Source organism: Bubalus bubalis, chromosome 21 (assembly GCF_019923935.1).
Source record: "Bubalus bubalis isolate 160015118507 breed Murrah chromosome 21, NDDB_SH_1, whole genome shotgun sequence".
Taxonomy (NCBI): domain Eukaryota; kingdom Metazoa; phylum Chordata; class Mammalia; order Artiodactyla; family Bovidae; genus Bubalus; species Bubalus bubalis.
The window spans coordinates 57,656,468-57,796,035 of record NC_059177.1 but is presented as its reverse complement, the minus strand read 5'-3'; the positions used below and the strand labels follow the sequence as shown (position 1 = coordinate 57,796,035).

The following is a 139,568-nucleotide window of genomic DNA, read 5'->3' as shown; positions in this document are numbered from 1 at the left end:
TGGCCAGGGCCACTCAGCCAGCGAGCTGAGGCGCCGAGGTTCATACCATGTCGGCTTCGCTGAACCCCACAGCATTAGCCACCAAAGTGGAGGCTGGAGCTTTGGTGGAGGGTCAGGATTAATGAATCAGGCCTTGAGTTAGATGGGGGTTAGGCTTCTGGTGAGGGCCTCCCACGGGCCTCAGTTTCCTCCTCTGCAGACGGAAGCAGGAACTTTGACACTGGGTAGTGGCCCAAGGCAGACGGGGAAGTGCCAAGCGCCCCCCAAGTGACCAGGACGGACACCTTCTGCTTACGGGACCTCGGGCAAAGCTCCTACTGTCTAAGGCTCAGATCGCTGATGGGGAAAAGTGATCTCTAAAGTCACTCTCATCTGGAACTTTTCCTGACAGTTGCTTGCCTGGGCTTGTACTGGGGGAGCTGATAAGAATGATTTCAGGGTTACTGACAGCAGGCAAAGCATGCAGGCTGAGTGGGCGAACGGTTTCCAGATTTAGGAAGTAAAAGTAAAAGATACTCACCCAAGCGGGAATTTCAGATAAACAAATACTTTCTTAGTTTAAGTACGTCCCATGAAATATTTGGGACACACTAATACTAAAAACATGTGCTTGTTTATCCGAAATTCCTCTGTAAGTGGGCATCCCATGTTTGACCTGCAGCCTTACTAGGAGTAAGGTTGGCTGTTGGCTGGCGAGACAGTCTTGACCTCTCCCGCCAGAGAGGCACGGCCCCAGGACGCCAGAGCGGTTGGAAGGTCAGAGAGCAGACAGGCCCCTCCCACCCCTCCCAGAGTCCTCCCCGCTCTGTTCTTGTTCTGAAACTCACCCCTGCCGTTGGCTGAGCCCTGGCTCAGCACGTCACCTAGAGAGACGGACGTGCTGTAAGACAAGCCTTCACCTAATGGGCAGGCTCGCGATGGCTGTTCGGGGTTCAGGACGGGTTCTTGACCCCAAAATACCTGTGTCACACCCCACCCCGCTTGCTACTCCTCCACTATGACAGGCACCCCAAAAGCACTGGGTTTGAGGCCAGCCTGCCTCCTCCCAGGAAACGCCGCTTGTGCCCCGAGGTCTGGTCTACAGCTCAGCGGGACTCCCAGACCTCTTCATGGGGAAGAAGCCCTTCTCTCCCCCGGCCCCGCTCTCCCCACCTCTGTGAGATAGGATTGACTCCCTCTGACCACTCCTGCCTGGGGAGAGGATTTCTAAGCCCCCCGGCCCAGGCCTGGCGCGCAGCGGCCTGCCCCCTGGCCATCTCCTGTCCAGCCACGGCTCCCACCCCGATCTCCTCCATGTTTTTCTGTCCCAGGGCTGGCTGCTTGATCTGGGTGGGTCTCATTCAAAGGCTGGAATAAGCTATAGCTAAAGGGACTGGGATATAAACTTTTCCATTCTTTCGCAGTCTCTGTCTCTGTCTTTATTTTCTTCACCCATCTCCCTCTCAACCCGACATGGTAATTTTTATTTGCTACTCAATGGTGCTCTCTTGGGAACAGGGAGACTGATGGGGGAACCACGCCCTTCCCTGGGGCCTCGCCCACAACTCAGCCCCCATGTGCCCACCAAGTCCCAGGTTCCCCCACCTGCAGGGTGCCTGCCCAGCATGCCAGGCCCCGGACGAGGCTGACCGGGTATCTCACCTTCCCGGGCTCCCCCACCGACCGCTGGGCCCTGAACACTCCCTGCTGGGCAGTGTCCTCCCCGTGGGGTACCTGGCCCCCTGTGGAGTAGGCCCAGGTGACTTCTGGGGCTGCCAGCTTGGGGCAAGAACACCTCTGCTCTGCCCTTCTCTGAGACACTTGCAGGCTTGTGACCCTGAGCCTCTCTGCCTGGGCCTGGCCCTGGGGAAAAGGCACCCGCGGTCACTGCACAGGGCCCAGGACGCAGGGGGGTAGGTCATGGGCGGGAACTTGGATGTCCCGGGAGGTGGCAGGAGGCTGCAAGTCTCAGTGCAGGCTCCACATCGGACTTCAGCAGCACAAGTGCGGATACAACCGCCGGGAATTTCAAGTCAGCACCTGGGAGCTTTCAACCCCAAGCACGGAGCTCTTCTGAGCGACTGCCCTGCTCACACAGTCATCAGAGCAGCCTGGATCTGCTCCCTCCTGCTTCACAGCATTTGCAAAGGTTGTTCCCTTGGTCTGCAGTGCTGTGCCCGCCCCTCCTTTCCCAGTGAAACTCACCCACACCTCACTTCCCGGGAGGCCAGCGTCAGCCCCCCCCTGGGCTGGAGGATCGTGAGAGCAGGAACCAGGGGTCTGCTCTTCAGCCCCAGGGTCCCCGGGGCCTGTCCACAGAAGTGCTGGCTCGGTCTGGGGGGCTGAGCTACTGACCCAGCGAGGGGCCCAGGGGACTGGGAGGAGGGTGTGGCCCAGGCAGTGGAGACAGCCAGGCAAGTGGAAGGCGATGAGCCTGCATGTCTGATGAAACGATGCACCGGGGCTACTGGGCACGTGGAGGGCTGGTGGGTGAAGAGCTGCCTGCGATGTCCAGCTGAGCACGAATGCTGGGCTGTCCTGGAGAGAGTTGCTCCCCAGGGGCACCCTAGCCGTGGCGTCTTGTGGTGGAGCTGTGCTGAGGGCAGACTGGAGGCGGGGGGGCCCTGGGGGACTAGAACAGTCGTCCAGACCGGGGCAGTGTTGGGGGGGTGGGATGGGGGGCGGGGGGCAGAGCCAGTGAGCAGCCACCCTGGTGCTGGGCCCACGCGGCCTAATCCCTCCCCCTGGCATGGGGTTAGATGAGGTTCTTAAGAGTCACGTGGCAGCCCAGCCTGTGCTCTGGGATTACCGTGGCTCGGGTGCTTCCCAGGACCCTGAGGTGGACGGGCACGCACACGCAGGACCACAGCCACGTCTGAATCCCTCACTGAACCAGGGCCCGGGGTCAGCTCTGAGTTTGAAAGAGGCCCTCTCTGTGAGGTAGGGGGCATAGGAGACCTCAAGGCCCCAGACCAGGGAGGCTGGGCAGAGGATGGCGGGTGTCCACCCCGGACAGCAGGCGTCGGTTTCCGGGGTTTCAAGGTTCAGGAGTCCTGTCAGGGGTGGAGGGACACCCTCGGAACCTAGGGACATCCTCAACAGGCAGATGCGCTGAGCGAGGAGGGGCTGCAGGGTGGGTGTGACTCTCATGGGAGGGCAGGGCTGATGGGTCAGAGAGCTCCTCGGCTACTCCAGGAGACCCTGACGCAGGCAGAGGCACCGGGCAGGACCCCACACCGTGGGCTGGACCGTCCTGGCATCCCTCACAGGGTACCGCTGGCCGCCTGTCCTCCCCATCCACTGGCGTGCCCAGCAGTACCTGGGGGCACTTTGCCAGACGTTGGGGAGGACCGAAGGGGTAAGAACGGCAAGTGAGGAGAAGAGCTCATTTAGTAAGAGTTAGTTTAGTAACCACATGCCTGAGATGGGAGAGAGACCCCCAGGTATGGCTTCTGCCCTTGAGGGGCTTCTGCTCTTAAAGTCACTGGGTTCCTTTTCAGGCCAAAGAGCTCACTGTCTCAAGAGAGAAGTCCAGCCATGGAGAGTCAGAGGAGGGAGGGCTGGAGCTCGGTACTCCCGCAGCCCACCCTGGGCTCTGTGTGAGCCAGGGGGAGGCTCCAGGCGCATGTCCCCTGCATCCCTGGAGCAGCAGGTGGGCCCGGAGGGAGCATGGAGGCTCCGGGGGCTTGTTCACACCCCGGCTGCGACCCCACCCCTGGAGCACCGACTACGAGGGACAGGTGGACTCAGGAAGGAGGGTTTCCATCAAGGTCTGGCTGCTGCAGGGGGTGGTCCCAGAAATGCCCCTTGAGAGTGATGGACCGGCGTGTCTTCAAGCCCCATAACCTGTCTTCCTGTGCCGAGAGCAGCACCCCTTCGCTGCCGTGCTAACTGCCCATCTGTCCTTCCTCCTCCCTCGCACAGATGCGGGCTGAAGCAGCCCCAGGTCAGGCACCCCACGGGGTGGGGACAAACAGGGGGCCCTCTCTGGGCACCCCGCTTCTGGTGCTCGGAGCCAGGGATCCAGCCAGACCTAGCTCTCAACGCCCCAAGCCACAGGCGTCTGCTGCCCTCAGTGGGGAGGAGCAGGCCAGGGTTAATGTGGCCCCGGGCATCCCTGGCCTCTGGCTTCAGGACAGGCCAGCCCCAGGGCCTCCCAGAGCAGCAGCTGCCTGGGGTCCACCTCTGTCTGCCCACCGCTTACAAAGCCCTATGGCCTGGGGCTGCATGGAGTGGTGATGGGCGTTTTGTTACCTGAATTCTTCCAGAATAAAGAACCCCTGAGTTGGCCATGCCTGGAGGCTGCCAGGGCAGGAGGCTCAGCGCCCACCTTCCTCCTGCCACCCAGTTCCTGAGAGAAGAGAGCTCTGGGGGCTTGGTTTTCTTCTCCAAGGTCACCTTCCTCCAGGGAGCAGCTACCAAGAAGTTGCAGTCATTCCCGCTGCCACATCCTGGGCTTGGCATTTGAGGCCCCGGGCAGCCCATTCCTCTTCCCTCTTTCTCCTCCCCGCTCCCCCAGCTTGGCAGGGCGTCCACCACTGAGGACCTCATTCCCACCTCTTGCCTTTGCTGGGGCTGTCGGTGCCCGGGCTAGGGCAAACAGGGCAAGTGGGTCCTTCTGCTGCCCCACCCCTGTCCACACCCTATCCAGGCCCCGCACCCCCAGAGGGAGGGGGACACACACATGGGATGGAATAGAAATTCAGAGTCCAGCCAGTCTAAGGGGACCTTAGATTCCAGCCCTTGATTCATGGTCAGATGACCTCCTCTGGGCACAGGCTCGGTCCTCTGCTGCCTGTTGCCTCACCTTGTGGGGCCTATTTTATGGAAAGCACAAGTCTTTGGGAAGCCAGAGGGACAGAGACTTGGCGAGGAGCGCGGGCGGCTGCGACTGGCACACTAGAGCGTGGCCGAGAGGAGCTACCCACGTCCGAGGTCAGGGGCGGCAGCCGAGAGTGCCAGGCTGCGACGGCACAGGAACGGCCGAGAGGAGCTACCCAAGTCCGAGGTCAGGGGCGACGGCCGGGAGGAGCTACCCAAGTCCGAGGTCAGGGGCGGCGGCCGGGAGGAGCTACCCAAGTCCGAGGTCAGGGGCGACGGCCGGGAGGAGCTACCCAAGTCCGAGGTCAGGGGCGGCGGCCGGGAGGAGCTACCCAAGTCCGAGGTCAGGGGCGACGGCCGGGAGGAGCTACCCAAGTCCGAGGTCAGGGGCGATGGCCGGGAGGAGCTACCCAAGTCCGAGGTCAGGGGCGGTGGCCGGGAGGACCAACCCCAAGCCATGGCTGCGCGGGCACAGGAGGGCCTAGAGGAGCTATCCCACGGTGAAGGTCAGGAAGGGCAGCAGTAAGGAGATACCCCTCATCCAAGGTAAGGAGCAACAGCTGTGCTTTGCTGGAGCAGCCGTGAAGAGATACCCCACGCCCAAGGTAAGAGAAACCCAAGTAAGACGGTAGGTGTTGCAAGAGGGCATCAAAGGGCAGACACGCTGAAACCATACTCACAGAAAACTAGTTAATCTAATCACACTAGGACCACAGCCTTGTCTAACTCAATGAAACTAAGCCATGCCCGTGGGGCAACCCAAGACGGGCGGGTCATGGTGGAGAGATCTGACAGAATGTGGTCCACTGGAAAAGGGAATGGCAAACCACTTCAGTATTCTTGCCTTGAGAACCCCATGAACAGTATGAAAAGGCAAAATGATAGGATACTGAAAGAGAAACTCCCCAGGTCAGTAGGTGCCCAATATGCTACTGGAGATCAGTGGAGAAATAACTCCAGAAAGAATGAAGGCATGGAGCCAAAGCAAAAAGAATACCCAGCTGTGGATGTGACTGGTGATAGAAGCAAGGTCCGATGCTGTGAAGAGCAATATTGCATAGGAACCTGGAATGTCAGGTCCATGAATCAAGGCAAATTGGAAGTGGTCAAACAAGAGATGGCAAGAGTGAACGTCGACATTCTAGAAATCAACAAACTAAAATGGACTGGAATGGGTGAATTTAACTCAGATGACCATTATATCTACTACTGCGGGCAGGAATCCCTCAGAAGAAATGGAGTAGCCATCATGGTCAACAAAAGAGTCCGAAATGCAGTACTTGGATGCAATCTCAAAAACGACAGAATGATCTCTGTTCATTTCCAAGGCAAACCATTCAATATCACAGTAATCCAAGTCTATGCCCCAACCAGTAATGCTGAAGAAGCTGAAGTTGAACGGTTCTATGAAGACCTACAAGACCTTTTAGAACTAACACCCAAAAAAGATGTCCTTTTCATTATAGGGGACTGGAATGCAAAAGTAGGAAGTCAAGAAACACCTGGAGTAGCAGGCAAATTTGGCCTTGGAATACGGAATGAAGCAGGGCAAAGGCTAATAGAGTTTTGCCAAGAAACACCCTCTTCCAACAACACAAGAGAAGACTCTATACATGGACATCACCAGATGGTCAACACCGAAATCAGATTGATTATATTCTTTGCAGCCAAAGATGGAGAAGCTCTATATAGTCAACAAAAACAAGACCGGGAGTTGACTGTGGCTCAGATCATGAACTCCTTATTGCCGAATTCAGACTTAAATTGAAGAAAGTAGGGAAAACCACTAGACCATTCAGGTATGACCTAAATCAAATCCCTTATGATTATACAGTGGAAGTGAGAAATAGATTTAAGGGCCTAGAGCTGATAGACAGAGTGCCTGATGAACTATGGAATGAGGTTCATGACATTGTACAGGAGACAGGGATCAAGACCATCCCCATGGAAAAGAAATGCAAAAAAGCAAAATGGCTGTCTGAGGAGGCCTTACAAATAGCTGTGAAAAGAAGACAAGCGAAAAGCAAAGGAGAAAAGGAAAGATATAAGCATCTGAATGCAGAGTTCCCAAGAATAGCAAGAAGAGATAAGAAAGTCTTCCTCAGTGATCAATGCAAAGAAATAGAGGAAAACAACAGAATGGGAAAGACTAGAGATCTCTTCAAGAAAATTAGAGATACCAAGGGAACATTTCATGCAAAGATGGGCTCGATAAAGGACAGAAATGGTATGGACCTAACAGAAGCAGAAGATATCAAGAAAAGGTGGCAAGAATACACAGAAGAACTGTACAAAAAAGATCTTCACGACCCAGATAATCATGATGGTGTGATCACTGACCTAGAGCCAGACATCCTGGAATGTGAGGTCAAGTGGGCCTTAGAAAGCATCACTACGAACAAAGCTAGTGGAGGTGATGGAATTCCAGTTGAGCTCTTTCAAATCCTGAAAGATGATGCTGTGAAAGTGCTGCACTCACTATGCCAGCAAATTTGGAAAACTCAGCAGTGGCCACAGGACTGGAAAAGGTCAGTTTGCATTCCAATCCCCAAGAAAGGCAATGCCAAAGAATGCTCAAACTACTGCACAATTGCACTCATCTCACATGCTAGTAAAGTAATGCTCAAAATTCTCCAAGCCAGGCTTTAGCAATATGTGAACTGTGAGCTTCCTGATGTTCAAGCTGGTTTTAGAAAAGGCAGAGGAACCAGAGATCAAATTGCCAACATCCTCTGGATCATGGAAAAAGCAAGAGAGTTCCACAAAAACATCTATTTCTGCTTTATTGACTATGCCAAAGCCTTTGACTGTGTGGATCACAATAAACTGTGGAAAATTCTGAAAGAGATGGGAATCCCAGACCACCTGACCTGCCTCTTGAGAAATCTGTATGCAGGTCAGGAAACAACAGTTAGAACTGGACATGGAACAACAGACTGGTTCCAGATAGGAAAAGGAGTATGTCAAGGCTGTATATTGTCACCCTGCTTATTTAACTTATATGCAGAGTACATCATGAGAAACGCTGGACTGGAAGAAGCACAAGCTAGAATCAAGATTGCCGGGAGAAATATCAATAACCTCAGATATGCAGATGACACCACCCTTATGGCAGAAAGTGAAGAGGAACTCAAAAGCCTCTTGATGAAAGTGAAAGTGGAGAGTGAAAAAGTTGGCTTAAAGCTCAACATTCAGAAAATGAAGATCATGGCATCTGGTCCCACCACTTCATGGGAAATAGATGGGGAAACAGTGGAAACAGTGTCAGACTTTATTTTCTTGGGCTCCAAAATCACTGCAGATGGTGACTTCAGCCATGAAATTAAAAGACGCTTACTCCTTGGAAGGAAAGTTATGTCCAACCTAGATAGCATATTGAAAAGCAGAGACATTACTTTGTCAACAAAGGTCCGTCTAGTCAAGGTTATGGTTTTTCCTGTGGTCATGTATGGATGTGAGAGTTGGACGGTGAAGAAGGCTGAGCACCGAAGAATTGATGCTTTTGAACTGTGGTGTTGGAGAAGACTCTTGAGAGTCCCTTGGACCGCAAGGAGATCCAACCAGTCCATTCTGAAGGAGATCAGCCCTGGGATTTCTTTGGAAGGAATGATGCTAAAGCTGAAACTCCAGTACTTTGGCCACCTCATGCGAAGAGTTGACTCATTGGAAAAGACTCTGATGCTGGGAGGGATTGGGGGCAGGAGGAGAAGGGGACGACAGAGGATGAGATGGCTGGATGGCATCACCGACTCGATGGATGTGAGTTTGAGTGAACTCCGGGAGTTGGTGATGGACAGGGAGGCCTGGCGTGCTGCGATTCATGGGGTTGCAAAGAGTCGGACACGACTGAGCGACTGAACTGAACTGAACTGACCTGAGTGGCAGGGGTGCAGAAGGAGCGTGGGTGTGCCTTCCTCTGCCCCCGCCGCGGGTGGCCTCAGACAGGCCACACCCCTCCCTGAGTCCAGTGTCCTGTGACATCAGGCTTATGATACTGTTCTTTTAGGGGCTTCAGTGAACAGCAGATTGTTTTATTACGAGGTTCAGCCGGCAGCCTACGGCACACAGAGGGGCCAGAGTTCTGCAGCCCAGTGCCCTGTGCTCCCCAGGATGTGAGACGCGGGGCCCACCACCCAGGAGAGGTCTCCACCCAGGGCCCAAGACCACCCGGCAGGAGGAGCAGCAGGGCTGGGCTGACCCCTCACCTTCCGAAGCGGCCAGGGAGGCTGAGGAGGCGACCTTTGGACTGAGACACAAAGATGGGGAGGGACCAAGATCTGGGAGGAGCATTCCAAGCCCCAGTGTGGGAACAAGCGGGATGCGTCCCAGGCCAACGGGGTGGCGGTAGGAGACAAGGTCAGGGAGCCCCGTGCAGATGTGTGAGTGACGCAGATGTGGGTCACGCGAGGTCGGGTGAGCCACCCAGGGCCACACAGCAAATTCAGGAATGCAAGGCTGCAGCGGGAGCCACGCAAGTCTGGGCCGGGCCCTCAAAGCTGCCTGTGGGGCCCTGCAGCCTGGGCCCAGTGGAGGAGGCTGGTACCTGTGGCCAGGGGATGTCAGGGCCCAAGGCCTGACCACCCGTTGCCCTGCTCAGCTGGGGCAGGGCGCCTGGATCGCCTGGATCTGACCCAGGAAGGTGCAGCATGGGGACGGGGGCCGAGCAAAGAGGAGCAGAGCCTGGACCCCAGGACAGGCAGGGCAGACGCCTCAGAAGGGCCGGCTGCACCGTAGGACCTGGGCACCGGGTTCCATGTGTTTCTGAGTAACATGTGGCTTGTCAGCCAGGTGTGCCTCTGAGACTGAGGTCTGCTCTGCCTGGGAGAAGGCACGGGGCCCTGTACCCACCACCCACTCACTCGCTCACTCCTTCATTCACTCATTCATGGGCTTATTAATTCATTCATTCACTCATTCATTCAGTCACTCATTCATTCATTTAAAAAGTTTCATGGAGAGCCAGGTCCTGAGTCAGGAACCAGAGCCTATTTGTAGCCACAGAGCCTCAGATCCCATCAAGGCCCTTAAAAAAATTTCCCAAGAGAGACTTGGCCCCAGGAAGGGGTCCCCTGAAGTGGTGATGGCATTTGAACTAAGTCTGCAGAAGGTCTCTTGGAGAAGAGGGAAAAGCATTCCAGGTATCGGATGCAGACCACAAAGGCACAGAGCTGTGCGCTAGAGTGGCTTTCAGGGTGGGACTCAGGGCGTGACACCATTACAGGGTGCAGGGGTGCGGAGTAGAGGGATGGGGAGACAGGGGCGTGACAGGGCAGCTTCATCTCCTGGGCCTGGGGAGCCGCTGAGTGTTATGGCTCCCTGACTGATGTCTGAGCTAGCCGGAGCCCCTGGGATCTCACCCTCTTCTGCAGCTCCGCCACTTCTGTCTTCCCCTCCCACCCTCCCGTGAGCTCCAAAGCTGGGCTCACAGCGTCCCCACACCCCCTGCCCCACACCCACACTCACCCTGAGTTAGGGTTTTTCCAGGCCTGAGCCCGCCCATTTGCTGGAAGGAGACATCGAGGCCCAAAGCTCAGAGCTCTCCTATCAGACCTGCCCCAGCAGAGCTGTGGATGGCCCTATGGTTCGGTCATTAAATATGTACCGAATAGGGGCTGGGCCCCTTGTGGGGCTCAGAGCCCGTGGACAGCATCTAGAGGAAGAGAGAGGGCTCACCCTGTCCCCGGTTTATGGTTCACGCGAGCGAAGCACGCGCCGAGGGCCTCCCTCATGTATTCAGGGGTTTGCCCTTAACATTCTCATGCTTCCATATGACCCCCTCACGCTCCCCTCCCAGTTCAGCTGGGTCTCAGCCTGGTGTGAGCCTACCTGTAAGATCTTGGCTGAAAGTTAGGATTGGCCAATAACCAAATATTAGCTGACCACTACGGTGTTGGCTGAAACACTGCTCAGTTAATAGATAACTAAGGTGATAGTTGATAAGTTCGTTGTCTCTCCACTGTGCATGCGCGCTCAGTCATGTCTGACTCTTTGCGACCCTGTGGGCTGTAGCCCACCAGGCTCCTCCATCCATGGCATTTCCCAGGCAGGAATACTGGAGTGAGTTGTCGTTTCCTCCTCCAAGGGATCTTTCTGACCCCGCGATCGAACCCGAGTCTCTTGAGCCTCCTGCATTGGCAGGCAGATTCTTTACCACTAGCACCGCCTGGGAAGCCTGTCTCTCAACTATAGTTGGTAATTAACTCTTAATTCAAAAATAGGATTTTTATAACTCAATAATGAAATGGCTAACCAACTAGCATAAATTCAGAGATATTTATATATTCATGTACTTCACAGCATTATTCATTATTATAGGTGAACATGTCCATGGACAGGTGGCTGGATAAACAAAATGTGGTCATATGTCCAGTGTAATATTCAGTTCAGTTCAGTCGCTCAGTCGTGTCCGACTCTTTGTGACCCCATGAACCGCAGCACGCCAGGCCTCCCTGTCCATCACCAACTCCCGGAGTTCACCCAAACTCATGCCCATCGAGTTGGTGATGCCATCCAGCCATCTCATCCTCTGTTGTCCCCTTTTCCTCCTGCCCCCAATCCCTCCCAGCATCAGGATCTTTTCCAATGAGTCAACTCTTCGCATGAGGTGGCCAAAATATTGGAGTTTCAGCTTTAGCATCACTCCTTCCAAAGAAATCCCAGGGCTGATCTCCAGAAGCAAGTTTTGACACCAGGTTAGATTGACATGGAGGATATCGTGCTAAATGAAATAAGCCAGTTTTTTTTTTAAAAGACAGATACTGTAGGAATCCACCTAGTTGAGGTCCCTAGAGGAGTCAAATTCACAGAGACAGAAAGCAGAATGAATAAAATTGTAAGCTTTATGTTATATATCTCTTACCACAATTTTAAAAAGTCAACACAGTTTAAAAATGGGCAAAACAAAAGATATATGATGGCCAATAAACACATGGATGCTTTTGAACTGTGGTGTTGGAGAAGACTCGTGAGAGTCCCTTGGACAGCAAGGAAATCCAACCAGTCCATCCTAAAGAAAATCAGTCCTGAATATTCACTGGACGAGCTGATGCTGAAGCTGCAGCTCCAATCCTTTGGCCATTTGATGTGAAGAACTGATTCATTTGAAAACTCCCTGATGCTGGGAAAGATTGAAGGCAGGAGGAGAAGGGGACGACAGAGGATGAGATGGTTGGATGGCATCACCGACTCAATGGACATGAGTTTGAACAAACTCTGGGAGATGGTGATGGACAGGGAGGCTTGGCATGCTGCAGTCCATGGAGTCGCAAGGTCAGACACGACTGAGCGACTGAACTGAACTGGAACACATGGAAAGATGTTCAACATCACTTGTCACAAATGCAAACTAAGCCCCAAGGAGGTACCAGTACTTTTGGAACTGAAGTGAGAAGACTAACCATGCCAAGCGCTGGCAAGGAGGCGAGCGACTGGAATTCCCAAACAAGCTGGTGAGAGCGTGACCCGGCCAGTCACCCTGAGACCAGGGCTCCGTTCATGACTGAGTCGAGGGGTAGGTCTACGAGCCGAACCAGGGCTTCGTCTGGGAACAAGTCTAGGCCTTAGACTGTGACGAGGCTCAGGGCTCAGTCTGGAACCAGAACCAGAGCTCCATCTGGGAGTGGCTTCAAGGCCCAGGTCAGGAGCAGCGTCACAGCTCGGCTTCTGCTGAGACGGTGCTGTGACCAGGCTGTGTCTGGGACCAGGAATCCTGCGAGAGTTGGAGCAGGACTCAGCCTGCATCTATGCTCAGAAGCTCCCCCATGGGTGCCTGGTGAGGCGGAAGCCTGAACGTGGCTTCCAGAACCGTTGAGCTCCCTCCCTCCCTGCAACCAACTGAAGCTGCCTCTACGCCTTCCATACCTAGCTTCTGTCTCTGGGCACTGTCCTGAAAACTGCCCGCGTGGCCAGAGGACCTGCCTCTGTGTCTGCTCCCAGACCTCAGCCTCCCGCCTCCCTGCCAGGGAGCCTCCTGGCTCCAGGGCTATTAAAGGAGGGATCTGTGGGAAGCCCCAGGTAAACAAAGTCCAAGCTGAGGGGCTGGGGCCGGCACTTGTCCCTCCCCCGGCTCGGTGGGCTGGCTCCGAGAGAAGCCCGGAGTGCGGAGCGGGTGAGGTTGACAAGAGACTTAATGAAATCCAGAGGGAGGCGCCCTGGCAGGGCCCACCTGGATGGAAGCCCGGGACGGTAATTAAATTAATTCTGGGGTTTGTTCCAACAAGTGCAGAAGCGAGAACTGAGGCCAGGGCCCACTCGCTCGGGGCTCCAGAAGTTTGTCATAATTACAGGGAAAAAACAAGTTTCAGAATTTACGTAACCACAACGCTTCAGGCCCTGAAGGTTGGGCCCAAATTGCTTTCTTTTTCCAGGAAATGCACAATTGCACGGCTGCACCTGCAGCCCAGGGTCACCGCTGCAGCTCCCAGCACGTGCCAGAGCACAGGGCAAGAGCTTGGTTCTTGTCCCCATTTCTCAGAAGAGGCCAAATGAGGCTCAGGGGCAGAAGGGTCTCGCGCAGGGTCATATGATCTGAAAAGAGGACAGTCTTCCGGCCCCAGATCCCAGTTATCCTGCCACAAACCTCTCCGGTGGGGAGACTGTGGCTCTGGAAGCGGTGCCCTACCTGAAGGATGAATGGGGTGGGCAACCAAGAAGGCGGAGGAGTGGATATACCAGGCGGAGGAAACAGGTTGGGGGCTGGAAAGAGCAGAGCGCAAAGAGAAGAAGGGGTGGACCCTTCGGGCTGGGGAGGGGGTTGAGGCAGGCTGAGCCCCAGAGCGGGGTAGGGGGCAGGTGCAGAAAGGTCCGCCCAGCTTATCTTATTCAGCCCTGTGAGGGAGGCGCCTCATTGTTCCCATTTGACAAATGAGTAAGTGGAGGCTCAGGGAATTTAGGACACACAGCCAGGAAGTGGTCCTGCTGGGGTTAGACCCCATGGCTGTAGGGCTCAAGACTGCCCCCTTAACTCTCCTGGCTTCCTGGTTCAGCTCAGTCCAGGTGTCGAGGCATGAAGGTGCTCCAGGCTGGGGTGGAAGAGGGGAAAGGGAGAGAACTGTTTGCCAGGGAAGGGGCAGCGGCAGGGAGCTGACTGCTGACCCCAAGCCTCTGCAGGGTCCTCCCCAGGGCGAGGAAGCCCAAGACCCTTCATGGCAAGGGAGGGTGAAGTTGGTTCCAGCTGAACTGTGTGTGGGCTTCCTGGCCAGGAAGTGAGCCTCCCGTCCCGGGAGGTATGTAGGCAGACGATGGACAAAGAGGCACGAGGAGGCGGTCTTGGATTGGGTCGTGCCCATCGGAACTCTCGGGAGCCCCCACTGTCCTGGAAAAAACCCTTCCTGGCCACTGGCCGTTGAGGGATGCATCAGAGGAAGCTCTAGAAAGAGGCAAGGCCCCCTGCCCCCCTGCCCCCACCCCGAGGGATCTGTCTGCTTCCAGAGAGTTTCCCTCTCCTCAGATGTCTCCAGCACCTCGAAACACAGCCCCTGAACAGCATCTGGAGGAAAACGTCTGTCTAGTGTGCGGAGACCTCTCTGTGGGGGCCTGTTTCCCTTGAGCAGCCCAGGCGGGCCTCCAGGACAAGGGATGTGGCCAGGCTCAGCCCTCCAGGCAAGGCCTCTCTTGGTTAGAGGGCTTGAGGGTCCTCGCCGTCGGCCTTAATCAGGGACGAGAGTGTTTGTTTTCCGGTGAACATTTCCTGACCGCGGACAAGACCAGACAGAACTGTATGCCCCAGATTTCTGGCAGCCTGAGACCCTGCACTGCGTGCCTTGCCCGCTCACCTCACCTCTTCCCGGTGGCCTAGTGCTCACCCCTGAAGCCTGAGGTCTGGCCGCCAGCTTCTAGGAGAACCCTGCTTGTGGCATAAAGTGTTGGCAAAACTCCATGCCTCTCCTTTTCCCGTCCTTCCAGTCTCCCTGGTCCCTCCCCTCAGATCTCATCTCCACAGCCCTTAACCTGGGTGGTTGGCATCTCGTTAGACCCAGCAAGGACAAGCATCTCAGGCAGGGGAACCGCATGTGTGGTAGCCCAGAGGCATGACCACAGTGAGGGCTCCTCAGAACAGAACACGTGTGCTCTGTGGCTGAAGCCCAAGCTAGGACTTCATGCCTCCTGACTGCTGAATACTTGATCATGTGTCCCCTAAGAGCAAGGACCTTGCTCAACATAAGTACGTCACCACTATTACGAGAGAAAATTAAAATCCAGACTCAAGTTGCCCGGGTATTCCATGTGGCTGGGTCTTCCGTCCTTCCTCTTTTCTTTCCCAGAACCAGGATCCTCTTATTGATTTTATTTTATTTGGGCTGCACTGTGCAGCCTGTGGGATCTGTTTCCCGACGAGGGATTGAACCCGTGCCCCCTGCATTGGAAGCACAGAGGCTCAACCACTGGGCCGCCGGGGAAGTTCCTGGAACCCAGGTCTAGAGAAGGGGTATATGTCACACGTGACGACCAGGTCAATCTCTTTAAGTTAGAACAGTCTCCCAACTGTTTTCCCCAACACATGACTTTGTGAAAAGCTTATTTATCAGATTCCCTTATGAGACTGAGGTCTATTGCACGTTACTGCTGCTGTTCAAGTCAAGTGGACCTTAGGAAGCATCACTATGAACAAAGCTAATGGAGGTGATGGAATTCCAGTTGAGCTATTTCAAATCCTAAAGGATGATGCTGTTAAAGTGCTGCACTCAATATGCCTGCAAATATGGAAAACTCAGCAGTGGCCATAGGACTAGAAAAGGTCAGTTTTCATTCTAATCCCAAAGAAGGGCAATGCCAAAGAATGTTCAAACTACCTCACAATTGCAGTCATCTCACACGCTAGCAAAGTAACACTCAAAATTCTCCACGTGAGGCTTCAACAGTATGTGAACTGTGAACTTCCAGAGGTTCGAGCTGGATTTAGAAAAGGCAGAGGAACCAGAGATCAAATTACCAACATCCGCTGGTGGGGAGGAGACAGAAGGGCAGGGGTGACCAGCTCCCCAAGGCCCAGAGCACAATGACCTGGGTTTCATCCTGGAGCAATGGGGAGCCCCAGAATTTGAGCAGGGGACACGCCATGTCAGAAATGTGTCCCAGAAAGCTCCTGACGGATTGGACAGGTGAAACCATGGAAGCTGGGAGACTGGGGTGGTGGTGGTGGGGGACTGGACTGAGAACCCAGCACAAGCTAGGTCCAGAGAAAGGGGCCAGACAAGCACTCCCAAACAAGGAAGGGAGGGCCAGGTGATGAACTGGTGGTGAGCCTGACACGTGGACAGTAGGGCCCCGATTTTACAGAAAGGGAAACTGAGGCTTAGAAGGAAGTGACTCGGCCACAATCACTTGTCTAGGGAGTGATGGAGCCAGACCGTGGACCCAGGTTCAGCAGCGTCTCTCTCCCCTGCACCCTCCTTCGCCAAGGTCACCAGCTCGGTCTTGTGACTTGTGAGATGATTCACTCGCCCTAGCCAGGCCCCAGTGACCTCGGTGGCCTCAGCCCGCAGCGACTTGAAGCAGGGTTTCAGTTCCCGGCCAGAGACTGAGGCCGGGCAGTGGCAGGGAGCACGTCGAATCCTGGCCACCAGACCCCAGGGACCAGTGGCCAGTGATGAGGCCCTAGCTTGTCGCCTGTGTGGAAGTGAGTTTCCACACAGAGACGGACAGCGGTGAAGCAAGCCCAGTGTTTGTTAGGAAGTAAAAGTGTACGTGTGGATAATCGCATGGGCAGGCTCAGAGAGAGAGAGTCACGCCCTCGTGGTGGCTTGGCTCACCTTTCTGGGGCATTTCTTCCGGGTTCCCTGTGGGCAGTCCCCTTACTTCACCTGGTTCTGAGTCCGTGTTTGGCCGTCTCGGCGTCTTCCCGTGTGCTTCTCTCTGAGCCAAGATGGATTCTAGCGAGAAGGCGGGTGGGTACGTTGGCATCACTTACTGTGAGGCAATACCCCCGCTCTTTTGACCTCCAAGGAGCCTTTCTGTGCATGCGTAGTTAGGAGGATGTCCTTGACCTTGGGAATGAGGAATATGTGGTATTTTCTCTCTCATCTGGGCAGGGCTCAGCTCCTTTCTCGCTCCTGCTAGTTTGGCTGCCCAGCCTGGGACCCATCTATCTTCTGCCTCACGAGTGAACTCCTGTTCATCCCTTGATGCCCAGCTGAAAGCTGGGTGATGCCTTTCAGTCTCCTCCTCCTCAGGGAGGCCCTCTCAGTCTCTGTTTTCTCCAAATTCCAGGGAGATGGCTTGTTAGTCTGCCCCACTGCCTGGGACGGCCTTGGGGGCAGAGGGCCTGTCTCATCTCTGTCTCCCCGGCACCCAGGCCAAGGCCAGGTATACAGTAGATGCTCTATAAGTGTTGATGAGACAGAGAGAGAGAGAATGAATAAATGATAAGTGAATGAAAGGATGAAGGAAGTTCTTGTTTTATTTTTTATTGCAGTATAGTGGCTTCACAGGGTTGCGTTAATCTCTGCTGTACAGCAGAGTGATACATAGACTCTTTTTTTAAATTTTTTCCCATATAGGTCATTACAGAATAATGAGAAGAGTTCCTTATGCTGTTTGGTAGATCTTTATGTAGAATCTAAAAATATGGTACAAATGAACTTATTTACAAAATAGAAATGGAGTTACAAGTATCGAAAGCAAACATGATTGCTGGGGGGAAAAGCGAGGGGCTGGGGGGCAAGGGATAAATGGGAGACTGGGACTGATATAGACACAATGCTGCATGTGAAATAGATAGCTAATCAAAGCCAGGCTTTGGCGTCAGACAGGCCCGGTCCAGGGTCTGGCTGGCCTGTCCCCTGGGGCTGCAAAGCCCCAGAGCTCGGCCTCCTCCTCTGTGGCGCCACCTCTGTGCTCAGCCACCCTGATGGTGGACGGCTCAAGGAGCTCTCCGTGCTTCACGGAGCCGGCCGGCCTGGATTCAGCCCTTGCCTCTGCCACTTACCGTGCGTTGGTTTGCACGAGGTGCTTGCTTGACTGCTCCGTGCCTCGGTTTTCCCATCTGCAAAATGGAGCCTAAGGATGCTCACCTCATAAGGTTGTTTGGAGGGGCAAATGAGGCAAGGCATGTAAGGTGTTCACAACAGAATGTGGCGAGCGGAGAGCGCCAGACACGGCTTGTTTCGTCAAGGCACCGGTGACGCCCCAAGGCACGTGGTGTGTGCATCACCCTGGCCAGGGCGGGGGCTGCTCTCCCAGCCCCTTCCTCCATCCTGCGGCCCAGGAGGGTGCTGCAGGGACCCGGCAGGGCAGAGGGGGCTCTGACAAGCTGTCAAAGCCACAGCCCTGCTCTGAGGAAACATCCCTGGGTCCAACACGGCAGGACCCGCTGATTCCAGACAGAAAGCCCATGTAGCCCTCGAATTCACCGCCCACATCAGCGACACTGGCCTTCGCTTCCGAATCCTCGAGGAGGAAGGCATCAAGCATGTCTGGCTGTGACGGGACTTCAGTGTAACAGTTCCAGCCCCCGAGCTCGGTTCCAGAAGTCCCTTTTTGACGTGCTCCTTTGAAATCCCGAGTCAGAGTGTCCCCTTCCACTCAGCGAGGTCGATGTTGCTGTGAGCAGGATGAATTTAGGTGCCTTTTTTTTTTCTTTTGAGCTCTAAGTTCCAAGCTATGGACCCAAATCATATGCTTTAATCCCTTCAGGCCCATGACAAGAGTGTCCCTCCCAATAGAAGGAGGAGACAAGGCTCAGAGAGGTTGCCAAACGTGCCCAGGGTCACCCAGCACACAAGCAGAGTCTGGAGTTGAGCCCGCACATGTGTGATCCCAAAGGCAATGCTCTTCACGGCTGTTCTCAGCGCCGGCCACGTGTCGGGATCAAATGAGGAACTTTGATGGTGCTGGCTCTGGCTTGTGGCCTGGGTGTCAGTTGTTGCTGTTGGGTTTTCTGGTTTTTTGTTGGCTGTGCAGGGTCTTGGTGGTAACACGCGGGATCCTCAGTCTTAGTGCTGCATGTGGGGTCTAGTTCTCTGAGCAGGGGTGGAACCCGGGTACCTCTGCCTTGGGAACACGGAGTCTTAGCCACCGGGCCGGCAGGGATGTCCCCGGGCGTTAGTTTTTATAAGGCTCCCCGGTAGATCAGCCAGGCAGCCAGGTTGGCAGGACAGATCTGGAGGATGGACACATGTGCCCAGGAGAGACAGAGCCTATGAGACGGTAACCCGTAGCCCCTGAAGCCCCCCAGGGACAGGGTCATTGTTCAAGCCCAGACCCCAGGCTGAGGACTTCCAGAAAGCTGCACCTCCATCCGGAGGCAGCACAGAGGCAGCAAGGGCTGGGGCAGAGCCTCTTCCAGGAGCCGCTCCTGGGCTGGAGGCCTGGCCACGACCCCCAGACCTGGCTTGGGCCCCTCGCCCCGTCATAGCTCAGCACAGGCCTGACTCTCCGACCTTTTATTCCTGTGTGAGCAGTGGGAGGATTTCTTCAGACAAAATCTGGGGAATTTGGCTTGAGTGGACTTTGACTCAGCCCATTCCTTCTGACATTCCAATGAGATGTCTCTGACCCCGCAGCCTCCCGCCCAAAGCTCCTCAGAAATCCGCAAATGCCGGACCTGGTGGCTCATCCCCAAGGCGGGCGGATTCCACAGCCTCCAGGAAGGCGCCGATGTCCAGTCCTGCTTCTGCGGTTTCCCAACTGAGAGGCCTTGGGATGGTGGCTTACCTTACCTGAGAGTCTCAGTTTCCTCATCTGTAAAATGGGCATCTACCTCATATTCGTAGAAGATTACAAGAGAGGATGCCACACTCTTCGCCAGTGTCTGGCGTGCAGGAGGCCCTTGGTAAGGACCGTTGTTGTTCTTGTCAGCTTGATGGTGGTAGGGGAGCCTGGGCCACAGGCCCCTGGGATTCACACCCCACTTGGCCTGCCACTCTGACCCCGTCATGGCCCTGCTGCCAGAGACTGACCCCAGGCGGCCGTCCTATAGGTCAGAGGCTGTCCCCTTCCCCCCAGCCGTCACACCAGCTGCAGTAATACAGCGAGCCTGGCCGAGAGACCCACTGGTACCACCCCCCACAAAGCTCTCCCTCCATCCCCACTGCCACCCTAGTCCAGGCCCCCAGCAGGCCTCACTCCTCCCACCCGCCTACAGGCGCAGCCCCCGAGTGCACTGCCCACCCAGCTGATGTCGCAAAGCACCGCCATCATCTGTTACGCTTCTCCCCAGCTGCCCAGGCCCTCCCGCTCAGCCAGCCTCCAGCGTCCTCTTGGGCCTGGCCACAGGCGCTCCATCCCCTCCGGCCTCTGCGGCATGCCCCGCCCCCCACCCTGCACCTCTTGGCACTGCCCAGGTGCGCCAAGCTCTCTCCTGCCTCTGAGCCTCTGCACATGCTGCTCCCCTTGTCTGCTGGATACGCTTTCCCCATCCTGCCTGCTGGTCAACTCCAGGTCATGCTTCGGCTCAACTGGCAGAGCCTTTGAGCTTCCCCACGTGGGTCTCCACAGATTACCTGGGCTTCCTGACAGCTCTGTGGCTGGGTTCCAAGAGCAAGTGTCCCAGAAGAACCACGGGGGTGGTGCCTTGCTGCTATGACCTGCCCTGGAAGCTGCTCAGCATTGTTCTATCTTTGCCACAGACTCAAGGGAAGAGAACACGGGGACTTTACCCCTCAAAGAGAGGAGTGTCAGGGTGATGTCATACGACGAGCCCGTGCAAGGGAAGGTGTTGTAGCTATTCTTGGAAAAACCAAGGGCAAAAAGAGGGCAAAGGAAAGTGACCGAGGTCAGTGGCTAACTGGGGCCACCCGTGTGGGGTCAGGAGTCCATGACCTCACTGACTTACAGCTGGTACTTCAGTAGGCAGTGCGGCTCTGACTCGGTCAGGAAAGCTTAGCGGTATGAGTCTGGTCAGCAAAGCACCTAAGGAGCCGGGGGAAGCTTTCTGTCCGTACTGGAGATATCCCCAGTTCAAAGCTGTGGGTATTAGTGACCTCGAAAATCTCCCTGCAGGGCTGGAACAGGAGGAGGGGCCACAAGTGATTTCAAGAGGCTTGGGCAGGGAAGAGGGGGTAATGGTCCCAGTACTCCTGGCCCACTGGGGATCACGCCCTCTGAGGGTCGTCAGGAGAAAAGGCTCCACCTGGTACCCAAGGCCTGGAGTGTTGTGGCGGGGACGTCTCATGGGTCCTGCCATGCACACCCTCCTTGCAGAGGCAACAGAAGGAAATTGCGGGGCGGGTCGGAGGGTGCTGGCGTGAGCAAAGCCAACGTCAGATTTCCTCTTTTTCTTCACCCTGGGTTCTTGTTCCTCTTTCCTTTTGCCAGTTGGGCCAGGATAAATCAGGTGTCCAGAACGTGAGGACTCTCAGGCCCCACGGTGTGGCCGCTGTTCCGGCCGTCGCAGCCGTTGTTCCGTCACCCTTGAGCCGCGGCGTGTGGGTCTCCGGGCCTCCAGCGCTGACACGTGCTGCGTCTTGGCGGCCGTTGCAGGCGAAGACTTGTGACCCGGAGCGCAGACAGAAGTGCTTCGTGAAGACAGTCTGACGGGCTGGAAGGTTAGCCCTGCTGCCTGACAGTAACAGAGCTCCATCCCGAGAGGAGAGCAAGCGTGTGCAAACCTTTCACTGAGCATTTACTGAGCACCTCCTGTGCACCAGGGCCCAGGAAGCACTGTGGACACTCTGATGCTCGGGACATATGTGGGCCCTACCCTTGACGGCGCACTATCTGGACTGTTCCAGAAACAGCAGGTGAGGTCTAAGCAGAGGAAGATGAAGGAGAACTGGCCAGACGGGAGGGGGGAAGTGTTGCTTTTCTGACGGAGGTAACAGTGTACGGAGGGCTCAGGGGCCAGAGAGAGAAGAGACTTCAGGAGTATAGAGTCTGAGCACAGAGGGGAGGCTGGAGGGGGGTAGATAGTAAGCTATTGTTCAGTCACTCAGTCGTGTCCGACTCTCTGCGACCCCACGGACTGCAGCATGCCAGGCCTCCCTGTCCATCACCAACTCCTGGAGCTTGCTCAGACTCGTGTCCACTGAGCTGCTGCTGCCCTCCGACCATCTCATCTTCTGTCGCGCCCTTCTCCTCCCGCCTTCAATCTTTCCCAGCATCAGGGTCTTTTCCAATGAGTTGGCTCTTTGCATGAAATGGACAAAGTATTGGGGCTTCTTCAGCTTCAGCATCAGTCCTTCCAGTGAATATTCAGGACTGATTTCCTCTAGGATTGACTGGTTGGATCTCCTTGCAGTCCAAGGGATTCTTAAGAGTCTTCTCCAGCACCATAGTTCAAAACCTACCAGCCATGATTCCCACTCTTCAAGACTGAATCCTGAATGAGGTTGGAAAGCCGTCTAGGTTCACCCAGGGCTGGAAGCCACTATGTGGGGCGTCCACCACATGCCTGGTGCTAGCTAGTTGCTTTTATCTTTATTTATTATAATTTTAAAATTAATCATGTAATTAAGTTCCACCTTTCTTGAGATCTAATTGATGTACGCTGGCTGTTTTTCAAACTCTCTGATTTCAGAATTCCCATTTCATAGATGAGGAAACTGAGGCTCTGAGAGGCACAGAGACCAGCCCAGAATCTCCCAGTTAGGAAGCTGAGCCCCAGGTTCAAACACAGCTGTCACTTATTCTATTACCACCACGCCCCCAGCCCCCCGACCTGACACCCCCTCCCCACCCTGAGCAGGACTCACCCACCACACCTGGGCCTCCTGGCCATGCCAGGCTCTACATTCCAGCAGGCTGGTGGAGACAGGTGTGGGCAGAGCACGCCTGCAGGCCTAGAGCCCTGCCTGCCAGCCCCCAGGCCCTCACTGGGCAGGGAGCGTGGAGGGGTGCCTGTGAGGACCTTGAGAGCCAGGCGCGGGCTGGGGGCCGGCCCCCACCCTGCCAAGACGGCGTTGTCAGTCTCTGCTCTCCTCTGACGCACCTACAAGGTCAGGGCCAAGACTTATTAAGGAAAAGGTAGGGCTGCGGACGGCGGACACGGCGCGGTCAGTGCCTGGAGGTGATGCCAGTCTCCGGGAAGGGGGCTGGCTGCCACCAGCTGAGCACCGTCTCCTCCGACGGGGACTCTTCCACGCGATTAGCGTTAGGGTGTGTCTGTCTGTCCTGGTGTACTGTCGCCTGGGAGGACAGAGAGACTCGATTCCACGGGGGCGGGGCTGCAGAGCTGGACATCCTGGGCTTGGCCACTAACCTTTGCAGGGCCTGGAGGCAGTGACTTTACCTCTCCGGGCCTCTTTCCAGGGAAAGAGGGAGGAGAATAGCGTTCGGCTCCTAAAGCTTGTGAGTATGCTGGGGAGCACTACACGAGAAGCGTCCATCCCCGCAGGTGCCCAGGACGGTGAGGCGTTACTGCTAGAGGTACTGTTGAAGGTGAAAGCGTTAGGCAATCATCAGGTCCGACTCTTTGCGACCCCATGGACTGCAGCCCATGCTGCAGAGGACAGGCTCCTCTGTCCACAGAATTCTCCAGGCAAGAACACTGGAGTGGGTTGCCGTGCCCTCCTCCAGGGGATCTTCCCGACCCAGGGTTTGAACCCGCGTCTCCTGCGTTTCAGGCAGATTCTTTACCATCTGAACCACCAGGAAGCCCAGCAGTGGTATTAGTACTTCGTCATCGTCGTCATCATTCAGCCCTGAGTCTTCAGGATCCACGCGGACCTGAGCAGGCGCCCTGTGATTCTGCGCAGGGTCACAGTGACAGCCAACGTCCTTGAGGGGAATGGGAGGCTGGGGCCTGAAGGGCTGAGGGAGCCGGCTGTGAGCCCGCGTCGGTCCCCACCTTGCTCTGTGATCCTGGCAAGGCCAGCGCCCTCTCTGGACCTCCGTCTGCCCCTTGTTCACAGGCAGACGTGCACAAAGGCCCTCCCAGCTCTGCGGCTCTGTGACCAGACTTGTTAAGGGCACCTGCTGTGGGCCCAGCCCAAGGCCAGGTGCTTGGTGAGGATTTGATATCAGAAGTGGAAGGGGCTTGGGACCCCTGGGCCTCCCAGTCCTTTGGAGGGGTGCCTGTTATCTGAGAAGGAGGGATTGGGTCTTGCTGGTTATTTGGTTCCCCCGTGTACACCCTTCCACCCCCAGCAGCCTGAGGTCCATGCTCTTTCCCTGCTCTGCAAAGCTCCAGCCTTTTGGGACCAAGCCAGCCCTTTCTCTTCCTTTCACGCTCAGGTCAGCGCCACCTCCTCCAGGAAGTCTTCCTTGATTCAGGACTGAGTTAGTTGCCTTCCTGGGCCACGCTCCGGGCCTCCTCTCATAAGATGACAGCCCACCCCGACTGGGCAACCTAACCAACGAGCAACCAACTTGTTGGCAAGTAACCAACACCCTTGAGCCTCCGTTTGGTCAACTGTTACGTGGGGACGTTCAGTGCCATCTCAAAGATGAAAACAACCATGGACGCAGAACCAAGCAGGCCCTCGCAGAGGCTCTCAGTGCGCGAGAGCCCTTCGCTTCGCTGATCTACAACCTTCCGTCCTTCCGACCTCGCTGAGGCCCGGCGCAGGGCGGGGCGTCCTGGACGCCTTTGCACTGGCTGTCCTGTCCTTCCAGCAAACTGAAAGCAGGTCTCTGCTCGGAGCTCTGCCAGGTGACAGAGCCTAGCGGAAATCATCAGCGCAAAACTGTATTCTGTCTTGATTGCATCCGTGTTTCTGGTACCTTCTGTTCATAGCAGCCGTTTCGCAGATGTGAAGCGGCTTTTCGTTTCTAAATACGCTGACCTCGGCTACAGTGTCCGGCAGTAGAGGATTTGAGCTCAGGAGCCCTGGGCCCTCGGTCCCGGTTCAGATCCCATCTCTGCCCCTCCGTTGCCCTGCCTTCAGGAGCCCCGTCTGCCTGGGGGCTGTTATGAAGGTTGATGTGTGTGCAGTGCCCGGAGCCCGGCCCAGGGCGCGTTCAGGGTTACCCCTTGCTGTGGAGACGGTTTAAAAAGGGACTTGACGCAGAGCGTGCTTGGGGCTTGGCCTGGCGGCTGCAACCCTCACACCCAGCCTGCCTCCCTCCGCGGGGCTGCTGCCGCCTGCCAGCCTCCCTAGCGAGCCCCCGGCTGCATGGAGTTTAATCTCCCGGCCGGTAAACACGCGACCACGTTTCCCAGGCTTTGTCCTGTTACTTCCAGCCGTTCTCAGGCCCTGCGCACTCCTCCCACCCTGAGTCCCAAGCCCCCCCGGTTCCCTCTGTCCCTCACCCACGCCTCAGTTTCCTCATCTGCGGGGGGCGCGGGCAAGAGACCAGCTGTCACCCCAAAAATGGGCCTCACTCTGTGCTGGGCGATGGCGCAAACCCTTGATGGCAGGCCCCCAGAAGACGCCGCTGAGCCCCGCACCCTCCTCTACTCACTCCCCATCTCCCCACCTGGGACCCTCCCCCAGAACCCCCTCCCACTCTCTGCTGTCCCTGCACGCCCCGGGTCTGACATCCCACACTGTGGAATCCGGGGATTCACCCGCCATGTGGCGGGTGGACTGGGGCCAGGAAGACTGGCAGAGGCAGGCCAGACTGGGGGTTAGTCACTCACACGCCTCCGCCTGCCTCGGTTTCTGCATCTGTAAAATGGGAACAGTAGCGCTCGCCCCCTCTTGCCGCTGTCCTCGTGGGGCCTGGCGCCCCCTCGCGCTCCCGAGGCTGTGTTACTGGCATCGCCATCAGTGAGAGATGGGAGGTGGCCCTGCCTTCTGCAGGTGCTTTCTGGCACCGTGTTGGCTCTTGGCAGGGATGGAAACCCACTGCCTCTGTCGTGCCCGCACGCAGCTACTTGGGCAGGGCGACGGGGTACCTCTCGTGTCTTGTCACCCCTCTCCACCAAGGCCAGAGTGCGGGAGCATGGCTTCCAGCCCCACCTCTGAGCGTCTCCTCACCGCCCCTGCCCCGTGCCCGGTGCCCTGGCCTGTGGCTCCCCCCAGACCTGCTCCAGCTGGGGCTCCAGCACATTAGGGACTGTAGACAATTTACCCAAGTTCTCAGCACTGCCCAGCCTGGTGTGCACCCTGTCTCCATCACCCACGTGCTGCCCAGCCTTGGCCAAGCTGCCCATCTTCTCATAGCCTCGGGCTCTCCCCGCCCGGAAAAACGGGGTCATGCTGGAGATCAAGGAAGCATGATTTACGGAGTGATCCCCAGGCACCCAGCTAGCATTTTGCCCGCATGATCTTGTTTTCCCTTCCTGACGGCGCCTTGACGTGGGCAACGCCTAGTGTTCATGGGCGATGGCGTTGCCAAGCACTGTTCCCAGCGCGTGAATCCATTTAATCCTCAGGACAATGCCGTGTGCGAGGGCCTGGCATCATCCCGGTCACGCATCAGGGGACTGAGGCAGGGCAGCGGACTGACAGATCTGGGCGGGTGGGCTCCAGAGCGCACGCCCTGGGCCCACGTGGGTGACATGACCTCTCAGGAGACCCACAGAGGGGGAGTGACTTGTCCACACAGCTGGGGTGCAGCAGAATGGAGCTCAGGGTTGGGACAGTCCAAACCCTACACCCATGAAGTTGGGCACCTGGCTGAGCCTCTGCAGAGGGATTGACTGGGGGTCCCACTGACTGAGGGGAGGTCACTCCCCAGGAATCCACAGGCTCCTCGTAAGGGCCCCCAGCCTTCCTGCTTGGGGTGGAAGTGAGCTGTGAGCAAAAGCGACCCCCCTTCCCACTGGGGAGCTCCTTAACCATAGAGACTTGGGTTCATTCATCCATCCGCTTACCTACCAGCTCATCCTTCCACCCATCCACACACACACCCCGTCCACCCCTCCACGCATCTGTCCATCACCCACCCATCCACTTATCCACCCGTCCACGCATCCATCCATCACCCATACACACACCTATCCATCTATTGCCCATCACCCACCCTTCCTTCCACCTGTCCACCTGTCCACACACCTAAGCTCCCATCTGCCACCCCTTGCCCACACTTCCTTCCATCTCTCCACCCATTCATACGTCCATCCACCTACTCATCACTCCACCTCTGTGCATCTACCCACCCATCCTTCCACCTGTTTCTCCACTCTCCCTGCCTTCTTTCCTGCTTTCCTCCCATGGCGCATTCATCTATTCATCTTTCCAGCCAGCCAGTGTCTCGTCTGTGCGAGACCCTGTGCTGGGCAGTGCTGAGAACTTGGGTAAATTGTCTACAGTCCCTAATGTGCAGAACTTACTCCCTAGGAAGGGAGTTTGACTTACAATTCAGTGGAACATGGTGTGACAAATGCCATAACTGAGGTAGCATGAAGGGCCATGATAGACCAGGAAAGCAGAGGACTCTGCTTAGGGGTCAGGGAAGACTTGCTGGAAGACGTGTCCTTTGAAGGATATTTGTATGAGTCAGGGCTCTCCAGAGGAACAGAATCAGTAGAAAGCAGGTATAGAGAGAAAGATTTATTTTAAGACATTGGCTCATGTGAGTATGGAAGCTGGCGAGCTCTCAACCTACAATGTGGGCCAGCGGGCTGGAGTCCCAGGAAGAGCTAGCGTTACCGTTCAAGTGAGGAAACCATCCACTGGAGAATTCCCGCCTGCTCAGCAGAGGTCAGTCTCTTTGTTCTCGTCCGGTCTGCAACTGATTGGATGAGGCCCACCCACATAATGGAGGGCAATCTGCTTTACTCAAGGTCTGTTGATTTAAATGTGAATCTCATCCAGAAACATCTAGAATAACAGTTGACCATATACTTGGGTACCGTGGCCCAGCCAAACTGACATAAAGTGAACCATCGCAGTACTTGACATGCAAAGGCACTGGGGTTTGAAGCACTCTAGGCAGGGAAAACGATTCTTCCGTTGGCCCAGAGGTGGGCTGTGGCTTTGGGACAGCGGGTTCCTCTCAGGGTAGAGAATGTGGGCAACGAGACCAGCGAGTAGGTGGTCCCATCCTGACACCTAGGAGGGGGCAGTGGCTGAGTTCTGAAGCTGGAAAAGATTGAGGGCAGGAAGAGAAGGGGGCGACCAAAGGTGAGATAGTTCAACAGCATCACCGACTCAATGGACACGAATCTGAGCAAACTCCAGGAGCTGGTGAAGGACAGGGAAGCCTGGCAGGCTGCAGTCCTTGGGGTTGCAGAGCTGGACACGACTGAGTGCCTGAACAACAACAAGAGGAAGATCTGGGGGATATAAGGTTGCTCAGATATAGGGGATATAGGGCAGGTTGCCCTGCCCCTCCATTCCCCTCCCCAACCCCATGCCCTGCCAGGCCCAAGCCAGATGTGGTGGGCAGGACAGAGGGCCTGGCAGGCCGGGCTGCTCAGCGACCACTTCCAGCTGCTCCGGCTTGGGGACCCTGTGCCTGCTGTCGGTGAGAGGCAGCCCTGGCCGGGCTCCCCTGTGCCCACCTCGCTCTGATTGCTCTCTCACCCCCACCTCCACGCCTCAACCTGTGGGCCTCCTCTGCTCTCTCTGCCTCCATGCCTGGCTGTGTCTGCCTCTCCTTCTCTCCTTGTCCCCATCCCTGAGATAAGCGGGGCAGACATCAGTGGCTCTCTGCCTCCCAGACATCCAAGCATCCCCGGGACAGAAACTAGCCAGCCAGAAGCATCTCAGAGACCACCTTGTCCAACAACCGGGACGACTGAGGCCTCTGAGTCCTGCCCAGGGTCGCTCACCAGTCTCGAGGGGGTAGGGAATGCCTCCCCAACCTCCACTAACCCCCTTCCCTCCAGCTCCCGCAGCAGCTAAACCTAGAAATGGCAGTTAAATCCCAGGCATGCAGGAGGGGCTGGTTGCCAAGGGCCAAGGACTCTGCTAAGGTGAAAACTGGGCTCCTTGCAAGTCTTAGAGCAAGAGAACCACAGGCAACCCGGGAGAGGCGGTTGGGGCGCTGCAGCCTGTGGGCCTCTGTCTCTCGGCCTTTGTGACCCTGATCACCCTTGGAGGCCAGGGCTGGGGCCTCGCTGGGACATCGCGACCCAGCCCCTCTCTGACCTGCACCCTCAGAGGCTCCCCCACGCCCTGCACTTCTCTCTGCCTTGGACCCCCAGTCTGCGGTCCAGGACATGAAGCTCTAGCTGAGTGGCCCTGGGCGAGGCAGGCCCCCTCTTTGTAAGGATGGAGCCAAACCCCATCCTGGGCAAGACTCTGGGGACCACCAGGTGCCACGTTCCTGCCTTAGTCTCCGTGTGCCTCACTTTTCCTCATCTGTAAAATGGGGAGACTGGCACGTGCTTCCTGCTTTCCTAGAGCGGCCGTGAAATCGAGTGAGTCATGGTAGGAGTACCTCGAACAGAGATGCTGAGCGCAGGGGCCATGGCTCTGCTGCTGCTGTATTCCTACTCCTTCCCAGCCCCGGTAGGGCGAGACACTGAAGACGCGGATCCCACGTGTGTCCGCTCTGGAGAAAGGTCTGCTGCTCTGATCGCACTGCCTGGGCAGGAGGCCTCCCCAGAGGGCAGGAGGCCTGGACGCTCGGCTCAGCTGTGGCTCGCTCCATGCCTCAGCTTCCCCCATCCGGGTCAGGATTGCACCCCAAAGCTTCTTCCAGCTCTGACATGATTCATATCTGGGAGATTTGGGCAGGAGTCTCAGCCCACCTATTAAACGCACATTGTTGGCCCCAAGAATGGCAGCAGCAAGATCAGACCCAGGCTGTGTGACCCGATCATCTCAGAGGTGGCAGGGGGGGTGGGCCTTGAATCGCCTCTCAATGGGTCATTCTGAAGGCACTGGGGACCTGGGGGGCAGAAGAAGACGGAGGCTTAAATAGATGAACCAACAGGATCGGGGTGGAGGGACCTTGGCACTTGGTGACGCTCCAGATGAAGTTTCCCGCCGGGCCTGCTGCGTGCGGAGCCCCGAGCCGCCTCTGAGGGTGCCCTGAATTGGCTCCTGGGCCCAGGTTTGTGTCTGTGTCCAGCCAGTGCCTCCTGCCTGAGTGACGACGTGAGGGTGGGCAGGCTCCCCTGGCAGAGGCTGCTGCTGGCAGGATGCTGAGGGCTGAGGGTCTGTCGTGGGCGGGTGGGTGGAGGGCCGTGGAAACTCCGAGAAACCGCTGCCTGCCCCTGGGCTTTGGAGGGCAGAGGCAGAAGGGGAGGGGTTTCTCTGCCCTCAGCCTTGGGGCAACGTGCCTGAGCATCTGGGGCCTGAGCTCACTGACCGCTGATGGTGTCCACGGCCGCATCCCAGGGCCCGCCCAGTGTGGGGACTGTGCCAGCGGCCAGCAGCCCTGGGCACCAGCGTGCTCACTGAGGCCTGGGCAGGGCCGTGCCCTCTGCCCAGATCGGGGCGGGGAGAGGTGGTCCGCCTTCCTGTGGGCACGCAAGGGTCAGGGGAGGAAACACGTGCAGAGACAGCGGGGCGGCCCAGCGTGGCAGCGCCGGCATGCGCCGTCTGTGATGGAAGCCCTGCCTGCCACGCCCTCTGCCCCCGTTCTCATCACCGCTGGGCCCTCACGGCTCCACCGAGCCTCTGGCCCAGAGCAGGGGCCCCGCGCATGTTTGTGGAACGAATGAATGATGAACCAATTAATCAGTCTGGGCAAAACCGGAATAGAAGCACCTCAAGATCCTTCAAGATCAGACGCTCTGAATAAGGCTCAGGCCTCCCTCTGAGCACATATCACGATGTCTGCGCAATCTCAGTGGAGATGGGTTCTGGGATGTTGGACTTGTGCTCTGAACCTGCAAGTCTTAGTCGCTCAGTCGTGTCCGACTCTTTGCAGCCCCACGGGCTGTAGCCCCCCAGACTCCTCTGTCCATGGAATTTTCCAGGTAAAAATACTGGAGTGGGTAGCTGTTTCCTTCTCCAGGGGATCTTCCCAACCCAGGGATCGAACCTGGATCTCCTGCATTGCAGGCAGATTCTTTACTGTCTGAACCACCAGGGAGCAGGTACCATGATTATCCCCAAATTACAGGCGAGAAAACCAAGGCTTCAGGTGGAGTCTGCCTCAGGGCTGGCTTCTTCGGCAATGTGGGCAGGAAGGGTCTTATGCAGCCAAGCGGCGCCCCTGACTTGTGTGACTTGTGTGTTGTGGCCCTGGGCTCCACCTGGGGTGGAGAGGGTCCCATCAATGGGGTTGGGGCTGGGGTGGTTCCCGACTCTCTCGCCACTGTCCCAGTGGGCGTCACATCAAGGTTCCCTCTTGGCCACCTCCTGAGGGCTGAGATTGCCCCAGGGCTTAGCCCGGCTGTGTGGTCTCTTCTTCTGCTCAGGGAATTTTATGTAAAGGAATTTGTTGAGCCCCATCATTTGGGACTCAGCAGGGGAGTTTCTGCCTCTTAGAAACGGACTAATGCCAGACAAACCTCTTAATCTCACTGAGCCTGCTTTCTCACCTGTGACATGAGAACCAAAAATCACATCTGTCTGAAGCAGTGGGAGTGAAACAGGAACAGCTGTTTGAGTAAGAGCCTTTCCGTGGAGTACTATACAGCAGTGAAGAAGGGCTGTCCTAAAGGTAAGGGCAGCAACTCGCTGAACCTCAGACACACACTGCGGAGGGAGAAGAGGCAAGCTCCAGAAGACAGAGCCCCTGAGGTCCTCTTTATATAAAAACAGAAGACACGAGCGACCTTTGGTGTGACACAGACGTAAGTATTAACAGGAAAAGAGTAACAATACATTTGAACAAGAAACACCCAGTTCAAGACCCAGTTACCTCTGTGAAGACCGAGAGGTGCCCAGAGGTGTGTGTTCAGCTTGTCTAGGGTGCCCGGATGTCTCCACGTCCGTTGTCCCGCCTGGGCCTTGTGCAGGCGAGTGACTCAGGAGGATGGGACCAGCGTGGTGGCCAAGGAGAGGGATAGCAGGGTGCTTCACTGCTGGATTTTGGCAGGCGTTGCTTCGTGGTCGCCTGAGCCTCAGGGCGCCTCTGGTCTGTGAAATGGGGACAGCCCCGCACGGAGGGTGGCGCGGACTCGGTGCAGTCATGCCCCTAAGACCCTCGGGACATTGCCTGCCTCGCCCAGGTGCCTGTTCAGCCCCAACGGCCTTGACCACTGCTTTCTCTGCAAGTAGGGGGCGCAGAAGAGGGGAAAGCCTGTACAAAGTTGTGGGACTCAGGGCTCTGAAGCGGGGGTGGCCCCCAGGACCCCCCAGGAGCCCAGAGTCTCCGCGGCACTCCCCGTGGAAGGAGGTCAGGCCTGGGGACATTTTGCTTCACTTCAATCCGCAAAAATCCCTTCCCATGTGAGTAACGGGCCCCCGCTAATCGGTCATAAGGTTGACTGTGAGCACGGAGGCTGAGCCACACGACTCCACGCCACCCTCCTCCCACGGTGTGAAGCCCTGGGCGTGGTGGGGGGTCTCCTGTCTGGTGGAGGACATGCAGACCGGCATACCCCAGAGAGCCAGGCCACGGGCGCTGGGCCAGCACCTGCCTGGCCCCGGGCACCCACTTTCAAGTCTTGGGAGTAAGCCTGGTTCCCTGACCTTAGCCAGTCCTTCCAGCCCTGAGCCTCAGTTTCCTCATCTGTCAAATGGGGATATGGTTGTGTGCCCACGGCCATCAGATGATGGGTGGATATGGCTTGGCCAGAACCGAGCGACTTTACTGACCATTAGTAACGATCTCAAGGGCATCTCCAGGCCCTGTCCCTGACTCAGGACCATACTGTGAAGCACCAGGAGGTCCGTTTTGTCCACAGCTGGATCCCAGTGGCCAGCTCAGGCCGTGGTGCAGAGCGCAGCATGTGAACCATTGTGCTGGGGGCTGGGTGTCTCTGGGGGTGTGGATCTGAGCCCCACCCCTGCCCCGGCCCCTGTGTGACACTATCTCCCACCTGCCCAGTTCTCCTGGATGTCAAAGCCAGCTCGCAAATGCCACCTCCCCCTGGGGCCCTCCCTGATTGCTGGGCCGGGAGCTTGCTCTCTCCTAGATCCTGCTGCCCTTCGTCCCAGGGCTCCAGGCACGTTGGCCATGTACGTGAGGCCCTTGCCAAGGAGGCTCTGTGTAGGGTTGGTAGGTCATTCATCCTGCGTGGCTCATAGGGCTTGCCCACCTAACGGACACTCTGAATGGATGGAGGTCTTTCTCTGCCCACCTCGTCCCTGCACGCCCAGGCCTAGCAGAGGGCCTGGCACGCACGGGTGTGACTGGACGGTGGACGTCTAGTCAGAGATTCTGCCCCGTTCACGGCAATCGATCATGCATGTGCCTCCCTGGCGGGTCCCACGTTCTCCCCTCCTGACGGGAGCCCCTCCCACCACACAGGACTGTGTAACCATGCAGCATATTGCAGAAATGCGGTGCGAGACTTCCGAGCTTGAGTCATCGTGGCTTCTCCGGGGCCACTTCCTCCAGGGTCTGCGGCCTGTGCAGAGGACCCAAGTCCTCCCGCCAGCGGCCAACTCCCCCAGCTAGCCCTGTGAGTCGGCCGCCAGGAGAGCAGAGCCTCCAGCCCCCGTCAAGCCTCCTGGTGACAGTGAGCTCATGAGTGACAGCCCCCAAGGCCACCAGAAGCACGCGGCCAAGCCACTCCCGAATTCCTGGCTCACAGAAAACACGAGCTGTGACCTGTATTTGTTGATGACGGGGGTAATGTGTAACAGTGATGGGTAACTAACCCAGGCAACCTCGGGCCAGAAGGATTCAGGAAGGACCCGCCCACAGGTCACGCAGGGGCCTGACCCTCACCCCCTGGGCCCCAGGCCAGGGAGGGGGCTGTGGTGTGAGCCTAGGGAGGGGGAAGAACTGTCCGTCTCAGGCCCCAGCTGGGAACTTTCCATCCCCAGGAGGCAGATCTGACCCTTGTCAACGTGGTTTGTCCCTCTGGGGCGATGTGAGTGGAGCTCCCCGAAAGCAGGGAGGCCTCTCTGGTGATTCCTGGTGTCTGCAGGGAGGGATGGGAGTATTAATAGTCAGAACCGCTGGAAGGCCTTGCAGGGTAACCAGTTCAGACTCTTGTTCTGTTTTTTTTTTTTTTTTCTTGTTTGTTCTTTTATTTTGCAGCATCAAACCCCACAAGTCACTGTTGCCCCCAATTCAGGCACACCCAGGTATTACTGGGACATCCTCTCTGCCAGGCCCCAGGCTGGGCACTGGGAGCTGGGCACGCAGAAATATGTGAGCCACAGCCCCTGCCCTCCAGGAGCTCAGCCCAGACTGGCCCATGTGGGAGGCGGGGCTGCCGGCACCCACAGGCCCTCCACTCCCACCCTGCAGCGCTGCTCAGCGCTGGACTGGCGCCGTAGCCCCCTCATCGGCCTCCCGATCCATCCTTGCCCCCTACAGCCTCTTCTCCCAATAGAGCTCAGAGCTGTCCTTACAAATGGCGGATCAGACCAAGTGACTCTCCTGCTCAAAACGCTCCACTGACCCTGGTCGGAAACTTGCCTTAGCAGTGGGAGGTCCCTGGGCCACTGCCCGACCACCTGAGATCACATACGGGGCACCGCCTGCCCTCCAGGGATTCTGGGTGCGACGTGATGCCAGGGGCAGCTGCGAAGCCCTGGCTCGGGGGGTGCTCAGCGTCTCGGCCACATGAGATCAGGACACATTAGCGGACACCGTGAGGAGCCCAGCTCCACTGCTGCCCTGTACCCCTTACCCAGGGTCATCAGACACACCCCAAAGGCCCCCAGGGGGACAACGGGAAAGTGTGTTCTGCCCGGGGCTGAGGCCCCAGCCACACGGTACCTCCTGCAGGTGCCAGGCTGAGCAGAAGCAGGCCTGCCTGGGAACCACGTGGTCTGGCCCCAGCTCCAGGGAGCTCCGGGACCCCCAAACCGCGTGGTTAGGGATGGACCCATGGCCTCCTCGGGTGTCATGGGATCGCTTGAAAAGCGGGGGGAGCCTTCTGGGAGGGTGGTAATGTTCTCCCTCTAGATGCGAACACAGCCCCCACGCCTCATCCTGGAGATTTGTTTAAGAAGTGTGAGACAATGAACTTGGGCAAATTCCGGGACTTGGTGGTGGACAGGGAGGCCTGGCGTGCTGCAGTCCATAGGGTCTCAAAGAGTCGGATACGACTGAGCAACTGAACAACAACGATAAGTTCATTCAGTCGCTCGGTTGTGTCTGACTCTGTGAACCCACGCATTGCAGCACGCCGGGCCTCCCTGTCCATTACCAACTCCTGGAGTTTACTCAAACTCATGTCCATCAAGTCAGTGATGCCATCCATCTCATCCTCTGTCATCCCCTTCTCCTCCTGCCTTCAATCTTTCCCAGCATCAGGGTCTTTTCCAAAGAGTCAGTTCTTTGCATCTGGCCAAAGTATTGGAGTTTCAGCTTCAACATCAGTCCTTCCAAAGAATGCCCAGGGCTGATCTCCTTTAGGATGGACTGATTGGATCTCCTTGCAGTCCAAGGGACTCTCAAGAGTCTTCTCCAACACCACAGTTCAAACGCATCAATTCTTCGGCACTCAGCTTTCTTTATAGTCCAACTCTCACATCCATACATGGCTACTGGAAAAACCATAGCTTTGACTAGATAAACTTTTGTTGGCAAAGTCATGTCTCTACTTTTGAATATGCTGTCTAGGTTGGTCATAACTTTTCTTCCAAGGAGCAAATGTCTTTTAATTTCATGGCTGCAGTCACCATCTGCAGTGATTTTGTAGCCCAAGAAGATAAAGTCTGTCACTGTTTCCATTGTTTCCCCATCTATTTGCCATGAAGTGATGGGACCGGAAGCCATGATCTCGGATTTTTGAATGTTGAGTTTTAAGCCAGCTTTTTCACTCTCCTCTTTCACTTTCAAGAGACTCCTCAGTTCCTCTTCACTTTCTGCCATAAGGTTGGTGTCATCTGCGTGTCTGAGATTTTTGATATTTCTCTCAGCAATCTTGATTCCAGCTTGTGCTTCATGCAGCCTGACATTTTTGCATGATGTACTCTGCATATAAGTTAAATAAGCAGGGTGACAATATACAGCCTTGACGTACTCCTTTCCCAATTTGGAACCAGTCTGTTGTTCCATGTCCGGTTCTAACTGTTGCTTCTTGACCTGGATACAGATTTCTCAGGAAGCAGGTCAGGTGGTCTGGTATTCCCATTTCTTGAAAAGTTTTCCACAGTTTGTTGTGATCTACACAGTCAAAGGATTTGGTGTAGTCAATAAAGCAGAAGTATATGTTTTTCTGGAATTCTCTTGCCTTTTCTATGATCCAGTGGTTGTCAGCAATTTGATCTCTGGTTCCTCTGCCTTTTCTAAATCCAGCTTGAACATCTGGAAGTTCTCAGTTCATGTACTGTTGAAGCCTGTCCTGGAGAATGTTGAGCATTTACTTTGCTAGCATGTGAAGTGAAGTCGCTCAGTCGTGTCCGACTCTTTGCGACCCCATGGTCTGTAGCCTATCAGCTTCCTCTGTCCATGGGATTTTCCAGGCAAGAATACTGGAGTGGGTTGCCATTGCCTTCTCCAGGGATCTTCCCCACCCAGGGATCGAACCCGGGTTTCCTGCATTGTAGGCAGACACTTTTACCGTCTGAGCCACCAGATGAATACAACTGTGAGGTAGTTTGAACATTCTTTGGCATTGCCCTTCTTTGGGATTGGAATGAAAACTGACCTTTTCAGGTCCTGTGGCCACTGCTGAGTTTTCCATATTTGCAGGCATATTGAGTGCAGCACTTTAACAGCATCATCCTTTAGGATTTGAAATAGCTCAACTGGAATTCCATCACCTCCATTAGCTTTGTTCATAGTGATGCTTCCTAAGGTCCACTTGACTTGAACAGCAGCAGTAACGTGCAACAGACCTCAATCTCATAAGGGAATTTGATGAATAAACTTTTCACAAAGTCATGTGTCGGGGAAAACAGTTGGGAGACTGTTCTCGCTTAAAGAGACTGACCTGGTCGTCACGTGCGACATATACCCCTTCTCTAGACCTGGGTTCCAGGAACTTCCCCGGCGGCCCAGTGGTTGAGCCTCTGTGCTTCCAATGCAGGGGGCGCAGGTTCAATCCCTCGTCGGGAAACAGATCCCACAGGCTGCACAGTGCAGCCCAAATAAAATAAAATCAATAAGAGGATCCTGGTTCTGGGAAGGAAAAGAGGAAGGAGGGAAGACCCAGCCACGTGGAATACCCGGGGGCAACTTGAGTCTGGATGGAGAATTAGTGGATCATTTTAATTTTCTCTCGTAATAACGGTGACGGACTTACGTTGAGCAAGGTCCTTGCTCTTAGGGGACACATGATCAAGTGTTCAGGGGCATGAAGCCCTCAACTTTTCTTCAAATTCTGAGCAGGAAAAAAAAAAGACATATGTATGTGAAGATAAGGAAAATATGCCAAAATATCAACAGTAGTTGAACTTAGGTGAAATATAGACGAGCATCTATTCCGTATTCTTTCAAGATGTCAAATTTTAGGACATTTTTATAATAAAAGTTAGGGGTGTGTGTATGTGTATGTGTTAATCACTCGGGCATGTCTGACTCTTTGCGACTCCATGAACTGTAGCCACCAGGCTGCTCTGTCCTTGGGATTCTCCAGGCAAGAATACTGGAGTGGGTCACCATGCCCTCCTCCAGGGGATCTTCCCAACCCCAGGATCGAACCTGGGTCTCTTGCATTGCAGGCAGATTCTTTCCTGTCTGAGCCACCAGGAAGCCCCAAAAGTTAAGGTTAGGATGAATAAAATCTAAAGCTCTGCTGTGGTCCTGGGTAACCCAGCCCCTGCCATCCCAGACCTCAGCCCGTCACTCTCCCCCTCACTGTCCCTACTCAAGCCACACACACGTGTGCACACACACATATGCACATGTGCACACACACATGCACACACACGCTTGCACGCACATGCACACTGGCCCAGGATACACCAGGCTCCTTCCTGCCTGGGCCTTTGCACTGGCTGTCCCTGTGCCTGGAACACCCCTCCCCTTGATTGCCACACGTCTGGCTCTTATCACTCAGGTCTCAGCTCTGATGGACCCCAGGGGACTTCGTAGCTCAGTCCCTGTCCCAGGGATGCCAGCACCTTCTGACTGTCCCCCCGTGGTGATGACACGGTCCTCGGCATGTCAGAGGCACCTTCCCTCGTGGGCACAGATGGCGGCTGCGGCTCCAGATAGCAAAGTGCCCTGAGCAGCGAGAGGTGGGGCAGGGCCATGGCTGCCCCCCTTGAACCATAAGGTGTCTCCCTCTCCACGAGGAAAACCTTTCCCCAAAGCCCCTCTGCAGCCTCTGTCTTACGTCTCATCGGCTGGAACCCGGTGGCTCACCCAGCCCAGACCCGACACTGGCCATGGGCAGAGGGAAGCCTGGGGCTTCCTCCCCCGAGAGCAGAGTCCTCCCGGCCAGAGCGGGTGGCTACCGTGAAGACCCCGCTGGGGTGATCTTCCCACACGTCTGGAACTTGGAGATGACAACACTCACCTCGCATCGGTGCCTTCTGTTCATTCTTCCAGCCGAGGGAGCAGCTGGTGGTCTCACATCCCACTCTACAGATGGGCAGATGGAGCTCAGAGAGGCACAAAGACCTACGGGGTCCTGGACCAAATTTGGGGTCCAACCCCAAATGCTCTGTAAGTGGAGAGGCTGCGAGGACAGGGTGGGCAAAATGTCCGGGACGTCCCGGGGGCGAGGGGTAGAATTCTATGGGACTGGGAAACGCAGCAGACCGGCCAGAGTGGGTGGCCCTCCCTGGCACCCGGAGAACAGAGGGAATTCGGCAGGGGCTGCATGAAGCATCAGGTGGGGGACCGGAGCAGCCAGGGCGAGGAGGATCTGAGCGCAGGCACACCTGGGCCCCGAGGATGGAGGGGGGACAGGCTGGGAGGGGCGGCTGGGTGTCAGGCTCCTGGAGGAGGACCTGTTCCTTGTTCTGCAGGCGGCAGGGGGCCACCGACGGTTCTGGGGGCCACGAGCGTAGCAGAGACAGCCTAGAGAGGACTGGAGGGGCGAGAGGGGGGCCAGGAGACCACGAGGATGATCGAGACCACTGCAGGGAAGGTCTCGGCTTCCTGGGTGCTGGGGCCACGTCTGCCAAGTGGCATCTGCAGTCCCCACACTCTGCGGGGCTCCTGTGAGGACTGAGGGCCTGGCAGCTCTCCGGGGCACCCCCGCCCTAGGCCCTGTGCTGAGAAGGGCGCTTGCATCACCTCGAACCAAGTTCTGCAACCTCCTGTGAAAGTGAAAGTGTTAGTCACTCAGTCATGCACGACTCTCTGCGACCCCCTGGACTGCAGTCTGCCAGGCTCCTCTGTCCACGGGATTCTCCAGGCAAGGACACTGCGGTGGGTTGCCATGCCCGCCTCCAGGGGATCTTCCCAACTAGGACTGAACTCGGGTCTCCTGAATCGCAGGCAGATTCTTTACCATCTGAGCCACCAGGGAAGCCCCCTGAGGGTCTCGTTATTTGGAAGGCCTCCTCCACAGCACACAGCTAGGGATGGAGCCTGGCCGCCGCGTCCTAGAAATCAGAGCGTCTGTCCCAAGCTGCCGTGTGACCTCCTGCCTGAAAGCCCCACTGAGTCCGGTAGCCCAGCTCAAGGGCTCCCAGGACCCGCAGGGGTGTCCGATGACCTCGCCTCCCCTCCAGCCCAACTCCGGGCCGCCCCTCGGGTCCCCCAGCCTCATCTCCCGGCCCGGGCTCCCTCCTCACAATGCCACCGCCCCGGGGCCAGGCAGAGGGATCCGAGCCTCCTGGAGGCCAGGAAGCTGGGCTTAGTGCCAGGCACCACCTGCCAAGCCCCGGGCACCACAGTCCTGCCCTCAGGGCGACCTGCCCCTTGGAAGAAACACCTGGAGTCGGTGAGCAGCGGGGTTCTTTCCGCCATGACTGCCACGGTGCTGCAAGTCACCGCCATGGTGCTGCAAGTTGTGGGAACGGGCGCCGGCGCCGCTTCTCAGGGCAGAGCCCGCGCGGGCAGCAGCGGCCTCAGGTAAGCCTCTGGCAGGCGTCTCCCTGGATGCGGCAGGTGCAGGATGCGGGGCTCCAGCTTCTGGGGTTCGCTCAGGGTCGGAGGCCCCCTGAGGCCTAGGTGCTCAGTCTTGGCTGCCTGACGGTCCCCAATGAACAGCGAATCCCCCGGGGGCTTGCTTCCTGTGGCTCCTTGGGCCGAAATCCCACTGCCGTCCAGCCCTCCCTGTGAGGGGGTGCGGGGGTGCAGGGGCTACAGAGAGGGCCAGCCTCTACACCCGCCTCCCTGGCCTCAAGGAGCTCGGGACTAAATGGTGCAAAATGCATGGTGGTGAGACAGGGTGCCGACCTCTGTCCCCTAATTCAGGAGGAGCCCTCTGCTTGGCCTGGGGAGCTGGGGGGCTGGCTGGACCCATGGAAGAGCTGCCCAAGCAGACATAACAGTGGGAAAAGCCAAAGGAAAGAGAATCCTTCCGTGTGACCGGTCTGAAGAGTCTAGTGCGGCTGGCGGGCTGTCCGGGGCGAGCGGTTAGGCTCTCTAGGTGAGACCTTGAGGGCTGGACTGAAGGATTGGACAGCAGGGAGCTGCTGAAGATTGTTATCAAGAAAGGGACTAGTGAGTTGGTTTTTTCCCTGGGGGCTCCGGGGAGCCGTGAGGAGGCTTCCACGGAGGCCAGGCCTGAGTCAGGGACAGGCCTTGAGCACCGCACCTCCCGTGGACAGCACCTCTCAGGGCGTGCAGGCCTGCAGGCAGGGGCTGACTCGGGGCTCACTGCACGGGTGTTGAAAGCCCCAGCAAAGATGAGGAAGAGGCCAAGGGAGGTGGGTGTTTCAGGATAGCCGGGCTCCGCCCCTCTCTGGTCCAGAGGCGGCCAGGGTCCGCGAGAGTTCTGGGCTCCGACCAGAGGCTGGTCTGCTCAGACCGCCACCCCCTTTCCCGACTGCTCTGGGATCGGGCTGCCAGGATTCCAGTCCCGCCCTGCTCCCCGGGGCCTGTCACACGGGGCGGATTGCTTCATTTCCCTCTTGGCGCAGTGCCGATGACCACAGCACCTGCCTCGCCGGGCTGCCGTGGGGATTAAATGCGCTGATGCCATCAGAGAGCTGCGAATGGGGGCTGCGCTGGGGGGAGGCGTCACTCTGGAGCCGCCCCCCTCCTTGTCCCTCCCACCCCACCTCCCTGTCTCCACCCCACACCCCACCCGCCCCCATTTTCTTCTTTCCTCCTTCAAAACCAAAAACAAAACCTACGAGCCACTGATCCGGTCAGGTGTGTTTCATGAGAATGAGAGAGATCAAACGTAGCTCCCAGGAGCTCTGCCAGCCAGGAAGAGCCTCTCACAGCCGTGTGCTGACCCCTGGGCCGCCCGTCCACCAGGCCCCCGGCTCCTCCTCCAGAGAGCCTGATGCCCGCCCCCCACTCCACAGCCAAGAGAGGTGCAACCACCTGCCCCAGGTCACACAGCTTGTCAGTACGGGAACTGGGGCTGTCCGACCCCAGAGGCTGTGTGCTGGACCCAGGGCTATGCTGTGGGGGTGGCGGGGGGGCCAGGCCTAGCCCTGGAGGGCGTTTTCTGGAGAAAATTTCACCCATTCATCGGTTCATTCATTCACTCATCCAGTCTCCGTGTCTCCTCATGGACCTCGCGTTCCTTGAAGATGTAGACTGTGCTGTTTACTTCTGTGACCCCCAGGTCCCCGGGGGTTGGAGGTGCTCCTCATGGAAGGGGTGAAATACGTACATAAAGGAATATTTGGGAACATGACGTGTCCATGCTACAGGCCTTCACTTGCCCACCGGCTCAGCCCCCGGGCCACTGCGTCCAGACTTGCATTGCTTGCTGTCCATGGAATCCCGTCTCCAGGGCCGCCGGTGGCTGGTCTCCAGGTGGACACGTCCACTTGTCACTGTCAATCCTGGTCACTGGCTCCGTTAACCCCTCGTCCTTCATGGCTCACACGCTTCTCTCTGGGCTCCCAGGACATGCCCTCTTCCCGTGATCCACCCGCTCATCTCGAGCCCCGTTTACGCGGTCCTCTTCTGAGAGCCGCCCCGTCAAGGCTGGGGTTCCCGTCTCTCTCAACACGCTCTCCGGGGTGTTCTGCTAGATTCCCTGGCATCTAAAACACGAGTCAGCGAGGGTATGAAGGGTACCTGTCGCCAAACCACCCACAGGAGCCCCTGTAACTGAGACATGGAGAAGGTGACCAGTCGCAGGTGAGATGAAATAGGTGATAAAAATCACCAAGTCCACAAGAGGCCGCCTCTTCTTTCTTTTATTGAATACTTTTGGCTCAGGAACAGAAGACCAGCACTTAGCGGGCATCGTCTCCATGGTGGGCATGGTCCAAATTGTTCCTTGTTCCTCCCCAGGATTGGAACAGGGGGTAGTAGTTAGCTCTGGTTGCGTAACAAACATCCCCAAACTAAAGGGCTTAAAACACTAACAGCTTATTTGGCTCACAGTTCGGTGGGTTGGCAGTTTGGGCTCGGCTCAGCTGGGTGGTTCAGACTTAAACTGAAGAAAGTGGGGAAACCACCAGACCGTTCAGATGTGACCTAAATCAAATCCCTTACAATTATACAGCGGAAGTGAGAAATAGAATTAAGGGACTAGATCTGATAGAGTGCCTGATGAACTATGGATGGATTTTTCACGTGGCAGGGGAAAGGTTCTGAGACAGCAAGAGCAGAAGGTGCAAGGCCCCTCACGTGGTCACTCCACCTCATTCTATTAGCACGAGCAGGTCCCAGGGCAGCCCCAGATCAGGCGGTAGCAGCAGATGCCACCTATTGATGGGGAGGACTACAGAGAATCAAGGGCATCGCCCAGTCTGCTGTGGAGATAGCCTTCGTTTTACAAAGGAGGCTGGTGGGGATGGAGCCGCAGAGTGGACTCCAGCCCGCTGACCCTTCTGCATACCCAGGCCTCCGCTCCTTTGAGCTCGGGAAAGGCAGGCCTTGCCGAAGAGGGTGCTCCGAGGGGTCCCAGGCAGGCCGGTGACAAGCAGGCGCTTGACTCAAGAGGAGGATTAAGGACACTAAATCCGTCCCCACGGCTTGAAGGGTGGCCAAAGCAGCAGGGCACCGCTCCAGGGGCAGGCCTCCCCACCCGCTGCCTGGCTCCAGCCTTGGGGGCCCCTCCCTCTGGGAATCTGGGCAGCTGGCATGTGCCAAGCCTCCGATGACAGGGCCCATGGGGCCTGCCCAGACCAGCAGGGCACACAGGTGCCACCAAGAGCTCTCGGTGCTCCCCGAGCATGTGTGTCCTGAGGGCCAAGGCAGAGAAAAGCAGGGCTTCCGAGCCTGCCTGTGGGGAGTCCAGGGGGGTCAGGCCTCGGGCAGGCTCCTGCGCTCTGGGCCCAGGTCCCTTCTCCCTAATGTGGAGTAAAAGGTACACTTTCCTCACAGGGAGGGGACGAGGGTCAAAGAAGGCAAGCACGTCAGTACTTCTCCCCGGGCTGGGCAGCTGCAATGGCGTCCAGAAATGTTAGCCATCCACAGATATAGCTCAGGGGCTTCCCTGGTGGCTTAGCGGTCAAGAATCTGCTTGCTGTGTGGGAGATGCAGGTGACGAAGGCTCGGTCCCTGGGTGGGGAAGGTCCCCTGGAGGAGGGAAAGGCTACCCACTCTGGTATCCTTGCCTGGAGAACTCCATGGGCAGAGGAGCCTGGTGGGCAACAGTCCATGGGGTTGAAAAGAGTGCACAACTGTGGGACTGAGCTCACACACACACAGCTCTAGCCCAGGGCGCTCAGTCCTGTCTCTAAGCCCAAGTCCAAGAGCAACTGGGGATATAAAAAGCCACATGGTACCTATAGTACATAGCATCTCCCCTGGGAGCTGGAGCAGCCCCCCAACCCATCAGATTGACTTTTCTCTACTAATGCCTGTCTATTCATAGCGCCTGGTTCAAGTATCCAGATAGTTTCATAGAATTTCAAGTTTTCCCCTGAAAAAACAGCCTTTCCCCCTCCCCCCCCCCCCATTTCACGTTTCAAAACATTGTTGGCTATGAGAAGTACAGATGAGAGGTCCTCTGGATCAGGGTAACAATTACTCAGCAGTTCTGCCCTGACTGCGTGTTAGAATGAGGTGGGGAGCAGGTTTTCAAATGTTATTCTTGTGCCTCTCACCCGACCAAAGGAATCACATTTCAGGACTCTGATGCGTAGCCAGGCATGAAACACGCTCTAGAGATTATAAAACAGGGAAGGGGCTTTGCCAGTTTAGGAGGGTCAGGGGAGACTTCTCTAAAGGCAGGACCAAGCTGATGGGGTAAGAAAGGGGAAGGAGACGGTCCCCAGCAGAGGGGACTGTGGGTGGCAGCGTCCCTCGGCAGGGAGACACTAGACAGCGAGTCTTAAGGGAATTAAGGGAGTGGAAAGGTCCCCAGGGGGCTGGGGCAAGGCCAGCTGCCTCCCTGGGTTCTTTGGTGGGGTTCAGGGGGGCGTTTTGAGACCAAGACCTTCCTGCAGGTGAAATCTGTGCAAAGAGGCTCTTTCTTCCCAGAGAAAAGGGAGCGGCAAGGCCAGGAAAGGAGAATAAATTAATATCAGCATGCGTCAGGGGTCACACAGATCCAGTAACCACATTGTTTTTCAGCATTTTTACCTTTTAGGTTATTTTGGTGCCTTTTGTTGAACTAAATATTTTGCCACTGTCCCTATAATGGCTGGAGCAAAGCGGTGGTCATGTAGGGAGTCTGGAGTCCTACCTCCTTTGACCCTTGCGACTCTGAGAAACCCAGTTGGAAAACCCCAGGGCTGGGGCAGGCCGCTGGGTCCCTGGCTTCGCTTCCTGTGCAGCTTTGACCTGGGCAGAGTTCCCCAAACATTGTCAGTTAGGTCTCCCTGTACAAGTTTTTCTTTGGCCACACAACTCATGGATTGAACTGTGTCCACAAAAAAGATATGTCGAAATCCTGACCCCAGTACCTTATTCAGAAATAGAGTCTGTGCAGATGTCATCAAATTAAGATGAAGTCATTAGGGTGGCACGCTTTAGGGTGGCCCTAATCCAAGTGACCGGGCTTCCCTGGTGGCTCAGCAGTAAAGAATCTGCCTGCCAGTGCGGGAGATGCAAGAGACACGCGTTCCATCCCCGGGTCGGGAAGATCCCCTGGAGAAGGAAACGGCAACCCACGCCAGTATCCTTGCCTGGGAAATTCCATAGACAGATGCGCCTGGCAGTCCATAGGGTCGCAAAGAGTCGGGCATGACTTAGCAGATAAGCAACAACAGTCTGAGTAACCGGGGTCCTGATGAGAAGAGGGAAATTTGACCGCAGAGGAGGGTGGCCATGTGAACTCAGAGACGCACAGAGAGAAGGCCAGGTGACCCCAGAGGCAGAGGTCAGAGCGATTCAACTGCAAACCAAGATATGGCAAAGGCGGATGGAAACCACCAAAAGCTAGGAAGTGGCAAGGAAGAATTCTGCCCAGAGCCTCAGAGGGCGCACAGCCCTGCGGACACCTCGATCCCAGACTTCGGGCCTTCAGAAACAGGAAGGGAAACATGTTAGTGGTTTGAAGCCATCCATTGAGTGGTGCTTTGTGACGGGAGCCCGAGGTGCTAACATACTCCCTAACTCGTTGCTTGGTTAATTTTCCCCCTTCCAACAGACTCGCGTTTAAACAACTGGCACACAGTTTGTTAAAAAGTAAATCTCCCACTGCTGCTATAAACGGAAGGCCATGCTCCTCTCCAGAAATAGAAGGCGCCTTAAAAGTAAAGACAATGAAAACCAGCTGGTGGAGTGCCGTGCAGTTGCCTGAAGGCTCTGATCTGGGGGCATCCTGGTTGGAGAGGAAGATGACCAGGTGAGGAAGGGCGCTGAAGATATACAAGCACCCAGCGGAGGCCACTCGGCGTGTCGGAGGGAGAGAAGGAGGACGGAAGAGGGCAAGCTCCCTCACTGCCTGAAAACGTCTCACCCTGAGTCGCCTCCCAACGCTCAGGATTCAGGGGTGGCCACCCATCGGCCCCCACCAAACCCACCCCCTCTTATGTCCTGAGCAGCTCGAGGCCAGAAAGCTTCAGGGATTGGCCCAAGGTCACACGGTGCTGGTGGCCAAGGCTGGATGTGAGCCCAACTCCTAGGTGCTTTCATGAAAGCACATGGAAAATCACACACGGGAGACTCCGTGGTCCCATCCAGCGGCCTCAGGTCAGGCCTGGGCTGCCCCAGACCGAGCACAGCGACGAAGAGCAGGGACAGCAAACTCCGAGGGCCAAGCAGACAGGCTCAGCCCGCCCTAATCCCGCAGCAGTTGGAGCCGAGCGAAGGCCTTGCAAAATCATTACCACGCTTCAAGGCTGTCAGACGCTAGCACAGCTCGGCTCACCCCGAGGACTATAATTCAAGTGACGATCACAACATCTTTTACTTCTTGCTTCATGGGACTGTCCGTATGGAAAATCAGGGTCGGTGCAGGCAGCTTTCCCGCTCCACATGTGTGCGTGCTCAGTCGCTCAGTCGTGTCCAACTCTGTGCGACCCCACGGACTGTAGCCCGCCAGACTTCTCTGACCGTGGGATTCTCCAGGCAAGCATACTGTAGTGGGTTGCCATGCCTCTCTCTAGGGGAGCTTCCCGACCCAGGGATTGGACTGGCATCTCTTGGGTCTTCTGCGTTGGCAGGCGGGTTCTTTACCACTTGTGCCCCCTGGGAAGCCCTCTGTTCCACGCAGCCACATGCTGAACAACAGCAAGTGTGGGGCACATCCGCATGGGGCATCTCCTTCCCTCTCATCTGGCCAGGTGGCCACTCTCTTCCGTGTTCCCTGGCTACTCTTTGTCTATTAGCTTCCACTGCTTGCTCTGGCCTGGGTGAGGGTTGGCAAGGCTTAGAACGTAGAGTCTGACGCCCTCGAGTTCACACCCCAGCTCCACGGTGAGGCCTTGTGTAGGTGACTTAGCGTCTCTGAGCCTCGGTTTCCTCATCCGGGAAATGGGTCCCTTCCTCCAAGGTCGTGCCTGTGAGCATTTGGCTCGACGCCTGCCACGTGGCAGAGGCTCCGTAAACCTGACTGTCTCCACCTGCCAGGGTGAGCCAGAGTCCTGCACGGGCCAAGGAGAGGCACACACAGGGCCGGCACGCTCCAGTACCCCTGGGTCCCCTCTCGGCCTCTCTCCCATCCATCCACCTGAGGGCGGAGAGGCCCGTGCTGTGCAGCAGGCCCAAGGTGGACAAGAGGGCTCTTTGAGGGGGTGCGGGTGTGGTTGAGCTGGAATGGGAGGTCGGGATGTCCACACAGGTCGTGTGCAAAGCTGCTCAAGGGCGAGGGTGGAGCCAGGGGTAGCAGGAGCCGGGGCGCTAGCCACGGCCGCAGGCGGAGGGTGGGTCCTCCCCTGCCCCCACTTGTGGGGTGGAACTCTGAGGAGACTGAGGAATTTTCACTCCAACCTGGCCCCTGGCTCACCATGACAATACAGCTGGCGAGGCAAGAGAGCGGGCTGGCCTTTACTCAGCGGCACGGCAGCCTGGCGGGTAGCTTGTTGGGATCAGGACAGATGCTTGCGGGCCTCTGCAGGTGCGAGGGACGGCCTGGTGTCATCTGGGTTTGTGCAGCTCCTGACCCTAGACGACGCACATTCATCAAGTTAAGGGATGTCCTGGGCCCAAGGCTTTCCATGGGCTTCCCAAGGTATAAAGGACCCACCTGCCAATGCAGGCAGATGTAAGAGACGCGGGTTTGATCCCTGGGTCAGGAAGATTCCCTGGAGGAGGGCATGCCAACCCACTCCAGTATTCTGGCCTGGAGAATCCCATGGACAGAGGAGCCTGGCGGGGCTACAGTCCATGGGGTCACAAAGAGTCAGGCACGACTGAAGCGACTTGGCACACAAGGCTTTCTATACACAAGTGGTGAAGACGAGGCTTAAAAGCAGCAAATAGTGTACAAGCCCAAGCAGTGATAACACCGCTGGAGACCAGGTTCAGGGCCCACGCGGCAGCCACCGCCGCCCTTGCTGCCTCGGGTTCCGCACTTGCATGAGGAGGGCACCAGCTTCTGTCCTCCTGCACGGCCTGGCTAGGATCCTCCTGGGTAACCCGGGCCTGTGTCCCCCTCCCACCCGCCAAAACGAGCCTCTCACGCCCAGTCAGAGACCAGAGATCTGACCGATAACCTCCTTTCTCACCGTCCTCCACACGGTCTGCTCACTCGCTTACACCAGCTGGTTTTGTCATCTTGGCAAAAAAACGATCAGAACGAAGGAATCATTAGAAGGACTCACTTTGACTTTGACCTTCACAGTAACCGTGGGAGGGACCCCAGGGCCGCCCTCATTTTATAGATGGAGAAAACTCCAGGTGTCAGCTGCTCAGTCGTGTCCAACCCTGTGCCACCCCACAGACTGTAGCCCGCCAGGCTCCTCTGCCCATGGCATTCTCCAGGCAAGAATACTGGAGCGGGTTGCCATCCCCTCCTCCAGAGGATCTTCCTGACCCAGAGATCAAACCCGGGTCTCCTGCATTGCAGGCAGGTTCTTCACCATCTGAGCCACCAGGGAGAAACCAAGGCTAGTTTGGGACTGGTCCTTTGCTTAAGGTCACAGCTGGTAAGGGGCAGAGCCTAGGACCGAACACACATCTCTCTGAACCCCAGAGCCCACACGCCTGCCCTCCGGCTGGAAACCACAGAGGAGATGGGCCTTCTCAGCACTGCTGTGTGTCCTGGGACAAGCCGCTTGCCCTCTCTGAGCCTCCATCTTCCCAGAAGTGGCCACAGAGGGCGCCTGGGGTCATCTCAAGCTGACGGGTTCTGAGATTCCAGGAGTGGAGCTGGGGCGGCCAGCATGCCGGGGGCCCACACCGGCTGGCTCAGACGACCAGTCCTGAGACCCAATCAGGACAGCCTTGGATCAGGCCATAAGTGGGAACAAAACAGTCAGGGAGCTTGCCTCCTCGGCTTTGTTTATTGTCTGGGAGCTGGGAATATTTTGAATTGTTGTGTTTGGGGAGGGAGGGAAAAATAACCAAATATAAGAAGGCAGTCAGTGAGCGGCCCGGGCAGGAATGCAGAGGAATTAGGCCTGCCTGGCTATGTCTGGGAGACGGGGATGCTCCCAGAGGCCCAGCACCCTCTGTGGCAAGAATTCTCGACTCTGACGAGACATCCAGATTGCCTGGACAATGTCAGTTTAAAAAAAAAAGTCTCGTTTCCAATTAAATTAGGATTTTGGAGGGTAGGAGCCAGACAAGAAGGTTTTTAAGCTTCCTGGGTGAATTGGGAGGATGGGCACGGAGGCTGAGAGCCAGGGCCGCCCACAGCACCACCAGTCCGAGGGCCGGGGGGTCACAATGGCCGGCCTGGCCTGGAATTCCAGGTTCGGGAGGGCTAGGCGTGGCCTGGGACTGGGCATTCCTCACAAGCTCCCGGGCACTGCTCCTGGTCTAGGTGGGGAGGGTCACCCTTTGGAAGCCTCCCCGCTGTACTCATGACTCAAAGTGTGGTCTGGGGAGCTGGAGCATGTGGGCTCATCAGAACCTCGCCCTGCTAGCGAAACTGCCTGTGAACCCGTCCCCAGGAGACCGTGTGGACGCCGCAGTTGAGGGGCTGGCCGAGGTCACCGTGGCTAGCCCGTGGTGCCGTAGACGGGGAAACCGAGGCACAGAGAAGCAGGCCATTAATGATCCCTCGGGGGCTTGGATCTAGGTCTCTCCAGGGAGGATCTCTCATGCAGGGTTGACTGCAGAGTCTTCAAGATGGGTGCAGCGAGGGGCTTTAGCCCCAGCTCCACAAACGGTCAGTTTTACATTTGTGGACCCGAATGTGTGGAAGGGTGGCCGCACAAGGGTGGCGGGGTGTCTGGGGGTGGCTCCGCCCCCATTCATTTGCTCAACAGAGGCCTAGGGGCACACCCCGAGGGCCGGGTCCCGCTCTAGGCCTGAGACCCGGCAGACTCAGCTCTGCCATGAGAAGCGGGCAGCCTAGACGTGGAAGTGGATATGAGCAGATGGACATAAAAACCGTCGAGGGGCACCGACATGGTTCTCCAAGTTAGGGTGGACCTATGATCCGGTCTTGAGGGAGGAGACGCTGGACGAAAGGACAGGAAGGAGCCAGCCTGCGGAGGGCTGGGGGCAAAGCTCTCTGCGGGGAGGAACAGCCAGCAAAGACCCTGAGCCTTCGCTTAGGGTTTGCAGGAGGCCTGGAGGGCTCTGTGGCTGGAGGGGGAGGAAGAGGCGCGAGACAGAGCTGGGGGTCTCAGAGGCTGCGGAGACTGTGGTGCTGGGCCAGCTGGCCACGCACGGGCTGCTTCGAGGGAGGAGGAACTCAGTGCGTCAGTGGCTCTAACTTCTGATTTTAAAAAAATACATATTTAGTTCAGTTCAGTGGCTCAGTCGTGTCCGACTCTTTGCAACCCCGTGGACTGCAGCACTCCAGGCCTCCCTGTCCATCACCAACTCCTGGAGTTCACTCACACTCATGTGCAGGGAGCTGGTGAAGTTATCTACTTATTTATTTTTGCTGTGCTGGGTCCTCACTGCAGCGCGGGCGTTTCTCTCGTTGCGGGTTCACGGCTCGCAGGCTGCAGAGCACACCCTCAACAGCTGTGGCCCCCGGGCTCGCTGGCTCTGCTGCTCGTGGAATCTTCCCAGATCGGGGATCAAACCTGTGTCTCCTGCATCGGCGGGCGCGATTCTTCACCACCGAGCCACCAGGGAAGCCCTTCTTTTTGATTTTTATTGGAATATTCATCACACTGAGGGATAAATTCAGACCCTACATGTACAGCATGGGTGTCTGCAGAGGCACACGTCCCCTGGGGTGGGGGGAAGGGCATCACCAGATTGGGAGAGGGCAGCCTTCCAGCCCAGGAGGTGGTCTTTCTGGCCACCCCTCCCTCACTCCAAGGGCCACCACTGCTCCTATTTCCAAGACCACAGCTTCACAGCACTGACCTAGAGGCCACACGCGTGGCCATTTAAACAGTGGTCTGTGGTGCCCGGTGTCTCTGCGACGCCCCCTCTAGTTTGGGGGTGTCAGGAGTGCCCCGGCCAGGTTGTCCGTCTCGCATCCTCCTGTGCGTGTCCCAGCCTTCGGCTCTCTCGGGAATAACGCTGCTGTTCACAGCTTGTACAATCTTGTGCAGGCCTCTGTTTTCCTCTCTCTCTCCGGTCAGTCGGTGCCGCTGGCAGCGCTGGCAGTTCAGTTAAATGGACGTTTCACCTTCTGAGACATCGCTCAACACTTCTCTGCAGCCTCTGTGGCATTCCTGCTCCCCACCACGTGGCGAGGGGAGTCCCGGACCCCTCCGGCTGCTCAGCGGAGAAGGGCTGGGCGGGAGGGCAATCGGGGAGGAAGCCTGAAGTCACCAGCGGGAGGGGGAAGGGTGGCCTGGCCTGGGGGGCTGGACAGCCGAGCTGCCGGGTGAGCGAACAGGGGCGCACTGCCCCCTCCCTCGCAGGTCTGTCTGCCGCACCAACACCCTCCCCTCCCTGGGGCAGACCTGCTGTTCCCACCAAGGGAGACAAGGAAGGCTGCCCTGGAGGCCTGCCACCCACAGCCCACAGCCCACAGCAAGGGCTTCCCGGGATGTGCGGGGCACGGCTGGGCACCTTTGCCTTCCTTCTGGGTGCTCCCAGTCTGGCGGAGATCCTGGCGCGGGGAGGGCAAAGGGCAAAGCACTCTGGGGGAAGGAACAGCATGGGGCAGGGAACTGCTTGGGCAAAGTCCAGGCTGTAGAGAAGCCTAGAGCGCGCAGGCGGGAGAGGGTCGGCTGATTAACCAAAGGCTGGGCTCCGTGCCATCATCTCCCTGCACGCTCAAGTCTTCACTTACTCTTCAAGACAACCGGGCACAGGCGTTCTGCCCAGTCTGCTCTAACGGATCAGGAAGCCGAAGCAGAGAGGTGATACGATTCCCTTGGGGTCCTGCAGCCTGTGAGAGACGGAGCTGGGGCTTGACTGTGAGCCGGAGGAGGGTGGGCGGGCGGGAAGCCAATTCCTGAGGCTGCGATGTGCTGAGGAAGCCTCCGTGGTGCCACCATCTGTCCATCCACATCCAGAGACGTGGACACGGCTGTGCCCGAGAGAGAGGGACTAGGTTGGGGGCCGCCTGGCTGCTCCCCCACCATCCCTTCCTCTCCTCCGGGAATGAGGGGCACGGCAGCCCACCACACAACCCTCGCGCTGGCCTGATGGCCCAGCATGGCTGGACCCCAGCAGTATCTCAACAACTCAGCCTGATACACAGATGAGACAGACCATTCCCTGGCCAGGGACGAGTTTTGTTCAAAGGCCTGGATTGATTTGGCCTTATTATTGCCAGCTGCTGAGAGGGAAGCATTGGAGAACAGCCTTTTCAAAGTCTCATCCAGTCCCTTGGAGTCCAGGGCCTTCCGTGAGCTCTCCCCAGTCGATTTCCTTTCGTTCCTGGAATAGGAAGTTAGTCCCCAGGGAATTTCAGGCCAGAATGGGGCTTCCAAAGGGAACCTCTGCCCGGGTTTCCTTGAAGGTCCCTCCTCCCACCAACACGTCCGCTTCCTTGGTGCTCACAGCCGGATCCCGGAGCCTCAGCCTCCCCCGAAGCCGCAGCCTCACACTCAGCCCTCCACAGGGAACCAGCCGGGTGGGAACTGGCCCCCTGGGGAGCCACACCCCCTGTGAGGGGGAGGCCGACACCTCTGAGCTCCAAGCCACCGTAGATCAGGGGCCAGAGGTGGCTCCATCTTGCCACCTTTTCCAGAGAAGGCAGATGTTCCGGTTCGTAAAACTCTTGCAACTTTTCGTTCACAGCAATTAACTCAAAATATTTTGAAGTCCAGTGGAAGCCAAGTCAGTGCAGACCTCCCCACCCTCAACCAAGTTTGAGACCTGTTGTCACAATGAGGCCGGACTCTGATCGTCCACTCAGGCCCAGAAAGCAGGCCCGCAGGCCCAAGGCCCACAGAATGCGGTGGTGGGGTAGTGGGGGGAACCTGAGGGGTGGACCCTGGGGGTCTCCAGGCTCCGGGTGGCTCTGCTTCGCCCTGGGTGGAGGTCGGAGCACTTCCCATCACCTTTCCGCCTCCGCTCTCCTCCCCCCTCCCCCTTCTGCCCTCTGGGGCTGGGTTTTGTCCAGCAGCCACTGAAGCCGCCCCCACCCCCACCCCCCAAACCTTTCAGTTAAGAGTGTGGCCTCTGGAACTAGGTGGCCTGGGTTTGAATTCCAGCTCTGCCACCAGCCCCCTGGCAAGCGACTTCATTTCTCTGTGGCTCAGTTTTCCTTTCTGTAAAATGGGGGCAATGGCTAGTGCCACCCTGACAGTGTGGTCTCAAGAGTCGGCAAGTTAAGGCATTTAAATGTATCTACAGTGCCCCGTGGGAGGCGGCGTAGCTCAGTGCCACTCAAGGGTTCCTTAGATAAATGCAACAAACATTTGTTGAGTACATGCTGTGTGCCGGGCCCAGGGCTTGACCGAGGCACACAGGACAAGGTCCTGTCCCTCGGGGAGCGGATGGGCCGGAGGAAGAAAGCAGGCAGTTGAAAGGGCCCCATCCGCAGTCCTGTGCCCATACGGGCTGCGCTACACTGACCCACCCAGAGGTCAGCTGTCCCAACAGCCTTTCCAAACCGAAGCCCCAGACAGGACACTGCCCAGCTCAGTGCCAATGGCCCCCCCAGCCCACTCTCGCTGGCTCAGTCCAAGCCTCCTTGCAGCTCAATCCTCAACGCCACAGTCACCTCCCTGCATGGGGACCTGCCGCTCCACGCTGTGTGCAGTGATGCACAGGGCTGCAGGGAGGTTTTGCGGGGTGTCTGCTCCTTCCTTCAACTCAAGCCCCATGCACCCCAGGAGGGGAGCGGGGTGGGGACTCAGCCGCCCAGCCTCCAGACTTTGGTCTCCTCACCTGTAAAAGGGGTGCAGGTGCTCTGAACTCAAAGGAGAGAGCTGAGGGGGCCAAGAGTGGGCACCACCCGGGTGGCTGCCATGCTGCGGGCACTGCCAGCCCCTGGGGGCTTCCTGGAGGAAGGGGCACCTGGGTCAGCAGAGGGGGTCAGGCAAGGCCTGGAGAAAGGCGTGGGAAGGCAGGGGCCAGGGGCTGGCTGGGCTGGAGCTGAGGGGTGGGGGCAGCCTCTAGAAAGTCAAGATGGACAGCAGGGGCCTCAAAGAGCAGACCAGGGAGAGGTGGAGGGTCACTCCCACCGTCTGCCTTCTGGAGGGCGCTCCAGAGTGCTTCCAGGCGCTGGATTCGGGCTGGGCCAGGTCTGGCGTCAAGGGTGGCTCTCTGCGAGGCCCCTGTTGGGTATCTCTTCTCTAAACCTCAGTCTAAAAGGTTCTCTGCACAGGGCTGCCCAGCTGAGGAGGTGGCCTGAGAGAAGGTGAGAGGTCAGCGCTGGGCTCAGAGAGAGAAAGGGCATGCTGGAAGCCACACAGCACAGCCCTCAGGCTGGGCACGTGGTCTCTGCAGCCTGTCCATGCAAATAAGGACAAGAATAATGGCACATTCCCCATTTTCATTTAAAAATAGACACTTGCTTGGCACTTCAGTGCCGGGGAGCTGCTGTTCTGAGCTGTCTGCACTCTTCACCTCGGGGCTTCCTCGCAGCCAGGGAAAATTTATCCCCGTCCCTCTTCCCCGTGTTTCCATTTGAGAGCTGAGGAAACTGAGTCAAGGGAGGAAGCCCGAGCAGTGGCCTAAGGTCACTGAGCAGGGGCAAAGCCCAGAAGCCAGGGCGCTCTGTCCCAGGGTCGTGCTAAGGCCCCCGGGGAGGAGGTGGGAGGGCAAAGTGGTCGGGCGGGGCTTTACTGGGGGGGTGGGGGGCATCCAGAGGCTCAAAGAACCTGGGAGGAAGCAGAGGCGTGGTTTGGACCCCACCGCTCTCGGGAGCCCCGGCCGCACCACCTGAGCCAGGTGGAGGGCTAGCTGTGGGCTTGGTGCCTCGCGCTGGGTTGGGCTCTCCCGCTCCTCATCGGAAGACCGGAGGAGGGGGCTGAAGACCCCCCTTCTTGGCCCTCCAACCCACACCCCCGCCCCGCCCTCCTTGGCGCCAGGCTGTAACTGGGTGCCTCGAAAGGCGCGCGCCACTTGGGGGAGCGGGGACCGAGCGCTCGCCCGCCGCACGAGGCCGTGTGCGCGCGCTCTGCGAGCCCGGGGCTCTTTGTGTCCGAGCCCGAGCGCGCGTGCGTATGCGGTGTGTGCCTGTGCGTGTGTGTGTGTGTGTGTGAGTGAGTGAGAGCGAGCGCGCGCGTGTTCCCCGTGGGGGCGTGGCCGGCGCCCCAGACCCGCCCCGGGCCCGCCCCCCGGTCCCGCCCCCGGCCCGGCCAAGCTGGTATTTTTCCACCCAGCAGGATGGGTGATGCTGAGAGCTGCCTGCTCAGACAACAGACACGCGAGGTCAGGAAGAAGCCGCTTATAAATTACTGCTTCCTCCACGCCGCCGCCTGCGCCGAGCTCCGGGTCCTGGCCGCAGCCCGGCTCGCTAGTCAGCGCCGAGCCCCAAGGACCGCGAGCTCCGAGGTCGAGCCCCGCCGACAGGGAGCCCGAAGCGCGGACCCCGCGGGCCAGAGATCGCGCCGGCGGGCAGTCCCTTGGCGCGCGGAACCGAGCGCGGTCGAGCGCAGCGCCGTGGCCGCCCCAGGTACCGAGGGAGACGGAGCCGGGCGCGCGGAGCCCCCGCCTAGTCCCCGCGCCCCCGCCATCCCCAACCTCCTCCCCGCCCCGGGGGCCCCCAGTTCCACCAAGGGCGGGACGGAGGGTCGTTCGCTCCGTCCCCCAGCGGGGCTGTTATTGTTCCCCTGGCGAAAGGGCTGGGGCGTCTAGAGCAAGGAGCCAGGTGTGTGTGTGTGTGTGTGTGTGTGTGTGTGTGTGTGTGTGTGTGTGTTCCGGTGTCTCCATCTCACTGGGGGTCTGCAGATATCTCCGTGTCCCCGGAGTGTCTGTGTGTTTCTAGGGGTGGCTGTTTCTCCCGGCACTCGCGTGTCCCCATGTGTGTCTGCTGTTCTGTGCTCTGGGCAGTGCGTGTGAGTGTTCTGGTGTGTGTGTCTGTGATACCTGTGTGTCCGTGTCTTGGGATGCGTGCCCTTGTGCCCCCTGGAGTGCATCTGTGTGAACCTGTGTGTGTGTGTATGTGTGTGTGTGTGTGTGTGACTGTATCTCCGATTACCTGTCTGTGCACGTGTGTGTCCCCAAGTGGGGCTTCTGTCTCTGGCTCCCCGTTGCGGACACTTGCGTGTCCTCTACTGTACCTGAGGGAGTGTCCCTGGGTGCCTGAAGGACCAAGTGCCCAGAGCTGGTTCTCCAGGGCAGGGCCAAGCAGGTGGAGGTGACAGGGCGGCGCGGCTCCGAGGGTGCGGAGGGCAGGTGGCAGTGCCAACGTCCAGCCACCTGGAGCGGCAGGACGGAGGCCCCCAGGGACAGCCGGCAGGGACAGCGGGACACATCCTTCTCGAGATCTCTCCCTTCCTGCTGGGGGTTCCTCTTTTGCACTGGAGGCTCTGGTCCCCCTCCCACCTGGGGAAGTCAGAGAGAGGCTCGCAGGGGCCTCCGCCGGTGGCCGAGGCTTCGTCCTGGACCGGAGGGGAACCTGTGGGCTGCCCTCCCGGGCACTCGGAGGGAGGTGTGTGCTGGGCCGGGCTATTTTGGTCACTGCTCGGGCTCTGCCAGATCCTGGCCTCCCCCAGGACCAGCCCCAGAGGCTTGGGAGGCAGCCCTGGCCCCCGTTTCCTGCCTGGGGAAATAAATCAGCTCAGTAACTGCCCGGACACTTGAACAGAGGGTCTCGGGGCTGAGGTTGAGTGGTGCGCGGCTCCACTTGGACTTGGGAGAATCGGCCCCTGCTTTGGCACTGCTGCTGTTCAAATAAATGTCATGGGGAAGATCTTTTTTTAATTTCTTTTTAATTTTTTCTTGGCTGGAAAGGAGGGGAATCTCATCCAGAGACTCCCAGCCAGAAGGAGTTTATTTTTAAGAGAGCGAGCGGGTGGTGAGCACTTAGCAACCGCCTGCCTCCCTCTCGACCAGGGAGGCATCCGGGGAGTGTGGGGTGGGCACACGGCGAGCGGGGTGCTATGGGGGTGCAGTGGGGGAGGAATTCCATCAGAATGGCATGGAGGGGCTGGCGGGCCCTGGAGGAGAACCCCCCATAGGGTAAGAGTGGGGAACTGGCTGGAGGTCTTGGGCCTGGCTCAGCACCCCCTGCCCCCGTTGACCTTGGGCAGCCTTTTTGGGGGGCCTCAGTTTCCTCATCTGTAAAATGGGTGGAGTAAACTGGTTAAGGGGTTATTGGAGAATGAGAGGCAGGACCTTGTCCCCAGGGAGCCAAGACCAAGGACTGCGCCTCTGTCTTAGCTGGCAGACGACCTTGGGTGATTTCCCCGGTCCACTCTGAACCTCAGCTTCGCAGTCCAGGCAGCAAGGACGCCAAGCCGGCCTCACGGCGTCCTTGAGGGGATTGAGGGAGATGAGGCTGAATAAGCCTGTGGTAAGCTGTAAAGCCGGGCTCGGCTTCGGAGCTGCCGATTAGAGGGTGTCACGAGGTCCCGGGTCACTGTGGTGTGGGCAAGGGCCAAGGCGCAGCCTCGGGCTCGTGTCCTCTGGGGCTGCCCTTGGACGACCTGTGGCGCAGCTGCGGGCGCCCTGCCCTGCCCCGTCCTGCCCATCTCACCCTCGGGAGACCTGGCACGAGCTGTGTAGTCAGCAGGCCCCAGTGAGCCGGTGGCGCCCATTTTACAGATGGGCAAACTGAGGGCTGCCCAGAGGACTTGGCCTCGATTGGACAGCGCCAGGGTCAGGCTTCAGGAGCGTTCCCTCAGCCAGCCATGAGTTTGGGCTCTGCGGAGCTTTAGTCACCGCAGACTTGTAATTGTACCAGCACCTGGGGAACATGGAAGACAAAGGTCCTCAGGGTTGGAGGGTGAGTGTGTGGGCCCCCTCAGCACCTTAATTCTGCCCCTAGTTACTCATTCTGCCTTCTCTGCGTCTCTCCGGGGGCCCTTCCTACCCCAGTGTCAGCCCCCCTCGCCCCCCCACCCCTGCTGGCAGGCTCTGAGGGTGGTGTTGGCTCACTCTCCACCTGTCAGCTTGTCAAGGGATTCGGGACCCTGTCAGGCTTTATCTGAAGGTCTTTCCAAAGGTCCCGAAATGATAAGACACTCACAAGTCATTCAGCACGTTCCTGTATACAGGAAAGAGCTGGAAAATAAATGACTGAGGACACCTGGGGTGCAGCCAGGCTATAGCTGGGAGGGGTCCGAGTGGGAATCCAGGCTGGCCTTGGAACCCCAGGGTCAGCGGGCGGGTGTAGGCTGCCTCCCGACCTCTGCCAAAGGTCATCAGTGAGGGTCGGAACCCCAGGGTCAGCGGGTGGGTGTGGGCTGCCTCCCAACCTCTGCCAAAGGTCATCAGTGAGGGTCTTCAGGCTCACGTCTTGCTCCTCCGTGATGGCCAACTTATCTCGGCCAAAGTGAATTTACAGGTTCTCTGGGGAGGAGCCCTGTGTGCGGAAATTCCCGGCGGGGGGCGCGGGGGTGCTTTCAAGTGTGAGTGGGAGCTCTTTTTTTTTTTCTTAAACGTGCCTCATTTCTTTGCTCTGGTCTGTTCTCACCGGGCTCTGGATTTGGAGTAGAATATTGGCCTTCAAAGAGCTCGCAGCCCAAAGAGAGGGAGGGAGCTTGGCAGGATGACTGCCCCTGGTGACCCCGCCGCCCGTGACTGCTCTCACTGGGTGTGAGATGCCAAGGGTGTAGGCAGGAGACGTTCCAGCTTCTCAGAGGAGGTGATGCTGGAGCTGGCAGAGGGACAGGGCGGGCTGGCATTCCAGGCAGGGGGGTATAGCGGGTGCAGAGGCACAGCGCAGGCAGTAGACAAGCCTGTGTGTTGAACAAGCCTCTCAGGGGACCCAGCTGGAGAGAGGAGTAGGAACCAGGTGGTGGAGCGCTGGGCACATAGGCAGTGGAGATAGAAATAGCATCAGGCTGGGTTTAGGGGCAGCAGCGTAGAAGCCAGGTCAACCTGAGGGGGCAGGAGGCCCTCACGGGGAGTGGGGGGACCAGGCAGAGGTCCGGGACCCAAGGCAGCCAGGCTACTGCTCGTCAGGGCATAAAAGCATTTTCCGTGCCAGCGAATCTTGCCCTGAGCTCTTGTAAACACGGGGTGAAGGCCCGGACATGCTGTTTAACAGGTACACAGGCCATTAACCGTGCCTCTGACCTCCCCAGAGCAGGTAGCCCTGGCGCCTGAGCTGGAGTGCATCCACCCTGGACAAGGCGTGGGTCAGGGCATCCCTGCCCACCTCACCTGCTCAGAGGCTTCGTTTGGAGACCACGGCTGAGGGGCAGGGGTTGGGGGGCAGGGAGAGGGCAGAGAGGATGGAAATTGCTCTTCTGTCTCTAAACACCGACTTCCAGATGAGAAATCACCCAACATAAGCAAAGGGGAGGGGGTGTGCCGGCAGCGGGGGCAGGTCACCCTAACCGGAGTCTGGTAGCAGAATTAACCTGAGTGACTTGGTACACATTCAGGTTCCCAGGCCTGGACATACAGGACCCAAATCCCCAGGGGATGGAGCCTGGGCATTGGTATGTTTCCAAGTTTTCAACTGTGACTGTTTAAAAAAATATATTAAAATCGAGGTATGATTTGCATTCAGTGAAATGCAAAGATTCTGTTACAGTTTGTTGAGTCTTGTCAGATCGCTACACCTGTATAGCCACCATTCAGGTCAAGCTGGAGAACGTCTGCAGCTCCCCTGGAAAGTGGACTTGTGCCCTCCTGCTCCCAGAGACAACCGGTTTCTGATTTCTATCACCGTTAGGCTTGCCAGGCCTAGAACTGGGTGGATTTATGTGGTACATACCCTTCTGTGTCTGGCTCCTTTCCGCTGGATGATGTAAGATCCATCCACGCTGTTGAGGGTGTCAATGGTTGGTTCCTTTTATTGCTGAGGAGTGGACCGATGGGTGGACGCCCCTCGGTGTGCTGTGTCCACTCTCCTGTGGATGGACATTTGGCTTGTCTCCAGTCTGGGGTGGTTATGAATGAAGCTTTTATGGGCCCTTGTGTACAAATCTCTTTGTGGGCATATATTTTCATTTCTCTAAGAGTGGAGTGGCTGGGGCGTAGGGTAGATATTTGTTAACTTTATGAGAAACTGTCAAGAGTGGCTTTTAATTACAGAAACAGTAGACCTCAAGCAATACAACACTGTACCAAGTAAAAGTGGTTCTTGAAGATCATTTTTTAAGAAGCGCAGTCTAGGCTTCAGCCTGTGCATCTGGCTGACATTCTGTCTCTCTGCCGTCTACCCCTTCTTATAATAACAGTGAGGCCTTTAAGAGTACGCGTTGCCCTCTGCATGCAGCTTTGGCTGTACCCCTCAGATGTCTAGATGGACATGTATTCCTTCTAATTCCGTTTTAGATCAGTTTTCACTTCAGTTCTGGTTTCCGCTTGGACCCAGGGTTCGTTAGGATCTGTCCGGCGAGGGAGCTGCGGTTCTGTTTTGCTGTTAACGACAGGGGCGTTATCCTGTTCTCAGTTCTGATAATTTCGCTGTTCAAAGAGCAGACCCCTGTGGAGCTGACGTTGGTCAGAACGTACAGGTCTCCCGGCCATTTTGAACAGCCAGTCTGCATTTGGGAGTCATTGAGTGAGCCTGGCCTGTCTTATTCACCCCGAGAGCCGCCAGCTCAATGAATGAAATGCCCCCACCCGACGGCTTTGAATTTACCCTGAAAGTGGGCAGAGAAGCTGCCGAGGGCCGGAACCAATGCTTATTCAGCCCCGACGGGTCTCTTAAATCCCTTCCTGCATTTAAACCCTGTGCCTCACTTGGGGGTTCTCACCTCCATCTTCTGGAAGACTTCGTCCACCCTCAGAAAAGAGTCTTCTCGCCCACCACACAGCTGGGACCTGGAAGGACAACCAGCGTCTCTGCCCCTCCTCCTCCTGCTGCACGTGCTTTTTTCACTGAGCGTCTTCAAGGCTTCTGGCCTAGGACAAAAGCCAGAGGGAGGGATGGTGGATAGACCAGCCCCTGGGCTGAAGGCGCTCCCAGTCTGGGGAAAGAAGATCTGTATCAGGAAGGAGTTAATGAACAATCCCAGGGCGTCATGCCAGGGGCAGGGAACGCTAGGGAAGGTGGCTGGGGGTGTGCAGACTCTGGGGTCACGGAGTTAAGCGGACCCCACCCGCCCATTTAATGGATGGGGAGACTGAGGTCTGAAGGAAGCCTCCATCAGCAAGAGGCCCTTGTTCGCAAACTTGTTGTTCTGCCCGCCCCCCTCACTAGCTTGGCCCTCAGCCCACCCTCCCTGAGCGGAGGCTGGGACCACGTCTCTGCGGGCTCCCTGGTGGGGACATTCTGCGAGTCTTCCCTTTCCCACCACTCTCCCCTCCGTACAGGACGGAAGAGCTGCAGCAGGGTCCCTGCAGAACGTCCTTAACACCGCCAGGGTGCTGCTGCCCGCTGGGGGTGCAGGGTGCGGCTGACCTTGGGTTTCAGCCGAGTCATGCTCCTTTGGGGCAGGGCTCAGGAAGGGGGCGGTCTTAAAGGCTCTGCCCTTCCGCCCCACGGCCAGTCAGCACCTGGAGACCCAGGGCTGCTCGTGCCTGGTGGTGGACTCAGGCCTTGGTCTTCAGAACAGCCCTTCTGTTACCCGATGGCACCTGGTGACTCCTCTTGGGGCAAATGCCATCCCAGCCCAAGACCGCAGCCTGCTCACCCAGCCTCATGCCTCCTGTGCTTCGCTTTCGTTTGTGGGGTTGCCAGGAAAGAGGGGGCTGGGAAATGGGGGTGTTGACTCTCAGCAGCTCGTCACTGTCTGGCTCCCAAGCCGGCAGGGGCTCCCGAGTGCTTCGTGAAATCAGGTCCAAACTCCCCAGCCTGGCGTTCAGGGCCTCACCTGATCTGGCTCCCACCCAGGGCATATTCTCTCCTGCTCCCACATCTTAGTGCCCCCCATGATCCAGCTGGTTTCTGCTCCTAGGCCCAGCCTCTGGCTCTCAGCCCACCCCATACCTCAACCCAAAAGCCCCTTCCTTCCTTCCCTCCTAAGTCCCACTCCCCCAGAGCCAGCTTGAGGCCACCTGCTTCATGAAGGCTTCTTGCAGCCCCTTAATAATGCTGGCACATCATAAGCCCCCCCAAAGATGATCTGCATCCAGGTGGGCTTCATCTCGCCTTCCTCTGAGCCCCGGAGGACCTCTTCTCTGCCTGGAACCCAGACCTGTGAGGTCTTGCCTTTTGTCCAGTCACCTGACCGAGGGCATGGCAGGCCGCAGTGGCCATTGGTGCTCAGCACACAGATAACTGCTGCCTGAGTCCCTTTGTCCTGAAATAAGAGCCTGCAGTTTGACCGTTTGAGTGGGTCCAGGCTTGGAAATTACATCCACCCATCTCCATACATCCCTCTGACAAATGTTAGTTCCAGACCCTGTCCTGGGCCCTGGGCAGGTGGCAGGTAGACAGGGCAGACCAGCTCGAGCCCTCATGGGGCTGACCACAAGAGTTAAAGGATTTGTTAAAGGGCACCACAGCATCGGGGTTTGGGAGCCCTTGGCCCCTGGCTTGCTGTGTGACCTAGGCAAGCCCTTCCCCCTCTCTGGTCCTAACCTGTAAGGAAGCGTCACTTCCGAGGGAAATGCCTGCTGAGTGAAGCTGGGAAGGACCCTTTTTCTCTCTGTTGGGGAGCATACACCGTCAGCACAGGGGCAGTGGTCCTCTGGGGCCCCCTTTAAGGATTCAGCTGTGGTCCCGTCGGTTTTCAGCATGTCTGAGCCCTCGCTCTGCAAGGGGCCACCTGATCCGGGGGCTAGAGTTCAGAGATGCTCTGTTCAGAGCTGTCGCACCAGGTCTTTAATGAAAAACTCTTCCTTGGGGGAAGAAAGTGGGTTTTTATTCCATCATTGGTAGAAGAATGTTGGTATTCAGTTGCTAAGTCGTGTCCGACTCTTTGCAACTCTATGGACTGCAGCCCACCAGGCTTCCCTGTCCTTCACTGTCTCCAGGAGCTTGCTCAAACTCACGTCCACTGAGTCCACTGGATGGAGTGATGCCATCCAACCATCTCATTCTCTGTCGTCCCCTTCTCCTCTTGCCTTCAATCTTTCCCAGCATCAGGGTCTTTTCCCATGAGTCGGCTCTTTGCATCAGGTAGCCCAAGTATTGGAGCTTCAGCTTCAGCATCAGTCTTGAGAGTCCGTTGGACAGCGAGGAGATCAAACCAGTCAATCCTAAAGGAAATCAACCCTCAGTATTCTTGGTAGAAGAGTATAGGTTAGAATGAATCTTAAAAAAAAAAAAAAAAAAAAAAGACCTGCCTTCCAGCCTCTGTCAGTGAGGACTGAGCAGAATTTGTTGCTGCTTCCGCTTCTCATCGGTAGAAGTGGTGACTTTGCAAAGATTGCATCCCAGGCCTGAAGAAAAGGGTACAGTTCGGTTCAGTTCAGTTCAGTCGCTCAGTCGTGTCCGACTCTTTGCGACCCCATGAATCGCAGCACACCAGGCCTCCCTGTCCATCACCAACTCCTGGAGTTCACTCAGACTCACATCCATCGAGTCAGTGATGCCATCCAGCCATCTCATCCTCTGTCGTCCCCTTCTCCTCCTGCCCCCAATCCCTCCCAGCATCAGAGTCTTTTCCAATGAGTCAACTCTTCGCATGAGGTGGCCAAAGTACTGGAGTTTCAGCTTTAGCATCATTCCTTCCAAAGAAATCCCAGGGCTGATCCCCTTCAGAATGGACTGGTTGGATCTCCTTGCAGTCCAAGGGACTCTCAAGAGTCTTCTCCAACACCACAGTTCAAAAGCATCAATTCTTCGGTGCTCAGCCTTCACAGTCCAACTCTCACATCCATACATGACCACAGGAAAAACCATAGCCTTGACTAGATGGACCTTTGTTGACAAAGTAATGTCTCTGCTTTTGAATATGCTATCTAGGTTGGTCATAACTTTCCTTCCAAGGAGTAAGCGTCTTTTAATTTCATGGCTGCAGTAACCATCTGCAGTGATTTTGGAGCCCCCAAAAATATAGTCTGACAGTGTTTCCACTGTTTCCCCATCTATTTCCCATGAAGTGATGGGACCGGATGCCATGATCTTCCTTTTCTGAATGTTGAGCTTTAAGCCAACTTTTTCACTCTCCACTTTCACTTTCATCAAGAGGCTTTTGAGTTCCTCTGCACTTTCTGCCATAAGGGTGGTGTCATCTGCATATCTGAGGCTATTGATATTTCTCCCGGCAATCTTGATTCCAGCTTGTGCTTCTTCCACTCCAGCGTTTCTCATGATGTACTCTGCATATAAGTTAAATAAGCAGGGTGACAATATACAGCCTTGACGTCCTCCTTTTCCTATCTGGAACCAGTCTGTTGTTCCATGTCCATTTCTAACTGTGGCTTCCTGACCTGCATACAGGTTTCTCAAGAGGCAGGTCAGGTGGTCTGGGATTCCCATCTCTTTCAGAATTTTCCACAGTTTATTGTGATCCACACAGTCAAAGGCTTTGGCATAGTCAATAAAGCAGAAATAGATGTTTTTGTGGAACTCTCTGGCTTTTTCCATGATCCAGAGGATGTTGGCAATTTGATCTCTGGTTCCTCTGCCTTTTCTAAAACCAGCTTGAACATCAGGAAGTTCACGGTTCACGTATTGCTGAAGTCACTGCAAAATAGTCTCCAAGGGGCAGCTCCGGGCCGCCTGCATATTTTAAGTTGTCCACTTGGTTTTATAAAATCGAGCTAGTATTTTTTCAAGGTGGTTATGTTTTTATTACCTCTGGCAGCTCAGTTTCTCTGAAGAGCCCCTCCGTCTCACCCAGCACACCCCTGGGACTCTGAAGCCTGCCCAGCCCACCACCCCTTCCTAGGTATAGTCCAGCTGCTGGTGGATCCCAGGCAGGTGGGAGCCTTCCTGCTGGATTCCTTCAGCAGGGCTGACAGGGTAGAAAGGGTAGAGGAACTCCCAGCCCTTTCAGGGGCCCCTTCGTGCTTTCAAGGGGGTGTTTCAAGACTGGAACTGGAGGAATCCAGCCACCCCCACCCACCCGCCCACTTCCACCTGGGCACCGCTCCATGGGCCCGGGGGGCGGGGCTGGGCCTGGCTGCAGCGGGCACCTCTCAGGGCAGCCCCCCTGCCAACCTCTTCTCTGACTGAGGCTGATCCGCCTCCTTAAATGTAAAAGGTTCAACCTGCAGAGAGGACCAGACAGCCAGCCTCTGCTGAAAGCCCCCACGCTGAGACCTGGAATGTTGTTGCTGTTTTATTACCTAGGCTGAACCATGAGTTAAGGCCAGTGGTCCACTCACTAAGCCTCATGTCCCCTCCCCTTTCCTGAGCCATCCAGGGGCTTGTCATTCGTTGGGAGGCTGGGAGAAGCCGGAGGATTTTTCTCCCCTCACTTACCCTTTCATGACCTCTGACCCCTGCCTGCTGTCCCCCAGGCCTCTGGGGGTTGTCGCCTCTGCCCTGGGATGTTGCAACAACCAGGGGTTGTAGCTGAGCCCTGTGCCAGCACTCAGACCTGGAAGGCGGAGGCTTCACTTGGGATCTTGTTAGAATGCCCCTTCCCTGGCAGGAGGACGAAGGTGGGGCCTGAGAATCTGCATTTCTCACCAGCTCTTGGGTGCTGGCAAGGCTGCTGGTCTGGGGTGGGTGGGGTGGGCACGCTCTGTAAGCCAGACCCTGAACCTTATGAGAATCCATTTCCCTAATCACCAGAGGCAGCTTCCTTCCCCTTTGCACATGGAAAGCGCAGGCCCCAGAGAGCGCAGGTAACTTGCCCGAGGTCCCGAAGCTGGGAGCTGTGAGCCAAGCCAGGCCCTCTGGGCCAGTGCCACCTTGGAAAGGCGGTTAGCGGGGAAGCCGTTTTCTGTTGAACGGTGTCCCTGGTCCAAAAGCCCCAGGAGGCTTTTCAAGGCAGCCAAGTCAGATGTAAGTCAGGGAGAGCCAGAGCTAGCCAGGCTGCGCGGGATGGGGTGCTGGCGTGTGGCCTGGTGGGGGGAGAAGCCGGAGACGGGGTGCGCACAGCTCCTGGCAGACCAGCGTGGGGCCTGCCTCCCCGTTGCTTAGATAAATCCCAGGGTGGAGAGCTGGCTGGAAGGGTCAGCAGTGGGACAGGCCGAAGCTGAGACCCGGTGTGTTGTTTAAAGGCTGGCCTCTCCTTGCAGTCACAAGGGCGCTTTTCCTTAACTGGGGGTCTGCTTTGGGGACTGAAGGGCTATGGTCTCCTGCCTGGCTGGGCCTTCACTTTTGCACTGGGCACCTGCCCCAAGCAACTGGGAAGAGTGGAATAGATTTAGGGTCTGGGTCCTTGAAATGTGGTCACTGGCGGGAGCAATCTGAACTTCGAGGGGAGCCTGTTAGAATGCAGAACCTGGGACCCTGCCCCAAGCATCTCCACCCCAGCCCTGCTGACTCAGACCCTGGCGGGAGTGCCCAGTCCTCTGGGTTTTAACAAACCCTCCAGGCTTCACTCAGGAGAAGGGCTGATTTCTCCATCTCCAGCCAAGCATCCATGGGTGGGGGAGGGTCAGTCCTAACCTTTGCAACTGGCTAGAGTACCAAGGCTGCCAGGGGACCTCAGACATCATTTCCTCTGTGGCTCCCTTTTCTGATGGCCTGGGTGTCGGAAAGAGAAAGGGACATGCGTAAACTCACACTGCAGATTCAAGGCAGATGGAGTCTGGGGTCCTAGGGCTGCAAGTGGCAGAAATGAGTTCAAACATATTCTGACTCCTTTAAGGGAAGAGCCCAGAGTCGTACTTCAGGTGTGGCTGGATCGAGGTGCTGAGAGAGGTCACGGGGCCCCGTTTCTTTTTTTTTCCTGTGCTCCGTGTCACTCCTCTGGTGGCCCCACTCTCCCTGGGGTGCCCCCAGCTATACAGCGTGTTACCCACCCCCACCCCCAGCAGAGCCACTTCAGCCTAGAGAGAGCTTTGCTTTTTTCCCAGGATTTTGCACACAAGCCCCTGTCATCCTTCTCAGTCTCCAGTCTTGGTCAAGTGCCTGTCCTGGAGCCAGTCATGACAGCCCTCTGATGGGCTCAGTCCAGCTCGCATGCCCACCCCTGGAAGTAGGAGGTGGGCTTAGCCCACCCAGAACCCTGTGGGCTGAGAGGAACAGGGGTGGTCTCCAGGGAAAACAGATGCAGGGAATAGCCCCAGAAAAAGGGGTCCAGGTGCCTGCACGCTAGCTTGATGCAAAGGGACTTGGTGCCATTTTTCCCTCTTCTCTGAGAGCTGGGCCGGCCCCATGTACCTGCTAAGGTCTCACATTGGACCAAATCTTCCTCCCCTGCGTCTGGTTCCTTGAGCATTGCACCTGTAATTGTGCACGGAACATGCTAGCTTCCTCGCCCCCTTTGTGTCTCTTCCCCGGGCGTGGTCCCAGATAACAGCCATGCTGTTTCCACCGCCTGCACCCACTGCAGACATTACTAATCCACCCAGAGTTCACAGAGCCACGTGTCCACCCAGAGGAGGAAGCCTCGATGGCATCCTCGTCAGCCTCCGCCATGGGATTCCAGGCTCCAGGAGAGCGAGGCCCTCTGCTGTCTTATTCACTACCGGGCTCCCAGGGCCTCCAACAGTGCCTCCCATGTAGTCGATGCTCGATAAATAACTGACTCAGCCTTCCTACGCCCAGCGCCCAGGACACAGCAGGTGCCCGTGTGAGCCTGCGGGGACGGGGGCCCCATAGACTGCTGGAACCCAGCTCTGAGTCTGGGGAAGAGGCCCTACAGGCAGGGCTGCAGGTACAAAGAGGATGTAAGTGCCCAGTCCTGGAGGCCTCTCTGCTCTAACAACCCCTCCCCCCACCCACCGCCCCCACTAATCCATTTAACTGTTCATCGAAGTGTGAGGCCTTCCTTGATAAGGAAGCACTTCCTGGTTTTCTGCATTTTTTTCAGGAAACCTGGAGAGCCTTCCAGCACAGCTCTGCAGGTGAAATGAGAGGCAGACGTGATCCACCCCCACTTGCCTTGTTTCTCAAACCGAGTCCCAAAGAACCGAAGTGGTCTATTTTTAAAAAAAAAAAAAAAGGTTTTGAGGGTCAGTCACATCCGGGGACCACTTGACTCAGCCCAGTTCAACAGGTGTCCCTGGAGCACTGAAGCTTAGCCTGTAACCAGGAGATGAGTGTTATTAATACATTCTTCATCTAGAATGTATTCTAGATGTACCCACAGCCCTGGGCACATGGCTGAGCCGGGGGGCACCTCATAGGAGCGCAGGTTTTGGGGTTCGAGCTGGGGGTGGGGGTCGCTTACCCCTTCTCAGACAGCAAGAAGAGGCTTTCCCCCTCCTGACTGCCCCTCCCAGCTCTGCTTCTCGCCCCTGACTATTTTAGAGACCCTGCACCCGGGCGAGGGGTGTGTGAGCGTGTGCCCGTGCGTGAACATGTGTGTGTGTGTGTGTGTGCACTCGTGTGTGAGTGTGTGCGGAAGTACCAAGTGCCCCCCGGATGTGGACAGGTTCCCAGGGCCTAGAGCAGTGCCTGACATAGTAGACGCTCAATAAGGAACTGACTCAGCGCTACTGCCCCCAGCGTTGCGGGCTGGGTGGTCACGTGGGGAACAGACCCCAGGGTCCTGCGTGCCTCACAGCCTGACCAGACCTCTTCTTCCCTTCTCTGCTGCCTCCCCTCGCCACAGGTCCAGAGCAACAGCGCTTTGTGAGAAGCCTCCAAAACGTAAGTGGCGTCTGACCTCCCCGCGGTCGCGGTGTCTCGCCGTGGGTAGCAGGGACCCATGGGGGCGGGGGGGTGCTGTGTTGCAAGATCCCAGATCGAAGTGCCAGGACCCTGTCTGCAGGTCACCTCCGGACGTCCAGGACCCTGTCCGCAGGTTACCTGGGGATGGCGGGTCCACGGCCCGGCTTGGCCACCCGTGCGCGTTGGCGGCAGGGAGACGGCCCTGCAAAGCTGCGTACACTGATTCCGGAGTCCTGGCCCGGCTCCCCCCCGGCTCTGCGCCGGGCACAGAGGGGGCCGCCTTCGTGGGGTCGATGCTGAGGTGCGGGGTCAGGCGTGTGTGAAAGGGGCTCCCAGCTGATGGGATGCTCGAGGAATCGGGCTGCCGTACCAGCCATCTTTTCATTGCATTTTCTTTTTATTTAAAAAAAAGGAAAACCTTCAGGGAAGTTGCAAGGCTGTTACAGTGAAGCCCTGCGTGTCCTTCATTGGATCTTCCCACTGGGAGCGGCGTTGTCCTTGGCTTCGAGGCTTTACCACGAGCCGTGAAAACAGCCGCGTTTGCGTTTACTGCAGTTGCCTCTGCGGGGGGTTTTGGGCGTGATGCCATTTACCTCTTATCCTTCCACCTGCCCTTCGTAAGTGCAAGGACTTTCGTTCTCGTGCAAGCCCACAGTGATCAGCCCTGGAACATCTAACGTTGACACGGTTCTGTTATCTAATCGACGTTAATAGCGTTTTGCGTTTTGCTGATTGTCTCGTGTGTGCAGAACTTCCCCCTGCCTCCACCTCAGTTTAGGATCACAGTATGCTTTTTTTCTTTTTTTTATTGGAGGATGATTGCTTTACGGTGTTGTATTGGCCTCTGCCGTATTCCAGCATGAGTCAGCCACAGATACACCTATGTCCCACCCCTCCAGAGTCAGCCTCCCGTCTCCCACCCCACCCCATCCCTCTCGTTGTCACAGAGCGCAGGCTTGAGCGCCCGTGTCACGCAGGGCATTCCCACTTGCTGTTTATTTTGCATATGGTGAGGTGCATGTTTCCATGCTATTCTCTCAATTTGTCCTACCCTCTCCTTCTTCTGGGCTTCCCCTGTGGCTCAGCTGGTGAAGAGTCTGCCTGCAATGCGGGAGACCTGGGTTCGATCCCTGGGTTGGGAAGATTCCCTGGAGAAGGGAAAGGCTACCCACTCCAGTACTCTGGCCTGGAGAATTCCTGGAGAATTCCATGGACTGTGTAGTCCATGGGGTCACAGAGAGTCTCGGACACGACTTAGCGACTTTCACTGTTTCTCCTTCCTCCACTGTTTCCACCAGTCTATTTTCTACCCCTGCATCTCCATTGCTGTCCTGCAAAAGGTTCATCAGTACCATCTTTCTAGATTCCACATGTGTGCATTAATGTACGATATTTGTCTTTCTCTTTCTGACTGACTTTGGTAGTGCTTTTAATGTGTTTGTTAAAAGGGTTTGGTGGGGGCAGGAACCTGACTCAAGCCACTTTTCTGCAGTTGCCTTCTAAGCCTTGATTTAAACAGCCTCACTGTGTGTGTGTGTGTGCGCGCGCGTGTGTGTGTGTGTGCGTGCTCAGCCGTGTCCAACTCGCTGTGGCCCCACAGACTGGACCCCGCCAGCCTCCTCTGTCCATGGGATTCTCCAGGCAGGAATACTGGCGTGGGTTGCCATGCCCTTCTCCAGGGGATCTTCCCTACCCAGAACCCGGGTCTCCCACATTGCAGGCAGATTCTTTACCATCTAAGCCACCAGGGAAGCCCCTAGGGGTTTTCAAAGAAGTCTTTGAGTCGTGATGTTCAGTAAGAAGCACACTTCATGACAGGTTGCGGTGAGTACTTACACATGCATGAGACTGAAACCAGAGTTTCACAAAGTGGTGCGCACAGCCTCACGTCTGTAGGACTCTCTTCTCTCCTGTTCGCCTTCTTAACAACCATCACCCTGACCCCCTCGGTTGATTTCATGACCCACTAGTACATCTTCGTCTGGAATTTGAAAACCTGGCTTCCTAGGCAGAAATTTCTCCTGTGGTTCGTCGAGCTTCCCAGGGCTGGGTTTGGTTGACTGGGGTCACCTGGGAAGCCAGGACTGGGAGAAATGCCCAAAGACCCTTGGTGGATCCGATTCCACCCCACCATCAAGCCGCCAGCCCTGGGTCTCTGTCACCGGCAGCCACGGGCCCTGGCCCCACCCAAGACCTGTCCTTCGTGGCTTGACTTCAGGTGCAGAGAGCCAGGCTGGCACATCCCTGGTGGCCCCGGACACTTCCCTGCCCAGCTGCCCAGCAGCACGGAGTTGCCCCTGCTCTGGGTCAGCCTCTGCAGTCATCACTGCCATAAATAGCGAGAGGAGTCATCTCGAACGTGGACGGAACTCTTTAGCAACGTTCACTGTGCCTCCGAGGGTTTGCACGATGGTGGGTTTTCTCCCGCTGTGGCCCTGGGACGGGCACGGTGCTACCTGTGTAGGGACGACCACCAAGCCCTGCGTGCCGTCTCTGCGTCAGACTCCGCTGGTACTGCAGGTGCCTGCCGCCCTCGCAGTAACCATCCGTGCCGTGGTGGTGCTCCACCCCACAGATGCGGAAACTGAGGCTCAGAGCGCTGATCCGACCGCCCGTTCTCCCCCGGGTCACACAGGACGTGAACCCTGGTTGATCTGACTGGTGCCCACACCACCCAGCAGGGCCCTCCCCCGCCCGCTCCCCCAGGCTGGAGCAGACTCTGGTCCAGCCCTTCCCCCCGCCCCGAGGCCTCTCACTGGTTAATGAGTAGCCCAGGGCAGCCTGGAAGCCAGGTGCCTACCGCCCTGAAGCTGGAATGTGCATTCTGCTCCAGATAAAGACACTCTTGTGCAAGGGGCTTGGCCCTTAGAGGCGATCCACAGAGGCAGGCCACGTGTTCCTTTCTTCCAAGGCTTGCTGATCTGTCCACACTTGATGGGAGCCCATTTGACAAGAGAGGCTTATCTGACGCCTCCTCGGAGCAGCCCTTCCGGTTTAGTCTTCCTGCTGGGTCTCCCTGGCCCGTGGACTGGCAGGGAACAGGGTCTGGAGGGCGGTGTCTTTAGAGAACAGTTGCCTTCTCTGACGTCTCGGCTCCGCTGGGTGTCTGGACTTCAGTTCCCACCTGAGAAAGGGCACGATGATCACTCAGGGGCCCCCACAGAGTCGAGGATCTGACCAATATGTGTGTGTCTGTCAGCTGGTCAGCAGACCCTGGGTTACTAATGAACCCGCCAAAAGTAGTATTCCTGACCTGGAGGGCAACCCATGTGGTGGAAAGTCCATGGAGCTGGAGAGTCAGCCATGCCGGGCTCAGATGCCAGCTCCAGCCCTGGCCAGCTGTGTGACCTCTAGGGCGCTCACTGGCCGAGCCTCTCAAAGCTTCCTCTTCCCCACCCAGCTGTGAAATGGAGCAGTGAGAGCCCCAGGAGGAGGAGACAGTGGCGAGTCAGCGGTAATGACCGGTCCTCCCAGGGGGTTTGGGAGGGCTGGAACTCCTAACAAAGTTGGTGCCAGAACCCAGTAGCATTTCCTATCTCCTCTCCCAGGTGGGATCCCTGAACAACACCCCCCTGCCGACCTGAAAATCAGACCCACCCTCTTGGGTGCCCCGGAATCTGAGGAAGGGGGAATCTCTTTGGGCTTATCGTGAGAGTTCCCATGGGCCTTCACCTGCGCCTCCTCAACCATCCCCGCCCACCCCGCCCAGCTTGTAAGCTCTGACGGGGGTGCGGCTGCCAGTACAGGCGACCGGCGACCACCCGCCAAACTCGCTGCTTCGAAGGGCCTAGACAGAAACTTCTTTGTTCCCTGATTATGCTGTACGATTTTTTAAAACAGAGATACCTTTGACATACAACGGTAGTGTACATTTAAGGTGTGCAGTGTCTTGATTTTGTCCATTGCTGTTGCAGTACGAGCCTCACTGTAGCATTTAGTTAACACCTCCACTCCGTCACTGAATGATTTCTTCTGGTGTTGAGACGTTATACGCTTTCCATACAGAAGTTCGGACAGCACAGAAAACTCGTAAGAAGAAAATCAAGTTCGTCTCTAGTACTGCCATCCAGAGATAACCAACCTCAGGTCAGTTCAGTCGCTCAGTCGTGTCCGACTCTTTGCGACCCCATGAATCGCAGCACGCCAGGCCTCCCTGTCCGTCACCAACTCCCGAAGTTCACCCAGACTCACGTCCATCGAGTCAGTGATGCCATCCAGCCATCTCATCCTCTGTCGTCCCCTTCTCCTCCTGCCCCCAATCCCTCCCAGCATCAGAGTCTTTTCCAATGAGTCAACTCTTCTCATGAGGTGGCCAAAGTACTGGAGTTTCAGCTTTAGCATCAGTCCTTCCAAAGAAATCCCAGGGCTGATCCCCTTCAGAATGGACTGGTTGGATCTCCTTGCAGTCCAAGGGACTCTCAAGAGTCTTCTCCAACACAACAGTTCAAAAGCATCAATACTTCAGCACTCAGCCTTCTTCGCAGTCCAACTCTCACATCCATACATGACCACAGGAAAAACCATAGCCTTGACTAGATGGACCTTAGTTGGCAAAGTAACGTCTCTGCTTTTGAATATGCTATCTAGGTTGGTCATAACTTTTCTTCCAAGGAGTCAGCGTCTTTTAATTTCATGGCTGCAGTCACCATCTGCCATGATTTTGGAGCCCCAAAAAATAAAGTCTGACACTGTTTCCACTGTTTCCCCATCTATTTCACATGAAGTGGTGGGAGCGGATGCCATGATCTTTGTTTTCTGAATGTTGAGCTTTAGGCCAACTTTTTCACTCTCCACTTTGACTTTCATCAGGAGGCTTTTTAGTTCCTCTTCACTTTCTGCCATAAGGGTGGTGTCATCTGCATATCTGAGGTTATTGATATTTCTTCCGGCAATTTTGATTCCAGCTTGTGCTTCTTCCAGTCCAGCGTTTCTCATGATGTACTCTGCATAGAAGTTAAATAAGCAGGGTGACAATATACAGCCTTGACGTCCTCCTTTTCCTATCTGGAACCAGTCTGTTGTTCCATGTCCAGTTCTAACTGTGGCTTCCTGACCTGCATACAGGTTTCTCAAGAGGCAGGTCAGGTGGTCTGGGATTCCCATCTCTTTCAGAATTTTCCACAGTTTATTGTGATCCACACAGTCAAAGGCTTTGGCATAGTCAATAAAGCAGAAATAGATGTTTTTGTGGAACTCTCTTGCTTTTTCCATGATCCAGAGGATGTTGGCAATTTGATCTCTGGTTCCTCTGCCTTTTCTAAAACCAGCTTGAACATCAGGAAGTTCACGGTTCACGTATTGCTGAAGCCTGGCTTGGAGAATTTTGAGCATGACTTTACTAGTGTGTGAGACGAGTGCAATTGTGCAGTAGTCTGAGCATTCTTTGGCATTGCCTTTCTTTGGGATTGGAATGAAAACTGACCTTTTCCAGTCCTGTGGCCACTGCTGAGTTTTCCAAATTTGCTGGCATATTGAGTGCGTGCATTTATCAGCGTTTGGGTAATGTGCTTTATTTGAAATGTTCCAAACCGAACTCGTAACATGGCTCTTTAGGAGCCAGTTTCTCCCACCACACACACACACCCCCAAACTATGCCTAGGAGTCTTTTGGGGTCTTGGGTCTTCTATCTCCGGGGTTGGCCAGTATGTACTGTGGGCTGGGGGCGGTGTGCTCTCCCCTCTGCTGTGGCAGCTAGAACCCAGCCAACACAACAGGCACAGGATGGCTGGAGCTCTGTGCCAATAAAACTTTATTTACAAAAGCCGTGCTGAATCTGGCGGGGCAGGAGTGGTGCCGTTTGCACACCCCCTGTTCTGGTTTGTTTCCATTTGTTTGGGCAAACTACCATGTCTGTAAGTAACCCCCTCGTGAGGAGAGATGGGCCGTGAGCAGTTTCTTTCCTGAAAACTGCTCTGCTGTGAACATCTTTTTTTTTTCTTCTATCTTTAATTGTGGTAAAATACACGTAACATACAGCCTGCAGTCCTGACCGCTTTACGTCTACATCTCAGTCTGTTGAGTGTGTTCACGTTGTCGGGCAGTCTCCGGAACTTTTCATCTCGCGAGACTGTAGGCAGCAGACAGTGTGCACGTTGGTCTGGTCAGGAATCGGAATGTGTAGCCTGAAGGGGCCGTGCGTTTCTAAGATGCTGGCACTCGATGCAGATTACTGCCCCTCCAGAAATCACCCTGCTGTCCTCTGTGACAGCCGCAGTCCCTGAGAGGTGGCACGTCCCTGCGGAATGTACCTTCAGGGTCTCAGAGGGCAGAAGATTTAGACCAGTTCATCCCAGAGGAGGGGGCTTCCCTGGTAGCTCAGCTGGTAAACAATCCGCCTGCAATGCAGGAGACCCCGGTTCGATTCCTGGGTCAGGAAAATCCCCTGGAGAAGGGACAGGCTGCCTACTCCAGTATTCCCAGGCTTCCCTGCTGGCTCAGCTAGTAAAGAATCTGCCTGCAATGTAGGAGACCTAGGTTCGACCCCTGGTTGGAAATCTCCCCTGGAGAAGGGAATGGCTACCCACTCCAGTATCCTGGCCTGGAGAATTCCATGGACTGTATCGTCCATGGGGTCCCAAAGAGTTGGATACAACTGAGCGACTTTCACTTTCACTCTTTAATCCCAGAGGCACTGCTCCTTGTCTACCAGCCTTCCTTTTTGGGGGAAGAACATAAGAACTCAGGAAACAAAAATGCTGTGAATCCTAGACCTCCTCCTCCAAGGCTAATAAATACACTCTTTAGAGAGAGGAGAGGTATGTTTAAGACCTATTCTCACAGTGAGGCTGAGTGTGAGTGTCTTTATATATATGAGATGGCACTGTGGTAAGGAAATCCAACCCGTCCATCCTAAAGGAGCTCAGTCCTGAATATTCATTGGAAGGACTGGTGTTGAAGCTGAAACTCGGGTGCTTTGGTCACCTGATGCAAAGAACTGACTCATTGGAAAAGACCCTGATGCTGGAAAAGATTGAAGGCGGGAGAAGGGGACAACAGAGGAGGAGATGGTTGGATGGCATCACCGACTCAACAGACATGAGTTTGAGTAGACTCTGGACAGGGAGGCCTGGTGTGCTGCAGTCTATGGGGTCACAAAGAATCGGCCGTGACTGAGCGACTGAACTGAACTGAACAAGTGGCAAAGAACCTGCCTGCCAATGCTAGGAGACCTAAGAACCGTGGGTTCAGTCCCCGGGTTGGGAAGATGCCCTGGAGGAGGGCGCAGCAGCCTATTCCAGTGTTCTTGCCTGGAGAATCCCATGGACAGAGGAGCCTGGCGGGCTACCATCCATAAGGCTGCAAAGAGTTGGACACGACTGAAGCGTCTTAGCACACAGAGCACGCGTGTATTTTAAACTATTTGTTTTATTTATTTGGCTGCACGGGTCTCAGTCATGGCGGTCAGGCTTAGGTGCTCAGCAGCGTATGGAATTTTCCTGGACCAGGGATCTAGCGCATGTCCACTGCATTGCAAGATGGATTCTTCACCACCGGAGCACTTGTAAATGTCTTTTGGCCTCTGCCTTGCTGTGTGTGACCCAGGGCCTGTCGTTTAACCTCTCTGGGCCCCAGGGTCTCCAGTCAAAATAGAGGTGATGTAGAATCTCCCTTCTCCGGTTGTTGGGAGGATCGGGGGAGAAAAACTGTGAAAGTTCTCAGTACAGCAGCCAGCGCAGGGCAGTGACTGCAAGTGGTACTTACTATAAGTGGTCTTCCTCTTGCTACTATTATTGCTAATACTTTTGATGCCTCCATCAGGGTAGGCTGAGCACGTGGACAATCGCGTGTGCAGCCGTTTGCAGTTCTCAAAAAGGCCTCCCACCTGTAATACTCGCGGTGTCGTACCGCGTAGTTCTTACTGTCCCCATGCGGCAGGGGAGAGACGTGGGGCTGAAGGCGGCGGTGGCCAGCTTGAGGTCAGCGCATTTCGGGACGGAGCCTGGGGTGAGCCACGGCTTCGGCTTCTAGTGGAAGTCAAAGCTGCTGGGAAGCCTCCGGACCGTGGGGTCTCAGGCTGGGAGGAGAGTCCTTGGTTGCATCTTCCCGTCTCAGCTCTGAGCCCCACCAGGGATCGCACCGGGATTTCTTCCAGGAGAGAGCGGTTCTTCCCCCGACAGCACCAAGCAGTTCAACGCCTGCTGAGCGTCCCACAGCCTGGGTCAGTACTCACGCTGTTCCTGCGGTGGTGGTCCAGTCGCTCAGTCGTGTCCGACTCTTTGTGGCCCCGTGGACTGCAGCACACCAGGCTCCCGTCCCTCGCTGTCTCTTGGACTTTGCTCAAACTCCTGTGGTAGACGCTCAGATTTCCCAGGGGAAGGGCTCAGTCCCACCAGACGCCCCCGCCCCACCCTTCAGCCTGAATGGCTAGACTCCAAGGCTCCTATGACCCCCTCCTTGAGTTGGGTTAATTGGCTCCAACAGCTCAGTGACCTCAGAGAATCACCGGTTTCAGATTGAAGGTGTAACACAGGAAGCAGATAAGAGAGACCCACAGGCAAGGCGTGGGGAAAGCGTGGGGCTTCCATGCCCTCTCCGTGCCTTCTCTGTGTCCCCAAATCTCCCTGTGTTCACCAACCAGAAGCTCCCCAAACCCTGTCCTTTTGGGATTTTCTGGAGGCTTCATCACCTAGGCGTGATTGATTCCACCTCCAGCCCCTCTCCCCTCCCCAGAGCCTGGGGGTCCTGGGACTGAAAATTCCAGCCCTCTAATCACAGGCGAGTTCTCCTGGCAACCAGGCCCCCTTCCTTAGCCGCCTCCAAAGTCGCCTAATTAACATAACAAAAGACACTCTCGCCACTTAGGAAATTCCTAGGGTTTTAGGAAGTCTGTGCTGGAACCTGGGATGAAGACCAACTTTATCTTTCCGATTATACATCGCAAGATCACAGAAGCTCACGGGGCCTTTCAAACACCACAGCCTCTCACCTCAGTAAAACCTGAGCGGTTTCTGGAAGACATTGCTATCTGTTAGTCTGTGCTCAGGCAGCAGACAGCAGGTCCAGAAACCCAGGCTCCTAAAGCAAAATGGGCACCTCCCAGCCCCTGGGCCGTCCCCTCCAGTACCTCCTTTATTTACCCATTTGCTGGGCACCTCAGACAAATCCCTCCCCTTCTCTGGGCCCTGGGCCTGCCCTGTAAGACTGGGGGTCTGGAACCACCTCCCTGGGGTGGCTGTGCTGAGCTTTGCCCGCGGACGTCAGCTCTGCCGTTTCAGAGCGGTGTCCGAGTGTGAAGGGTCCCCCTCTGTGAGCGGGATGTTCTCTGTGAGAGCTGAAAGCACGCTGCCCCTCGGGGTCTGCATCCTTAGGAAGGGGGCCGCCCCCACGGCAGCCTGGCCCGGCCTCCGTGGGGCCTCACGTGGGGACCCCTCCCCTCTTCACCCCCCAGGTCTCCCCCCACCCCCTTCCTCTCCCCCTCCCCTCTCCCCAGCTCTGAGAGCCCACCTGAGACCCAGGCTCCCTCGCTCAGTCCTGCCACAGTGAGGGGAATGTGGCTCTTAGGTCTGTTTTCAGAGTCAAGTACCGTGAGCTTCTGCTTGTCTTGCCGCCACCCTTGTCTTTTCTGGGCACCTGCCCGCCCCTGACCACCTCCCTACCCCATCTTTCTCTCCTCTGTTAAGTTCCTGAGGCCCAGAGACACCTGGTTCCGATGAGGAGTCCCAGGCTGAATCCTGCTCGGTGGGAAGGAGGCCGTGATGGGTTAGTAATGTCTGTCGGGGGCAGGGGAGGAGAAGGTGTGTGTGTGGGCCGTCCGGACCCGCTTTGGGAGCAGACACCCGCTTTGGGAAAACTAGGGGAAAAAACGGGAAGCTGCGAAGACTGGGAAAGGTCTCTGCAGCCACCGGACAAGAGGCTTCCTCTGGGCAGGAGAAAGGACCAGGACAAAGGAAGGTGGTGACCGTTGAGTCCCGAGTGACGCCATTCGTGTTTGGGTGGAGGTTTTCAGACCAGGCATGCTCCCCTGGTGGCTCAGACAGAGAAGAATCCACCTGCAATGCAGGAGACCCAGGTTCGATCCCTCGGTCGGGAAGATCCCCTGGAGAAGGGAATGGCCACCCATTCCAGTATTCTTGCCTGGAGAAGCCCATGGACACAGGAGCCTGGCGGGCTACAGTCCACGGGATCACAAAGAGTCCGACACGACTGAGCGACTCACATTTTTGCTTTTCACTTTTTCCGACCAGGCACCCAGAGTGTTTGATTCTGTATTTACTGGGTCTCATGTCCTGTGCTGCGTAATGAGTGGGGGCGGGCGATCACACATCAAGACCCTCCAGATGAGGTCGCCAGATAAAACGCAGGTGCATCTGAGGCGCGGCACCCTGCCCGAGGTCACACAGCACGTTGACGTTGGCATCTCCCCCCACCCCGCTGCTTCCTGGCTGTGCGACCTCAGGAGTGTCCCATCCCCCTCGTGAGCCTCCGTTGCCCCATCTGTCAAATGGGGACTGAGGTGGGGATGCCCACTGGGTGAACCGGCGCACACAGGAGAAAGCAGCCTGGTGTGTTAAAAAGTTGAGGCGATGATTTCTTATCAGCGTGACTTCTGAATACCGGCTGTGATAGAGTGCTTTCAGGATGGGGTTAGTCACACTAAACAGAGCAGACACCCGGTGAAGTCTCTTGCTGTAAAAGAGATATTAGTGGAAATGCTTGGAGTGTCCCAGGTGGCTGCTTCCAGGCACTGATTCCCAACACCCTGGACCCCCACGTGGCCGGGCCTGAGGGCGCCACGGCTGGGGACCCAGCCTGTAGGGCTTCTGGGGAGAAGGGTCCCCCTGACTTTATTAAATAAATTACTTTTATGTCATATTCATAAGCATCATGACAAGTGCTGGTGATACAAATATAAGGAAGACATAGCGTCAATGTTTTAGAATTTTACAGTCTAGTAGGTGAGCCTGTGTGAACATGTAAATTGCATTAAATTTTGGTGGGTTTTTTTCCCAGTTCTATTGAGACTAAATGACATCAGCGTATGAGTTTCAGACGTCCGGTGTCATGGCTTGATTTACACGTATTATGAAACAATTACAAAGATTGGTTCTCTTAACGTCCGTCACTTTGTGTCATGATGCTTATGAATATCAGCTCCCAACTTAAGGGCTCAGAGGGGGGCAGACCTTTGTCTTCTCTTTGGTCCTTCCAGTCCATTTAAGAAATTTGCATGCTTTGCAAACCTGTTCCAGCCCTGCCGAGTCAGGGGAAGGCCCAGGTAAGAACGTTTGATGTCAGGGAAAGTTTGGGGAAAACCTGTAAGCATCTGAAAACCGAGAATTGAAAGTCTGCTCATTCAGTTGTCAGGAAGTGATGGACTTTTCCTGTGGGTCAGGGATCACAGTGGGCCTTGGGTCCCCAGAGATGAGACTCGCTCTGTCTAGCTTAGGAACCGCCTGGCCAGCGGGGAGATGCTGCAAGTCGGGCATCCATTGGCAGGGTCTCTTGAAGATGCTCAGGCACCCAAAGTTCAAAGCGCTTTCCCAGAGGCCTCGAGTGACAAAGCCATGCCAGGTGGGCACAAGACGGGAAGGGTGTGCCGGGTGAGGAAGCCGACCATGGAAGGGCCGGCCAAGCATGACGTGGAGTTTGGGCCCCCAGGGTCCTAGGGGGCTGGGCGGCTGGGCTGCGTGTTCTGGGGGCGAGCAAGGAGCCGCGTGGGTGATGGTCTCGCCTGGTGACCCCAAGGGCCCTGCTGGCTCTTTGCTCACTTTGGGGACCAGCCTGGATCCGAGTCCTTACTTAGTGTTCCCTGATGGCCCTTCAGGGTGCTGACTGTGGAGTTGTTTTCACAGCAGGCTTCTGCACAGGAAGAGAAACAGACAAGCCCAGCCCTCACCCAGACCCGCTTGTAGGAGCATCACGGGCATGGTCAGAGGTCCCAAGAGGAGACCACTCTGATGAGACATCTAACCTCGTTCTGCGGACTCACGGGGTTTTGGGAGGGGATGGTGGTGCCAGGGGGGCTCGGCTGCTGGCTGGACGTAGGACACCGGATGGAGAAAGTGTTTATTTGGTATTTTCTCTGCCTGACAGACCAGCCCTGGGTGTTCACTTCTACCTTTCCCAGCATTTCACTGGATGATGCTAACGACGGGTGCAGTCCGTGTTTGCTGATTAGCTGCACGCAATGCAGGGACAAACTTGCTCCTGCGAGCACAGCCAGGCACACACTGAGGCACTTCCTGGTACCTGCCCTTGGGTAATGTGAGGTGGCCCATTTTACAGATTGTGCAGCTGAGGCCCTGAAGGGAAGAGATGCACCAGACTTGCAGCTGATAAGGGACAGAGTTAGGCTCCAGCTGAAGTCTCTGATGGTGGCTCACAATAGGCAGAAGTAGAACGAGGCAAAGGGTGTTTGGGGAACAGAGTCTTATGGGCGGGGCTGGGGGACGAGGCAGGAGGCTCACTTGTGGGGAATTCAGAGAACAAAGCTGGAGAGGCCAGGTGGGTCCTTCCTCTCCGCTGACCTTAAATACACCTCGGCCACCTGGGGGTCAGCAGGAACCGACTGACCGAACAGAGAGATGAGTCAAGGAAAGGGGTCAACGGGTTTCTCAGGTATTGATAGCTGTGGCCCTGATTTCGGGCATCCTTGCCCCTCCAGGAGGAAAAGGAGTCTTTGTCCGATGGCCCAGGCTCTGCGCAGGGTGAATAAACTGAGTCCCAGGCTGCAGTGCCTGGGACGCTTTGTGGGGGAGCGGGGAGGGTCAGCCCGCTCAGAGGAGGTGGGGGGTGCTCTCAGGGCTGAGATGCAGGCAGGCGGGGGCACCACGTCCAGAAAGGGTGCGGGCTAGCAGACAGCGCCCCTGCACACCCTCCTCTTCCTCTCGTCAGCTCACTGAGATTAGCCCGTCCACAGACCTTAGATCGGGACAGTCTGAGTTTAAAGGGTTAAAAGCTGTTGCTGGCCTGAGGGGCTGGTATTTCCCCAGCCCAGCAGGTGTACAGGATTAAATGGGAAGGTCCAGGCTCAGCACGGTGGCGCGAGGTTGTAGTCACTGCGGTCCTGTGGTTGAGGCCACTGGGTCCTAGTCGTGAAGACATGTGTGACCTGGGCCCGCTCAGGGGACCTGGATTTTAATCCTGTTGCTGTTCAGTCGCTCAGTTGTGTCTGACTCTTTGTGACACGTGGACTGCAGCACACCAGGCTTCCCTGTCCTTCACTATCTCTCAGAGTTTGCTCAAACTCATGTCCGTTGAGTCAGTGATGCCATCCAACCATCTCATCCTCTGTCGCCCCCTTCTCCTCCTGCCTTCATTCTTTCCCAGCATCAGGGTCTTTTCCAATGAGTCAGCTCTTCGCATCAGGTGGCCAAAGTATTGGAGCTTCAGCTTAAGCATCATTTCTTCCATTGAATATTCAGGTTCCTTTAGGATTGACTGCTTTGATCTCCTTGCAGCCCAAGGGACTCTCAAGAGTCTAATCCTAGTTCTAATCCTAGCTGGTGAATTTTCAAAATGACATCCCTACCTCCTACTGGCCTCAGTTTCCTTCTGTGTCAGGTGAGGAGGGGATCCCTCCTAAAATTCAAGATCATGGCCAGGAGATGCCCCAGAGCCCTGTGGTTGAGGACTCGGGGCCCCCAAGTCCTGCCTTTCCTGGCTGGGCAACCTGGTGAAATCGATCCATCTCTCTGAGCCACAGAGGTGGGTAAGATCCTTCATCCCATAGGGTGGTTGGTAAGGACCAGATAAAATACAGAACCCAGGTGCCAGGTGACACCCCAGGGAGCTGGTATTTCTCTCTGGAACTGACTGTGCAGCTGGAGGATTTTTTCCATACATTCGAGGCATTTCAACAGTGCATTTTCGTCTCTTGGGCTCTCTGAAAATGCTTTAAAGTCCCATTACCTTTGGACTAGCTATAGAAGAAAAGTGAGCAGCGATAATCAGTGAAAAGTGATTTAAAGAAGAAAAATATTTAGCATGATTTTTTAAAGTTACTGTTAGCTAGAATCATATCAAGTGCCCAGCAGTGCCAGACACATAATCAGTTCAGTTCAGTTCAATCACTCAGACCTGTCTGACTCTTTGTGACCCCATGGACTGCAGCACACCAGCCTTCCCTGTCCATCACCAAATCCCGGAGCTTGCTCAAACTAGCATCCATTGAGTCAGTGATGCCATCCAACCACCTCATCATCTGTCATCCCCTTCTCCTCCTGCCTTCAATCTTTTTCCTGAGTCAGTTCTTTGTGTCAGGTGGCCAAAGTATTGGAGTTTCAGCTTCAACATCAGTCCTTCCAACGAACACCCAGGACTGATCTCCTTTAAGATGGACTAGTTGGATCTCCTTGCAGTCCAAGGGACTCTCAAGAGTCTTCTCCAATACCACAATTCAAAAGCATCAATTCTTCGGCACTCAGCTTTCTTTATAGTCCAACTCCCGCATCCATACATGACCACTGGAAAAACCATAGCTTTGACTAGACAGATCTTTGTCAGCAAAATCATGTCTCTGCTTTTTAATATGCTGTCTAGGTTGGTCATAGCTTTTCTTCCAAGGAGCAGGAGTCTTTTAATTTCATGGCTGCAGTCACCATCTCCAGTGATTTTGGAGCCCAAAAAATAAAGGCTCTCACTGTTTCCATTGTTTCCCCATCAATTTGCCATGAAGTGATGGGACCAGATACCATGATTGTAGTCTTTGAATGCTGAGTTTTAAGGCAGCTTTTTCACTCTCCTCTGTCATTTTCATTATGAGGCTCTTTAGTTCTTCTTCATTTTTTGCCATAGGGGTGGTATCATCTGCATATCTGAGGTTATTGATATTTCCCCCGGCAATCTTGAATGCAGCTTGTGCTTCATCCAGCCCAGCCGTTTCTCATGAGGTACTCTGCATACAAGTTAAATAAGCAGGGTGACAATATACAGCCTTGACGTACTCCTTTCCCGATTTGGAACCAGTCTGTTGTTCCATGTTCAGTTCTAACTATTGCTTCTTGACCTGCATACAGATTTCTCAGGAGGCAGGTCAGGTGGTCTGGTAGTCCCATCTCTTGAAGAATTTTCCACAGTTTGTTGTGATCTACACAAAGGCTTTGGTATAGTCAATAAAGCAGAAATAGATGTTTTTCTGGAACTCTCTTGCTTTTTCTATGATCCAGAAGATGTTGGCAATTTGATCTCTGGTTCCTCTGCCTTTTCTAAATCCAGCTTGAACATCTGGAAGTTCATGGTTCACATATTGCTGAATCCTGGCTTGGAGAATTTTGAGCATTACTTTACTAGCGTATGAGATGAGTGTGATTGTGCGGGAGTTTGAGCATTCTTTGGCATTGCCCTTCTTTGGAATTGGAATGAAAACTGACCTTTTCCAGTCCTGTGGCCACTGCTGAGTTTTCCAAATTTGCTGGCATATTGAGTGCAGCACTTTAACAACATCATCTTTTAGGATTTGAAATAGCTCAGCTGGAATTCCATCACCCCCACTAACTTTGTTCGTAATGATGCTTCCTAAGGCCCACTTGACTTCACGTTCCAGGATGTCTGGCTCTAGGTCAGTGATCACACCACTGTTGTTATCTGGGTCATGAAGATCTTTTTTGTATAGTTTTGCTGTGTGTTCTTGCCACCTCTTCTTAGTATGTCTGCTTCTGTTAGGTCCATACCATTTCTGTCCTTTATCGAGCCCATCTTTGCATGAAATGTTCCCTTGGTATCTCTAATTCTCTTGACGAGATCTCCAGTCTTTCCCATTCTATTGTTTTCCTCTATTTCTTTACATTGGTCTCTGAGGAAGGCTTTCTTATCTCTCCTTACTATTCTTTGGAACTCTGCGTTCAGATGGGTTTATCTTTCCTTTTCTCCTTTGCCTTTCGCTTCTCTTCTTTTCTCAGCTATTTGTAAGGCCTCCTCAGACAACCATTTTGCCTTTTGCATTTCTTTTTCTCGGGGATGGTTTGATCACTGCCTCCTGTACAATGTCACGAAGCTCCGTCCATAGTTCTTCAGGCACTCTGTCTATCAGATCTAATCCCTTGAATCTATTTGTCACTTGCACTATATAACCATAAGGGATTTGATTTAGGTCATACCTGAATGGTCTAGTGGTTTTCCACACTGTCTTCAATTTAAGTCTGAATTTGGCAATAAGGAGTTCATGATCTGAGCCACAATCAGCTCCCAGTCTTATTTTTGCTGACTGTATAGAGCTTCTCCATCTTTGGCTGCAAAGAATATAATCAATCTGATTTTGGTATTAACCATCTGGTGATGTCCATGTGTAGAGTCTTCTCTTGTGTTGTTGGAAGGGGGTGTTTGCTATGACCAGTGTGTTCTCTTGGCAAAACTCTGTTACCCTTTGCCCTGCTTCATGTTGTACTCCAAGGCCAAATTTGCCTGTTATTCCAGGTATCTCTTGACTTCCTACTTCTGCATTCCAGTCCCCAAAATCTTTTGGGGGTGTTAGTTCTAGAAGGTCTTGTAGATCTTGACACATGATATCAGCCACAATTATTGTTTCCAGGATGTAAGAACAGTTGGAATGAGCACAAAGCGTTGCTATGACAGAGCTTTTCCAGGGTCCTCATTCGCTGGTGCCTGGAAGGAGGCGGGTCGCTTGCCCTAGAGCACCCAGACGGGGGGAGGAAGAGGCCAGGATTACAGCTGAGGAATGGCCACCTTATTCCACTGCAGATGGGCAGGGAGGAGATGGTCAGGGAAGTCTTCCTGGAGGAGGTGGCATTTTGAGGCTGGAGAAGAAGCGGTGATGTGCGTTCCAGGGCCTGGAATGAGCTATAGAAATGCACCAAGCTCTGACAGTCCAGGGCCTCGCAGGTGATGCCGTACAGAGATGGTGAGCGCTGTGAGAAAGGAGACCCCTCTGACCCAAGTTTTGCCAAGAGATGTTCCCAACTGGTGACATTTTTCTGGAGGACGTAGTCTCCAGGCACTCAGTGGTGCTGGAAGGGCCATTGTGACCTCACGAGCAGATATTCTGAGGCCCAGAGCCAAGGTGCCGGACGTCTGTACCATCTCAGATCGCCGATGTGTCCCCTTTCCCAGTGCCTTGGGTGAGTCACCCACACGTTTCCGCCTGCGTCTCTGTTTGCTCACAGAGCCTCTGTCCCCCCAGAGCCACTCTGGGCTGCCTTCTGTGATCCAGGCTTGTGAGGGCTCCGTCAGCGGCGGTTGCCTCGGAGACGGTGTTCAGGGAGACTGCCTCGGAGGGGGAGCAAGGGACAAATGTGGGAGCCCTCCGGGCGCTTCCAGGTTCTAGCCCGGTGGTCCCACTGGGGGCCTGGGGGGAGCAGGGTCTTCCTCAGAGGCATCCAGCTTGGAGCAGGCCATGGCTCCCCTGGCTGGGACTGCTCACCCAGGTCACCCACCCCAGACCACCAGTGGGACCCTCTGTTTACCCACTTCCTCAGCCCAAATCCTTGCCTGATGGAGCCTCTTGGCCCCTGAGCTGACCGCAGGTAGGTTGCTGGGTGAAGAAGCAGGGCCTTCCCTTGGGGTCAGGTGTCTCTGTGGGAGTTGGGCTCTGGAATTCCTGAGCCTGGGAAAGGGGTCCCCGAATCAGTAAGGAGAGGAGCTGGTCCAGGTCCCCCAAACAGTAAGGGCTGGAGGGAAAGGGTGCTAGTTGTGCAGAGCGCAGCGCTGAACCTGGGAGCCTGAAGCTGGTGCCTCCTGGGCCTCAGTTTCCCCACCTGTAAAATGGCACACTGGGTCAGATGCTGCCGCTGAGTTTCACGAACTAGTACGTGCCAGGAGCCGAATTGGCACTAAGGATAGGAGTGGCCCACCCTTGGGCCAGCACACTTACTTCACTTCAGGGCAGTTCTGTGGAAGTGACCATCTGCTCTCACCATAATGTTGTGAAAGAAACATGCTTTTAATACCCACCTCCAGACAGCAAGGCTGTAGTGTCAGAAGGTACTGTGTCTGAGAGCGAGTCCTGGGTGCCTTCTGTTGCAGGCGTGGCCTCCCACCGTGCCGTGGGCTGCAGGCGGTTCTGTCCCGGCTGCCTGGGCCCGGCATTGGGCAGCTCACAGTAGGAGCTCAGGACCGCACCCAGGCCCGCACACCAGGCCCGTGCCTCACCTTCCTGCTGCCGGGCCCTTCCTTGAGACCAGCCCCCTCCCCTTCTGGCCTCGGTCTCCTCATCTGTAATCTCCGGGCAGCGGCTCCCGGGCTGACCTGTCACCCAATGTTGGCCAGAAGCGGGGTCTTGGATACCCAGGGACCTCCAGCTAGGACCCTTCAGGTTTCTAGGTTCTCACGAGCTGAGGGATCACAGAATCTGATTTCTGCAGCTTCAGCCGTCCTGGGGTACATGGGTGAGGCCACCTCTCCCTTGAGAAGATTTTCTTCTCAGCTGCCCAGGGTCTCCGGCCGTGATCGGGGTATGGAGGGGGCTGCTCGGCCCCCGTTTGAGTAGCTTGGTGTGCAGTTCCTGACGTGGTGGTTGGGTGACGCTGCAGCCCCTTTCTTTTCAGCAGCAAAGGCCGTGTCCCCTGTAATGTCCGCCTCCCCTGCTTGGCAGGTGCCCCCACCCCAGGGTCCAAAGGGTGCCGCCTGAGATGCACTCCAATCCCACCCCAGTACTAGGCCAGGGAGGTGAGGAGGTGTCCACAGCCAAGCTCAGATCCCAGGGAGCACCCACACAGGGCCCCTCAGTCCCGCCTTCCACCTATGGGATGGGAGAAGTTGGAAGCGGGGTGGTAGGTGATGCCCCGAGCCTCAGAGCTGGCTGGCGCTGGGCCTGGCTCCTTGGCATAACTGTCAAATCCCCAGCAGGCCTGGGAGACAGCCCACAGGGCCCTGGCCGTGAGTCTAGGCTGCCTCGGGTCTCAGGGAGGCTGTAGAGGACTTTGCTCACCGTCCTGACCACGTCCAGCATGCACGTGGTCCAGGTGCTGCTCTAAGCGGTCTGTACATACCTGTCGTCTCATCTCAGCGGCCCTAAGAGGCAGGCCCCGCCCCTGCCCCCGTTCTACATGTGGGTAAACTGAGGCACAGAGGGTGTGTTGACGCTGTCCATTTTCTACTTCCCTGAGGGCAATAGGGCTGTGTGTGTGCACGGGAGGGACAGGACACTGCCCCTCCAGGCGGGGTCTCCTGGTCAGAGGGTCCAAGCCACACCCTGGAGAGGGCAGGCCTTGCCTTGATCAAGCATCTGTCATAGGCCAGACTGGCCCTGCAAGGTTCTGGGCTTGATCGGGGGGAGAGGGGACAGGCACCTGAGGGACCCGGGTTTCTTTCAGGCAGGCCCCACCTGCTGCCACTTGGAAAACAGTGACTGGCAGGGCGACGGCCAGAGGGGTCCCCAAGTCCTAGGCAGTGTGCCTTGCACGCCCTGTCCTCGGAGAAGCGGCCCGAGGTCCGCTCGGCTGGACTCTGCCCTTCACCAGGCCTCACAGCCAGCTCCCAGCTTCCTGTGCGCGTGCCCCTCGCCCATGTCGGGGGCTCTCAGAGGCTCGTGCCCCCCAGGATCCCACGTGCCCACTCAGCTCCCTGCCCCAGAGGCCCCAGTGATGACCGCCGGCTCTCATCTGCAGCTCAGGCCCCTTTTCACTGAGCAAGCGGGTAACACGGAGCGCTGGCCTCGCCCTGGGCTCAAGCCCGGCTGCCTGCCACTCACGGGGTAATCTTGGGCCAGTCCTGGCTCCTCTCAGAGCCTCCGTTTCCTCCTCTGCAGAATGGGGCAGAAGTACCCTTCGCCCAGAACACAGTAAGGAGCAGTGACAGTAGAAATATCAGGTCTGGGGCAGATGGTTTTTGGGGGTGGCCCAGGGCTGGCAGAGATGAAACCCAGCCCCCCGCTGCTCAGCCTGGCAGAGGAGACCACATACGTGTGCAGACACACACACGCTCACGTGTGTTGTCATCGCTGAGTCCGTTTCATAGGCTGGTTTTCTTTTGCATTTTCCCAAGAGCCTCCCAGTCCATTAGCACCGCTGTCCCTGGCCTCATATGATGCTAAGATTCACCTGGGGGCTGCTTTACCAGCGTTGAAGGTTCAGTCACTAGGGGGACCTGGGAGGTGCCTGCCTGTTCAGCCAGCGCTCCAGGTGACGCCGATGTTCAGACACCCATGAGGGTCCCGGGCATCTGCTAGCCCTGCCCCAGAGCCCAGAGACATCACCCAGGGACGGCTGCACAGATTAGGAGGCCCATTTTACAGGAGAAGAAACTGAGGTTTCCCGAGAAGACCTTTGAACTTTGTCAAAAGCTGCACAGTTCTGAACAAGAGCCCAGCGCCTGGGGAATGTGGGTATGGGGGTGCGGGGGAGGGTGACTCTGGCCCGAGGAGGGGAGGGAAAGAGTGGGATGGGCATGAAGGGCTTCCTGGAGGAGGTGACATTTGAGCCAGGTCTTTCAAGGTAGGTGGGACCCACCTGAACCTGAGGGAACCCACAAGCAGAGCATAGAGGGGAAGCGGGTATTGCTGGGGGGAACGAGGCGGCCCCGGGATCCATCAGGACCAGAGAGGGGAAGGTGTCAGAGCCTGGGGATGGGGCGTCTAACAGGCCTTGGGTTCTGGTGGGGAAGCGTGGATGACAGTGAGTCCCCTACGTTCCAACCTTCCGGCTGCAGACCTCCACAGAGGCACACGCGCGTGCGCACGTCCAGCCGCGTGAGTTGAGTTCTTGCGTCTGGTGAACGCTGGCACGGGCGTGCTTCCTCCACCAGCGGCTGGGCTCCCGTGCCCTTCACGGCCCTACACAGACCAGGCTGCCTTCGCCCCCTCCCCCACCCATAGCTCTTCTTGCCCGTTGGCCCGGTGCCCACCGCTCTGTGCCAGCTGTTGCCCTGGGCTACTGTGCCTTTCAGGGTACTGTACCGTAAGGTTAGAAACCTCTCCTTTAGTTTTTGCATTGTTTTTTATGCAGTATTTGTGTGAAGAGTCTCACACGCCTATTACAGTGTAGTTCTGTATAGCCTATTATGTTAGCTGTGTTCCTAGGCTAACCGTGTGGGACTCATGAACAAATTGGACTTGGGAATGCACTCTCGGAACTGAACTCCTTCACAGGCAAGGGGACTTTGTTCTCCGAGCAGCTGGGAGCCACCGATGGTTCTTGAGCTGAGGGCGACATGGCAGGCCGGGTTGCGGGGCGTGGGGGGTGGTCTGCCAAAAACAAGCTTGGCTAAGCCGGTGGGAACAGAGCTCCAGACACGCCTCTGGGGAGCCCCCAGTGGCCAGCGGGGGGCCTTGTCTTGGGGCGCTGTGTGAGCGGAGGCCTAAGGGGATCGCAGTGAAAAGGTCGGGGCTGTGGCGGCTATCTGTCTGGGCTGCCTGGGAGGTGGTCTGCGCGTGTGGGAAGGCCACAGGGGAGGGTCAGGCCTCCCCGGAGCCCGCCGCCGCCCGCGCCGGAGTGGATTTTAATGCTGCCCTTCTCTTGTAGCCCAGCAGTAGCTGCTCTTAGTCACCATCTTGTAGCCCTGGAAGTCGCCACCGCTGCCGCCGCACCAACATTCGCCACCCTGACGGTGTTAGACACGAACGCCGTCCACCCAGGTTTGGAATAAGGCCCTCACTCTCCGCCTCTGGCCTCCACTGGGTTGGGGGTGTGAGGAGCCCGTCTGTGTCTCCTGCGGCTGATCCGCTGTGGGTCCGGGGCCTCAGTTTTTCCATCTAGAAAGTGGGCTCACGTTCACGCCTGCCACGACCCCTAAGGCCCCACCTGGAGCCTTCGACGTGTGTGCAGGGTCCTCCCGAGGGACCCCCAGCACTGGGGCAGACCCTCAGGGGGACCAGGGAGAACTCACTTCAGATCCTCTTCAGAAGATGCTCAGAGAACATACCGTTTAATGAAAATCGATATCCTGCAGGCTTGGGGCTCATCCCTCAGTGTAAGGCAAAGTTTGTGGGGTTCTTACCCTTTGGGGGGTCCTGTGCTCAGATGCTGGGGACACACACCCCCCTCTGTCCCTAGTGGAGGGTGCGTGTGGCCCGTCCTCCCCTGGCCCTGCCCGTGTCCTGAACACCTGCTCCTTTTTTTTTTTAGCTTTTATTTATTTATTTTGGTCACGCTGGGTCTTCGTTGCTGTGTGGGCTTCTCTCCAGCCGTGGCGAGCGGGGACTACTCTCTGTTGCGGCTCCCGGGTTTCTCATCCTGGTGGCATCTGTTTGCAGAGCATGGGCTCTGGGAGCACGGGCTTGGGTAGTGGCGACACCCGGGCCTCTGTTGCTCCAGGGCACGTGGGGTCTTCCCGGACCGGGGATCGAACCCGTGTCCCTGCCTTGCCAGGCAGATTCCTACCCACCGCACCACCAGGGATGTCCCTGAACGTCTGCTCTTGCCCTTTGCTCCGTCTTTGCTCCCTCGCCCTCGTCAAGGCGGCCACACAGCTGCAAGGTGGGAGAGCTTTACTCCCGCACCGAGGGTCCCCCACGTCCTGAGCCCCAGATGTTCCATCTGACAGATATCCGTGTTTGTCGAGCCTCGTGCTGTGAGTGGGGGAGCAGGCCCAGGGAGTGTGGGGCAGAGGCGGTGTAGCCTGTGCCGTCCGGGAAAGTGCCAGGGGGAGACCGGGGATCCGCCAGACCACCGTCTGGGGAGGTTGCCTGTGGGTTACGCAGGGAAAAGTGTGCCGGGTCAAGGGAACAGCAGCAGCCAAGGTGTGGAAGCGTGGGAAGGCTTGGGCTGCGTGGTTCAGAGGCCCTGGCATCTTGGTGGGGACTCTGGGTGTTGGAAAGTGGGAGTGTCAGCTGCTCAGTCGTGTCCGACTCTTTGCGACCCCATGGATTGTATGAAGCCCACCAGGCTCCTCTGTCCATGGGCTTCTCCAGGCAAGGCATTCTGGAGTGGGTGGCCATTTCCTTCTCCAGGGGATCTTCTCGACCCAGGGTCCAAACTCAGGTCCCCTGCCCTGCAGGCAGATTCTTTACCATCTGAGCCCCCAGGGAAGCCCTGGGTGGTGGAGGATACGTGAAACATAACTTCCAGGCCCAGAAAGCGAAAGCGCAGGCAGCCAGCCCCTGCCCTCTGCGGTGGGGGCGGCCGTGCTAGTGGGTGACCCCCTCTGCTGCGCTGAATCGCGGGCTGTTTGATTCCCCAGGCAGCAACCTCTCCTTGAAGCGAGGCAGAGGTGAAACGTGGAGCTGGGTGAGGAGGAGAAACATGGTTAAAAGAGGAACAGTGAGGACGGGGAGCTTGTTTACAAACACGGGTGAGCTGGGAGTTGTCCTCCCCGCAGGCCGCACGTGATGACTCCGAGGCTGACGGCCGTGACTTGCTGAAGGCCTTGCTGCAAACACACGGCCCCCGCGGGTGTCCCCGGGGCTGTGACTTCCGGCAGAACCCCGGGGACAGGGTCGGGGTGGCCGGCTCCGAGCGGGCGGGGGCCACAGGTGAGCCCTCAGCTGGCCCTGGTCTGTCTGTCTGTCCCCGCATCTGTGCAGAGCCGGGGAGCGGCCGCCCTGTGCGCTCTCTTAGCCGGCAGGGTGAGATGCAGGCGGCTTTAGGGGTTCTTCCAGCTTGAAAGGGGAAGTGTTTTGAGAAAATGGAAACCGAGCCTTTCTTTGTTTTCTGACATCTCCTTTTCTGTGGCCTCCAGCAAGGATGCCTGGTTCAGCAGCGCCCATCTAGGGATCGTGGTTGACCCGCTACACCCCGACTTCCGGCAGAGCCTGGGGCGGGGAGGGTGCGGGGGGAGCCGGGGAGGCAGGCGGGGGAAAGAGTGACAGGCCTGTGGCGGGTGAGTCAGGGCCAGGAGGCCGTTGCCTGCTGACTCACCGCCCCCCAGGCGCCAGGACAGGCCCCTGAGCCCCCGCAGCGGCAGCACCCTCCGCTTCACCCGAGCGGCGGTCACGGCCCGTCCTGGCAGTCTCCAGGGTGGCACTGGGGCCCGAGCCCCCGCTCCCCCCCGAGACAGATCCCTGCAGCCTGGCTGTTCCTGAAGCCGCACCTTCCCCCAGGGGGTCCAGTCCGGCCGGCCGCAGTCCTCGGAGGCTCACTCGTAGCAGACACCTGACTGTGTCCTCCTCCTGAACTGACGACTGTTTCTGCGACATCGTGACAAAATGAGCCCCCGCGTCCCTGGAGACTAGCATCCTGAGGGCAGGAGAGGTGGTCAGGCTCAGTCCAGGCAGGGCCCTTCCTGGAAGGGGCCCCGGGGAAGTGACATGTCCCTGGAACCTACAGATGGTGTAGCGTCCAGGCTAACCCTGGTTCTTGCCAGTCCTGTGGGCTTTACCCGCCACGGAGGGGACAGGGGTCCAGCCTCACAAGGGCGAGTTCTCCTCTGGGTCCCCCGCGTTACGGCCCTTGGCCACGGGGTGGCAGTTCCAGCCGCCCACCCTTGGTCAGCCCCTGTTTGCCGAAGACAGTGTCAGCCCGTCTCAGCGGTGCTCCACTCGCCCTGAGGAGACTGGCGGCTCTGGGGCTTGAGGGCTCGGGACTCAGGGCCCCACTAGAAATTCCCTCCTGGGAGCATCTTACAGAGCAAAGCCCAGCACAAGCTCGAATCCCTCTCAGGGTGAAAGGGAACCAGCCCGTGTCCCTAGAGCAGCCCAAAGCTCTCCGCCCCGGGCAGTTCCACATTCCGAGCTGGCCTTCGCCATGGCCCGTGTGGCTCTCTCCACACACACCGTCCCTGCCCAGAGAACCCCGCTTACTCCCCGGATGTTTGCCGTGCAGTTCCCAGCTTCAGTGCGGTCGGAAGTGCAGACCCTGAATCCTGTTGCTGTGTGACTTTGGGCAAGCAATTCTCTCTGAGCCTCATACCTTCATCCAGGCTCGTAAGAGGAATAGATGCCTTGGTTCCAGAAAGGGCTTAGCACAGGGCCTGCCCAGAGAGAGGCAGGCTTGAGGGAGCGTCTGCTGTTACAAAACCTTACCTGCTCGGGGTGGGGGTGGGCAGGGGGAGCGGGGTGGGGGCGCTCGGGGGGGCGGGGGGGCGGGCCCTGACTCCCCGTGTCCTCATCCTCCTGCTTATTTATCTTGTCTTCCGCAGCCCAGGTCCTGTGGTAAATATTTACTCGTGTGTGTGTGTGTGTGTGTGTGTTTAGCGTCTGGGTCCCCTTCTGGAATGTCAGCTCTGGGGCTCACCTCTGGGCCTGGGCCCTGAGCAGCGCCTGGCACCCAGTGGAGGAACTGGGTCAGTTTCCTCCCTGCTCACCAGAGCTGCCCACGCTTCCCTCCTCCCCAGACACTGTTGGCCCGCAGAGCTGCACCTAGAACCAGCCCCAGCCCTCTTTGACTCCTCGCCTACTGCCCTGCGCCCTGACTCAGCGGCCTCCAGGGCCAGCGCCTGAGGGCCCGTGTCTGCGGCCTGTTGGGTGCCCAGCGGCCCTTCCCCTCGAGGGCAGCGCTGGCTGTCCCGCCCCCGCCCGCCCAGCCACAGAGAGCGGCCTGCCCGCCGCGCCTTCCGCCCTGCCCCCAGCAGGCCTGGTAATGGGGAAGAAGGCTGTACCTCGGGCCCACATCCTGCCCCCCCCCACCACCCCTGTGTTGTCCTAGAGGCCAGCCCTCTGCAGAACCAGCTCACCCTCGCCCACTTTTTCCTCTGCAAAGCACAGGTGGAGAAACACTACCCGCTCTAACTACAGGCCTCTACCCTGTGCAGAGGCCGCCTTGTCCTGGGGTGGCACCGCCCGCCTGGAATCAGGGGCGAGTCTCGGCCTGGCCTGGTGGCCTGTGCCCCGGGCCACCTCCCCACCCCCCCGCCCTGTTCTGAGCCTCAGTTTCCCAATCTGTGAAATGGGGAGGCTCCGCGAGGCTGGGGGCGAAGTCAGCACTCCTGCAGGTTGAAGGCTGAGGCTGAGCCAGTCTCGGGGTGCTCTCAGCAGAGTGGGGGCTCTCCGGGGGGGTAGACGTGAGCCTCCATGGGGGGTGGGGAGGGCCGCGCCCACAGACGCTGAGCCCAGGAGGTCACAAAGCCTGTGCCCAGTAGCTGCCGTGCGGAGAACAATTCTCCGGGCAGAACTCACTTTCACTAGGACCGCAGAGTCCTCGCTCATTGTTTCGACCTGGTTCCTGGCAGAACAATGCTGGGCTTCCTGGATGACCTCAGGGGGGCGAGCCATTGGACCTCGGAGGCCGGCTGGTCAGCTTCTCCAGCCGAGCCTGTCCTGCCCTTCGCCACTGCTGCCTTGGGTGACCAGGAACAGTGGTCTGGCCAAAGAGGACAGGCTGGGCGCCGGGCCCACAACGGCGTGTTGTAGCCGTTGGAAGCTGTATGTGCACAAACGCCTCCGATTCACTACCTCTTGAGAATTTGGAGGGTCTGGCCCCAGTGGCCTCAACCCCAAAGGCCTCGACCACGGTGGCTGGACTTGAGAACTGCCGCCTGGAGCCCAGACTCCCATATTCTGCAGGCCCTTTCCCCCCGGACCCCGTCCCTGCCAGGTCCCCGGAGGCCTTTGAGCCCCTGTCACGCTTGAGTTAGCCTGAGTTAGGAATGGATAACCAAGACAGAAGGATACAGACCACAGGCTTCAAACAAATGATTGGATCTTTAAAAGGTGTACCTCTTCATGGAAAAGAATTTTTTAAAACCCTTTAAAATTAATTTTCGCTTTCTTTTCAAAAACAGCTATCCCTAGTATTGAAATAGTGCTCTCAGCACGCCTCTTCTTTGTTCTGGCGCTTAGTTGTAAACATTCTCCAGGGCCAGGATGGTATGTATGCAGCGTGCTGGGGCAGACAGTACTTTAACTGATCCTAGGCAGCCTCATCACTGAGCCCGTGGGGTCAGTGCTCAGAAGAGCCCCTTCAGAGCTTATCAGAGAAGTTCAGGAGACTCTTCCTGTCTGCCAGAGGAAGCCTGCAGTCCGTGGCTCCGCTCGCCCTGCCCCAGCCTTTGAGCCGAACCCTGTGACCCTGGGCGCTGACTGTTGCCCCAGTCCCCAGGCCCGGCCCCGTCAGTCTCTGCCCTGTGGCCCTCACTTCCCCGTTTGTCTTCACCTACTTCTCTAATCTGTCAGCCCGGCCCGGTAGCTTGAAGCCGACCATAAAAGCACCAGACCTGATTTCCCTTGTGACCAATCTAGAGCGAGGGATCCGAAACAGCTGAGCGGTTGAGAACGTGGACTTGAGAGGCCAAAAGAGACCTGGGAGCCATGGGAGGCTCCGGCGGCCTTTCCCTTGCTGTGTGACCCCGGGCAAGTAAGGTCACCACTCTGCGCCTGGTCACCAAGAGGCACCCGTGGGTGCGGTTAACTCCGAAAATGCTGGATAAATGTGCACGCTAGGCAAGTGTGCGTGCCACGAGCACCGTCAGCGGAGCTCCGTCTCTTTTCCTTTCCTTTAAACACTCAGGGTGCCACGTAAGGGAATAACGTCCCAGTGTGGCCAGTGTTTTCTTCAATAACAGCTAATGTTTATTGATCACTTATATGTCCAGGCACCGTGCGCCCATGTCTTACAGGCGTCGTTCTGTTAGATTGCTATGAGGCGAGTTTTGGGTTTAACCCCGTGTTTTAACCAGTGCGGAAACTGAGGCACAGAGAAGGCTGTTAGTTGCCCCAGGTCACACGGCTGAGTCGCGGCCTCTGTGAGTCCAGAACACCGGCTCTGAAGCGATTGATGGAAAGAGGAAGGGAGAGAGGAGGCGGGACCCCTGCTCTGGAAAGGGCCGGCAAGGGGTCCAGTCGTGCGCTTCTTTCCACGGTTTCCCAGTGGGCTGGGGGCCGTGCAGCTGGCAGGCTCCCGACCTGGGAGATGAATGGCTCTGTGTCCAGCTCCCCACCTCGTACTGGGATCCTGGGAGTCGCTGGCCTAACCCCCCAGAGGTCAGGCCCAGAGATCGATCGAATAGCCTGGCTGTGCTCTAGGCCCTTTTAGGGTGGGGGAAGTACCCCAAAAAGGAAACAGAAGAAGTCCCTGCCCTCTTACTTTAAAAACTTGTAGGGATTCCTGAGGGTCAGGTCTGTGACCTGGCTCCCTGTCTTTGAGGAGAGAGCTGGGTGGGACACTGTTAACTTGAGAAGGTTCCGATTCTGCAGGGAAGGGCGAGGCAGAGAACCCCCCAGCTTCTGAGCACAGTTGAGGGGAGGGCCCACAGCAAGACACAGCTGGCTAGCGCAGGGGCACTCGCGGTCCCCAGCCCCCCGCCAGCTCCGCAGACCTTTCCTCCTGGCTTCACTGTCCCCATTGGCAAACCCTGCAGAGGCCCCGTAAGCTTCGCCCTGGTGCCTCTAGCCCTGGGCACACCAGCTGGGCACTCTGCTGCCAGCCTCCTTCCACTCACTTCCCTGCTTGCACCTCCACTCCCCGTTCGGAAAACGGCCCTAAAAATTCCTGCTGCAGTGCTGAGGGTGTTTGAGGAAGGAATAGAAAACTGTTTATAGGCAGCTCAGCCCAGATTTCAAGGACTCCAAACTCTGGTAGCTTGAAATTAGGAGGAAGCTAAGGAGCGTCTTGGAACCCCACAGCGTTGCTGGCGCAAGGTGAAATCTGAGTGCGTGCCCCAGTGGACGAGGTGACGTGCAAATCCGTCTTCAGGTACAGCTGGTTCTGGCCTCCACCCAGGCTACGGGGCACTAGGAGCCTCGTGTGGGAGTCTGGTCCCAAAGCCTCTGTGTTCAAGTGGATTCTCTGATCACTTGTAGCTGTAATAAGCAAAGAGGAAGTTCTTAAAATGGGGAATCATGTATCACGGCCGCTGCAGAGTAGCCCTGGGCCTGGCGCCAAGGGAAACAGCACTTGGCCGGCAAGGCGGCGGGCCGCTGGGCCGCCCGCAGGGCGGGCTCGCCCCCAAGTGCTTCCTGCAGCAGGGGGCGCGCGCTTGGCGGGTGATGGGCAGCAGTGAGCGAGCCGCACGGGGAGTCTGCCGAGATGGACGGGCCGGACTGGCCAAGGGACGCTGAGGGCAGAGCTGGGGGCCCCAAAACACCATGATCGCCGTCGCGCCCGGCTTCGTGACTTCAGGAGCGTCACTTGGCCTCTCTGGGCCCTGCTGATCTCGCCCTGTGTAGGACCAGGGCCCTCCATACCCCAGGGGCAGAGTGGACCCTGTGATAGTTAAAGCGGGGACGATGGTGGTGATACCGGCGTGCACGCTTGTGCTCGGTCACTCGGTGCTGTCTGCCGCTTTGCGGCCACGTGGACTGTAGCCCACCCAGCTCCTCTGTCCGTGGGGAGTCTCCAGGCAAGAATACTGGAGCGATTTGCCATGTTCTCCTCTAGGGGCTCTTCCTGACCCAGGGATCAAACCTGCGTGTCTGATGTCTCCTGCGTTGGCAGGCAAATTCTTCACCACTGAGCCACCTGGGAAGCCCAGGAATACTGGCAGATAACTAGTGGAGGGGTATCTGCCGCGGGCACCCCCACAGCATCCCTGTGAGGTGGCCACAGTTATCCCTCTTCACACTTGAACACACTGACCCAGAGGGGTTGAGCAACTTGCCTGAGGTCACTCAGCTGGGAAATGGCCCTCAGCTTCCAGGCCGAGGCTCATGCTTTGATTCCTGCAGGGCCAGGCTGCCTGCAGAGGGCCTGAGGCCTCCATCCAGGGAGTCTGAGGCTGAGGAGTGGGCTGAACACAAAGCGGTTCCGTGGGGCCAGCGTCCCAAAGAAAGGCTGTGGCGGGGAACGTGTGTCTTCTGCTAGGAGAGACAGAGCGTTGGGTAGGAGGGCATTGGGATCTGAAAGTGCTTTGTGAGTTGCTTCCAGCTGCGGTTTTTGAGAACAGAGTGTTGGGGTGGGGTGGGCAGAGTAGCAGCAGGGGGGACCCGAGCGGAGTCTGCAGGGGATGCCCGTGGAGGGCTGTGGGGCCTGCGCCTGCTGGTTGCCAGGGTGATGGAGACACGTGGGTGGATGCCAGGAACATACAGGAGGCCACATCTGCGGGTCGTGCTGCTGTGGGCTTCCACGGGCTCGGGGCCGGTTGGACGCTCCAGAGGGGCTTGGAAAGAGCCCCCCTCCGAGGGGGAGTCGGGGTTGCCTGCCCGCGGGTCTGACCTCGTCCGGGCATGCGTGCGTCTCGAGTAAAGCGTGGGCAGGGCTGGGCTGTGTGTTCCCGAAGGCCAGTGAACTTGTGATGGGGGCAGCCACAGGTGGGGGGGCGGTCCCTGGACACCTAAGAAATGAGGAGTGGGGGGACCCCAGAACACCAGGACGTGACGGGCCTTACCACTGCTCCTGGTTCAGCTACAGGCGTCAGTAAGATGAGTTCCTGAGTGTGGAAAAGAGGGGTTGGAAGTCTTATCTTACGTGGAACCAGAGAGCCTGGAGCCAAGTGGCTCAGGGAACTTGTTTTTTTGCCCCCTGCCTCACGTTTCAGGCCTTCCCAGGGGGCACTAGTGGTAAAGAACCTGCCTGCCAATGCAGGAGACATAAGAGACGCAGGTTTGATCCCTGGGTCGGGAAGATCCCCTGGAGGAGGGCACAGCAACCCACTCCAGTATTCTTGCCTGGGAAATCCCATGGACAGAGGAGCCTGGCGGGCTACGGGTCCAGAAAGTTGCAAAGAGTTGAACATGACTGAACCGACTTTGCACGCACACGTTTCCCGAGGGTTCTCTAGAGCCAGAGGGGGCCATGGGCCTGGGCCCAGAGCGCTGAGCCAGGACTCAGGGTGGCTTTCGCAAGCGCCCACAGGCTGTATGAGCAGCCGCCGGTCACCACCCCCTCCGCCTGGCTGACCTGGTGAAGTGCCTTCCGGCCCCAAGATCCAAGGAGAGCCCGAAAGGGCGGCACCGGCCCGTCTTGATGAGGAGACTCCGGGGTCATTCCCTGGAAAACATCTCTACCAGGAGGGAGTGGAGTCCCACATCCTCCAATTATGCTGCCGTCCAGCCGGGCCACAATGGGCCCAGAGATAACCATCGGGGGCTGCAGAGCTCCGTGCTGGAACAATGCTGGCCGCTCGGGCTATTTTTACAGTAGCCGTGCGCTCGGCAGAACCCCACGTCGCCCCAGGGGAGCAGGCGAAGAAAGGCCTGCGGATGCCCCGCCGTCTGCGCTCCGGGAGACAGAGGAAGGCCCAGTGAGCCGCCCGGCGGCTCCAGGAAGCCTTTTCTCGGTCTGCTCACTGCCAGATAGTGAAACAATCGGGGTCCCCCACCCCGAGCCAGGGAGAGGAAGGAGGCATGGGGGAAGCGGGGATTCTGTTTTGCTTGCGTGCTTCTCCTCCTCCGAGCACGGCCCCGGAGGGCCTGGCTGCAGGGGCCGGGGCCAGGGGCAGGCCGGCGTTCCCTGCTCGCCTCCCCTGGTCCTTGGCAGTAGTCACCTGGCCCGGCCGGACCTCCTTCAGACCCCGCGGTATCACAGGGTTGGAAAGCAGCAGAGTTGGGGGGGTGTCACTGGGCCCCAGCTACCTGTGTACCTACTCTGGGAGCCATCGACCCAGCCGTCCTTAGCTGACGACCTACTGTGCGCCAGCTCGGGACACCCAGCCATGGGCAAGGCAGGTCCCGGTGCCCTGCAGCCTCTGTTCTAGTCGAGGAGGAGACTGTTAGCAAGGAAGCAACCAAGGCATTTTCAGCTAGTGCCACCCTAACTCAGTGCAGACTCAGATGCCCCTGGACAGGTCCAGCTGGCGAGCTGGCCCTGGAGCACCAGGGCGATGGCCCCCTCTGGTCCAGCGGATGACCGTTGTAGGAGTGAGTCCAACTTGGGGTCCACCTTCCAGTTTTTCCAGGAAACCTAGAAATCTTGACTTTACCCCGGAATCTGAGAGTTCAGCACTGGCCACCAATTTGGCTCGTAAAGACAAGCAGCTGGCTCTGCATCAACACCCTCTGCCTTCCTTTTCATTTTGAAGTTGGGGAGACTGAGGCTCCCCGGTCTTCGTGGTCCTCTGGCACATGGGGGTAGGAGACACCTTCTCCTGCTGGGCGGGACCCGGATGCTCTTGCCCTCAAGGTCAAGCTGCCAGAAACACTGAGGATTCGGGGACCAGACACAGTACAGAGAAGGGGTTGCCACACTGGCCTGTGGTAGACCTCCTCTAGGATGGGGTCCGAGCAGGGGGGCGCTGAGGGTGAGCGTGAGCAGCTTAGAGGTTTGATAACCCTGGAGCCCCCTCTTGCCGAGCCCACAGGGCAGTCAGCGGGCCGGGGCCTGGATGGTCCAGGGGTCAGGGTGGACCTGAGCACCGATATCGAGCACCTGAGCTGGACTCGTGGGAACTACCAAGAGTCCTTCCAGAGTCCTGTGCCGGCGCAAATCCCTGTCCTGATGCTGCAGACATGCGACTGGCTAAGAAGCTGCCAGTGTATTTTATAAGTACCCATGTTCTGTATTTGACGGAAACCCTGTTTCCAAATACTGAAACACATACTTGGAAACACTGGAGCGTGAAAACATGCCAGCGTGAAGCTCTGTTCTTTAAAACCTTGAGGGATGAGCACCTCCGCTGGGCCAGGGCCTGCCCCGCGGCACTGGTTTCTCTGCAAACCTGAGATTTGGAGACGATTTCTAGAGGATACAGGCAGGCTGTGGTTTGGAAGCGGTGCTAGACCTGCGTGGAGGGTGTTGTGTTCTGCGGAGGCGCTGCCAGGGCTGGGTGGTTTCGTGCTCATCTCCCTGTGGGTGCAGAATTCGGGGCTGGTGGATACGGTGCTTCTGTTGGACGGGTGCCTAGGGGATGGCAGCTGTCGGTCCCCAGGTCCTCAGGCCCCTGATCACCTGGGGTGGGGGGTCCGAGGAGTGGACGGATGAGGGGGTGGCCGGCCCTCTGCCTCAGGCCCGGCAGGTCAGAGGTGGCCCGCGGGGTCGTGCCAGGACGCACAGCCCGCCCCTTACCGACGCATGTCCGGGTCTGCTCTTTCCGCCATAGAAAGCGAGGAGGAGGACATGGCCACCAAGGAGAAGCTGCAGTGTCTGAAAGACTTCCACAAGGACATCCTGAAGCCGTCTCCCGGGAAGAGCCCGGGCACCCGGCCGGAGGACGAGGCCGAGGGGAAGCCCCCGCAGCGGGAGAAGTGGGCCAGCAGGATCGACTTCGTGCTTTCCGTGGCCGGTGGCTTCGTCGGCTTGGGCAACGTCTGGCGTTTCCCCTACCTCTGCTACAAAAACGGTGGAGGTGAGCCTGGGCTGGGCAGAGGGCAGGCTGGAGGGGTCGCTGGGGCAGAGCGAGGGGCCTCCCTACGCCCAGCATCTCAGGCCTCGACCTCCCCCAGGTCAGCCCGCCTCCGCTCCCACCACGATCCTCAGAGGCGGGAGATGACCGTGACCGGGAACCCGATGGTGGTCTATCAGAGCCTTCCTGTGTGAGCTCAAGCAGATTCCTCACCCTCTCTGGTCCTCCAGTTTACCTCTCTGAAGGCCGCCACAAGGCCAGGCCCAAGCCTCCGAAGCCTTGTAGCTCTGCACCTCCCCACTCTGTCTGACTTTAGAACGTTTTTACCCTTTGCTTTTGCTTTTCTAACTTAAACCAGTTGTAGTTCAAAAACAAGTCTCACGTTTCCCACCTTAAATAGAAAACCAGTATCTTTTGCAGTAATGGATAGGTATCCGGGACAGAAAAAAAAGTACGACGAAAATGTTTTTAATTTTAATTTTTTCAGTTTTATTGAGATAGAATTGACATATAGCATTGTTTTAGTTTAACGCATATGAGATGATTGATGTCTTTACTGTGAAATGATCGCGGTAAGTCTTGTTGACATCCATCACCTCACATATATTTTTTTCTTCTTGTGATCAGAACTGGTAAAGTTTGACACTCTTAGCAACTTCTTTTTTTTCCCCCCCACCACATGTGGGATCTTAGTTCACCAACCAGGCATCAAACCTGTGCCCCTTGCATTGTGAGTACAGAGCCTTTGCCGCGGGACTGCCAGGGAAGCCCCTTAGCAACTTTCAAACACACCATCCAGTGTGTCGAGACTGGTGTGCAGCCATGCTGTACACGCCACGCCCAGGACGAATTTATCTTCTAATCGGAAGTTTGTGCCTTTTTGACCCTTTCGCTTAGCGATGGTATTTTCTAAAGTAAGTTCTCTGTTTTGTCAGTTGGTTGGTTGGTCTGTTCTCTCGGTTTTTGTTTGTTGGTTTTTTTTACTTGCTGGAGGCCCTGAATTAGCATCCTCTGACATCAGAGGAGTTCAGGCTGGGCAGCACGTCCCGGAGGCCTGCTGGTCAGTAGGAGCTCAGCAGTGAGAACTCCCTCCCTGCTCCTCGTGGCGGCCCATGATCCGGCTGGTAGCCAGCAGAGCCGGGCACGTGCGTGCCGCCCGCCCGCATCAGAACCGCCTTGCAGGAGGTCCTGCCCTCGAGCCTAGTTTGTTAACCTTTGGGAGGTCTCAGGTGCCTCTGGGACTCTGATGAGTGCCCTAGATGCTCCGGAACAAAGCACATACCCATAGGCCCAAGTCACCCACACTTTCAAAGGGTGTACGGACCCGCTGAAGCCAGTAGTGGACACCAGGTAGGAGCCCTCGCCCGACTCTTCGCCCCCCTCCCCATCGTGGCTCCCACCCCCGGCTGGAGAGGCCCATCTCTCGCTTCCCAGCACCTTTCCCAGCTGGTTCTCAGCTTCCTGCCCTGGCCAGGCCATGGCAGGCCAGCTGAAGGCTGCAGTCAGGAGGCCCATCTGAGCCGGGTGTGAAGGGCTGGGCGGCCCTTCTTCAGAGGGACGGACCTGGGGAAGACAGGCAGGCACAGAGCTTCAGCAGAGGCTCGGAGGCTTCACACAACCGGGTCGATCGGAAGGAGACAAGAGGGCACCCTGGAAGGGAGGTGCTGGCTGGACGAGAATTTTCAGCCAGGTCCAGGAGTCTGCCCTTCACCCTCACGTCCGCGGGTCGGGAAGATTCCCCTGGAGGAGGAAATGGCAACCCACTCCAGCATTCTTGCCTGGAGAATCCCATGGACAGAGACGCCCAGCAGGCTGACTGGGAGGGTTTGGGACGGAGAATGTGCCGGCCTGGGCCAGCCTGAGCCTCACCCGCTCTTCTCTCTCTGCAGGCGCATTTCTCATACCATACTTCATCTTCCTGTTTGGGGGCGGCCTGCCTGTGTTTTTCCTGGAGGTAATCATAGGCCAGTACACCTCTGAAGGGGGCATCACCTGCTGGGAAAAGATCTGCCCCTTGTTTGCCGGTGAGTACGGGACAGAGGTCACCCGGGGCCTGGTGTTCCTCGGCTCAGCAAACGCTTATTGTGCTCCTACTATTTGCCAGGTACACTGTGGCCTCACGCAGGCCAGCTTGGCACACGGTGGCTGCCGCTGCTCACGCCTCTCTCGGTTGTCAAAGGATGGGAGGCCCAGTAGCCGCTGAGCAGTAGGGTGTAGAAGAGAAGGCTTTCAGGAGCCCGACTGTCTGGCCTCAAGTCCCACTCCCTCGTTATGCTAAGTCTTGTGACTTGGAGGAAAGTCACGTCATCTCTCTGTGCCTCAGTTTCCCATTATACACATACTTCTAGGGAAACAACAGAGCCTTGTAGAAGTGTTTTGTACACAAAGGAAGCCCAAAGCAGTGGCTTCCCTGGTGGCTCAAATCATAGAGAATCTGCCTGCAGTGCGGGAGACCCAGGTTCGATCCCTGAGTCGGGAAGATCCCCTGGAGAAGGGAATGGCAACCCACTCCAGTATTCTTGCCTGGAGAATCCCCATGGACAGAGGAGCCTGGCGGACTACAGTCCATGGGGTCGCAAAGAGTCAGACACAACTGAGCGATTAACACTTGTTATTGTTGTAGCATTTAGTCCTGTGCCTGGTCCCTACTATGGCCTCATAAGATAATACTGTCATGATCATAATTGGCAGGGGTGGGAGAATGTGCGAGTCTGTTCACTCAGTCGTCCATGTAAATCTACCCATCTGTCTATCCATTAAACCTTTCTTTTATTAAACTAGTCAATAGTTACACAATCCATGTATCCATTCAACCATGCTCCATCTACTTATCCATCCATCCATCCATCTACCTAACCTTCCAGTCAACCACCATCCATCCAACAAAGTGAGTATCCATCCATCATTCCAACATCCATCCATTCACCTGAGTCCATCCAGCCATCCATCTATGCATCCATCCATTCATCCATTGATCCGTCCATCCCTGTATCCATCCATCCGTCTATCCATCCATCCATCCTTCTATCTATCCATTCATCCACTGATCTGTCCATCCCTCCATCCCTCCCTCCCTCCCTCCCTCCCTCCATCCATCCACCTATCCATCCATTCATCCAGTCATTGGTCTGTCCCTCCTCCATACATCCGTCAGTTTGTTCAGCTCTCTGACTCACCTGACCATCCGTTATTTTACCTATCCGTCCATACGGTCATGCGTGCCTCCTACACTTATTTGTTGGTCCCTGTTGAAGGGCCCCTCCTGGCCCCAGGCCTGCAGATCCCAGGGGTTTCTGGCTGAGAGTGTGGCCTGGTGGGTCTGGCCTCCCTCTGAGTCCCGTCTTGCTTGCCCCCGCTCGCAGGCATCGGCTATGCCTCCATCGTGATCGTGTCCCTCCTGAACATTTACTACATCATCATCCTCGCCTGGGCCATGTACTACCTATTCCAGTCCTTCCAGTCAGAGCTCCCCTGGGCAAAATGCAACCACAGCTGGAACACGCCCCATTGCCTGGAGGACACCCTGCGGAGGAACCGGAGCCTCTGGATCTCCAACAGCACCACCAACTTCACCTCCCCCGTCACCGAGTTCTGGGAGTAAGGCTGGCCTCGCGGAGGAAGGAGCGGGTGGGGGTGGGGGCAAAGGACAACCCTTGCCCTCGTCTTCTCCCAAGGGAGCCACTCCCTTGGGGTGGGGTGGGTGGAAGAGGGGGTACAGATTTGGAGATAAATCCATGCCTTTGGTCTCAGACAGGCCTGGACTCGAATCTCAGTTCTGCCATTTTACTGGCTGTTTGACCTCCAGCAAGTCACTGCCCCTTTCTGAGCCTCAGTTCCCTTAACTGTCAAATGAGGGCAATGAATCGTTCCTACACCCATGGGACCTCTGTGAGGATTGTTTCCCAAAGGCAGGTATATGTACTTATGTTGTCTGAAAATGATATAGTTTTCTTAATGTATTTTAGAAAAAAATATATAGTTAGCACATCAAACCTGTTATTGCCCAGAGGGAGGGGAAAAAAGCATATATGAAGCTTGAAGTAGTTACTCAAGTGAACAGGTGAGTAGATAGAGTGAAACATATGTATCAGTTAGCATTTGCTGTGTAACACCCATCCCCAAATTGGAGCAGCCATTTGTTTTCTTTGGCTCCTGGTCCTGCTGCTTGGCAGTTGGGGGTGAAGCTTGGCTGGGCAGTTCTTCTGGGCTTTGCTGGGCTCCCCCCTGGTAGGTCAGCTGTATGGCATCGGGGTCACTCTTCTGGAGACTGGCTGGCTCTTGGCTGGGGTGCCACAGGCAGCTGGTCCCTATGGTCTCATCACCCTGCAGGGTAGCCTGGGCTTGTTCCTAGGCGGCTCAGCATCCCAAAACAACACACGGAAAGCCCCAGTGCGGGAGCACCAGCTGGAAAAGGTCCCGTTGGCCAAAAAGAGGCCTGAGACTAACCCAGACTCAAGAGGTGGGGGAATAGGCTCCGTCTCGTTAGGAGAGGAAGGAGAATTACAGGCATGTTTTGAAGTTGCCCACACTACAGCCAGTGATGGCAGACACGTACGCAGGGACCAGGCTTGGGGAGGGCGGAGTACGGAGGCCTGCGGTCAGGTAGCTCTTTGCTGACGTACAGGGTCGTCCTTCTAACCCAGTGCTGGGAACCCATCAAAAACAGATGAGTGCCTTGCTTTCCCTGATCTCCACGAGCTGTTAAACAGGTGCTCAGCGGCCCCTCCGACCCTGGAAGGAGCAGGCAAGGCCTCATGTCGGGTGAGAGCCAGGGCAGGGAACAGTGTTAAGGGATGGCCTCGTTGCCGCCAGCCAAGACTCCCTCTCCTTCGTGTGTGGATTTGCTGCATCGGGGAGCCTCTCCCCCTCTTAGAATCTGGCCCCGGCGCCAGCCACCTAAGAGCTAAGGGAGCTAAGTGCTGGCTGGTCCCAGCCGATCGTCAGGGCCAGTGGGGGGGACTCAGGCTGGAAAGGGTCACTCAGCCACTCACCCAGGTAATCCACGTGCCCCTCCTGACCTCAGGCTTTCAGGATGTGCTCATGTCCCGGGACTCTTGCAAATGGGTTCTTTCCACAGAGGTGTTTTCTACTTGCAGACAAAGACCTCTACAGGCACATCCCCCCGCCATCCCTTGCTCCTCACACCCTGGACAGCTGAGTTTGCAGACAAAGAAATGCAGGCATTTCTTTCTTCTCACTTGAATGGGGCCAGAGGCCAGGGCCCTGTTCATTCTCTGCTGTGCCTGGCACAGCCTGACCACCCAGGGCCTGCCCCACCCAGGACGCCAGCACTCCACCCAGCCCCTCCGGTGCCTGCCAGGGCCTCGCTGCCTCAGGCACAGATTGGCCGCCTGGGAGGGAGCCCTCGCTCTGCCAGTACTGGCTTGGGCTGGTGCCTCTTCCTCTCTGCGCCTCAGTGTCCTGAGCTGTACTTGGGGAGGTCATACTCTTGCCCTCCCAGGGTGGTAGGACACCCCCCCCACCAACAGAATGAGACCCTGCATGGCCAGCCCTAAGAGCCTGCTTGATGAATGGGAGCCATCCCTGTCTACTTAGTGTCCCCATTGTGGATGAAACTGCCCCCTGCCCAGGGACACCTGAAGCTCAACTTCGGGGGGACTAAGAATGGCCCCTTCCTGATGCCCGTGTGACCCCCATCACAGAGTGGCTGTCCCCTCTGTCTCAGGCCTGAGCCCTCATGAACCATGAGGTCCTCTCCTGTGCCTTCTCCCCTGCCTGTCCCCCAGCCTGGGCCCTGCTGGGGGTCTCCAGGGCTCCTGCCTTCCAGAACCCCCATTCTGAGCACCCTAGCTCCGTTCCCTGGCCCTCGTGGTCCACAGAGAGCAGCTCTGTCCAGAGGCTGCCCGCCGCCCACCCGGCTTCCCTGCCCCGCCGGCCTCCCCGCCCCGCCGGCCTTTGCAGCCTCCCACAGGTCCTGGCCGAACATCCACGGATACCCCGGGGAGGACTGTAGTCCCTGGAGGAGGAGGCTTGGCCGAGAGGACCTGCCTGCCTGGAGGGGCCAAGGCCGAGGCCGCCTGCCTTCAAGGGCCTCCCCTTCTCTTGGATGTGAAGAGGGCGAAGGAGAGAACGCCCGTGAGCATCGTCCCAGTGACTTGCTCTCGGCATTTCGTCCCCTCTTGGCCTTTTATGGAGGGAACACGTCTAGGAGTCATCCCAAACTCCTTTCAGCTTCAGCCTCAGACCGCACCCTCGTCTGGTCCTCTAGGCTCTCTGGGTAAAGTATAACCAGACGGCTGTCCTCCCCGCCCCCCCGGAAGACCCCCATCTTCCCTCCCCCGTTATGGGTGCGTCTCTGCAGTCAGCTGTGTAGCAGACACGTCATCTCTCAGCTCGGAAGCCTCTCCTGGCTTTTCCAGGCTCTTAGGCTTGCCCCAGCCAGGGCAGGTTAGGGTTAGCCTGGAGCAGCACATCACTCCCTCTCTCTGGCCTCGTTTCCCTGTCAGCAAACAGAGGGGCCAGGTGAGCTGGGCTTTGGGGGATGAGTAGGAGTTCACTAGGCCAAAAAAAGAGGAAAAGACAGCCTAGACAGAAGGAACAGCCATGCTGAGGCACAGCAGTCGTAAAGCTCATGAGTAGCAGCACATCCTTGGTTTGGCCTGAATGCAGGACGTGTGGAGCCAGGGAGAAGGATGGAGCCTTAGATGCTAGGCAGAGAAGATTGGACTTTGTTTTCTAGAAGGAGGAGCCACGGAAGCTAGAGAAGGGGCGGAGAATCACGTGATTGCATCTGCATTCTCTGGACTTGCTCAAGGAACATACTGGGGAGAGACAGGCTGGGACACATATATTAAGCACCGACTGTATGCAGGGACTCAGGGGGCTTGGCCATCAGAAGATGGGTTTGCCTTTAGGGTGAAGCTCTGCTTGTACGATTTCCCCTCAGAATAGCCACCAGCCTTGCAGTGATTAGCTCTGGGGTGTCCACAGAGAGAGGCTTGCTGGGACGGAACTGAGGTGTCGCTGGCTGGTACCCACTGGGCTGCCGAGCCATGAGCATCTTCTCAAGGCCTGTCTCCCGGTCCTTGGAGCCAAAGCCCAGCCCTGGCCTTAGCTTCCTTCACCCCTCAGCTGCACCAGACACGTGGGACCCTGAGCTGGCTGCTCCTTCTGCACATGAGGCCTGACAGTGCTCGGGAGCCACCTCGGCTTCTAGATAACAAGGCGCCGTGGAGCCAAGCCTTCCTCCTGGCCCCGGACAGGGAAGGGCCTGGATGCTCATCCCTGCCAGGCCCCCCTCCCCCTCTAGTTTTCCACGAGGAGCTAGTGGACAGCCGCGGGCCATGCTGCCGTCCCCTTGATCCTAGAGCAGGGACCCTGATTCTAGCCCGGGGGCCCAGCTGCCCGGCCTCAGGGCGGTCACCCGTCTCCAGGGTTCTCAGAGGTAGCGAGGTCCCCATCACCTCATCGCCTGGCTGAGGGTTAAAGAGCACGGGCCTCGGGCCTGGCTTATTAGGTGCGACACTGAGGATCAGAGTGGTTAAGCGACTTGCCCAGGGTCACACAGGCAGCTCGGTATAGCAGAGAGCTCAGCCCTGAACACCACCTCTCGTGACTGCGTCCCCACCAGCCGTGAGTCCAGGGCAAGTCCAAGGGCACAGGTAACGTTGTGCCGTGCGTGTGTGTGTGTGATGCCTGGGGTCTCCTCTTGGCCTAGATCCCCACGCCCACCCCGTCTGCAGCACACTGTGGCACCAACCTCAGTGGGAGCCGATGAGATGCCCTTCTCCCTTGAAGGGTGCCTGGGACCCTGAGATGGTCATTTCACGCCAGCTTTAGAATTGAACTCTTGAGTCGCTCGGAGATAGGCAGGCAGAGCCTCTGCCCGCAGCCCGCCCTATCCTGCTCGCCCCTGCGCTGAGGTCACCTCTGTCCCGGGGGTCCTGTTTGTTGCCCCCCGGCCCTGGAGGACAGGCGGGGTCAGATCTGGCCAGATGCCCTCCATCAGCCTGGAGCCATGCCTTCCTCCCCAGTTCCTCCAGGGTCCCCTGGGAGCTCAGCACATATCATTAGACTTTATTAGAATCAAAGAAATGAGTCATATTTGCAAACAAGCCCTGCTCAGCCAATCTCCCCCTGCAGCTGTCAGAAGGCGGAGGCGGTGTGGAGAGAGCCCGGTGCGGCCTCCTTCTCGGGGCGGACAGGCTCTTTTATAATTGTTGCCTCCGCCAGTCTCCAGGGAAGAGCTATCGCCAATAAATGGCTGGCCGGCATTCAAAAGGAAACGATTTGGCCCACTCGGAGGACGTATTTACATCTCTGAGTGCTGGCTGGACGGCAGCGGGGCAGCCGACTCCAAACAGACGTCCAGGCGATTCTTTTTTGGATCCCACCCTGGAATGAATCAGTCCTATTCTCGGACAAGAATGCAGCTCACCTCTCGGTCTCCTCCTCTCTGTGTGAGGGGTGCAGAGAAGCCTGGGGTGCTGGGGCCTCTCACCGAGGATAGCATCATACCCAGTGGTCCCCAGGGTGGCATCAGAGAAAAAGAACCAGGCCTAGGGTTGACTGTTTTTATTTTTTTTTAATCTGGGTAATTTCAGGTGAATTCCTGAACCTCTCTGAGCCTCAGTTTCCCCATCAACCAAATGGGTGTAATTAATCGACTCCACTCAAGTCTGTTGAGCACTCACTATGTGCCAGGCGCTGTTCTGGATCCAGCAACGGTCAGGACAGACACAGGCGCTGCCTCCACAAAGATGACGCTTTAATAGGACAGACAGACATGGGACAGACAGACAGTGCAAGTAACATTGTAATAGACAAGCGATGATAAATGAAGGAAGATAAAGCCTAGAGAGGGAGGGAAAGAGAGTGACCAGGAGTGCTTTTTCCATCCGGTGGCCAGGAAAGGCTGCCTTGGTGAAGGGCTGGGGCGCAGCCAGTTCAAAGGTCCCGAGGCCGGGGTGGACTGGACCTGTTCAGGGCACATACCAGAAGCCAGTGCGGCTCAGGGAGGAGGGGTGGGGGCCCTGGGGATGAGGAGGTTGTGCCTGGAACTTGTCCTGGACAGGTTCCCTGTATGCCTGTGGTCCCAGCCTCTTCTTAACAGGCACCACCCTGTCTCTTTAAGATGTCTGCGGCTGACTGTCAGGGTGTTTGGCCAGCCTATTCAGGGAGGCAGGAAGGAATGGGGCAGGCAGGTGGGAGCCATGGGAGGTGTGGAGCAGAGGCCAATCGTCACCTGCCTTGGGTGTTGCCAGATTCTGTCTTGATAAGAACAGACTGGGGGCGAGAGTGGAGGCCGGAATGTCACCGACGAGGCTGCTGAAACAGCGCTCGGGAGCAGTGGGGGCCGGGACAGGGGTGGGGGCAGGGTTGGGGTGATACAGCCGGATCTGGGGGAACTTGTGCAGCCTCCAGAGAGGTTGGAGGCACTGGCGAGGGCCAGGGCACCACGGCAGGCCCTCCCTCCCCCTGGGGCCTGGCAGTCTGCAGTTTACCGAGCAGTCCCGTGCACCAGAGCGGGAAGACCCAACAGATCCTGGGCCGTGCCTCGTGGGCGTCTGACAGGAAAGGGTCCTTCAAACTGTGGTCCTTCAGGAGGGATTCCGATAGGCCTGCATGCTCTTCAGCCTCCCAGCTACCCCCGAGGTGACTTTGGAAAGGATGTTGGTTACTTTGGCCGGGAGCCCACATCGGGTTCTGTTATGACAACCCCTGATTGACGAGAGGACGTTCGTTCCGTTCCTAGAACGTCTGCATGGCCGGCCCCTTGTAAGCCTCTGTAAGAACCTTAATTTTTGTGAAGGTGATATGCGCCCATTAACAGCATTCAGATGGTTTGAGAAGCACATTCCCTGGTAAGGGAGCCCCCCTCCCCTGCACCCCCCGGGCCAGCGACTGCTCCGTTGTCTCATGTGTCCTGGTCACTTGCCTCACCCCTGGAACGTCGCCCCTTATCAGTGTGCAGGGAGATTCCTGAGGTCTCGCAGGCTGCGTGACACGCCGCCACGCGCCTGCTGCACGCCTGCTCGGGCCCCTCCCACGGCCCTCTGGGGGGTTGGTTTCCCGTGTTTGCGCCTGCAGACAGAGCCAAGGTGAACAGCTTGAGGTGTGTGCTGAGTCATTTCAGTCGTGTCTAGCTCTTTGGGACTCCATGGACTGTAGCCCTCCAGGCTCCTATGTCCATGGAATTCTCCAGGCAAGAATACTGTAGTGGGTTGCCATGCCCTCCTCCAGGGGATCTTCCCAGCCCAGAGATCGAACCCGTGTCTCTTACATCTCCTGCATTGGCAGGCGGGGTCTAGGGCTACCCTAGGGAAGCCCGAACAGCTTGGGGTGGCCCCTGTCATTGGTCATATCATCCAGGAGACTCGGGATAGAATTGCTGGATCACAGGAAAGGTGCCTTCAGCGGTTACTGCTGGCGCCTTGGAGGGGCTTTGCCACCAGCAGCGGAGAAGCAAGTGCGTGACTCGGTTTCCCCATTGTGGCCTCCGTGGCTAGGCGGCTGCCAGAGCAAGGCCATGCAGCCCCCTCCCATCCGTAGTGAGCACCACGGGTTTGCCCAGCACGGCGGTGGGAGCCGGCAGGAGGGTGCCTGTGACCTGAGCGGGAGGCGGGTGTGGTCAGGATCGGGGCTCTGGGGTCTCGGGCCCCTCGGTCAGCTCGCCCCTGAGGAGAAAGGAAAGGCCTCTTGTGACTCGACACCCCGCAGCACTGGCTGAGCACCTGCTGTGTGCCTCCTCTACGGGATGCCTGGAGCCTGGTAGGCAAGACAGACTCCCCCGAAGGCGACGTCCAGGGTGAGGGGGCGGCCGGGGAGGCGGAAGGACACTAGGCATCCAGAGCATCGCGGGAGACCTCCCTGGAAGCCTGGCGGCGGAGAGGGGCCTCCCCGAGGCTGCCCATTCACATGGAAGCCTTGGCCACTGCCCAGCAGGCCCCGGCTTCATGGAAGGAGCCGAGCCGTGAAGGCCGCGCGGGGAAGGGCCTGGTTCTGAAGCCACCGCAGGGCCAGGCCCATGTGTTTGTACTCGACCAGCTGCACAGCCTGCCTCGTGAGGAGGCCCCCGGCCCTGAGGCTCCAGTGAGCCCTGCCGAAGCAAGGCCTGGAGCGATTCTTGTTGTAGTGAAGGTTCTGTTTTCCGTGTTAATCAAAAAAGGTAGTGGAGCCGCGAGAGCAGCGCTCTGAGGCTCGGACAGCCCCGGTGTAGGGCGGCTGCTCTGCCACCTGCTGGCCGTGTGTCCGTGGGTGAGTGGATCTCCAAGCCTTAGTTTTCCCATCTGTAAAACGGGGCCAGTGACTTCCAGCCCTTGGACCAGATGAGATAAACTAGAGAAGCCTCGTTGATGTGACCTCGGTGCCTGGGGGAGCCCCTGGATGTTGGGGTGACCCTCAGAAAGGCCTCACCCGAGTGCCATTGGAGGTGGGAACCTTGGATTTATTCAAGGTCCTCGCTTTGAAGCGTCTTTGGAAAAAACTGAGAAGCAGTGAGGACGTGTCCTGGGCCAGTGGGCCCTCTGAGCCCTGAGCCTGGGGATCGGCCTGCTTGCGGACTGGCTGAGAGCTGCGGGTGGTCTGGGGGCAGGAGCTGATGTTTGTGTTCTGCAGAAGAGGAGACAGAGGGCGGCTTCAAACGCCCCCCTTGCCGCTCCTGCCCGAGACTGTGGCCCTTGAACAGGGAGCTGGGTCTCTGGGGAGCCAGCTTCTCCTGGGGAGCATGAGCCTGTGACAACCGAGCCCGGGGGCCAGTGTCCCTGTGCTCAGCCCGGCTGCCCTGGGTCACTGCCAAAGCAGTCGGAGCTCCGGAACCATGGGGTCAGTTTCTGGGAGTTAAGTTTCATGGTCTCTCAACAGCCTGGGGGCCCCAGCCCAGTTCCAGGAGGCGTCTGCCCCTCGGGGCGTGTCTGAGTAGCACTGTGGGCGTCTCCCCTGGTCAGCAAGGCTCTGGACCGAGTGGGGCTGCTGGCTGTGATGACTGTCCTTCAGACGGTTCACTCACCTCCTCCCAAGCCCGTCACAACCCCGGCCGGGGGCATGGGAGGAAGCAGCACTCCCTGGTGCCCGGAGCTGCCCTGGGGTCTCAGCCCCAAGACAGCAATGGCCGCCACGGTCTACTGGCTGCTGGCGGCGTCCAGGGCCAGTAGTTTGCACTTTGTGTGGCTTTTCTCCTCCCCTACGGAGAGGCGTGTGGGTGTCCTGCAGCCCCAGAGAGAACCAACACCCTGGAGATGCATCCTTCAGTGAGAGACCCAGATAAGGAATGGGGGCAAATGCAAAAAAAGAGGGATAGGACAGAGCATGTGGGGTGGCGGGGTGGGGGCAGGCAGGTGGTTATTCCCATTTTAGAGACAAGGAGACTGAGGCAGGCAGTTGGGTAACTAGCCCCCAGTGGTTAAGTTAAGTGGTTAAGTCAGTGGTTACATGCTGGAGCCCAGTTGGAACCCAGTGTCTGGCCCACAGGGAGCACTGCAAGGGTCTGTGAGAATCGATTACAGGGGAATCAGTACCTAGTTCACAGATGAGGAAACTGAGGCTTAGGGGTTTAACGTAACTTGCCCGAGGCCTGGCTGGATAGAACCCCCGTGTGCCTGACTCAGGAGTCCAGACTCATCCCCTGGTTGGCTTCCCCATGACTCTGTGAAACTGGTGTTACCTAAGATTTCCCAAGACCAGCGGGATTCCGCAGCTTGGAGGCAGGGTTGAGCCCCAGCCTGCTGGAATCCCGGTGCCGGCTCTCCCAGCCCCAGGCCGGCCCGTCTGACTTGGGGCTCTGTTTGCTTGAAGGCGGAAGGTGCTGAGCTTGTCTTCTGGAATTGACGAACCGGGCGCTCTGAAGTGGGACCTTGCTCTCTGCCTCCTCCTCGTCTGGCTGGTCTGTTTCTTCTGCATCTGGAAGGGCGTCAAGTCCACGGGCAAAGTGAGTTGTGCTCCCCTCTCCTCCCGCCTCGTGGAGCCTGGCCCTCTGCAGGGTCGGCTCGGCTCCCACGCCCCCGGGGCCCTCCTGCTCGAAACTGGTCCTGATTAACCAGTTCGCCTAGCAAACCCGGAGCCCCCTTGATTGTGGCGTTTGCCCATTTCACGATGCAAATCCGGCCCAGCGGGTCCAATTTCAAGTTACTGATCGTTTGACAATCAGCCCGCAAGATTCCTGAAATGGAGTGGTCTGCTCTCCGAGCACCCACACACCACTGGTACCCCTTTAGGGAGTGGTGGGTTGTGTGGATGTTAGCGGATAACAAACCCTGAGATGCCACTGCAAAGTTAACTGGTAACGGTGTTGTTAGCTACCAACTGCTCACCAGCCACGGGGACCCTTGTAACCTCAACATCCCCTATCGACTCTTTACAAATGTAGAACCACAGGCTGACCCCAGACCTGCAGAATCAGAAGCTGCATTTGAACACTTTTCCCCCAGATAATGCAAATGTGCACCGAGGTTTGAGAAGCAAAACTTCTCAACCGGCATTTTTGCCGCTAAGTCAGATTAACTGAATTATCTTAGGCCTTACATTTCAGCTGTTAACTAGGATGTTAGTTATTAAGGAGAGCTCTCACCGATCGTTAAGTCGTTTGCTCATAACCGAAGTGCTGGCTGTCGCTGAAGTATCTGCTGCTGGTTAATATGTTACATAGTGACCAAGACGTTAGCTGGTGACAAAGGTGGAAGCTGAAAGTTCGTGTTACCTTATTGATGCAGGATTTAGGTGTAGCTGGTATATTGTCAATGATGAAACTGTTAGCCTGTAACTGAAATATTACCTGTTGTCAGAGCCGGGCGATGGATGACCTGGTAAGCAGAACACTGGCCAATATAATACCATAGTCATCCTGGTGGCGAAAGACCCCACAGAGGGTTCCCTTGGGCTCGCCGGGGTGAACCCGGGGTACTAACTGAGCCACAGCATAGGTGTTGGCTGGTCTACCCTAACGTGCCGCCCTGTCTGCCATCCCCCGACCCCCATCATTTGCATCTGCATCCTGGACAATCTCTTTAAGAGAAGTCCTCAAAGGTCAAAAGAGTTGAGTTAAGGTGGCATTTGAAGGACAGTGATGGGCAGCGGGTGACGTCACTGGGAGAAGGGACAGTCACTGCGAGTTCTCCCCGGATGAAGGGCGTCTTAGGTAAAGTCACGATCTAAAGAGACAAGAGCTAAAGGGGGCGCATAACGTGGTGGAGGAAGACAGGCGCGTTGGGTTTGGTTTTAGGCAAGGCTCACCAAGAAGGGCGCTTAGAGGCGTAGATCTGTCGAAAGTGAGGGGTAAGCCATTCAAAGGCCCAGAGGTGTGTCCGACCAGACCCCCTTGGGAGCCCCTAGTCCGATGGAGGAGCTGATGTCCGCCAGGAACCGTGGGCCTCCCCCGAGACACGTGCAGGGGCAGGAGACCAGAGTCAAAACGAAATGGAGAGGACGCAGGGCTGTCCCTCGGCGGCTGACGGACGTGACTGGCTGGAGGTCTCCCTGCCGCCCCCAGAGAAGAGGCTCTGGGCCCCCAGGGGCAGGCGTGGCCCCCAGAACAATAGCAGGGCTGGGGCCAGCCCCCGGGGAAGCCAGGACAAACACAGGGAGGATCCGAGGACTTCCTCGAGCTCCTCAGCGGCCGTCGTTGACCGTGACTTCCAGCTCTGGCCATAGACCAGGTTTGCGGCCGCCGTGGGGGCCGGATGGCCTCATCCTGGCTGTGGCCTTGCTCAGTGGCTGACCCCAGCGTGGCCGGGGTGGGGAGAAGGGAGCTCCCGGGCCTGGGAGGCTCAAGACCTGAGTTCAGGTCACTTGGCATCCCTGGATGTCAGTCCCCTTGTGTGTAACAGCATTCGTCCTTCTGAGGGTCTGACACTTGGCCCAGGGTTCACTGCTGCTCAATTCATCCAAGAAATTGTGATGGTGGGGCAGACGCTCTGCGCCTTGCTCGTGGGCCAGGCACCGTTCCCAGCTCTGATTTTCAGCTCTTTTCATCTCCTGACATCTGATGTATGCGTGGCTCCTACTCTGCTTTACAGAAGTGGTAAGAGGAGATGTCTTGGGGGAAACGGTGGGGCAGAAAGGTTGACTTGTTCACGTCTACACAGCTTGTCGGTAGCCCGGGTGGCATTTGAGCTCGGGCAGCCCGGCGCCCAGCCTCGGGGCCCTGCATCCTCCTGCCTCCTGTGGCTGCCTGCTCTCACAGCACGTTAGGTCGCAGGGGGTGACAGGGATCCAGACCCTCCCACAGGAAGGGCGGCCCCATGAACCCCACCAGCAGTTCAAATCCCAGACGCAAGCACAGGCCAGCCTCTCCAGACCTGGTGTGGGGTCTCGGCTCTGCGCCCATAGCCAGCGTGACCAGGGGCCAGTCCCCTCCCCCAGGAGCCTCAGTTTCCCCCTGTGTGAAATGAGTGGTGCCCCCCCCAAACACAAGCACAGGTGCTTGGGGCCTGCCAGGCCCTGGGTGCAGACCCACGGCCCTGGGCCTCTGGGGTGAGCAATCCGCGCTGCCCAGACGACCTCCCCAGAGGAAGCCCAGGGCGGCAGAGACTAGCGCGTCCCCCTGGTGCCTGGCTGGCCACCCTCTCCCCGCCGTCACAGGGGCGGGGAGGAGGCGCTGGCTTTGTAAGTTTCCAGGGCACTTGGGCTGCAGGGCTTTTGGGTCGCGGGCTCAGAGCAGTCATGGAAGTTTGCCAGCAAGAGTGGAAAAATACCGCATCCTGGCGCAGGGCCCCCACCAGAGGCCCACTGGTGGCGGCTGGCAGAGCCGCTCCCAAGGGGATCCCGAGAGTCACCAGGAGGCTGAGAGGATGGTGCTCAGGGGCTGGGCCTCGGCAGATTCTGCAAAACAAGGGTGTCCTGCCGGAGAGGCCGCACGGAGAGAGCTGTGCTGCCCTGGGCGTGGGGAGAAAGCGTGCACACACAGACACGCACACAGAGACACACAGTCAGACACAGATGTACACACAGACACACACTCAGACACAGACACACACACAGACATACACAGACACAAACTCAGACACACACACAGACAGACACACACACAGAGACACACCCTCAGACACAGACGTACACACAGACACACACTCAGACACACACAGACACAGACACACACTCAGACACACTCAGACACACAGATACATAGACACATACAGACACACACAGACATACACTCAGACATACACAGACACAGCCACACACACAAACACACTCAGACACAGACATACACACTCAGACAGACATACACACACTCAGACACACACAGACACACACTCAGACACACAGAGACACAGACATACACATACAGACACACACACAAACACAGACACACTCAGACACACACACACACACACACAAAGACACACTCACACACACAGACACAAACACACAGACACATACAGGCACACACACAGATACAGACATACACACTTGCACAGACATAGACACAGACACAGACACACACTCACACACACACACAGACATACACACAGACACACAGATATACACAGACACACAGGCAAGACACATAGACACCTAGAGACTCATAGACACACATACACACACACACACACACACACACACACACACACACACACACACACAGACACACACGCACAGGCCAGCCGGCCTGGCCCAAATCCCTTCTCTGCTGCCGGCTGGCCCTGGGCCCCTGATGAGACCCCACTGGGCCTCTGTTTCCTCATCTAGAAAATGTAGGTGACAGTCTGCTCCTTGCAGTCGTCAGGATGAGTGAGTTATACAGCGCCTGGCACACAGCAAGCGCTGCAGAAGTGCTAGGGAAACGAACGTGTGGAAACAAGGGAACCCACCCCCACCCCCAGCCTCGGAGGCGTCCTGTGTCCCTGACATAAATTCCCCTGGCCCCCGCCCGCCTGCCCAGCCTGGGGCCCCCGTGCGCTTTGAAGCGGCAGCCCTCTGCCCTCCGCCCTCGCCCGCCGCTGTCGGCACCATTGTTCTCTGCGTGGGCCGGGCCGGGGCCAGAGCAGCCTGAGGGCCGGCCGTCTTTCTTTCGCCCCTTCTGTGGCTTCCTGGCCGGCCCCGCCCTCCACGTATGCCCACTGGTCCCTGGGACGCGGAGGGCTCTCCTGTCTTCTGGAGCAGCCTGTAGGGCAGCCGGGGAGAGGGGCGTCCAGGGAGGGCATGGTGGAGGCGGAAGGAGGGCGGCCCTTCTACCCCTGGTCCTCTGGGGAGCCCACCGCCAGGCGACCCAGGATGTGGAGGCCGAGCCGCCCCTCTGGGAGGGCCCCAGATACGGACTCCTCAGCAGAGCTGGAGGGAACTTCAGAGCCCAGCTGGTTCAGGTGGGGACGTGGAGCCCAGAGAGGGGCTGTAGCTTGCCCAGGGTCTGACAGCCAGCCTGCCGCAGAGCCCGATCTCCGACCTGAGCCCTGGAGCCCTCGGGATCCTGCTTTTGGGGAAGACCAGACAAACTGCAGACATCGAGGGGCTCTTTCCTGCTGTGCTCCTGTCGCTGAAGCAGGTTCTAGACCATCCAGCTCTGCCGCCTGAGTGCTGGGTGACCCGTGGGCAAGGGCTGGCTCTGCGGGCCGCGGTTTCCCCATCTGCAGGACGGGGTCAGGGCAAGACCCACTGAGTGCAGTTACTGCACGGGCATCTGCAGCTGGCACACAGGAAGCGCTCGGTAAACCCTGGCTGCTGGCACTGGCCCGGGGCAGCTGAGCCCAGCGGGCCCTGAGAGCTTCCTTCACGCCCTTTCAAAGCCCGCTTCTAGTTGTTTCTACTCAAAGGGATGGCAGCTCCATCCGAGAACTGGCTCCACCCAGGCTTCCCGCGGCAGCTGGGCAAGGTTTGGGGCTCTGTCACCCTCCGCCTCTGTCTGTTATCTGGGTCCCGGGAGTGCCCCATACTGTCCCGGCACTGTCCTCTCCCCCAGCGCCGCGAACCTTCATCCTGTTCTCTGGGCCTCAGTTTCCACACCTGGAAAATGGGTGCATTGGCCATGCAGTGGCCCCTCCCTGGTCCCCTGGCCCCCTCAGGAGGAGTTGGGGGCTCCGTGAGCTAGTCTCAGCATTTCTGCTGGTCACTACGGACTTTCATATGTCCTCCACCACACACCAAGATGCCCTGTGCGCAGTGGTGGTTTGAAGATGTCTGGGAGCCCCGCCCGGCTCCTGTTTGTCCTTCGTCAGCAAGGCGACCAGCACACACCGATTTGGGGACGTGCTGAGCATGGAGTGGGCTGCTGCTCGGGAGACCTGGCTCAGCCAGCGCCTGGCTGAAATGGCAGGATTTCATTGTCCGTGCCCCCGGACACCTTTGAGCCCCGCTCAGGCACATGCCCCCTCCTTGAGGACTTCTTGTGCTGGAGTGAAAGTTGGGAAAATCCAATCTGTAAACGGAGGCCACAGGAGGTTTGAAGGCTGGTGCTTTGGGGACAGGCCTGGAGAGGAAGTAGGGCAGGGCCCTTGGGGATGGAAAGGCGTGGCCTGGGTCATCTGTGGTCCCCGCCTGGCGTTGACCTCACCCTGCCTGGGACGTGAGGCGCGACCCATCCTGGTTTCCTCTCCAGAAGTTCCCCGATACTTCCTGCACAACCACCCGGCCAACAAAAGACCCCATTTTTCGCACGTCTAAGCAACCACCTGCCTTGTGCTGTTTTGACCACGTTGTGACCGCCATTCTATTGCATCCTCGCCTTGCCCATTAGTGAGGCCTTTTGTTTCTCTTATCCCCATTTTACACATGAGGCCGCAGGCCCAGAGAGGGTAAGCATCATGGCCAAGGTCACATAGCACCCGAGGGGACGGAGCAAGGATTTGAACCCACACTTACCTGGTTCTGAACCACAAGTCATACTAACGCTGCGAATGTTTAGTCGCTCATTCGTGTCCGACTCTGAGACCCGGTGGACTGCAGCCCTCCAGGCCTCCCTGCAAACCTTAGCTGATCCGTACTACACGCTGTGGGCCAGCCCCTGGGCGTTCACCCGCGATCGTTTACTCTCTTATCGTGCGTTTCCCTTTTTCCACCCACTAGAATGTCAGTTCCGTGAGGGCAGGGACTGGTTCTCTGTATTTCCAGGGCCCCGTGAATATTTGCAGGATTCGAGTGTCAGTAAGTCTGTGTGTGAGGTGGGTACTTGCTTTACACCCACGTTGCCGGTGAGGTGCCTGCAGCCCAGAGAGGGTGAGCGTCACGCCCCAGGTCCCTCAGCAAGGGCGGCACCGAGCCTGGCTCTGGAGCGCCTGCCTCGGAGGGGTGCTGGGGCTCGACCAGCAGCAGGAGGGTCTGCTGAGTGGCTGAATGGCTCCTGCCCCTTGCAGGTCGTCTACTTCACGGCCACGTTCCCATTCGCTATGCTGCTGGTGCTGCTGGTCCGTGGGCTGACGCTGCCCGGCGCGGGCGCAGGCATCAAGTTCTATCTGTACCCCGACATCAGCCGCCTGGAGGACCCAGAGGTACCGCGGGGCAGCGTGGCCTCCCTACCCCCCACCCCCACCCCCGGGGCCGGCATGGGGGAGGAAACTGAAGCCGTGCCCATGCTTCTGGCCCAGATGGAGCCGGGGAGTACTCAGCCCTGGTACTTTTCCACTGGACCCCAGCGGGTTGTTCATGGTGCCCGCCGGCCGTCCCAGCGGTGTGTATCTTTTTGTGTTGAGGCCTCCCGAGGCGGGCCAATTATAGAGGCTGCTTTAGGCACGGCGCCAGGTAAGGCAGAGACGTCTCCGGAAGCTGGTCTCCTCCTCTGCCCACGGCAGCCTTGAGGCTGCATCGTGGAGGCGCCCTGGGCTGAGGGCGGAGTTCAGAGTTGTGACCTCTTAGAAGGTCGGGGGGCAAACACTAATGGTCCCCCCCACCGAGGCACTCAGCCACGTGGCTGCAGGGGTCGGAGATCTCACTGGCCCATTTCAGGACCTTTTGTCCCCAGGGTCCTCAGCCTTTAGGTTGTCCCCAAGGGCCTGTGACACTTTGGGTCTCTTCCCCATGGTCCTGTCACCCTGGGTGGGAGGTGGGGGGCAAGGGCTCGGCCATCATCAGAGGACAGCTGGGAGACGGCTGGGAGGCTGTCAGGGGCTGCCTGCCGAAGGTTCTGGAGAACGGCTTTGCCTGCATAATCCATCCGGGAATTCCTCCCACTTCCAACTCGGGCGGGGGTGCCCAGACAATAGCAGTGATCATAAGGATAGCAGCCTTACCGTGTGTCTGGCGCTGGGCTAAATCTTAACTCTTTGAAGCTGCAAAAAAAAAAAAAAGCGCTGTGGGGCAGGGGAGCGGAGCCCACGTTACAGGTATGAAAACCGAGGCTCCGGGGGTCATATTCACTTGCCCACGATGATTCCGTGGTTGGACTCCAGGTCCCTCTGCTTCAAAAGCCTCTTAACCCTGATGCTCAGTGAACTGGGGTGGGGGGGCTCTTAGACTTCTGGGGTTCTGCTTGCACCCTGGATTCCAGCACAGATGCTCCAATCGCATGGAGAATCTGCACACCTCGAGGCGGAGTCCTTGGGACCCACGCCGCCGCCTCCAGGAAGCCGGCTCTGACGACCCTTCTTGTCTTTTCTTCGCCACCCTCCCCCCCTCCCCGCACCCTTCCCAGGTATGGATCGATGCTGGGACCCAAATATTCTTCTCCTACGCCATCTGCCTGGGGGCCATGACCTCGCTGGGGAGCTACAATAAGTACAAGTACAACTCATACAGGCAAGTGTTGCGCCGGCAGGCCTGGTAGGCCTTACAAGTGATGATGTTTAAAGAAAAGAAAAAAAAAGAGAAGTTAGGGAGCGTGGCTTCCTTGTGTTGTGAATTAACTTGCTCCCTGACATATGTGTAACATAGGGACTGTATGCTGCTGGGATGCCTGAACAGTGGTACCAGTTTTGTGTCTGGCTTCGCAATTTTTTCCATCCTGGGCTTCATGGCACAAGAGCAAGGGGTGGACATTGCTGATGTGGCTGAGTCAGGTATGGTGGTGTCGGCGGCAGTGGTGGTGGGCACTGCCACCTAGTGTGTGAGCCGAGTACTGCAGGCATGAAGCCAGACCCCCGCCCAGGGGGCTTTGGGCGGGGATGAGCCTGGTTTCTGAAATGAACCCCCACCCCACCCCCTTCTCGCACCATGATGTCCCCCAGGTTTCAAAGAGTTCAAAAGCTAAATTGGAAACATCGTCACTGCGGTTTTGCCCCAGGGACGGCAGAAACACGGGGGCTGGTCAAGTCGGGGAATATTCAGCACTTCTCAAGTGGTCTTTCCCCCACACCACCCACTCCCTGTCCTTCCCTATAGCAAACTCCTGGTTTCAGCAACAGAAAGCACTTTCCTAGCTCAGGGGCAGGGCAGCCACCCGTCGGCAGCCCGTCGCCACCTTCTCAGCTTCGGTTTCTGTATTTTGCACTTTGCTCTAAGCGACCCCTTCATTCATCCCACCACCGTCTCCTGTTTGACTGGGTCGGTCTCTGCCCTGTGTCAAGCACCCACCGTTTTTGCCCGGGCTGGGGAAGGACCGGGTGTGACAGGCCACCCTCTGGGACGGTGACACGTTCAGTTTGGGGGTAGGTTGTGGGGACCCCTCCACCCCTTGGGGGTGTGGGCTCCATGGGTGGGACACCCCCCCGCCCCCGCAAGACAGCTGCAAGTGGAGATAGTCTTAGGGTCAGAGTCTGCAGAGCCTGGAGGCTGAGGCTGGGATCCTGGGGTTCCAGCAAGATAGTTCTGGAACCTGAGAATTGTGAGGGCTTCAGCTGCCAGGACCCCAGAGCCTCAGAAGCCTAGGTGCCCAGTTCTAAGAGGTGCCCCCCACGAGCTCCGGGTCCTGGGCCCGCGGCTTTGAGCTGCCCGGCTTCCGTGTGGTGCTGAGAACCTCACTCCCAGGACCCCCGGGGTCTGCCTTTCCTGCTCCTCTGCCCTCCTCCCCTCCTGCCCAGGTCACCCAGAGGGCGGCTGTTGCTCTTGTGCCCAGCCTGACCTCCCGACTTGCCAGGACCCCTCAGGGGTCACCGAGGGGCAGGTGAGGGCCCAGGGCTGAGGCTTCTCTCAGGGCCAAGAGGAGACCGCGAGGTCCTGACTGTCGGGGCCCAGACTGGAGTCCTTGCCCTTGTTGGAAACACAGGATGGTGTCCTGGTTCGGCAGCCGGAGCCCCTAGTACTGGGGCTTCGGGACCTCGCCATCGTGTATTCAGAGGTCAGCTCCACCCCTGCCACCAGCAGCTTGAGAGCAAGGGCTGCTCAAGGTCAGATCTGTGGTGTCCTGGGCAGGGTGCCCACCAGAGGCTGGACAGGCCCCTCTCATGTGAGGAGGTGCCCCCTCCGGCCTCCCCGTCCCACCCTGCACGTATGTGACGGCCTCTGGCCCATGGTGTGTGAGCCTCTCAGAGCCCCAGGCCCCACTTCCCCCCACCCCGGCCCCTTCCTCCTACACCCGGTGCCGCAGGGCAGTCCTGGCAAGCCCACGCTTTGGTCCCATGCTCCTCTACCCTGTCCCGGGCCCCAGATCAGACCTTTAGACAGAGTTTTCCTTCCCTGGGAGCCCCTAGAGGCAGGCCAGAGACTGAGGGACACAGGAAGTAGTTGCAGAAATGCAGAAGCCACGCCCATGTGGGAGTTTGGCAGAGTGACCGAGGGGAGACAGTTGACACCCCCTTTGCACATGGCTTTTCTTCAGCTGAGGGCTTGCCAACCAATTCTGATTGGTGGGGAATGGCCAGGAGCGTGGAGGGAGTTGAGCGGTGGGAGGTAATCTTGTCGGTACATGAAACAGATCCTTCTCTACGGACAGCTAGGTCCTGTAACCTACGTCTTGACCGTCAAGCTAAGTTGTGTCTTATTCCCGTCCACTTCAAAGACCTTGTCGTTTATTCCCCACGGTGATGTCTGAACAGCCGACACATCAAGGGTGATTATTTCGCTAATAAGCTTTTTAACAAGCGCCATATTGAGCGAAGTGCATTGGAACAAGATAATCATTTAGCCATGAGGCGTGGACATTGTGAATGAAGCGTAGCGTGGGCGTCTCTGCTGCCCCAGGGGCTCCAGCGGCTGCCATGTCCCCTGCCCTCTCTCTTCAGTCCCCTTGCTTTCCGAGAAGGATGCTCACACCCTCTCCCCGAGGCTGGCTCGAGAAAGGCAACACACTGAGATACGGAAGTAGCTGTTGAGAAGCTTCGGGGCCCAGCGGGTGGGCGGGGGTGGGTTGGGGTGGGGGCCCCATTTTACATCTGTCTCGCCGCGGCTGGGTTGACCCCTCCCAGTGCCACCTACGGTCAGGCCGGAGCTGACGTGGGGGTCCCAGGGGGCCCCAGCCCCGTGGAGACGAGGGTCCTACTGCAGCTAGGGCTTTGGGGCTGGGACGAGCGCCCTTGCACCCCTCCTGGGGGTTTTCCACCATCGCCTCTGAGGACACGGTCATAATTACGGTTGGACTTTGCTTACATCGGGGTGGACTCTGGACGTAAAGCGACTCACCCTCGCCGCCACGCGTGTGGTCAACGCCGTGCGATGTGGTTTCTGGCTGCAATTCATTTCAAAGTTGTTTTTTGTTTTTCTTTCTTAGACCATTCATTTTGTTCCCGACCCTGTTTTACTGTTTTAAATATCCTGTCCTCCAGCCCTGCTTGTTTCACATTTCTTGACTTTTTTTTTTTTTTAGTTTTGGATTTTACTTTATATTTTTTCTTTAGCCCAAGCCCTTCTCTCTTTTGCGGCTCCCGACCCTCTGGGGGACCCACAGGTCTCGGTTACAACTCAGCCCTTCCCCCGGTTGTCTTCTCTGAGGCCCAGCTGGAGGCGGGAGGGGATGTTTGCAATTGGAGGCACCCCCAGAGCTGGTGGGAATTCTCCCTGCATATATATCGGAGCACCCCCTGGAGACCAGAGCCCTTTGCCAAGGAAGTGGCCCCAGCACCCGATAATCTGAGCAGGAGAAGCCTCCTTGGGGTTCACTTACGGGAGCCTGCCCCCCACCCCTGCGGGGAGACCGCCCCCTGAGGGCACGTGGTGATGTGGAGAGAGGAGGTCCTGGGCGGAGGACTACACAGTGGCCAGGGGGCTGCCCGCCTGGGGTCTTACCCTGCTCACCCCTCCCTCAGCTTTGGGCCTCGGCTGTCAGGGTGCTCGGGTGGGTGCACAGATGCACCCTGAAGACACACGGGCCCCGCAGGGCATGGTTCCGGGTTCCTTTTTCTGGCCACGCGTTCATTGTTTCAGTGGAAAGCTTTTCTCTGCAAACTGGGATTGGTGGTCAGATAACCGGAGCGCTCCCTGGTTTTGCTTCCCTCCAGCAAACATTGGTGTGGGTATCTGGTTCTGGGGAGGGGAGCCCCTCCTTTCCCCAGCTGGCAGGCTGAGTCCCAGCTTGGTCCCGTCTCCCACCCCTATAACTGGTGTCCACTCGGAACGTGGCACCTGAGAAGGACAGCGGTGCTGCTGCGTAGGAGACAGATGCTAAAACGGGCCCCCGCCTGAGCCCTGGCGCGTCCCATCCCGAGTGAGAACAGGCCTGGCCTCTCACCCCAGGCGGGCCCCTGCATCGGGGACTGGGGAGACCCGCCCTGGACCCCGAGTGTCTTGTGTGGCTCCGGGCTCGGGGCAACTCGGGCACTGATGACCCTTGTGCCCACCTCTCCCATCTTCTCTCCCCTTAGGCCCCGGCCTGGCCTTCATCGCCTACCCGAAAGCCGTGACGATGATGCCGCTGCCCACATTTTGGTCCATCCTTTTTTTCATTATGCTTCTCTTGCTTGGACTGGATAGCCAGGTACGTGCAGGGTGAGGGGATGGTCCCCAGGCGGGTCTGCCCCTGGGCGAGGGAGGAAAGGCCCCCCTCCTCAGACACCTGGTTCTGGCAGAGCCTCCCTCTGCGCTGTGATGAGCTGGCTGCAACCCCCGACACACACGCACACACACGCACACACACGCACACACACACACACACGCACACGCACACACACACACGCACACGCACGCACACACACACACACACACGCGCGCACACACACACGCACACACACCACCTCACGTCACGCCTGCAGCAGCTGCAGCCAGCGAGGGTTCCTGGACCCCGGCGGAGGGAACGGCCCAGGACGGCAGCAGGACGTCATCTGCGCCAAAGCTCGAGCCTTTGACCTCAGTGGGGGAGAGAGAGACAGCCTCGGGTGTGGGCCCAGGGCTACAAGGAGAAGGGCGAGACCACAGTTGGTGGCACGCGCCGCGGAGCACGGAGCCCCCGGGCAGGCCCCGGCGGGACCCAGCACACGGGCCGTTCGGGTAGGCGCCCGACACGGCTGTCCGGGGCGCGAGTGGCCACTGACAGTCCTGAGGGAAACCAAGCCCCCAGAGCCTCGCTTAACCACCCCCCGCCCACCCCACACAAACAGGACCCCCCGCTACCCTGTCGTCATTCCCTGCACCTCTTAACCCCCATGCCCCAGCCCTCCAGGGCTTAAGCCTCCCCCCTCCCCGGGGTGTGTCCGTGTGCGTCAGCCGGGGCTGCGTCTGCCTATGGAGTAACTCAGTCCCAGGCCCACTTGCCCCCATGGTGTTGCTTTGTTGAACACGTTTCCTCCACCCTCGCCTCAGTTTCCTCATCCGGTAAATGGGTATGATTGAATCTTCCTTGCCTTACGTGAAATGCCGGGCGCGCTTCCTGATAGGGAGCAGTCAGTGGTGCCCGGAGAACATTAGAGCAAGCCCCTGGGACACCTTTCCCTGGAAATAGGTGTGTTTTCGCTGAGGCCTTCTCGAGAATACAGGTGTGGCTCCAAGAGGGGGCAGTTAGGGTGTGCAGGGCGGGCTAGTCCCGTGCTCAGGGCCACCCAGGGGCCTCCATCCGAGGTCAGTCACTGACAGGCAGCCTCATGTGCCAGCTGGGAGTCCGAATGCCTCACAAAAGTCTGGTCAGCTGGGACCCTGCGAGCAGTGGGGGCTGCATCCCTTCAGGAGAGAACCTTGCCCACCGTCCATCTCCCAGGCAGCGGCCTCGAAGCCAGTGAACAGATGGGCCCCTGGGGACTCAGGACCTGGGAGGTGGGAAGTCTCAGAAGGTCAGGCAGGGGAGAGAGGGCGGTCTGCTAGCAAGGTCCAGAGCAGAGCAGAGGGTTTGCCAGAAAGAAGACCAGGATTAGCAGATAAGACCGAAGGAAAACAACTGGGAGACGGGAACAAAAATAACTGGAGTGGTTGTTGATGAACTTGAGCTGTGTAAACAGCAAGAGGACTCCATCCTTCACCCCTGGTTAATGAGCTTGGCCTTCGGAGGCCCCCGGCAGCCAGCTTTTATAACCTCTTCCAGAGCTCTCAGCAAAACCCAAAAAAGAAAACAGAAAGAGGTTAATAAATGACAAAGCAGGCCATCTCCAGACTGGCCTCTTGGGCGGTGGAAGGGGCATGGGTGGGTATTCATTAGATTTCCCCTGGGAGGCAGGTGGGGCCTGGTGGAGGCTGTGCGCCTCGGATCCGGGCCCCCCACGGCCCTTCACTTCGGGAAGCCTGAAGCTCTCCAGGGCAGCGTCGCCCTGAGCGAGCTCTTCTGGTTCAGAGCATGGAGCTCGCAGCACCGAACGACCTGCCTAATTGACTCACCAGGAAGGGGTGTGGTGGGATTTGAGCCCTGGGATCCCTCCGCTGAGCCTGTGTGAACTCGGAGATGTGGGGGAAGGTTTTATAGATACACCAGCACCAGCCGTGATAAGGGCCCTACCCTGTGAGGTGTCCGCTCAGACCAGGCTTCACATGTCGTGTGTGGGAAAATCCCATAACATGAGATTGACCCTCTTAGCCATGTTTAGGGCTTCCCCAGCGGCTCAGAGGTAAAGAGCCTACCTGCAAAGGAGGAGACGCTGGTTTGATCCCCGCGTTGGGAAGATTGTCTGAAGAAGGAATGGCAAACCCCTCCGGTATTCTTGCCTGGAAAAATCCCGTTGGACAGAGGAGGCTGGCGGGCTACAGTCCATAGGGTCGCAAAGATTCGGACACGACTGAGCGACTGAGCTCCCATTTCTAAGTGTTTGTTCAGTGCATTAAGGCTCACGTTGCCCGAGCCGCCACCAGCATCATCTCCAGAGCTTTCTCATCTTCCCAAACGGAAGTCTGTCCCCACCAAAACCCCCTTTTCCTCCCGCCGCCACCTGGCTTTTAAGCATCAGCAGGATGCTCTCACGTTATGGCGAAGGAAGCGGAGGCTCTCAGAAGGCAGGGCTGTGTCCCTATTAAGTGAGTCAGGTCTGGAGAGGTTGGTGGAGGGGCGTGGTGCCCCGCAGGGCCACAGCGGACTCGGCAACGAGGGGCTTGTGCCGGTATTGGTCCTGACTCTCAGTGACCCTGGATCTGCCGTCTTTGATTTTCAAATCTCCAAAAGGGAAAGAACCTTTGTCTCTGACACCTTTACAAGGTTAATGTCAAAGCTGCCAGTCTGCTCTAGTTCACTGGCAGTTTAGACTCAGCACCCCTTTGGCTGAGGCATCAATCAGAGGTCTAAGCCCCTGCCCCCTGTTCTCTTGGGACCCCTTCCAAGAGCTTCTTGGTCATTGTTTGTCTGAACTCCTGGCCCCTTTGAGCTCACGGGAGGGACCTGCTCCCATATGTGTGTTCCCTGATTCTCCCTTGATGCTTCCAGAGAAGCCGGCGGTTGGCCATGTCTTGCAGGAAGGCTGTGGAAGCAAACCTCCCAGTGTCTGTCCCAGAGGGAAGAGCCGACGGGTTGAGGTTTTAGCGTTTGGATGTCGAGTAGACTCTGATGGCCTCAGAGGGCGTGTTGGCTGGCCGAGCCGTTTGGCTGTGGCCACTCCAATTAAAATGCGTCAGCGTGCCCTTTCACCCCAAACTGTACCTCTAGACTACTGGGCTGCAGATCGCGGTGCCTACAGACAGGCATGGTCCCGCCCAGGTCGGCCGCCACGGGGGCTGGAATCCGCCTGCGGGGCACCTTCACTGGAGGTCGTGAAGCCACAAAGATCCTTGTGATATACATCCACAGGATGGGGTTAACACCGTCTGAGAGCCGAGGTGACTCTGTGGACTGATGTGGAACGTCCCCCACCCTGGGATAAATCGTTGAGTGCAACGATGGGAAGGTTTAGAAAGACCAAGGGTCACCCTCGAAGGTTACCTATGGACTGGCCTTTCCATCACCTTTGGGAGCCCAGGGATGAGTTCTGGGGGTGGCGGGCAGCATTGGACTCATGCACATGGGCCTGTGGGCGTGCATGCAACGTGTACAGAATCCTCCCGTGGAGCCCACGGTCCCCGCAGGGTTAAAGACTACCGAGTGTCTTCAGTCTGGGAACTGAAGCCCAGACCTGCCTGGGTCACCACCCGCAGGTCACGTGCTGCTGTTACCTGGCCCGGCTGGGTGCCCAAGGCCCAGAAATAGGGGTACAGCACCTTTGGCTCCCAGGAAAACCCAGACCCAAGCGGGAGGTTGCCCGCGCTGACACACCAGTCAGCAAGTGTGCTGGGCGGAGGGGCCTCGGGGGCGTGGACTATCTGGAGAGCCATGCGGAGCCCGCCAGGCCCGGCCCGAGGGGCAGGACGCAGCACGCGGAGCCCCTCCACGACGTGGACGTGACCCCGCCCCTCTCTGAGCCGAGGGATGCTGGCCTGCTGCTCATGGCTCTCCTTCCCTCCCCAGTTTGTGGAAGTGGAAGGACAGATCACGTCCTTGGTTGACCTGCACCCGTCCTTGCTAAGGAAGGGCTTTCACCGGGAGATCTTCATTGCCTCCATATGCTGCGTCAGCTACCTGCTGGGGCTGACCATGGTGACGGAGGTAGGTGGCTCCCGCCTGGCACGAGGGGACCACACCGCCTCCCTGCCGCCCCACCCAGCGGCTAGGTGAGAGGGCCCAGCCGACTGAGGTCGTCCCTCCTTTGGGGGGTCCCACCCCACCCAGGGGCAGCAGGAGGTGACTCACGACCCCACCCTCCAGCCAGATGCCCCGCCCCACTGCCCTGTTACCCTGGCAACACCGTGGCCACCTGCTGCCCCCCGGCCCTCCTCCTCCCGAGAAGGGAAGGGGTGCTCCGGCTGAAATCCCCTTTGACAGCAGCTCCGTCCCCACTGCTGTGGGCAGTGGCCCTTCTCCGGCCGGCCTGCAAGGGAGCCAAGCGTGTGAGCCTAGCTGGGGCCGCGGGCTCATCTCCCCAGCGCTCACCACCCATCTCTCCTTATTCTCCAGCACAGGGTTGCATTCGACCCCCAGATCAGGTTTTCACGTCCCCAGTCTTCCTTCCCGGAACTCAAAACAAATGCGTTTCTCGAAGTGTCTGTAAGAAACACCCCCTGAAAGGCAGATCACAGGTTCACACGCCAAGCAGCTCGGTCTCACTGAAGTCTTCTCGTCGGCCACCGGGGGTTTTAAGCCCCTCCGTTGGAAACAGGCTTCAGCGAACCCATTTGTTTTTATGCTAGGAAAGACATGTTTTGTTTCTGTTTCTTTCTGTGTGTGTCTTTTTAAATTAAGTTTTTACTTTTTGAATTAAATTTGTCATGTCTGGAAAATCCCATAGATGGAGGAGCCTGGTAGGCTACAGTCTATGGGGTCGCAAAGAGTCGGACACGACTGAGCGACTTCCCTTTCTAAGCATCTTTTAACACAGTTATCCGGTCCTCATGGCCTCTGCCCAATTTCCACCCCCCACCTTGGGCTTTCTATTTCTTGTTGACAGACCAGAACTCTTTATATATGGAGGGACTTAGAGGCCAAATAGCAAGTTCTCCTCCTCTGGCTTTCTCTCCACAGGGTGGCATGTACGTGTTTCAGCTCTTTGACTACTATGCAGCTAGCGGTGTCTGCCTTTTGTGGGTGGCGTTCTTTGAATGTTTTGCTATTGCCTGGATATATGGTGAGTAGAGACGTTGGCCTACTTTTCTTGAGTCTCCCCTTTGGGCTTCTTTCTTTAGAAGCTCCAGAAACAGAATTCTCGTGGGAATTTCATTTTGAGTCAAACACAAAGGCTGTTCCCTACCTGGGCCCTTCCTCTCCAGGCTCCCCTTTCACCACAAATATGACCGTAGCCATGTGGAAGCTTCTCCCCAGGCTGAAGGTTCAAGGTGTGACCGGATGCCTTGACAAACACAGAGCTTGGCCTTTCAGGGGTCTGTCTTTGATGAAGCACCCCTGGAGTCCAGGAAAGGTCCATTCTGACCTTCTTGAGTCCTTGGGATGGCCACAGCAGGATTTGGGACTCTGCCTGAGGTGGCCAGTATCTACCCAGTGACCCATGAATATCAGATCCTTTCAGATAAACGTGTGCTGGGTCTGTGCGGTGTGGAGGTGCACACACCTGGGTGAGGCCCTGGAGACACCCCCTCCTCCTCGCCCCACCCTGACCCCACGGCCCTTGAGCCCCTGCCGTGAGGTTCCCAGGGCGGATGCCATGTCTGGGACGCCGGATCACCGTCCATCTGCCTCTGACTCTTGCAGGCAGCGATAACTTCTACGATGGTATTGAGGACATGATCGGCTACCGGCCGGGGCCCTGGATGAAGTACTGCTGGGCCGTGGTCACCCCGCTTCTCTGTACTGTGAGTGTCCTTCCACACAGCCGTGGGCAGCCGTCCCTACCCCAGGGCTCGACGGTTTCACCCACCCGCCCATTGGGAACTCGGCGTCAGTTCAGTGCTGGCCTCCGACAAACCCGTGTCAGCAGGGCCTCAGGGCAGGGTCCGGGCTGCCACTGTCCGCTCAGACCACGGGGAGCTCAGGGGGTAGACTGTCCCCCGTGTTTAGGAACCGGGTGCCGGGGGATCCCCCCCAGGGATCTCTGTCTCCAGGCCACTGTGTCCCTTTTTGTGGGGCCCCCGTGTCCCCATTTGTTAAACAAGGAGGCCGACCTATGTGGGGCTGAGAAGCAGTGACTGCATAGGCCGTCACTTTACCCCCAAGAGCGGCTGTGCCCTCTTTTCACCTGAGCTACAAACTGCCCCTCACAAAATGCCAGCCACTGTAGCAGCCAGCGGGCTTCCCAGATGGCGCCAGTGGTAAAGAACCCGCCTGCCGACACAGGAGACGTAAGAGAGGTGGGTTCGATTTTCCCCTGGGTCGGGAAAATCCCCTGGAGGAGGGCACAGCCACCCACTCCAGCATCCTTGCCTGGGGAGTCCCTGTGGACGGAGGAGCCTGGCGGGCTGCAGCCCGTGGGGTCGCACAGAGTTGGGTGCAAGTGAGGCGACTTGGCACCTGGGCATACGCACACGTGTGTGTGTTTGTGGTTCATCCTAAGGGCACCCTGAGGGTCCTGCCCAGCTCCGCCCGGGTAGTCAGGGACACGGCAGGCGGTCTCTCTACCACTCGAGCCATGTGGGCAGCTGGGATGCAGAGAAGATGTGGGAAGGTGGTCCCATGGGCGGGAGCAGCCTGCCCAGAGGTCCCAGGGGGCACGGGGTGGGGGGGGCTGAGACGCTGGGAGGAATCAGGGGAGCCGGAGTGTAGCCATACAGGAGGGGGCAGTGGGCAGGGGGCCAGGCATTGCTGGCCAGAGGAGGGGCTTGCGTCCAGAAGGCCCTGGGGAGCGGCAGGGTGTTCTGAGCAGGGCAACCACTCCATCAGCAGAGGGGGAAGAGTGTGGGCCCCTCGGGTGGGCCCCGTCCTGGCCCCAGAAGCCTCTAACCGCTGCTTGTCTCCCCACAGGGATGTTTTATCTTCTCTCTTGTCAAGTATGTACCCCTGACCTACAACAAAGTCTACAGGTACCCTACCTGGGCCATCGGGCTGGGCTGGTGCCTGGCCCTCTCCTCCATGGTGTGTGTCCCGTTGGTCATGGTCATCCGCCTCGGCCAGACCGAAGGGCCGTTCCTCGTGGTAAGCACCCAGGGCCCCCAGCCTGGGGGATTTGGGCCGGGGGCAGGATGCTGAAGGCCAGCCAGCTGGCAGTTTGCCATGTGACCTGGGGTGCCGCGCTGGCCCTCTCTGAGCCCCAGGCCCCTCCCTGGCCCTGCGGCGTGGCTGAAGCTGCGGGCAGGAGATTGCATGGTGGGAAGATGGGGCAGCAGCAGCACCTTTGGGGGCTAGGCAGCAGGCCAGGGGGCAGCGGCTTCAGATGCCAAGATGAGAGCCAGGGCTTCACCCCCAGAGCAGGGGGCCGGGCTGTTTCTGAGACAGGAGCTGGGGGGAGGGCTGAGCCCAGCCCACGCTGGTGTCCCCCTTCTCCGACCGGTGGCCCCGATTGCTGCCGGACCCTTGGAAAGAAGCCCCCTCTGCACCGCACAGAAGCTCTGGCTCCAGGGTCTCTGCCTCTGGGGGTCCCCTCCCCCCACTCCCCCGTCCACCCCCCCGGATCCTGCCACCATCCTCTCTGAAATTCCTCCAACAGTCCTGGAGATTGCAGGCCCTGGCTCTTTCCAAGAAATCCTTTTCTTAGACTTTCCCTTAACCTTTGGGCTTGGGCTGGCTCCAGGACAGCCCTGTTTTGTTCTGGGCTGTTTTTATTGTTATTCTCTTAAAAATCTGGAGCCAGGATGTCCGGGGGCCCTGGCTCCCTCCTGGGCTGGGCAGTTTCCTTGTGGGCAGGGGACTGGTTGTGGGGGGAGATGTCGTTGGTCGGGGGTTGGCGGGGAGGGGTGGGGGGTGGGGGAGGAGGGGACAGGCCTTCCCGAGACAGAGGAAGTAGGCAGGGGTGTGCCAGGGAGGAAGCCGTGAGGCTGGGGTCTGTCTGGGCCAGGAAAGCCTCTGGGGTGTTCCTGCCGCACTGGGTCCATTGTGTTTCCTCAGAGGCCACAAGGAAGGACCCCAGGATTCAGCCAGAATGCTGAATAGCCCTCTCATTTACCAAAGCACCGACATAATGTGCCTGGGACAGATCCAGCCCCTCCCCCAGGAATTTCCAGGAATTTCTCTTGCCACCCAGAGGCTGAAGGGCTATTTGGAGGCATTGGATGGCGGTGCTGAGTGCTCAGCACTCATAGCCGCCCCAAGAGATCACTGCCTTCTGTCCCTAGGGAGCCTAATTTTAAAATCCTGCTCCATCTCAAGTTTAGAGGTTTGGGCAGAGCGGGGTTGGTGTCGAGAAGGAATTCGAGTCCACCCCCCAGGTCACATCCGATCCTCATCCCCCAGACCCGACCTGACTGTTCCCCGAAGCCCCCTCCTCTGAAGGCAGCCGCCCGCCACCCACCTGTGTTGGCCTCCAGCATGGTTCCTCCCAGGCCCAGGCAGCCGTCCCAGCTGGGGTGTCGGGGGACCAGGGGCGGGGTCTCGGGCACCGTCCCAGGAGGTGGTCAGGCTCCCAATTCTAGCGCACCCCCCACCCCGGGTTATCAAAGAGGTGTGGGCCTCGGCTTGCCCTATCTTGTGGTTTTTAAAGAGCAGGTGGATCTGGATTTTCAAATGAAATATTGTAGCTTTTACCAAGCAGCTTTTGAGCCTTGTTGTAAACCCGCGGTGAACGTGGATGCCGAGACAGAGGGTTTCCTGTTAACCCCTGCTTCCTCTTGAAGCCTCTGAATGGCCACCTGGCAGGAGGTGGGCTGGGTGGCGGGAGCCCTGGGTCAAGTCTCAGCTCTGCTTTGGTTTTCTGGGTGCCCTGAGAGGGGCTTTTTTTCCCCCTCACCCATCCTGCGATCAGGCAACCTGGGGAAGGACCAGCTGCCCTGCGCCAGGCGGTGGTCCAGCCTCTGGCCTCTCTGATGGGCAGGGCAGCGCAGACACAGGCAGCGTGGTCTCCAGGCCCCCAGCGGGGACGTGGAGAGGGCAGGGCCTGTAGCTTGTGGAGATGGGGGAGTTTGGGAAGGAGCCATGGGAGGCTCAAGAGAATCATCCAGCCTCGGGCATACAGACTGCAGAAACTCAACTGCTTTGCAAGTCAGGGAGATAGCGGGGACCAGAATCCCGAGGAAGCGTATTTCAGCTCTGTGGGGGAAAGTGTGTGGAGGCATGAGTCCCCTGGCGCTCAGGTGTGTAAAGCAGGACTTGGCCAAGGAAGCTACCCGCCAGGAGCTCTGCCCTCGTTCAGGGCCTGGGGCACCTTGGTTTAAGGCCTCTGTTTGCCAGTGGATGAAAAATGGGAGGTCCAGAGAGGGCAGGGGTTTGGCGAAGGTCAAGCACACCGACAGGACGCGGGGTGAAGAGGGAAACTACAGGGCCTGGCCCGCCTCCCCACACCTGCCCCCTTCCTTCTGCAGAGACTCAAGTACCTGCTGACCCCGAGGGAACCCAACCGCTGGGCCGTGGAGCGCGAGGGGGCCATGCCCTACAGCTCCCGCATGGCCGTCAACAACACGCTCAGGAAACCCACGCACATCATCGTGGAGACCATGATGTGAGCTCTCTCCAGTGGACAGGCTGCTCTCCTGCTGTTTACTAACATTAGATTCTCATAGGACCAGGTTTACAGAGCTTTATATTTGCACTAGGGTTTTGTTTATTTTTTCAATTGTCACAGAAATTGTTACTCTGTGTGTGTATGTGTGTGTGTGCGTGTGCGGTGTTGGGTGTATGTGTATTTCCTTTTGATTTGGGGATATTTTGTACAAAAAAAGCAAACCCACGGGCAGCCGTCCGGGGCAAGGCAGAACTTTCATACGGAATTAGATGTATTTTATGGGGACTTGGTAAAATTTTCTTTGTATTTTTTTTACATGTAACTATGTAGACACATAGAGATTGTCAAACACTTTCACCACTTGAATAGATCTTGCCAGCAATAGATCTCATTTTTAAAAGCAGTTCTTCGGTGCTTGTGCAGCTGACAGAAAGTTCTGCCCCCCACACCCCACCAGAACACTGGGTGGAATTTTAAAGGTGTCGTACCCACAGACCTGGTTCAAGTGAAGCAAACAGCTGTCTGGCCAGACCCCGGGGGGCTGGAGAGAGGAAGGTGCCTAGTGACGCTTATCGTAGCCAACAGGAGAGGTGCCCAAACCGTAACCCAACCCCTCAAGTAAAGGGACTCAGAGTCCACAGAGGAGACCCAGAGGCGAACGTCTGATGCTGAGAGCGCCAGGAGCCCCTGCATCAGGAGGGTCCCTTTTATTTCAAGATTGAGGGTGGACAGTCAGGGCGAGAGGGAGAGGCATCCTTCCCCGGGGCGTCCCCTGGAGCGAGTGGAGGCTGGCCCCGCAGGAACTGGGGGTCTCAAGGCTCCAGACCTCACACAGATGGGTCTGTTGCCTTAGAAGGGGGCTCCTATCAGCTTCTGGCTGACCCCCCAGCTGGCATCTCTCAAAGCTGCCTGTAGGAGAAGCGTGATTGGTGAGGGGTGGGGGGTGAGCCAGCGGACCAAAGGATGTGTGCCCAGGTGCCCGGGAGGGGGCCTGGTGTCGGGGGAGGGGGTGCTCCTCCCCTCCTCTCTCCACCCTCAGCTCATCCTTGTCTCCCAGAGGCTCTTGTTGAAGACCCCGGCCCGGGGCCACCCTGGTGCCTAGCAGGGAGCGCCAGGAGCAAGCTGTCATTGGGGCAAGGTGCTCCCCACACTCTCCTGTGAGCTCAGGCACAGGTGCAACCCACGCGGATCACCTGGGTGAGGTAGCGCTAACGTAGCGCTTTCTCCCCTCCCCTGCAGAAGCAGGGGTCAGGCGTGCAGTAGGTGGGACCGCGGCAGAAGCTGAGTCAGGGCAGGCACCCTCAAACGGGCAGCCCACTCTGAACCAGGCCGAAAGGCACCCCACCTTTAGAATCCCGCCCAGCCCGCATCTGGACCTAAACTGTGCCATTTAAACAGACACTTCCAAGCCCAGAGTCTAAAGTAAACCGAAACAGTGTCACGCACGAAGGGCAGTGATCGCCTCGGGGGCTGTGGAGCGTGGTCCAGGTCAGCATTCAGAGCAGGGGCTCTATGAATCCTGGGACCCCCCCTCCCCAACCCCGGGCAGGGCTGGGGCCTCAGGTGCCGCCCTCCCAGGGGGCAGAGGGGACTCTGAACCTCCCATCTTTGGCGTGTGGTCGCAGGCCCCTGTCTCCACGGCGTATACTCTGCCAAACAGCAACCCATCCTGTTCCAAACCGTCGGCAAGTCTGCGTTCCCATCTCACTGTGTACTTATGGTTGCCACCGGGTCTGAGTCGATGGTGTTGTTTTCGTTTTTTCCTGGTTTTATCGAGTAGCAATGTGACCTCTTCTCCTTTGTCTTATGGATCCTTAGTAAACTAACCACTGTCAGAGACTGGGGACAGGTCACGTGCAGGGGCTTGGGGGCCTCAGTCCCCGGCGAAAGGCCACTGCGTTTCGGGATGGTTGGCAAATCGCAACATTCTGGAAACGGCCCGAAAAAGGCCCCTTCTTCTACGATTCCCAGACCAAATTCTAGACCAAAGACACACGCAGACCAAGTCCCCAGGCCCTGCCTGGAAGGAAGGTCAGCCACTCTCCCAAACCAGGTCCGGGGCACCTGGCCCCAGTCTCGAGCCTCCTGCCTGACCCCCTAGCTCTTGTGTATCCGTAGAACTCAGCTCTGTGAGTACCTTGTGTAATGACATGTGCCTCTGACGTCTCTGCATAAAGGAAACTTGTCATGGGGCTCACGACTCTGGTTCGCCTGTCTCTGGGCAGCCCCCCTTCACCCCCACCCGTGCTCTACCTGGGACGGAATTCTGATGTTTGCAGCCAAATCTGGAAGGGAGGCAAGAGGGAGGCTTAAAGGATGTTTCTAGGGGTGCAGAAATGGGGAAGAGCCCCAGGACAGTCTTACCCAGGGAGATGCTCCATGGAGCTGGGCCTGCCTGGGCCCTGTTCATTGCTGTGGTCCCCAGTGATGGAGGGGCTTCCTGGGTCCCCCAGTCAGCGCCCTCATTGGCAAAGGGGCACGTTCGCCTTGAAGACCAAAGACCAGCCTTACGGCAAAGGGCATGCTCCGTCCCCAGAGTCCGGGGACCCTGTGAGCGTCCTCAGGGGCCAGCTGGACCCCAAGCTGCAGTTCAGTGGGACAGGCAGCCCCGGCCTCCTTGGCCCCCCACCCAGCAGGCCTCTGGGAGCCAGGCGTTGGGAGCCTGGGAGATCCTGCAGGAGATGGCAGGACCTAGCCTGAGGCCACGTGGGACATTCGTAGCCATCATAGAGCCTTGGATAGTTTCTGGGCCCTGGGCAGCTCCCTCTGCAAAGCCTCTGGTCCCGCATTCTCACCCCAGGTCCCCCAGACGGTGGAGGAGGGCAGTGTAAGGGGAGAGGGGGTTCTACTCAGCCTGACCCAGACTGTCCCCATGTCCCCAGGTGCCACACAGCGGTCAGGGGCACAGCAGCATCTCCCAGCCCTCCCCACCCCCCCCACCATCCCTCCCCACCCCCAGGCCTCAGAGACTGGCCAGGAAAGAATCCAAGGGAACCCCCTCGAGGTGGCCAGAGGTCCCATCCAGTTCTCAGACCCAAGGTCTGGGGGCCAGGCCGTCCACGTGGACGCCGTGAATATCACTGTGCAAAAAAACCAACAAGCACAAAACCACAAAGCTCAGGCATCAGAACTCGGACAGGGGCGTGGACACCAGCAGCCAGCAGCAGCCCTGGTCCCCGGAGGGTCGCCCTCTCCAGGGGTGTCGCTGCAGACACCTTCTGCTGCGTTCCCTGGGCGGGCGGCTGCTGAAGCATCTTATTATATATGTGACTTCAAATTGAGATGTCCGCTTCATTTTTTTTTTTTTAACCCAATTAATTTTCAAATCCCTGGCAACTGTGACTGTGTTTAGCACAAGAGAAAGCTGAGAACGTGGGTCCTTGCCTCCTTCCAGAAATGTCTGGTTCATCAGGACTTTTTTTGAAACTTCAAACTATTTTTAAGATATTTTAAACTTTTGTAAAAGAAAAAAATATATATCAAGCAACAAGAGACTCTTCTGAGGAGCATTTGTATTTGAATAAGATCCTTGGTGTGTAATTCAGTCTCGCTGTATACAAGCTTTTGTGTATAAATGTTTTCTGATACGAACCCCTGTATTTTGCAGGGTGTTTCTTTTCCTCTTTGGCTTTTTAGATAAATATGTATATCAATATTTTAAATTCATCTTTGCTTTTTTTTTTTTATTTTAGAGGAGTTTGTAATCACCTTATAACATGAAAATAAAATTTCCTTTTAAAATCCGAAACGTGTGGGTTCCATTCTGACGCAGCCGTTTCTCGTATGTTTAGCAAGCTCTTTACCATTTGCAGAGGGCTTTCAGCCCTGCCCCGGAGACATTCCTCAGAGCGCGGTGTTATTCGCTCAGGTTGGAGACACTGAGGTGAATGTCGTGGAGTCCCAGCTCTGGTTGGAAAAGAATTTCCAGACACGGAGTATTTCAGAAAGGAGTGGGTTTATTAAGAACAGACAGCAGAGATAATGAAGGCGCCGCAAGCACCCACAGAGGGCCGACCCCCCAGCAGACCAGGGAGAGCCCATGCAAGGTTAGCTGCCAATTCTTAGTCTCAAGACAGAAAATTCCTGGCATTAGGTGATTAGTTGGGGCTTCCCTGGTGGCTCAGATGGTACAGACTGCCTGCGATGCAGAAGATGCGGGTTCGATCCCTGGGTTGGGAAGATCCCCTGGAGGAGGGCAGGGCTACCCACTCCAGTGTTCTTGCCTGGAGAATCCCATGGATGGAGGAGCCTGGTGGGCTACAGTCCATGGGGTCACAGAAGAGTCAGACACGACTGAGCGACAAACCCTTTAGAGCAACACAGGCTGAGTGCCAGGGTGAGCGTT

The 139,568-nt window shown here is 57.4% G+C and overlaps 1 protein-coding gene and 1 long non-coding RNA gene across 5 annotated transcripts; both read left to right on the top strand.

The window, feature by feature from the left end:
• The first annotated feature begins 21,061 nt into the window (after positions 1–21,061).
• On the top strand, positions 21,062–24,383 carry LOC112581159. The gene is made up of 2 exons (XR_003105611.3): positions 21,062–21,479; positions 23,301–24,383. It is a non-coding gene; the product is annotated as an uncharacterized LOC112581159 (long non-coding RNA).
• Positions 24,384–54,992: 30,609 nt separating this feature from the next.
• Positions 54,993–138,885, top strand: SLC6A6 (solute carrier family 6 member 6). 4 transcript variants are annotated; one of them, XM_006078886.4, is made up of 15 exons: positions 54,993–55,063; positions 68,079–68,116; positions 100,819–101,060; positions 102,947–103,081; positions 104,420–104,654; positions 113,811–113,943; positions 120,299–120,433; positions 121,573–121,676; positions 121,812–121,936; positions 125,612–125,724; positions 129,595–129,732; positions 130,705–130,807; positions 131,389–131,489; positions 132,595–132,765; positions 135,084–138,885. In XM_006078886.4, the coding sequence occupies exons 3-15, from the start codon at positions 100,832–100,834 to the stop codon at positions 135,222–135,224; spliced, it is 1,863 nt and encodes a 620-aa protein (XP_006078948.1). In that variant the 5' UTR covers positions 54,993–55,063; positions 68,079–68,116; positions 100,819–100,831; the 3' UTR covers positions 135,225–138,885. The 4 variants fall into 4 exon arrangements, with proteins under 4 accessions (XP_006078948.1, XP_006078947.1, XP_045019928.1 ...); XM_006078885.4 differs by having other exon boundaries at positions 55,000–55,063; positions 100,815–101,060; XM_045163993.1 differs by lacking the exons at positions 54,993–55,063; positions 68,079–68,116 and adding an exon at positions 89,492–89,604 and having other exon boundaries at positions 100,815–101,060.
• Positions 138,886–139,568: the final 683 nt, after the last annotated feature.

Bases quoted from the DNA above. Each gene is read 5' to 3' on its own strand.
- SLC6A6 (XM_006078886.4), top strand. From the start codon at position 100,832: ATGGCCACCAAGGAGAAGCTGCAGTGTCTGAAAGACTTCCACAAGGAC. The intron at 131,490-132,594 runs GTGAGTGTCCTT...GTCTCCCCACAG, and splicing joins TCACCCCGCTTCTCTGTACT to GGATGTTTTATCTTCTCTCT. The intron at 132,766-135,083 runs GTAAGCACCCAG...TTCCTTCTGCAG, and splicing joins CCGAAGGGCCGTTCCTCGTG to AGACTCAAGTACCTGCTGAC.